This window comes from Artemia sp. Qi Xiang Cuo, chromosome 13 (genome assembly GCF_049724085.1).
Source record: "Artemia sp. Qi Xiang Cuo chromosome 13, ASM4972408v1, whole genome shotgun sequence".
Classification (NCBI taxonomy): Eukaryota; Metazoa; Arthropoda; class Branchiopoda; order Anostraca; family Artemiidae; genus Artemia; species Artemia sp. Qi Xiang Cuo.
Genome location: NC_142806.1, coordinates 9523184 through 9667362, shown reverse-complemented (window position 1 = coordinate 9667362; position 144179 = coordinate 9523184). Strand labels below are relative to the sequence as shown.

General features: G+C 35.9%; 2 protein-coding genes across 2 annotated transcripts; both read left to right on the top strand.

Moving 5' to 3' along the window:
* The first annotated feature begins 51331 nt into the window (after positions 1-51331).
* SREBP (Sterol regulatory element binding protein) lies at positions 51332-140400 on the top strand. The gene is made up of 14 exons (XM_089098627.1): positions 51332-51400; positions 53765-54270; positions 72278-72407; positions 75641-75867; positions 78261-78557; positions 82832-83009; positions 83717-83907; positions 87647-87828; positions 89890-90358; positions 95480-95666; positions 103639-103925; positions 128990-129142; positions 135772-135889; positions 140102-140400. The coding sequence occupies exons 1-14, from the start codon at positions 51376-51378 to the stop codon at positions 140305-140307; spliced, it is 3156 nt and encodes a 1051-aa protein (XP_088954753.1). The 5' UTR covers positions 51332-51375; the 3' UTR covers positions 140308-140400.
* LOC148944922 (GPI-anchor transamidase component PIGS-like) lies at positions 107983-109583 on the top strand. Its single transcript, XM_089098628.1, has one exon. It carries the CDS (start codon positions 107983-107985, stop codon positions 109543-109545), a length of 1563 nt encoding a protein of 520 aa, XP_088954754.1. The 3' UTR covers positions 109546-109583.
* Positions 140401-144179: the final 3779 nt, after the last annotated feature.

The following is a 144179-nucleotide window of genomic DNA, read 5'->3' as shown; positions in this document are numbered from 1 at the left end:
GGATCAACCACGCTTTTTGGGAGCTTCGAAAACCACTTCCGATCCAGATCCCACAATTTTGTGCGTACTGGGTAATTTTATGCGTCGAACTTTTAGTAAAGTCACCGTTAATGTTGAACCTTCACCTTTAGCGTTTGAAGAATCAGTAATTTTATCAACAATTTTCTTTCCAGCATGTGTACCTAATGACCGGCACCACTTGTTAGAGCAGCTTTATCTATTGCAGCTGCTAATCAGAGGCAACGCTATAGCTTTGCCTATAGTAAAGGCATACGGCTGCAATGTTTTTTTCTCGGAGGCACTTCATACGGAAGGGGTCATCATAAAAACTACAAAGGGGGCTCATTCGATTAAAAATTGAGAGTTCTAGTGCCCTTTTTAACGGTCAAAAAGTGATTGGAAGGCAACTAATACCCCTTCCACGCTCATTTTGCCATTTGTTCAGCATAGTTGAAAATTCTTGAAATTAGGCCTTTGAGGATGACAACCCCCCCTCCACAGCCCTCAGGGCAAGGGATGTAAGTTATGCCCTGGGGGCATATAAGGTTTTATAGAAAACTTTGTCGTAGAAACTTCAAAAAGGACTCATTCGAATAGAAAATTCAAAGGGCAAGTGCCCTTTTTAATATTCGAAAGTAATTAGAGGGCAACTAACCCCCTCTTACGCCCACCTTTCCCCCAAACACATACAATCAAAATTTGGAGATAGCCATTTTGTTCAACGTAGCTGAAAGTTCTAAAACTAGGCCATCCTCAAAAGGATGACAACCCCTCCCCCAGCTCTCAGGGCAAGGGTTGTTAGTTATGCCCTGGGGGCATATAAGGTTTTTATAGAAAGCGTTGTCGTAGAAACTTCAAGAAGGGCCCCTTCGATTGGAAATTTAAATGGCTAGTGCCCTTTTTAATAGTCAAAAGTGATTGGAAGGCAGCTAACACCCCTTCCACGCCCATCATTTCTCCAGAAACATCCAATCAAAATTTTGAAATAGCCATTTTGTTCAACGTAGTTGACAGTTCTGGAAATTATATGTTTGAGCAGGACACTCCCCCCGAAGTCTTCAGGGCAAGGGTTATAAGTCATGCCCTGGGGGCATATATGGTTTTATGGAAGGAATGCTCGTATAAACTTCAGAGAAGGCTTATTTGGTTGGAAATTGAAAGTTCTAGTTCACTATTTAAGCGTCAAAAGATATCGAAGGGTAACCAACCCCCCCCCCCACGCCCTTTTTTCCTATATGTACCGGATAAAATTTTTTAGATAGCTATTTGGTTAAAAATAGTTCTAAGAGCATATAACAAAAACTCTGGTGTCTACACAGCGCCCCGAGGCCCAGAGGCAGGCGTTGTAAGCTGTGCCCCGTAGGCATATATAGTTCTTATGGAAGGGATGGTCGTATAAACTTGAAAGAGGTCTCATTTGATTGAAAATTGAAAGTTCTAGTTCACTTTTTAAGAGTCAAAAGAGATTGAAGGGTACCTAGCCCCCCCCCCCCCCCAGCCCTTCACGCTCTTTTTGCGTCAAACCCATCCAATAAGAACTTTAAGATAGCCATTTTTTAAAAAATAGTTCAAAGACCATACAGCGAAAACTCCGGGGCCAACACAGCCCACAGGGCCCAAGGGCAGACGTTGTAAGTTATGGCCTGGAGTAATATATGGTTCATATGGAAGGGATGCATAAAAGCTTCAGAGAGGGATCATTTGATTGGATACAAAAGTTCTAGTTCTGTTTTTGAGAGTCATTGGAGATTGGAGGGCAATTAGCCCCCCCACGCCCCTTTTCCCCAAATCCATCGGATAAAATTTTGAGATAGCAATTAAGTTAGAAACTGTTCAAAAGTCAGATAACAAACACTCAGATGTCGACACAACCCCCCAGGGCCCGGGAACAGGCGTTGTAAGTTATGCCCTTGGACATATATGGTTTTTATGAAAGGGATGCTCGTATAAACTTCAGAGAGGATTCATTTGAGTGGAAATTGAAAGTTCAAGCTCACTTTTTAATAGTCAAAAGAGATTCGAGGGCAACAAGCCCCCCCCCCCCCGCCTTCTTTTTCCAAATCCATCTGATGAAAATTTTTATATATACATTTTGTTAAAAATAGTTCAAAGGTGGGATAGAAAAACCTCGGGTGTCAATACAACTCCCCAGGGCCCGAGGAAAGGCATTCTAAGTTATGCCCTTAAGGTATGTATTGTTCTTATGAAAATAATGCTCGTATAAAATTTATAGAGGGCTCTTTGCTTGGAAATTGTAAGTTCTATTTACCTTTCTAAGAGTCAAGAAATTTAAGGGCAACTAGCCCCCCCGCCTCCTTGTTCCCCAAACCCATCCACTACAAATTTTTAGATAGCCAGTCTTTTGAAAATTGCTAAAAAAAATAGATAACAAAAACTTCGGTGTCAACACAACCCTTTTGGACCGGGGGATAGGGGTTGTAAGTGTTGTCCTAGGGGCGTATATGGTTCTTATAAAAGGGATTCTCGTATAAACTTCAGAGAGGGCTCATTTGATTGGAAATTGAAAGTTTTAGTTCACTTTTTAAGAGTCAAAACATATCCAAGGGCAACTAGCCCCCCCACCCGCACACTCCTTTTTCCCAAGCTTATCCGATAAAACCTTTTAAATAGCTATTTCATTAAAAAATAGTTCAAAGGTCAGATAAGAAAAGCTCCTGTGTCGACGCAGCCCCCCCCCCCCAGGGCCCGGAGGCAGCCGTTGTAAGTAATGCCAAGGGGACATATATGGTTCTTACGGAAGGGATGCTCGTGTAAACTTCGGAGAGGTCTCATTTGATTGGAAATTGAAAGTTCAAGCTCACTTTTTAATATTCAAAAGAAATCCGAGGGCAACAATCCCCCCCTCCGCCTTCTTTTTCCAAATCCATCTGATAAAAAATTTTTGATATACATTTTGTTAAAAATAGTTCAAAGGTGGGATAGAAAAGCCTCGGGTGTCAATACAACTCCCCAGGGCCCGCGGAAAGGTATTCTAAGTTATGCCCTTAAGGTATGTATTGTTCTTATGAAAGCGATGCTCGTATAAACTTCATAGAGGGCTCTTTGCTTGGAAATTGTAAGTTCTATTTCACTTTCTAAGAGTCAAGAGATTTAAGGGCAACTAGCCCCCCCCCCCCCGACCTTGTTCCCCAAACCCATCCGCTAGAAATTTTTAGATAGCCAGTCTTTTGAAAATTGCTAAAAAAAAACTAGATAACAAAAACTCCGGTGTCAACGCAACCCCCCTGAGCCCGGGGGATAGGGGTTGTAAGTGTTGTCCTAGGGGCGTATATGGTTCTTGTAAATGGGATTCTCGTATAAACTTCAGAGAGGGCTCATTTGATTGGAAATTGAAAGTTCTAGTCACAGGAAAAAGTGACTGGAGGGTAGCTAGCCTCCCTCCAAACTCTATTTACTTTCTCCCAGAGGCACTTCATATAGAAGGGGTCTTCGTAAAAACTTCAAAGGGGGCTCATTCGATTGGAAATCGAGAGCTCTAGTGCCATTTTTAAGGGTCAAAAGTGATCGGAGGGCAACTAGCCCCCCACACCCAAGCCCTTTTTCCAGAAAAAAATCTGTTAAAAAATTTGAGGTAACCATTTTATCATAAATAGTTCAAAGGTCAGAAAAGAAAAACTTCTTAGTCGACGCAGCCCCCCAGGGCCCGGGGCTAGAGTGAGTAGCGATGTGCTGTGGGCAAGCCGGGTTCTTTTGGAAAGTGTGCTCATATGAAATTTGGAGAGTAATCGGTTACCATAATATTAGAATCTTTAGTTCACATTTAAAGGGCCAAAAGGTATCGGGGGGCAACTATCCCCCTCCCTCCATGCTCTTTTTTCCTCAAACCCATCCAATAAGAACTTTGAGAAAACTACTGTTATTAAAACAGTTCAAAGAGTATATAATGAATACTCCGGGTTTGACATCACCCCCCAGGAACCGGAGGCAGGCTTTGTAAGTAATGCTCTGGAAGGGATTCTCTCATAAACTTCGGAGAGGGCTCATGTGATTGGAAATTGAAAGTTCTCGTTCACTTTTTCAGAGTCAAAAGGGATTGGAGAAAACTATCCCCCCCTCTACAAATCCAATTTTCCTCAAACCAATCAGATAAGAAGTTTGAGAGAGCCTTTTTTTCAAAATGGTTCAAAGATTATATAACGAAAACTCCGTTGTCGACACAATCCTTCATGGCCCAGGGTAAGCGTTGTAAGTTACACCTGGAGGGCATATACAGCTGTTGTGGAAGAGATGCTCGTATCTTCAGAGAGGGCTCATTTGATTGAAAATTGAAAGTGCAGGTTCAGTTTTTAACAGGCAAAAGAGAAGAGAGGGCAACTATCCCCCCAACACCCCTTTCCCCCCCAAATACATCCGATAAAAACTTTGAGATAGCCATTTTGTTAAAAATAGTTGAAAGATCAGAATAAAAAAAAACTGTGGCGTTTACACAACCACCCAGGGCCCGGGAGCAGGCGCTGAAAGTTATGCCCTAGGGGCATATAGGGTTCTTATGGAAGGGATGCTCGTAAAAACTTCCAAAAGGGCTGATTTGAATGGAAATTGAAAGTTCTAGTTCAATTTTTAAGAGTCAAACAAGATCGGAGGACCCCAAGCCCCCACCACGCCCTTTTTCCCCAAACCCATCCGATACAACTTTTGAGCTGGCCATTTTTTAAATAGTTCAAATGTCAGATATCAAAAACATCGGTGTCGACACAACCCCCCAAGGTCCGGGGGGCAGGCATTGTAAGGTATGTCCTGGGGCCTTATATGGTTCTCATGAAAGGGATGCTCATATAAACTTCAGAGAGGACTCATTTGAATGGAAATTTAAAATTTTTTAGTTAATTTTCTCAGAGCAAAAAAGATCGGAAGGCAACTAGCCCCTCCTTCCCTCAACGCCTTTAGGTTTATCGGCTGCTTAAGCCCATCCGATAAAATTTAAGGTGACCATTTTGTTAAAAATAGTTCAAACATCAGATATTAAAACTTCGGGGTCAATACAACTCCCCAGGGCTCAGGGATAGGCGTTGTAAGTTATACTCTGGGGGTATATTTGGTTCTTATAGAAGGGATGCTCGTTTAAACTTCAGAGACGGCGGGCTCATTTCATTGAAAATAGAAAGTTCTATTACCCTTTTAAAGATTCAAAAGAGACAGAAGGGCAGTTACAACCCCGCCCATGCCCTTTTTCCTCCAAACCCATCCGATAAAAATTTTGAGATAGCCATTTTGTTAAAAATAGTTCAAACATCAGATAATAAAAACTCCGAGGTTGACACAAACCCTTTTTTTCACTTTTATATTGTTACTTTGACACCAGTTTTAATACTTTGATGAACATTTGATTTTTTTTAAAGTTTGATTTTCAAATAAGGAATTTTTAAAAACTTGAAACTTTTTGCAATCAAAAACAAACAAAAATTAATTTTAAAAAATTTCCAAAAAATGAGTTTAAAGAAAAGTAAACGCCATTTTAAATTTAAGCTCAGCAGACACAAATACCTGTTAAAATTCAAACTCAAAACGGCCAGAAGTTACTATTAAAGAATAGATGAAACCCAAAGTGAACAGAAATTAAATAAACAATCATAGCAAAAAACATACAAAAAGTAATAATATAAATGAATAAATAGATCTTCAAGCAAGTAGTGCTTATATTGAATATGAAAATCAAGCTAAAAACGAAAAAAAATATTTTGCTACTGAAGTATAAATGAAACTTTAAACGAACAGAAATAAAAAGAAACAATCAATGCAAACTAACATAGAATAGATATTAATGTAAATGAATATATAAATCTTAAAACGAGTGAAAGTTAAATTGAATATGCAAATCAAGCTTGAAACGTACAAAAATCTCTACAAACAAGAGTTTGGGTATTGCCTCCTTCTCTCACTGTAAAAGTCTAAAACCTGACAAATGAAACTCAGAGAGGAGAGAAACTAACAAAATGAAAAATAAAATCAAAAAGGGTGAAAAAACGAGGATTTTGTCAGCCAGTGGCGAACCATGAAGATGACAAAATATAAGCAAATATTTCGACAAGGACCTCCGCCAAGTCGTCCTCAGTGCTAAACAAAAAAGAAGACAAAGAGAGAAAAAAAAACGAAAATCTAACCTTTCGAAGTTTACTTTACAAAGACAGAACATACACTGAATAAAAAGCAGGAAGGAATCAATGAAAATTAATTTACGAAGATGATTGGGCAAGGATCTTTTGCCTTGCAATAGTTTTAGCTGGTCTACAACTTCGGTTTTCATTAGATATGCAAATAGGTTCCTTTAAGTTATACCGGGTGAAAATATTGATTGAGTCCTTCAAGATTAAACTGTCGTAAATTGGGCTTAATGAAATATCTCCCGTATCTCTATTTATTGCTAAATTTTGGTTCATATATTTTTTTACCTCAATTACATCTTTAAAAATTTGTGGAACACCACTTACAGTTTATATTGAGGTGTCTTTATACAAAAGAACTAGATGTGTTGGATTTACAAAGATTTATGAAGGCAAAGCCAAACCAAGGTTTTCATTGTTATTTTTTAATCTTAAGGATTCGTCCACCTATATTTTTTAATCATGGCAACACTAACCTAGATGTTGATTTGCCCTACCAACGAAAGACTTCCCACAAAGGTACGGGATTCTTTAGACACCACTACCAAGTACAGGGTCAGTTTTATTCTTTCCTGAGTTGAAAAACTGTTCAACTTTTTGTTCGGTTTTGAAAGAAACAGAGAGATTATGTTTTTTTAAAATTTTTCCAAGTTTATCGCCAAGTTTCAGGATGTTTGGTAAAATGATGAAAGTTTTTTTCTCAATTGCCGGTGTAACTGAATGAAGGAGGATAAGCTCCCTATTTTGTTCTTTTATCTTTTTGAATCGTCTATCTATTATATTTTCAATGAGTTTGATTGGGTAACCATTGCAGAAAAGAATGTCCTTGACATAATTTAATTCAGAATTTATATGATTACGGGACCAAATTTTTAAAACTCTGTCGACTAAAGACATTATTACCCCTCTTTTCACAGAAAGAGGGTGATGGGAAGAGAAATGTAGATATCGATCATTATGAGTCAGCTTTCTATATATAGAAGATTCAAGACTAGGATTAGTTTTTACAATCAAAACATCCAAGAAAGGCAGCTTACCAGAATCTTCGAGTTCCATTGTGAACTGGAGATTCGAATCAAAAGAGTTCAAATGTGCCAAAAAATCTCTTAGAGAGTCTTGTCCATGATCCCAAACAGAAAGGATATCATCAACAAAACGAAACCAGATACAGTGTTTTAAGCGGAAAGTATTCAAGGCAGACTGTTCTATGAAATCCATGTAAAAATTTGCCAAATAAGGAGACAAGACAGTGCCCATGGATAAGCCCATTATTTGAAGAAAAAATTTGTTTCGGAATTTAAAATACGAGGAGAACTTGTTGCAAAGACGGACAAGGGTCATTATTGTATCACCTACATTATTGTGTAAAACCTACTGCGTCATTGGCGCCTTACTGAAAACTATATGCTTCTTGAACAGTCTTGGAAAGTATAAACTACATCCAATCGAATATTTGATGTATAATGACATTAATTATTGAAAGATCCTTCAGTTCAAGAATTTATTTCACTGTAATTTAATTTTTATTTTCAATGCAGTAATACTGTAATAACTGTAAAAGGAAATATTTGTAATATAACTCGTTTTCAGTTAAACGCCAATGAAGCAGAAGGCTTTTGGTTTTTATTTACAGATAAGGAAGGGGGCAGTACCCAAACTCTGGTTTGTAGTGAAACTATATTCGTCTTGAACAACTTTAGAAAGAACTGATAAATTAAACTGAATATTTGATGAACAATGATATTGATTGCTGAAACCTCATCACTTCAAAATTTTGCTATAATTTTAATGTTTATTTTCAAAATTAAGTACAAAATAAAATAATTGTATTAAAGATGGTTTTCAGTATTGCGCCAATGACGCAGTAGGTTTTAGGCTTTTACAGTGAGAGAAGGAGGAGATACCCAATCTCTTGTTTGTAGTGATTTTTGTTCATTTCAAGCTTGATTTGCTTATTCAATTTAAGTTTCACTCGTTTTAAGATTTATTTATTCGTTTACATTAATATCTATTCATATATATTAATGTCTATTAATAATATCTATGTTAGTTTGCATTGATTGTTTCTTTAATTTCTGTTCGTTTTGGGCTTCATTTATTCTTTAATAGTAATTTTTGGTCGTTTTGAGTTTGAATTTTAAAAGGTATTTGTATCTGCTGAGCTTAAGTTTAAAATGGGTTTTACTTGTCTTTGAAAAACTTATTTTTCGGAATTTTTTTTTAATTAATGGTATTAAAAATGGAGTAAGCCACATTTTTGAATCAGTTGATGTTATGATATAGTTGTATAGACATCTTTGTTCTTTATTTTTCCTTGCTTAATTTGTTCAATTTGTTTTGTCCTTCTGTTTGATTTTAGTGCTATTTAATGTTATGGTAAGTCTCCCACTCTCAAAGACCAAGGAGCCTCTGTGGGGGTCTAAGGTTCTGTAATTTTCTCTGTGTTTCTTTTAAATATATGATTGATTGATTGATGATTGATTGATGTTCTTTTAAGCAATAGTTTAACAGGTACTTTACCAATAATAAAATTTTTTTGTGTTCGAATTTGGCAATTTTCTGTTTTCTTAAAACAACTGTTTATTTTTACTTTTTGAGAAGGAGATGAATGAATCGTGTACTCAATAAAGTCAGCTTTCTTATTGATTTAAAGTTTATCGAGAAGACATAATAACGGTAATCTTGAAAGATTTTGAAGTAGTTGTTTGTACGATAAATCAATATCACATCCTTTAGTTTCATTTTTTATATTTTTCAATCTTAGTCAACTGTCTTTTATGAAGAAAGAGTTTAACAGGTTCTCGTTCATTCACTTTTGTTTGCGTTACTCGCAATTCACATTTTGTTTTGCATCGAAACACTTTTTTTTCGAATTTACTTTTTGTTTTCGAATTTTTGATGAATAAAGTGTATACTCTTCCATTTATTAGAGAGTTATTTTAAAAGACATTTAATACATTCTTGTTGTCAAAAGGGTGCGCCTGCAACATCTTAGGAACGGGTGAGGTCATTAAGCTGAAACTTCAATGGAATATTTAAGGAGGGGGGGTTGAAATAGATCAAAATACGCTGCATGTGTCCAAATTGTCAAAAGGCCCTATTTGCAATGTCTATAAATGATTATGGGATTTAAATTGAAATTTCTAGGGAATGTTGATAAATGCAATACCTCAGGAACCACTTAAAGTAACAATCTGAAACTTGACGGAGATGGTAAGTTGGCGGAGATGCAAAACTAAATAAAAAAATACTATGTGCATCAAGGTTGCAATAGGTAAGGAGCAGCTTAAGGTATTTCATGAACTAAATCAAAAGATAATACATGCATCTAGGTTACACTAAGTCAGGAACAGCTAAGGGTATTTCGTTCATACTTTCAGAGAAGGTTGTTTGGGATACCGAAATAAATCAGAAGACAGTGTGTAAATCCAGGTTGTTATAAGGGTGTATCTTCAATATCTCAAGAACGCCTAAGAGTATTAAGTTGAAAGTTTCAGGGAACGTCAGTATTACTCTATACCCAAGGTTGCAAAATGATGGGGGGTCAGAATGGCTTCAGTCCTATAGAAACAGAATGCCAAAATTTGTGCTGATTTTTTATCCATTTATTTGAATAGCATTCTGCCAGCCTACTTTTAAAATACGACGCGAAATTATATCCTAAGTATAAATAGCAAGTCAAAATCTATGAATTTTAAGAATAAAATCGAAAAAAAAGCTTTAAAAATGTCCCTTTTATTAACCATTAAAAAACACCGTCAATTTAAAGCAAACCAAAGTCAATTTTAAAAAAATAATTTTTCCACAAAAAAAGTTACTCAAAGAAAACTAAAGAGCTACATGAAACCAAAACAAGCGAATGTAAAGTCAAATGATATTTTAAACTTCAAACGAACATAAACAATAAATTTTGAAACAATGAACGCACAGAAATTACAATAGATAAATCAAACCAAATTAAAAACCAACAGACATTAACGTAACCAGAAGTAGAACTAAGACTTCTAGAGACCAGAGCGTCAATTTTACTTTATTGAAAATTAACAATATTTTTTCTGTTACAACGTTAATGAGTCCAAAATTTCTGAGATTTTTAGGAATGGATATCATTAAATATTTAACTTTCGATCTACATTCATTAATTCTATTCAGTAAGGGGACGATTGAGTTACTCTTTTTTTGGTAATGTCTGTTCGTTTTAAATTTGACTTGATTATTCGTTGTAATTTCTATTGGCAAAATTTAACGAATGAAGATAAAGCGAAAACTGGTATAATATTTTAAACATGGCAGTGGACGAAACAAAAAAAGCAATGAACTTTAAATAATGAAGAAATCCGAATATTTCAACTTCATGTCCAGAAGCCTTTATTTTTCCTGGCGCGATGTCAAAATATTTTCATTTCTTTATTATTTATAGTTTGTGCTTTATTTGTATACACTGCTTTGTTTAAAATATTATACCCGGTTCCGCTATATTTTGAACTCTTACATTTTGTAATTGGAAAGGTAGCGTGGTCTAAAAAACTATTTAATATCTATTCCTTTAAGTTTTTCTTATTTATTTCTTTGTGATTCAAGTTTTTAAGGCTTAAATTAATCTTTAACTTTGTTTAATTAGCTCTTTACTTTTCTTTGAAAAATTTATTTGTGGAAAATTATTTTTCAACTAGACTGTTTAAAAGTCTTACCCTTTTCAGTATTCTAATTCTGTTTTAATTATGAATATCAATTGCCTATTTACATTGTTGTCAATTTTAACCTAAATTACTTGATTTTGTAATCTCGTAAGACTGTTTTAGGGAATTTTTTGAAAAGAGAAATTCCATTCTATATGGTATGCTTCGTCAAGTATAAGAAATTCAATAAGGAATGGGAGCCAATTTCTTTCTTTCAACGGATGATTAACCTCTTCCATTGTAAGAAGCTGACGGCATGAATGTTCTGATTTATTTGTCATAGGCCAAAGAAGAGCCGAACCTCGAACAAGTTAATGTTAAGTTTTGCAATGCCGTTATTTGAATTTCTTGGAGAATATCAACTGTATGAACTCAACAACAATGGACTTGTCTAAGAGAATCAAAGTTTATCACGGGTATTTTCTATGTCTTAGAACAAATAAAAGGGAAGATGATCGGAACTTTAGCACCTTTACATGGCTCTTATAATAATCTAGAAGGACTTCCCTTACCTTAAACTCTAGTTCCTTTTCTGGTACCAGAGGCGTCCAGGCCATTCAAAAAAGAGCCATCAGTCATCCCTCATATGTGATGGTGCCCAGACATCTTCTCTCTTGGGTTTGACGATTTTATGGATTAATTAAAAAAAACTTTCGGAAAAATAAGTTTTTCAAAGAAAAGTAAAGGCCACTTTAAGCTTAAGCTCAGCAGATACAAATATTTTTTAAAATTCAAACTCAAAACGACCAGAAATTACTGTTAAAGAATAAATGAAACCCAAAACGACCAGAAATTAAACAAACAATCATAGCAAAAACATACAAAAAGTAATAATATAAATGAATAAATAGATCTTAAAGCGAGGAATGCTAAGATTGAACATGAAAATCAACTAAAAACGAAAAAAAAAATTGCTACTGAAGTATAAATGAAACTTAAAGCGAACAGAAATTAAATAGACAATCAATGCAAACTAACATACAATAGATATTAATGTAAACGAATAAATAAATAATAAAACAAGTTAAAGTTAAATTGAATATGCAAATCAAGCTACAAACGAACAAAAATCACTGCAAACAAGAGTTTGGGTATCGCCTCCTTCTCTCATTGTAAAAGTCTTAAACCTACTGCGTCATTTGCGCTCTACTGAAAACCAATTTTATGACAAATATTTTCTTTTGTACTTAATATTGAAACTAAACACTAAAATTATAGTAACATTTTGAACTGACGAGCTTTCAGCAATTAGTATCATTATAGCCTACATCAAATATTCAGTTTAATTTATTAGCTCTTTATAAAGTTGTTAAAGACGAATATAGTTTCCCTACAAACAACTGTTTGGATACTGCCTCTTTTCCTAACTTTCAACAAAACCCAAAAGCTTACTGCGTCATTGGCGCTTAACTGAAAACGGATTATATTACAATTATTTTCTTTTCAAGTTCTTACAGTATTGAAAATAAAAATACAATTACAGTGAAATAAATTATTGAACTGATGGATCTTTCCACAATTAATATCATTATACGTCAAATATTCAATTTGATGTTGTTTATACTTTCCAAGACTGTTCAAGAAACATATAGTTTTCAGTAAGGCACTAATGACGCAGTAGGTTTTAGATTTTTACAGTGAGAGAAGGAGGTCATACTTAAACTCTTGTTTGTGGTGATTTTTTTTTCGTTTCAAGCTTGATTTGCATATTCAATTTAAGTTTCACCCGTTTTAAGATTTATTTATTAATTTACATTAATATCTATTGTACGTTTGTTTGCATTGATTGTTTATTTAATTTTTGTTCGTTTTAAATTTCATTTATACTCAAATAGGAAAATATTTTTTTCGTTTCAAGCTTGATTTTCATATTCAATCTAAGCATAACTCGCTTTAAGATCTATTTATTAATTTATATTATTACTTGTGGCATGATTTTGCTATGATTGTTTATGTAATTTCTGTTTGTTGTGGGTTTCATTTATACTTTAATAGTAATTTATAGTCGTGTTGAGTATTAAATTTAAAAGGTATTTTTATCTGCATAGCTTAAGTTTAAAATGGCTTTTAAATTTCTTTGAAAAACTTATTTTTCCGGAAGTTTTTTTTAATTTATTTTTGTTCGTTTTGATTCCAAAAAATCTGAGGTTTTTAAAACCTCCTTATTTCAAAATCAAACTTAAAAAAAAAATCAAATCTTCATCAAAGTATCAAAACTGGTATCAAAGTAGCAATATCAAAGTGAAAAAATGGGTTTTTGTCAACTTCGGAGTTTTTATTATCTGATCTTTGAACTATTTTTAACGAAACGACCATACGTAAAGAAGTTTTTGTTATATGATCCTTGAACTATTTTCAACAAAATGGCTACCTCAAATTTTTATTTCAGATGTATTTGGGGAAAAAGGGCTTGGGGGGCCAGTTGCCCTCTGATCACTTTTGACTCTTAAAAAGGGCACTATTACTCTCCATTTCCAATCGAATGAGCCCCCTTTGAAGTTTATACGACAACCCCTTCTATATGAAGTGCCTCTGGGGAAAAAATAAATGGAGTGTGGGGGGGGGGGAGGCTAGCTGCCCTCCAATCACTTTTGACTCTTAAAAAGTGAATTAAAACTTTCAATTTCCAATCAAATCAGCCCTCTAGGAATTTTATACGAGCATCCCTTCCATAACAGCCTTATATGCCCCCAGGGCATAGGTTACAACGCCTACCCCAGGGCCCTAGGGGGCTGTGTCGACACTGGAGTTTTTATTATCAGAACTTTGAACTATTTTTAACAAAATGTCTATCTCAAAAATTTTATCTGATGCATTTAGGGCCTGGAGGAGGGGGGCTAGTTGCCCTCCGGTCTCTTTTGACTCTTAAAAATGTGAACAAGAACTTTCAATTTCAAATCAAATGAGCCCTCTCCGAAGTTTATACGAGCATCCCTTCCATAAAAACTATATATGCCCCTACAGCATTACTCATAACGCATGCCTCCGGACTCTGGTGGGTTCCGATGACACTGGAATTTTTCTTATTTGACCTTTGAACTATTTTTAATGAAATGGCTATTATAAAAATTTTATCGGATGAGCTTGAGGAAAAAAGGGTTTGGGTGGGGGGCTATTTGCCCTCGGATATCTTTTGACTCTTAAAAATTGAACTAGAACTTTCAATTTCCAATCAAATGAGACCCTTCTGAAGTTTATACGAGCATCCCTTTCATAAGAACCATATACGCCCCCAGGACAACACTTACAACACCTATCCCCCGGGCTCTGGGGGATGTTTTTGTTATCTGCTTTTTGAACAATTTCCAAAACACTGGCTATCTCCAAAATTTAAAGCGGACGGGTTTGGGGGAAAAAGAGCGTGGGGGTAGTTTAACTCTCTTAACTCTTAAAAATTGAACTAGAACTTTCAATTTCCAATCAAATGAGCCCTCTGAAGTTTATTCCACCATCCCTTTCATAAGAACCATATATGCCCTTAAGGCATAATTGAGAACGCCTTCCCTTGTGCCCTGGGGGGTTCTATTGACAACTAATTTTTTCTTATCCGACCTTTGAACTATTTTTAACAAGATTTCTATCTCAAAATTTTCATCAGATGGATTTTAAAAAAGAAGGCATGGGGGGAGCGGGGGCTGGCTGCCCTCACATCTCTTTTGACTATTAAAAAGTGAGCTCGAACTTACAATTTTTCAACCAATGGGTTCTTTTTGAAGTTTATACGAGCATCCCTTTCATAATAACCATATATGCCACAGGGCATAACTTACAACACCAGTCCCCGGGCCCTGGGGGGTTGTGACGACACCTGAGTTTTTGTTATCGTACTTTTAAGAAATTTTTTACTTAATGGCTATCTCAAAATTCTTATTGGATACATTTGCAAAAAAGGGGCGTGGGGGGGGCTAGTTGCCGTCCAATCTCTTCTGACTCTAAAAAACTCAACTAGAACTTTCAATTTTCAATCAAATGAGCCATCTCTGAATTTTTATGAGCATCCCTTCGATAAGAACCATATACTCCACCAGGGCGTAACTTACAACACCGGCCCTTGGGGCCTGGGGGGCTGTGTCGACCCCCAAGTTTTCGTTACATGATCTTTGAACTATTTTAAAAAAAAGCTATGTCAAAGTTTTTATTGGATGGGTTAGAGGAAAAAAGGGCATGGAGGGGGGGGGGGCTAGGTGCCCTCCAATCTTTTTTGGCTCTTAAAATGTGAACTAGAACTTTCAATTTCCAATCAAATGATCCCTCTTTGAAGTTAACACGAGCATCTCTTGCATAAAACCCATATATGCCCCCAGGCATAACTTACAAAGCCTGCCCACGGGCCCTGGTGGGTTGTGTCGCCACCGGAATTTTTGTTATATGATCTTTGAACTATTTTTAACAAAATAGCTATATTAAATTTTAAATTGGACGCATTTGAGAAAAAGGGTTTGGGAGGGGAAAGCTGGTTACCCTCCAATATCTTTTGATGCTTAAAACATGAACTAGAACTTTCAAATTCCAATCAAATGAGCCGTCTCTGCAGTTTATACGAGCATTCCTTCCATAAGAACCATATATGCCCCCAGGGTATAACTTATAACCCTTGCCCCTGAAGACTGTGGGGGGAGTGCCCTGCTCAAACATATAATTTCCAGAACTTCCGACTATTTTGAAGAAAATGGCTATATCAAAATATTCGATTGGATGTGTTTGGGGAAATGGTGGGCGTGGAAGGGATGTCAGTTGCATTAGAATCACTTTTGACTATTAAAAAGGGAACTAGCCATTTAAATTTCCAATCGAATGAGCACTTTCTGTAAGTTTCTACGACAACTTTGTCTATACAAAATCTTATATGCCCCCAGGACATAACTTACAACCCTGCCCTGAGGGCTGTGGGGGAGTTGTCATCCTCAAAGACCTAATTTCCAGACCATAAAACAACGTTGATTAAAATGACTATCTCAAAAGTTTGATTGGATGTGATTAGGGAAACGGTGGGCGTAAGAGGGGGGTTAGCTGCCCTCAAATCACTTTCGACTATTAAAAAGGGCACTAGCGCTTTGAATTTCCAATCGAATGAGCCAGTTTTGAAGTTTCTACGACAACGCCTTCTATAAAAACCTTATATGCCCTAAGGGTATAACTTAAAACCCTTGTTTTGAGGGTTGTGGGGGATTGTCCTCTTCAAAAATATATTTTCTATGTGGAAATCAACTACGCCGAACAAAATGGCTATTTCAAAATTTTGATTGGATGTGTTTGGGGGAATGATGGGCGTGGGGGGGCTAGGTGCCCTTAAATAACTTTAGACTATAAAAAAGGGCACTAGCCCTTTGAATTTCCAATTGAAGGTGCCTTTTAAGTTTCTACGACAACACCTTCTATAAAAACCTTATATGCTCCCAGGGCATAACTTAAGACCCTTGCCCTGGGGGTTGTGGGGGAGTGTCCTCCACAAAAGTATATTTTGTATCTGGAAATGATCTACGATGAACAAAATAGCTATCTCAAAATTTTGATTGGATGTGTTTGGGGGAATGATGGGCGTGGGGGGGGGATTAGTTGCCCTCCAATCACTTTCGACTATTCAAAAAGCCACTAGCCCTTTGAATTTCCAATCGAACGTGCCCTTTTTTAAGTTTCTACGACAACGCCTTCTATAAAAACCTTATATGCCCCCAGGGCACAACTTAAAACCTTTGCCCTGAGGGTTTTGGGGGAGTGTTTTCAGCAAAAACATATTTTCTATCAAGAAATCAACTACGCTGAACAAAATAGCTATCTCAAAACTATGATTGGATGTGTCTGGGGAAATGATGGGCGTGGGGGGAGGTTAGTTGCCCTCCAATCACTTTTGACTATGAAAAAGGGCACTAGCCCTTTGAATTTCCAATCGGATTAGCCTGTTTTGAAGTTTCTGCGACAGCGCCTTCTATAAAAACCTTACATGTCCCAAGGGCATAACTTAAAACCCTTTCCCTGAAGGTTGTGGGGGAGTGTCCTCCTCAAAAATATATTTTATTTCTGGAAATCAACTATGCTGAACAAAATGGCTATCTCAAAATTTTGATTAGATGAGTTTGGGGGAATGATAAGCGTGGGGGGCTAGATGCCCTCCAATCCCTTTCGACTATTAAAAAGAGCACTAGAGTTCTAGATTTCCAATCGAATGAGCCCCCTTTGAAGTTTCTACGACGACCCCTTCCATATGAAGTGCCTCTGAGAAAAAATAATAAATAATAATAATAAAACATTGGAGCCGTATGGCCTTTACTATAGGCAACGCTATAGCGTTGCCTCTGATGTGTTTCAGGTCCCACTGGTAGGTGCAGCGATCTTCCTCTTTTCGATCTTCCTCTTCCTCAGGCTCCCTCCGACCTTCCATCTAGTACCATTCTGAAGAGCCTACCTTCCCTTGTAGAGGAGACATGTCCCATGTAGCTCCATCATTTAAAAGTACTAGTAGCACAAGTAAATGGCGTTAATAAGTTTAATTCAACAAGTAAAATGCCTACAGTACTAGTGCCGCAGTACTAGTGCCACAGCACTAAAATGGCGTTAATAAGTCTAATTCAACAAGTAAAATGCCTACAGTACAGCATTATAGTGCCGTGATGAAACGAGCAAAGGAACCTTTTAAAAGTTTTTTTTACAAAATTATGTGCGGTGGATTTTTTTCTTTTTCGTAGGCTAACATGAGTTTCCACTTTTATCACTTGACCGTGCTCTGCAATTTAGATAGCTGAATTTTAAAAATCTCGCAATTCGAGAAGATACCTTTAATGGGAGAAAAGAAACAAAGAAGTAAAGATAGGAAATATGAATCCAAAAATCATAGATGCAGTGATGGTCACGACTTAGCAAAAAGCAAACCAAGGCCAAAAGTAGCCAATAGAAAAACGTGATTTTAAAAAATACGGTTTTGTGAGAAAACAATGTTATTTGTTTCTAACTCAGTGGTGATGACTCCTATTTCGATTAATCTTAATTGTACAATGTAATTTTGAAAATAAATCTACAGGAATTTTGAAAAGGCGCCTGAAGCCCCTTGAAAAAAACTTCGGACCAAAACAAAAAGTATGCCTACACCATTGGAGTCGTCGTTAACGGAACTTCCATTAACGAAAACTACAGCACACTCCCTTAAACAAGAAGAAAACCAAATTTTTGCATTCATTCATTTGGGCTTTCGCAAGCAATTCATCCTACATTACCACACTATAACTACTGTAAGACCCCCTCTGCCATCACCCCATCTCCCCACAAAACACTTTTCAGACATTTCTTCTTAAAATTTTTATTTTCAACTCATTCATTTGGGTTTCCAAATAAGCAAATATATACCATAACCAATAACATAACCAAAGTTATATTTTCTTTTCCAACGACACATTTATTAGCTTCTAAGCAGTTTATCAATTGAATTTATGAAATTTTTGTCTGGTGTAGGAATCGAACGTGAGACCCAGGTTTTCCTATGGTAAAAGAACGACACGAGAGTCGACTGAGCCAACAAGTCATTGATAATATTATGCTCTTAGAAATACATTCTAGGCAATCAATGCATTGTTTTTGGGCACTAGCCAGCTGGTGTTAAGCCTTATTCAATCGTGCCAAGTTAATTGCGTAATCGATTTCTCAATTGGAGTTGGATTTTTTGGCAAGTGCTATCATTGATTTGTTTTTGGGTGCCTCTTTTGGTATCATTTCGAGAATATGCATAACACAGTGATTTGAGATACTTACTGGACAGAAATATTCTTTTGATGGTCAATTAAACTTGTTTTATCTCCAAAAATTGAAATGACTACAACCTGCATGGTTCTGAATGTTTTTGTAATGTAATGGTTCTGAATACATCGGTTTTCCATTACCGGAGCTTGCTCATGAGTTTCAGCCCCCACATTTCCCTCCAGGGCCGTATGTCCACCACCAGAAACCCAGATCCCCCAACTTTTTTCCGGAATTTTTAGGGGAAAATTTTTTGACATACAGGAACCCAGTCACAAGTATGGTTCACAAATATCATAACCTCCAGTTAAAGCAGGAGGTTTCACTGGAATGTTTAACACATCAACTCCTTGAACAAAAGGACATTTTTCGAAGTGTTTTATGTGTTCATCTATAGGCACATCCCCCTCTTCCCACTTTTCAACCCCACCTGCAAAAAAGAACACTGAACCTGGTCACTGTGGCCAACAACAAAGAATCCAGCTTCTGTAAGTTCTCTGGTATCAATGAAATTCTTTGACCACCTTCCATTAAACGTCTTTAGTCTGATATCCTCTCGTTTAAGAGCACTATGTTCTTCTTGTGACAGTAAAGGTCGGGAGTTATACCTTGGTGGTTGCAGACGAAAATTAATTTAGTTTAGACTATAGCTTCTTGATCCCAGGTATCGCTCACAGATGCCATAGCCTCCAGTTAAAGCAGAAGGTTTCACTGGAATGCTTCCAACGTCAACTCTTTGAACATAAGGACATGTTTCAAAGTGTCTTCTATGTTTCTCTATAGGCACATCGCCTCGTCCACGTTTCCAACCAGGTCACTGTGGCCAACAAAATAAAATCCAGCTTTTGCATGTTCTTTGGTATCAATGAAATTATTTGCCCACTTTCCATTAAATGTCCTTAGTCTAAAACCCTCTCGTTTAAGATCACTGAATTTTTCCTGACCAAAATTTTTATGACGATACATTTTATAGCTTGCCTGTCAATAATAGATTTTTTTGTCATTAATTTTTGGTCATTTCATGACCAAAAATTATAAGTCACAGTGGTTATTATTCTTATGTGATTTGAATATATGAGAAGTCTGAATAATAAAAGGACAAGGTGCAACTTATGCAACTATTTCATACGTAGTCATTAAAAATGGTTTTGTATACACTCAAGGTAAAATCATCCGTTGACGCCACCTGTTTTAATCAAAACATGTCTGAGTTATTATCATTAGATGAAGTTAACTCAATAAGTTTCAAAGATTTTGGTGTTTTCGATTGTGAATATATTGATAAGGAAGTCATCGCGTGGTGTAATTCTTGAATATGTGTTCTCAATACTCATTGTGGACTTTAGTGAATTGTCATGCTATCACCGGCATGTGAATTATAATAGGCAGGTCTAAACAATGAAGACTTATGAAGCAGTTCGTTAGGACAATAGAATCATATAGGAATTTACAATCGAGGGAATTGATACCTCTATTCCATGAAGGTGGGAAAGAACTAAATAATATTCAAGATGAAGAAAAAGAAATATGAGTTTTTTTAGTTGAAGTGTTGTTTTGTTAAGAAAAGTATGGCTACAGACAGTCTTTTACTTGAAAAGCGTGAGCCGAATATACCACTATTCAATTTGGAAGACTTCGTCTGTCCGAAATATTTGTATAGCATACATAACCCCTAGGGCCAGATACGATTTTTCAGTGCATGGATTCCAAGACACATTCCTTCTTGGAATATGTGTATAAGACATTCTAGGAAGAAGAATGAAACTCTTAGCATAAATTGTGACCACACCAAATGGATAATGAATGGTGATAGGTAACAAATGTTTTAGGTATATATTTGTTTTTCTACTAACAAGTTTCCATTATTCTTAGAGATACCCCCCCCCCACCTCCACAAGTAAAAGGTGACGCAAGAACAGGAATTCTTAGGGTTTGATGGGAAATTGACGGATATCATTATGTAACCACTATGGTAGATTTTACAGCTAAAACAGCGGAAATGGGTAAGAGTGTCATTGGTCAATAAGTTATTCCCGCTTGCATAATTGAGCGTTGCGTTTTCCAAAGATATTTCATTTTCCTATTTTTCTTGTGTTTTGCATATATTCATGTTTGTTTGCTCTAGTTTTCTATTACAGGTTAATTCGGGTGAGCTCATTTCTTGCGGCTCTTCGCTTCGCTTCAGGACGCCACCGCACTCCTCTACAATGATTTAGATAAGTTTTGAGTTCCTTTTTCCCCAGGGTAGAATACTTTGCTGATAACCCAAAATAGGTTAGAACAGTTAGAAAAATCTTTTTTGAATCTTAACGAAATTTTTGATCGTGTAATAAGTAATGAAGCTTTGTTTGGTAAAAGTAATATTCTTCGAAGTAAATATACTCAAATATCAATATGTTCCAAAGATGCTCCAAGTCTCAGCTCAATGTAATTCAGGTTAAATGTCAAGGATTATTTTTGTTACTGACAGATATAACGACGATGGGCCGACAAATTTCACCTGATGCTACTGGACTGTGCGAAACATTCCTGACCAGTAAAACCAATAGCCTTTTGGATATCCCTGGATACACTTCGAATTTTATGCATAGAAAAGATACTAGACGAGGAGGATTGGCAATTTATACAAAGAGCGAATATCCAGTTTATGTAAATAGCCAACTGACTAGGTACATAGATGGTGTTTTTGAACCCGTTTTAATCGAAATGTCTCTCCCTTCGCTAAGAAAGGTTATCATTGGAGAAATTTACCGAACCCCATCGGGTTCTGTTTCTTTTTTTGTGGATGTATTATCGATAGCACTCCAGCAGCAAGAAAAGCAGAATCACGGTGTGATCATTATGGGCGACATTAATATCAACCTCGGCCATCCTCTTACTAATAACGCCAAAAACCTTCTCACCCTCATGTCTAGATCTACTATCCATCCGTCAGTTACGATTTCAACAAGAGTTACTCAACATACTCAATCCTTAATAGACAATATTTTCTCGAATTTATCTCCACTCTCAGCTTCAGTCATCGTCAATTATATGTCGGATAATTTTCCCCTCTGCAGTCTTCAACGTTTTCCAGAAATCAAAGGCAGCAAGGCATTTTCAAGAATTAGAAACAATGTACCGATTTTTAACCTAGGTGACGAAAATCTTAAGTCACTAAATGATGAACTGGAGAAAACGAAATGGGATAGTGCTATGGGAAAAGGAGATGTGAACGAAGGTTTCAAAGAATTCCATAATATATCTACAATTCTATACAAGAGGCATTGTTTTAAAGAAAAACCAGCTAAGCGTAGAAGAAAAAATGCACCAATAAACCCGTGGGTTACTGAAAGTTTAATGAGATGCATCAACAACAAGCAAAATCTATGGATCCATTACCGTAAGATGCCGAGTATAGATAGCCTTGAAATCTATAAATCTTACCAGAAGTGCCTAAAGTCAATTTTAAGAAAAGCCAAAAGAGACTACTTTAATTAAAAACTAGTTGAAAATGGTAAGGATGGAAGTAAAGTGTGGAAGACCATCAATACAGTGCTGCGACCCAACGACCATAAACCTGAACTACAAACAAAAATTACTGTTGATGGGAAAACCCTAACTGGACCACTGGATGTTGCAATAGCACTTTATACCTTTTTCAGCAGTTTTGGGGAGAAAACAGCGAACACTGCAACAATCCCAGCCAAATCCTACAAGGATTTCCTGGATCCAGCGTGTGTCAAGTCAATGGCAATCCTTCCTATAACTTCCAGGGAGGTCTCAATGATAATTAAAACTTTGAAAGGTAAATCTGCATTTGGTTTCGACCGTATTCACACGAAAGTGTTGAAAGCAGTATCTCTATCCTAGTTGAAACCATTAACACATGATAAACCTCTCTTTACAGACGGGGGTAATTCCATCCCTCCTGAAGAAAGCACGAATTGTCCTACTCCATAAAGGAGGCCCTCAAGATAACCCGTCCAAATTTCAACACATTTCAATTCTCTCATTGTTTTCCAAAGTCTTCGAAAAGCCTATTAAGAACCAACTTTACTCTATATCAGAAAAATCTATAATTTTGAATCAGACACTTCTTTCACTTACAGCCCTTTGGAACAGAACTTCTTTATATTTTCATTATAGAGGAATTTCTTGTAAACAGAAATATGGGCGTCCAATCGGTTCCCCCTGTCACCAATATAGGCTGATATCTTCATGGAAGACCTTGAAGAAAGGGCTTTTTTTCAAAAAGTCTTTGTAAACCTGCATTTTGGGTTCGTTTTAGAGATGATATATTTTATTCATGGGAGCATGGTGAAAATTCTTTGGGGTCTTTCCTTCATTTGTTTAACTCCTTAAGTACAAAACTCAAATGTTCTCAAGAATCAGAGGTAGATAGGCGTCTTCCTTTCTTGGATGTTCTGGTGAACCCAAGTGATACATGTTTCGAGTTTGGGGTTTATAGAAAACCTACGCAAAGTTACCGTCAATTAAATTGTTCCTCTAATCATTCTCCTTAAAAGAGGAGGGGTCACTTCTCTAGTCGATAGAGCATTTTAGAAGAAGAAGGATTTATTGAAAAAAAACATATCAACAAAAAATTCTTGCTGCCTCCCCTAAAAAGCAAAGCTTGTCCGTGGGGGAGGTAGAGGAAACAAAATCCTTAAAACAAAGAATACTTGGCCACCGACACCACTAATACCATCACACTAAACAATAAATACAAAACAATATCATATATTATACTTCCTCTGGGAAAATCATATCAACAAAACCCCCACAATAAATAAATCAATTAAACAGTCAAAACTCATATTCAGCAAAAAGCAGTTCCTTAATGATTTTTCTAAAAATATTGGGGTCACCAAAAGTCTTAATATCACTATTCAAACTATTCCATTTCCGCGTACCTCTTTAAAAAACAGAAAAACATGAACGGGAAGATATACTTCTAGGTACACAGAAGTCCGCGCTACCCCTTGTATCATGAGAATAAACAGTAGACCTAGTGGACAATAAATCACCCAAACAACCAGGCTGAACATCCTGCTGCAGTCCAAAAATAAACCACAATATATAGAACTCACGAAGGCCTGCAGCCGGCAAAATTTTCAAAGTTGGGTAAATTTCTCTAACAGACATACGTGGAGATATACCGGCTAAAATTCTTACTGCATGATTTTAGAGAACTCTTATTGGTTTTAGGGTAGAAGAAAAAGTAGAGAGCCAAATACTTGAACAATAAAGTATATACGGGTGTATTAAAGAAAAATAAAGATGGCGAAGGACAGACTTGGGAAAACAATGTTGGAGTTTCTTCATTATACCGAGATTTCTTGCCAGAATTTTGCTAGTTAAAGTAACATGTTCCTTAAAAGATAGAGTTTCATCTATTACAATCCCACGGTATTTAAAAGACGCAGTCCGTTTTATAACGCCATTGGGCATATCTAATTCCTTAATCCATGGGTAAAAGTTTGATGATCGCGAGAAAATAATAAAGTTAGACTTAGCCATGTTAATCCTTAATTTATTTACCCTCAGCCATGCTGTAATTCTATTAAGTGATTCCTTCATGGAAATCTGCAGCAGCTCCGCTGTCTTAGCTGTGCTAATGGCTGTTGTGTCATCAGCAAAAAGTGAAACTGTTTCATTAGCCGGGTTTACCGTTAGTTCATTTATTCTATAGCAAAAACCTATTTGAAACCTTTATCTAATACATCATTAATAATAGTTGTCAAATAAATCATCGCCTGTTCCGTTGTCCTTTTTCTACGGAACCCAAATTGTGGCTCTACCAGTAACTTATGATCCTCCAAAAAACTCATCATTCTAATACTAAAACACTTCTCTAAAACATGGGAAATAATGGGTAAAACAGATATCGGTCTATAATTTACTGGATCGTTCTGAATGCCACACTTTTGAGATGGAGTTACTCTGTCAGATTTAACAAAATCGTGAATTTTTTTGGACAAAAGCAATCACTAATTAAACCACATAAAACATCAGCTATGACACGAAAAATACAATGCAGTGTTTTTAAAGTAATATGATCGCTTTCAGATGAACTGCTACGCAACCCATAAATATTTTCTTTAATTTCATCAACTGTTAGAAGTCTAAGATGAAGAGACACATCAATGGGGTCCCTCAGTAAGGACTCGGACGTTGGGTCACCACTATCAGGCACAACTGACATAGCTAAATTCAGACCAATATTCGAAAAATAACTCTGAAATTCATTGCATATGTCCTTTTCAGAATTCAAAGTCTTTCCCATTACACTAACTAATTCATCAGGTACACTATTTATTTTTAATCCAATCACTTCTTTTATTAGTCCCCAGGTTTTCTTAGGGCATCCTTCGACCTTCTTAAACTTTTTCTCAAAATATTTCGTTTTTTCATTTCTTAAAATTGTATTCAACCTATTTCGATAAATTTTATATAATTGCTTATTTTCTTGTGTCGGGTTAATTATTTGAGCTCTAAACAATTTATCTCTTACATTTATTTGCTTCAAAATCACAGAACTAATCCAAGATTTTTTACTTGAGTGCTTTCTATTAAACAGTTTCAATATGACTACTTGACTTATCAAACTCTCCAACTTTTCATAAAATAAAACAAACTTTGAATTTGCGTCCTGAACTTCGCCTAGAACATCGTACCAATCCACCTTTTCTATATCATTTTTAAGTTTTACCATCGCACTTTTACTTATCACTGGAATCCTTGATTTTTTGCCTTTAACCACCTTCGTGACAGTTCTAAAGCTAGCTGAAACTCCAAAGTGGTCAGATACATCGTTGATAAGAACCCTGGGAAGACTCAAGGGTATATTAGAAAGGATGTTTTCCAGAAGCTTAGCTGATGTTCCCGTAATTCTTGTAGGGATATTTATACAAGGATGAAACCCATTAGATAAACTTCTATTAATAAATTCAGTGCTAGCAGATGACTGATCAATAAGGTCAATATTAAAATCCCCCATAATAAAACATGGCATAGAGTTAATCGCAAGTTTCATTAATTGTTCTTCAAATAGGTCCAAAAAGTCTTGGAGCAGGCTCTGTCGAGGTCTATATACTACAACAATACAAAAATTCAAATTCTCTCTAGTTATATGTAAAACAAAACACTCGCAAACTTTCTCTCTATATATTGTAAGATCTTCTCTTATTGAAACCTTATAATCAGCCTGAATGTAAGCTGCTAGGCCTCCATGTTGGTAATACTCGCGATTCCTTACATATAAATTATAACCAGGGATATGTAGTAATTGCGAGTTGTTATCATTTAACCACGTTTCAGTTAAAGCGATCACCTGAAAGACATTAGTATTTATTAATTCCGATAAAAAATTATGCGCAGAATTCAATCCCTGACAATTCAAATGAAAAATGTTAAGGCCAAAATGGCCCCTATCACAATACAAGGGTAGTGCTTCCTCTTTAAAAATATACCTTGATGGTTCATTTGTGAAAATCTCAGTGGCATTAATATCTAAATTTCTATTTATCCTTTCATTAAACTGGCTGGAAAAATCAACCCTTCGACTTTCAAGTTGCAGGACATTGCTGTTCCCAGGAGGAAAAACGATATCTCTAACCATCATCAATAAAAGTTAATGTATGTGACGGTAGAGGGTGGCGGTGGCGAAAAAAAACATTATCTACTAAACATATACCTAGACCTAGATAAATACAAAAAAAATAAAATTGCAGCATTGCAGGTTTGTTCACCAAATTTCATGGAATTAGAGCTCATCCACCTTAGGGATGTTTTATTGGGGAATGGTTATCTAATTAGTTTAATAAATTCTGTAATTGAAAAACGAATTAAAAAGTAATAAAATAGTGACACAGTTAACACAAATCAAAGGGAGAATTCTGTTTACCTTCGTCCCCCGTACGTAAAAGGAGTTTCAGAACAGTGTTCCAAAGATGTAAAGCAAAATAACATTTACACTTATTATAGATCCAGTCAAACTATCAGTTCCCAAATTTATCAAGATAAAGACCATATTCCGAAAGATGAAAATTCGGGTGTCTGCAGAATTCCATGTTCGTCTAGTCTTTTGTTCATCGGAAGAACTGACCAACGGTCTTACGTATAGATTAACCTACCACTCTACCTCAATTAATAACAACGTCAAAAAGTTGAAAAAGACAGAAAATTTTGACTCTGCCCTTGCAGAACACATCTTTGATCACCCGGAACATACTATTTTATTTAACCCAGCTAGCTTAATTTCACATGACAAAAGTATTCTCCAGTACTACATGGAAGCTGTTAAATTTTTTAAATGCCAGCATTTATGTCTAGCATTGAAGAGATATTACTTTGATTTAAAAATAAATAAGTCAAATTTCGGTTCTCTCTAAAGAGAAGCCGATACTTTAGTAATCCAAATCTGACATAAATCTTGAGCCACTTTTCCAATCATATAATCAAACGCGTTACAATCCCTTAAGTTTCAAAGGGTGTCTGCAAGGAGCGCAATTATCAAAATAAGAAAGCAGATGACATAGTTCTCCAAGCCGTTTATTTGCTGATTCGTTTTATTTTGAGTGAATGAATATTTTCTTTTATTTCTCAGTTGTTCGCTAGCATCCGTCGATTGCAATTTACAATTTTTTGTATTTTGGGCAAATCGTGGCTGTTGACGAATGACTCGCCTAATGGTTGTTAGGTATTTGGTTTTAATTTGGTTATACTTTTTGGCTTTTATTGAGTTTTATTTATCTTTTCGTTTATTTGTTATTTTTGTTTTTTTCACATTGACTTTCCGCAATTGTTTTGTTGGTTTTATTCGCACTTCCCTTTAATTTATTATTTTGTTTTGCGCTGAAGAAGAGAAGTGGTTGTCCTCTCGAAATATTTGCTTTGTTTGTTTATTCAGTATCTTCGTTTGGCCGTAAAAAACCCATTTTTGATCGTTTTCCTTTTCTACAATAATGGAAATCATGAAAAAGTGAAGACGAAGTACTTCAAAAAAGAATGTGGACATGATAGAGTTTTCTTAGCATTGAATGCTGACAAAGACAAATATTTGAACTACGAAACAAGCATTATTGATGACATCATTGGAAATACATGTGAGCATTGTCATGATAGTGAGAGATTAAATTTACTTGGACTAGCGAAAAATGTCAACATTAATGAAGGTGAATGAACAATAATAAAATTTCCAGAGAAGATAGAACTCAAAGATAAAGCAAGCATAACAATAATAGTTGACACGAGGGTCAACTTCTTGCCAAGCACGGTTAATACTTTACCTATTGATAAATCATATCGCCACCTTTTAGGTATTGGCATTCAACAGAAGGTAAAAAGAAGAAAGGCCTACTGCTCTACCAATATCATAAACCATGTCTTGTCTACGTGTCGAAACTGTCACATATGTAGAAAAAATGTGGTAACAGACAATGAAATTGCAAGTAGAACAAAATTGGCATTAGCGGATAATACAGCCAAAGAGATTCACGAAACTTCTATGAAAATGAAAGGACGTGGGTAATAAATAAAGAACATTATTAATTATTATATGGAACAGATTCAAAATGTCCAAATTTGTTCAATAATGTGTTATATTGTATGTAACATTATTTTAATAAAATGTACCTTTGCACTTATTATTATAATTCTTTTATTTTTAGGATATATTTTTCAAAACAACGAGAATAGGATTTTCAGGGTTTTTTTCCAAGGTCAGGGACAGGTGAACGACATATTTCCAAAGACAGAAACATGCGATCCGGATTTTTTTTCAAAAAGTTGAACAACACAAACATCATTTCTTCAGGACACTCAAAAGTCAAAGACATGAGAATGGAATTTTCAAAAGGTAGAGACGTATCAACAAGATTTTTCAGCAATTGGATAAACGTGAATGGTATTTTCTTAAAACTGAAAAACTTGCCAAACGTATTCTTTTTCTTAGAACTAGAGACATATGAATTGAGATTTTGCAAAAGTCAGTGGCTTTTGTATGGTAATGAGACTTTTTTCAAAACTCACATAACAAGACTCACAGACAGACATACAAAAAGACAAATAGGCACACAGATAGACAGACACGGACGAAAAGACACGCACACAAAACGACACATAAGCACAAAAACAGACAAAAAATGACACATAGAGACACCGACAGACACATAGATACACACACAGACATACAAAACAGACAACAGACAGACAGAAAAAAAACATAGACACACAGATACACCAGTACACAGACACACAAGCATACAGACAAAAACACGGACACACAGGCACACAAACAAAAAACACAAACAGTAAGAAAGAAACACATAGATACACAGAAACAAAGACAGATGGACAAAAAAGACACACAGACAGACGGAAAAAAGATACCAAGATACACAAACAGATATATAAAAACAAACAGGCACAGGGAGAGAAAAAAGACACATAGACACACCGACAGACATACAAAAAAGACATAGAGACAGACGGGCAATCAGACATATAGACACACAGACAGACGTTAGAAAAACACACAGACACTTAGACAACCACAAAAAAGACGTATTGACACAAAAGACAGGTGGAGAGACACACACAAAGACACACAGACAGAAAAATGACACATAGAGACACAGACAGAGGGAGCAAATAGAAACACACACGGACGCACAAAAAGATACATAGACACAGAGACATACAGAAAAAACACATAGACACACAGACAGTCATATAAAAAGACACTCACACAAAGACAGACAGAGAAAAGATACAGACACGCAGAGACAGAGGGACAAAAAGACTTGTAGTCACACGGACAGACAGACAAAAAGATACAAAGACAGACACAGAAACACACGGTCAGACGTAAAAAAGACACATATACGGACACAAACACACAGACAGACAAAAAAAGAGACATAGACACACAAACCGACGTACGAAAATACACACAAAGACACAAAAATAGATGGACAAGAAGGCATATAGACACGTAGACAAGACAGAAAAAGACACACATTGACACATAGGCAGACGGATAGACCACACAAAACATATGATAGACACAAATACAGAAAAATGACACATAGACTCACAGACAAAGGGAGCAAAAAGACAAACAGACAGACTAAAAAAAACAGACAGTCAGACAAAAAAGGCACACAGACACACATATAAAAAGACACACAGACGCAAAGACAGACAGAAAAAAGACACACTGACACACATACAAATGAACAAAAAAGACACATAGCTATTTTTGTTCGCGACATCAAATAATTCCCTCACGCCCCTATTGCTGTCATATACTTAATTTACAATAATAGATGGCGCCGTTTTCATTTTCATACCCTACTGCTACCATCTTCTTCACTAAAGTAATAGATGGCACCACAACTGATTTTTCACTTAGGTTACATTTTGTTAACTTATTTTGAGTTAGGTTACTTTGGGCTTAGTAAGCGTGCGCGCACGCATTCGTAAGCGGTACACATGACTGCTATTCTTTGTGTCAAAAAGAAATTCAAAGTCCCCAAAAAAATTTGGAGGAGGGATTGGGGGCCCTGGTGACTGACATAGGGCCCTTTAGGAGAACATGAGGGCCTAAACTCATCCACAAACCCTGGTAATGGAAAACCGGCATGCTCAGGCCATTATGTTAGAAAAAGGATATGCTTGCTGGTTGTAGTTATTCCGATTTTTGGAGATCGAGACAAGTTTCATTGACCATCAAAAGAATATGTCTGTCGAGCAACCATCTCAAATCACTGTGGTATGCATATTCTCAGAATGATGCCAAAAAAGGCACATGGAAACAAATCACTGATAGCATTTACCAGAAAATCTATCTCCTATTGAGAAATCGATTACGCAATTGACTTGCCACGATACAATGATGCTTAACACCAGTTGGCTAGTGCCCAAAAACAATACATTGATTGCCTAGAACATATTTCTAACCACATAATATCATCAATGACTTGAAAATTGTTTCTGAGACCACACTGGCTAATCATGATAAATAAATTATTGACATATTTCGGTCACGACATCCGCTTAACCGTCCTCAGTGCAGAATAAAACTGATAAAAATATAAAAACCAAACCTTAAAATAAAAACACAAAACTAAAATTGGACTACCCTTTCTTAGTAACGGTGAAAGGGTAACTGAATAAAAAACACAAGTCTAAATGGCATTTCACAATTTCATTTTACGTAAAGCGCTCTTAAAGGATAATTACTTTCCAGTTTGATTACTATCGGAGATTCTGTTTGATTGCACAATATACTTTTGTGGATGTATGTAAAAACGATCAGAATTAATAATTTTGTCATAAATGGGACTTAGAAAAGTTTCTTCAGTGTCTCTATTGAGAGCTACCTTTTGGTGAATATGCTTTTTTATTTCAACTGCCTCCCTGAAAACTTGCGTGAAACCTTTAACGGGGGCAACAATGGAGGTCTCATCAAACAAAATGAAATGGTGTGGACTCTCATGCACATGTTGCGCCAAGGCGGAATAAAAAATCTCAGGTCTTTGGCGTAACCTCATGGCCTTGTCGATTGAGGACTTATGTTCAGGTAACCTCTCCCCCAATTGCTGTTGGGTTCTAAAAACATAAAAACAGCCACAAGAACAAGTTTTATTTTTGCCGTTGTTAAAAAAGTTCTGTGTAATGTTTGAATTCTTAAAGGCGACATTAATCTTGTGTTTTTTAAGGATTCTTTTCAATTTTTTTTAAGACATTGAAATAAAAAAAGATACAATTTTGGCCAGTTTCGATGCCGTTTCTATGTATACGTCTTGCGACATTAAAAAATGTTAACTAGCTCTTCAAAGGAAATTAGAAGATAATATTGATCAAATAGACTACAAAACACTGGATATAGAAACTATTATGCGTCTTGTCCGTCTTTGCAATAGTTCCTCCTCATATTTCCGATATAATAATATTTTTCACCCAAATCAGGAGTTTACCCATGAGTACAAGTCTTTCATCATTTTTGGAAACTTATTATATGAAATTCATTGAAACCTCTGCTCTGAAAAATGTTCCTATGAAACACAGGTTCTGGGGCAGGTTTGTGGATGACGTTATTTCTGTGTGGGAGCATGGAGGGGAGTCACTTAACTCCTTCTTAACTCATCTAAACACTTTGGCCACTCTAACCTTCAGTTCACTTTAGAACTAGAACATAACCACAAACTTTCTTTTCTAGATGTTTTGATTTTTAATAAGTCTCCTGGCCTGGAATTTTCTATTTATAGAAAGCCTACGCATAACGATAGGTATTTGCATTTTTCCTCCAACCACTCTCCCTGCATAAAAAGAGGAGTTGTCATTTCTTTGGTTAACCGAGTAATAAGAATATGCTCAGAGTCTCAAATAGACTCAGTATTGAACTATATTAAGCATATTTTATTTTGCAATGGCTACCCTATGAAAATACTTGAGACCATTAAAAGACGAAAAAAGGCAGAAAAAAATGCATCAAATCCATAAACCCCAACAGATACCGTCCCATTGGTGGATGATAAGACACTTTTCACTGTTCTACCCTACATTCCAAAATTGAGTGACAAATTGAAAAGAATCCTTAAAAAACATAAACTTAATGTCGCCTTTAAGAATTCAAATATTACACAGAACTTTTTCAACAACGGCAAAGATAAAACCAGCCCCATTCTGGGTAGTGGTGTTTATAGGATTCCTTATTTTTGTGGCTGTTTTTATGTTGGTCGAGCCCAGCAGCAATTGGGGGAGATCTGAACATAAGTCCTCAATCGACAAGGCCATGAGGTTACGCCAAAGGCCTGAGGATTTTGATTCCACCTTGGCGCAACATGTGTATTAGAGTCCACACCATTTCATTTTGTTTGACGCAACCTCCATTGTTGTCCGCGTTAAAGGTCTCACGCAAGTTTTCAGGGAGGCAGTGGAAACAAAAAAGCACATTCACCAAAAGGTAGCTCTTAATAGAGACACTGGAGAAACTATTCTAAGTCCTATTTATGACAAAATTATTAATTCTGATGGTTTTTCATACATCCACAAAATTATATTGTGCAATCAAATAGAATCTCCGATAATAATCAAACTGGAAAGCGATTAGCCTTTAAGAGTTCTTTACTTAAAATGAAATTGTGAAATGCCATTTAGACTTGTGTTTTTTATTCAGTTGCCCTTTCACCGTTACTAAGAAAGGGTCGTCCAATTTTAGTTTTGTGTTTTTATTTTAAGGTTTGATTTTTATATTTTTATTAGTTGTATTCTGCACTGAGGACGGTCAAGCAAAGGTCTTGACCGAAATATTTGCATGTTTTTTCATTTTTTCACTGGCTGTTAATTCTCCTTGTTTTCTTCCATTCTTCGCGATTTTATGATTTATCAATGACTTGTTGGCTCAGTTGGTTTATGTGTCGTTCTTTTACCATAGGAAATCCTGGATCCCACGTTCGATTTCTACACAAGACATAGATTTCATAAACTCAATGAGAAAACTGCTTAGAAGCTAAAATATGTGTCATTGGAAAAGAAAACATGTCGCCATCTATTACATCTTTAACAAAATCCCAGGTTTCACAAGGCACAAACCTTAAGGGAAGTTGACAATAGATGCAAATTCAATTCCGTAAATAGAGTTATATTAGTATTCAAATATTGACATTATAAACATATATTGTAAATCAACTCGTATAAATACGAATTACAAATTCTAGAACCCTTTCCTGTCATAAAAGGTGAAATCAAGCCCAAAAGCATTCTTATGAGAAGAATCAAGGATTGGGTCTCATTATAATTTATTATGTGTGTCAAAAGTGTCAAAATGAAAGTGAAAGTATAAAAAGGAATTCTAAAGAACAGGTTAGATAAAAAGTAACATAAATTTTATGGCTTTTAGTTTCGGACTCTGAAGGTCGAAAGTCTTTCCGTCACGAGATGACTATCTTTTTGTATATTAGCCAAGATAGAAAAAATACTTTAACAAATATAAATAGCTATATTTGACCTTGAAAGAGCCCAAGTCAACAAAGTAGAAAAATTAAACTTATATTGCATCTAAATTATTTTAAATGAACAAATCAAGCCTAAAACTAACAACACGATTATTTCGACACTTAAGGCAATGTGAACTATTTCAGTGTTCTATTTTTACTTAAGAAGAAAAAGTGATAACACTTTTCAGATGAGCGATCTCAAAATATATTTGTCTCCTTAGAAAAAAAATTCATTTTTAATTTCCTGATACTTAGTCAATGTCGTTTTCTTAGTCAAAAGAGGCACCGTGTATGCAAGCTAACACTACTATAACTCGCAACTTAAAACCTAACCTAACCTATATTATTATTTCTAAGACTACAACATGCTCAATATTTCCTGGTAAGCAAGTTAACTCCATTCTTTCATCCAAATGAAGAGGGTCTACGATACACTAATTTTTCAGCAACTTTTGCAGACGACAGGAAGAAGAGAAAAAGCAATGGGATGAAGGTCCAATTTCGTGGTGAAAAAAAACGATGCTGAAATATCGTCATTGGATGACGTTATAATTTGCAACCGTTGCATAACTACTGGCATGAACACACATTGGTAGACCAAAAAACACAAGTTCGTAACCCCTTGCGCCTGATGATGAAGACACTTTACATTTTAAAATGAAAATTTAACCTATATTTTTAAATTTTAAATTTGAATACTTTAATTTTTTTAAATGAAGTCTCATTCACTGTACGCACCCACCTGCAAAATTTCAAACAAATACGGGTGCTTGATTTTGAATGGTATGTAGGCTCCAAAATGGCGGACTTCTCGTAAAATCCATCCACTTTTTCCTGTCGAATCCAAATTATTTGTGCCAAAAGTGGCAATCCTTGCATGATTCCGCTCGAAAGAAGGTTTTACATGTATGTATTTTCTTTAAAAAAGGAAATCAAGAAGAAGATGGGGTATTAAAAAGCTACGGGCCCACATTAAGACTCCAGTAATACTAATTGAAAATCCGCGCTTGATTCTGGAGCAAACAAGGTAGCAAATGCTTTCTGACTATGAAGTTGTCAGTAGAGTGAGGGGGGGGGGGAATAGTTATATCTTGGTAACAATATGCTCTCAGCCATACAAATTGAGAGTCCGTACAAGATTCAAGCTCAGGAAGCAACCAAAATGCTTACCTTTCTACTTGAAAGTTGGTGGTGGAACACGTGGGGGGAAATTAGATGGTCTACCCCTACCGGTATGGAAGAAGAGAACACGAGGCCAAAAGAGGACGTGGCTTGCAACAGTGAAGTTCGATCTGGAGCTTAATATGATAAATGATAAATATATGAACTTTTTACTATAATTCTTACTATGATTTTAATATAATTCTAAAGAGCATTGAATGGAGATTCTGATGGTATATTTGATTGTTTCTTTATGAATTCTGCTTTATGCTATACTTTATACCTCCAAAGGATTTGATTAGACATTCCGTTTTATTTTAATATTTCTGAAAATTTTTGCCATAACTATTACTATAATTTTAAAGAGTATTGAATGGATGTTCTGACGGTATATTTATTTGTTCCTTTATGATTTCTGCTTTATGCTATACTTTATACATCCAAATGATTTGATTTTTCGTTTTATTTTAATACCTTTCTAAAAAAGTTACTATAATTATTGCAATAATTTTACTATAATTCTAAAGAGCATTGAATGCGGATTCTGATGGTATATTTATTTGTTCCTTTATGATTTCTGCTTTATTCTATACTTTATGCCTCCAAATGATTTGATTAAAGCGTTTTGTTTTAATACCTTTCTAAAAATTTCAGATCGTCCTTAAGATTCAAGCAAAATCTATCGCGTTTTACGTATGCAACTACAGAAAATCCGATTAACGTTCACGGCAGTCATGTTTTTAAAAAACCTATTTCAACGAATTTATATTTAAATTTTCTTGCGGCCATGAATGCATTTCGGGGGGAGGGGCATGCAAAATACACCTCTCCCTGGAAATAATTAATAGCGTCTTCTTCACTTCTGCAGCAATCTGCTAGAGGAGGAAAGCTCATAATGCAATGCAAACAGACTCCAACAAGCACAGAACTGCCATTGGCTTGATCAGTGTGCGAGTCATTGTCGCTTCACGATAATAAGAGCCGATCTGGACATTTTTTTTTACATAGTCCACGAGTAAAGGATTAAAAAATGCATTTTAAATATTGGCATTGTATCAAACAGTTCGTGAAAACGAACTGTAAGTAAGAAGCGACCCGGCTCAATGGTAACCGAAACTCTAGAAAACGGGATTTTGATACCGATAGATACATCCAAAGAATCAGATTTTAATGCTGATTTCAAATATATAAGTTCCTTCAAGTTTAGTCCAACCCATCAAAAGTTACGCGCCTGAGAAAATTTGGCTGATTTTCGAAAAAAAGGGGGAAAGACCCCCTAAAATTTATAGAACCTTAAGGAAAGTCACAAAATCATATTCAGCATATTAGAGAACCCTACTATCGAGCTTTCAAGCTCCTATCTACAAAAATATGGAATTTTGCATTTTTTGCCAAAAGAAAGATCACGGATGCGTGTTTATTTGTTTGATTTTTCCCCCAGAGGTGATCGTATCGACCCAGTGGTCCTAGAATATCGTAGGAGGGCTCTTTGGAACGGAAATTAAAAGTTCTAGTGCCCTTTTTAAGTGACCAAAAAAATGGAGGCCAACTAGGCCCTCTCCCACGCTCATTTTTTCCCCAAAGTCACCGGATCAAAATTTTGAGATAGTTATTTTGTTCAGCATGGTCGAAAATATAATAACTATGTCTTTTAGGATGTCTTAATCTCCCAAAGTCCCCGGGGGGAAGGCTGAAATTTATTAATTTTACCCAATGTTAACATATAGTATTGGTTACTGGGAAGTACTCAGACGTTTTCAGGGGGGTATCTTTTCTGGTAGTGGGGGGGGGGGTTCGGGGGAGATGTGGGAGGATCTTTCCATGAAGGAAGTTTTCATGGGTGATGGGACATTGCTATGAAGGGGGCGCCGGATTTCCCAGTATTATTTAAAAAATAGATCAGAAATTAAATATAAAAAAAACAAGTTTTCAACTGAAGTAAGGAGCAACACCAAAACTTAAAACGAACAGAAAATATTACATATATGATTGGGTTCACTCCCTAGTCAATACCTCGCTCTTTAAGCCAAAAATTTTTTAGTGCTTTCATGCGAGCTATTTATTCTAAATAACGACCTTTGTGATTAAGGGGTCATTTTTAAAGAATTGGAACAAAATTCAAACTTTATCTTGAAGAGCGAGGTATTGACTAGGGGGCAAACCCCCTAATATACGTATTAAAAATATATAAACATAGAAGTTCGTTACGTAAGTTAATTTGTAAATTACGTGTATTTACTGCTAATAAAAACGTTCGTAAGTAAAATTAAACAAGTTTTGAGAAAGCCATTTAACCAAATAAAAGCAAAGTTAATATGCAAATTTTGTTTTAATTATTCGTGTACGGTGAGCCAAAATCAAAACCTGCATTAATTCAAAAACGTTCAAAAATTAAACAAAAAAAACAATTTTTTTTAACTGAAAGTTAGGAGCGACGTTAAAACTTAAAACGAACAGAAATTATTACGTATATGAAAGGAGCTGTCCTTTCCTCAACGCCACGCTCTTTACGCTAGAGTTTGACTTTCTCACAACTCTATTTTTTTTTTAACAATAAAAACTTTAGCGTAAAGAGCGAGGCTTTGAGGAGGGGACAGCCCCTTTCATGTACGGAATAATTTCTGTTCGTTTTAAGTTTTAACGTCGTGCCTTACGTTCAGTTAAAAAAACTTTTTTTTTGTTTAGTAATGAGAAAGATCCTGTAAGGTCCGCAAAAAATTGTTTAATTATTTGAGTAGAGGAAACAGAGACGTTCAAAGGGGGGAGAGGGGAATCAACCGGTTTAGCTGCCGCAAGCTTTGCAACTTGGGGGTTGCCCACTTTGATAAAAATTTTAACTTTAATTTGGCTTTTTGGTTTATATTTGAGGTGGGAGGGGGCACTAGAATTCATTTTGCCCCAAGCACTACCTACCCCAGGAACAACTCTGGATACAAACACATTACAGAGCACAAATCTGCCATAACAAAACTCCTCTTGACAAGGAGAGTGAAAAATTCAATTTATTTTAAAGAAAACAAATGACAAGCCCCTTTGTGGAACTTCAAAACGCCGCTGAAAAGGCGAAAAACCACATTAACGTCAAAAAGGAACACCCATGGACTTGAGCAATGCATAATAAGTAGAAACCTGCTCAACTATACAAACCTATGAATTGAGGTAACATAACTAGTAAAGAAAACTGGTATGATGATACTTTTTTTTTTTTTTAAGAAATCACTTGAAGCTGAAAGCCTAATTTGATGACGTATGATGGCGTGATCAGTGTAAACACAAATCTCATTGGCCAAAACTGCTTTATTCATATAGAAAAAATAATCTGATGTAAAATAATATTAAAAATAAACATAATTCTTTTGAAAGGTAGAAGGGAATAATTTTAACGCAGGATATTTGTCAATAATATAATGATTGCCCCAAGGGCAATCATTATAGCCTAGGGTTTCACATTCTAGGCTAGCCCTGTAATTCAGTGTGTTAATTTATCATGACAAGATTCAGTAGACTAGGCTGATATTCTCACTATCTGAAAGGTGTGCTAATCTATTTCTGGAAGGTTGAAGTTTAGTAGCTGTTTTGATAGTATAGAAAGTATGTAAATATTTTGTAGTTCATGTTATTGACTTATGAATAAAGTGAACACACCACTTGATGCCTTTTTTATGCTCTTTATAAATACAAAAATCATTTTGGTAAAATTCTACTTTAGTTACTTTTACCCATCTTGGAAAGGGGTGAGGTTAGGAAAATGAAACTTTCAGGGATGGCTCTACAGGCTAAAGTATGTCTTGGGAAGGTATTTTGAAGTATCTACCTCCACTCCTTCTCCCTCTAGAGGGTCCTAAAATTTGCCTACATGACAGGTCTATAGGCTACCTATTGAAATTTTGACAAAACAACATTTTACCTTAATTTTTAGTTATAAGATTCTTTTTCTCTGGCTTTAGTTCTGAAAATGCAATTCTGTTATATGAGTAGTATTTTAAGCCATATCAATGTTAATTTTCAAAATCTAGGAAATGTATTTGCATATCTTTAAAACTCTATAAATCAGGATTGAGCAAAGTTGTGAAGCTGAAAACAATTTTGTTAGACTTCATTTTAAGCAGAAGATCTATATTACAAGGTTTCACTTTTATAACACACAGATTTTTAAAGGTCATCAAAGGTCAGGACCCTCTAGAGGGGGAAGGAGTGGATGTAGGTACTTCAAAATACCTTCCTAGGACATACTTTAGCCTGTAGATCTATCCCTGAAAGTTTCATTTTCCTAACCAAACTCCTTTCCAGGATAGCCAAAAGTAGCTAAAGTACTATTTTACCATCATTTTTGTTGCAAATGAATTTAACCCCCACCCTATATATACCAATTCAGGGTATATATTTGTACACTAGGGGGGGGGGGGTAGAGGTAAAGTTTACCCCCTAGTGTGCAAATATAGGCCTATACCCTGAATTGGTATATATAGGGGTGGGGGGGTTATGTTAAAATTCATTTACAACAAAAATGATTATTATATTTAGAAAGAGCATAAAAAAGGCATCAAGTGGTAGGCCTATGTTTACTTTAATTGTAAGTCAATAATATTAAACAAAAAAATTACCATTCTGACTATAGAGGCAAGTTTAAACTTTAACCCCACCCCCATAATGTTGAAATATATACTCTGAATTTGTAAATATAGGACTAGGGACAGTTCATTTCCAACACAAATGCATGTTAAATTTTGATTCAGGATGCAATTCTGACTATAGAGGTAAGTTTATTTCTTAGTTACCTGAATAGTCTGTTAATATAAACCTTAACCTGATGAAATAAACTTACCTTTATAGTCAGAATTGCCTCCTGAATCCAAATTCAAGATTTTGATCAGAATTACAACATGCATTTGTATTAGAAATAAACTTTACTCCTACCCCTATATATACCAACTTGTGGTATATATTTGCACATTAGGGGTATGGAGTTAAAGTTCAAACTTACCTCTACAGTCAGAATCACATCCTGAATTTGTTAACCTCTTTGTATCTGAAATGGTTAGACAAAGACTATCCCATGCCAAATGCAGATTAGCCTAAGAGTGTTTTTAAAATTAGTTAAATGTGAAGGGTACACTCCTTCTTTTAATGCAGGAGTTGAAAAGTGTGTTCAATTTGTTGCTACTGTGTAGAATAAAACTTAACTGTGTCTAACTATTCCTCTAAGGATACTTCTAGCATCCAGGTAAACTGTTTTAAAGTCAGCTGTTTTGTCTTCATTCTTACACCTTTCTTCTCATTGCCAATGGATCCATTATGTAAAATAATATGAATTTTAAAAAACAACAAGTTTTTGCATGTAGCCTGTATCTGGCATAAGGGACAGGAGCTGGTTTGTTTCTATAGTGCAAGTTCAGAAGAGATTATGGAAAGGCAAAAACTGCTACCAAAAGTTTTACATACAAATAGCAACAAAGACCACACTGCCTTTCCATCATAAACAATAAGTATAACAATAGGGAAATTTTTATATAAGACAGTGGAATGCAACTTCTAATGAATATTTTGACCCTATATTCAAGGGCGGTCCTCAACAAAACAAAAAAAGAGAATAAAAAACAATATAAAAGAAACTTACATTAAAATCCAATGATTAAAACTGAAATGTTTTTTTAAAAAAAGACATTTTTCCCTTATATTGTTTTTTATTCTCTTTGTTTGTTTTGCTGAGGACAGCCCTTGGATAAAGGGTTGAAATATTCATTTAAAGTTGTGTTCCACTGTCTTGTATAAAAATTTCCCTGTTGTTCTACTTATTGTTTATGAGTTTTACATACTCATCAAATTAGAACTCCTCATAGGCATATATACTAATTTGGCACAATTCCTGGTAAATATTAAATAATTCACATAAATGACCTATAAAGAAAGCAAAAATACTGCTTGATGCCTTTTTTATGCTCTGTCTGAATATAATAATTGTTTTTGGCACCAATTCAATTTTAAGCCCTAATTTTCTCTTATTTTAGATACATAGCTATATATAGTATGAATACATATATATATATATATATATATATATATATATATATATATATATATATATATATATATATATATATATATATATATATATATATATATATATATATATATATATATATATATATATATATACGTATATGTATGTATGTATAGTATGTATAAATATACTATGTTTATATATGTATATATAGCTATATATATTAGCTATGTTAGCATCACTCTTGATAAAACCAGTTAACCCATAAATTGAATAAACAGTGACAAATTTGAGAATCAATAAATACATGGGAAATAAATATATGAGATGCATTTTTGGGTAAGGCTAGGTTAAAGTTAGGTATCAACTGGTATCAAGAAATCTTATTTGTATCCAGGTATCAGTTGTATAAAAAAGGTATCAAGTGGTATGTGTGTTTTATTTGTAGGCAATTTATATCAATTACTTGTTTACCCAATTCTCACCTTTAACACTTGAGGAGTTCAACAAGAGTTTAATTCTGTAGATGATAGGCTGTATGCTCTCTTGGAAAGTGGTTGAAATTTCCAGAAGTTGATCTGGAGTCTAAGTTACACACCTTCTCAGGAAAGTCTTTCAAGTTGTTTGCCTCTTTTTTATCCTCCTCTTACCTTTGGTGAACTTGGATAAAAATTGTATTATTAACATGAACTTTTCATAAATAAATCTATAGTACAGCACACATCAAGCCAATAGAATTGTTAATTCCAATTTATAAGTTGTTAAAGGGGAAGACAAAAATTTTTCCAATTTCATGAGAATACAAATTTAGCCATTTGAGCCTGTGATTAGTCATTTTGAAATAAACTAGTCATTCATTAATTCAAACAAGGTAAACCTGGTGAAAAGATACCATGCTAGTAACTGGTGAATTACCACAAATCAATGCTTTTGGATATTGCTTATTTAATATATTAATCAATATCATATAGCCAGCCAAAGAAGAGAAATCACAAAAAGTTTCAGCATACATCTCATTACTGTAGCCTTTTAATAATCTGAAATGGCACATTTAAAACAAATTAAACCATTGCTGCTTTTGTTGTTCTTGAAAGGTGATTTAACACAAATTTTGGGTGATCCCCCCTCCAATAATTATGAGAAAAAATGATTATATAGCCCATGCCCCTTGACTCTGTGGATAGAGCTCTTCCCCTCCCGTCAAAAATTCTGAAGCTATGCCCCTGCCAACATGTGGTATAGCAGTTGCAGTTTTCAGACTGAGAACAGGTCATGCCTGATCAGTGAATGTTTTATTTAGATGGGGTTTCAACCTATTTTGAAAAAAAACTAAGAGCCACTGTTCAAGCTGTACCATTTGGAGACAAAAATCATGCCTAATCTCTTTGGGCCATAGAAAAGAAGGATACATGTGGTCCCTAAAATGTTGACAACAGGACATACAAGAGATAAAATTGTTAGGTGTTAACTAAGATAAATGGGAATTAAGAGAAAGTACCCTAGTTGTACCTTATGGGAGTTTATGTCAGATCACACTCATCTGAATGGGAGGGAGTGTCTCAATTCTAGTTATAAGGATAGCTAGCTAAAGATTTTGTTGAATATCAGTTAATTCTTTGTAGAAATTAAAAGTTGGTTTCCTAGTTTGGCCAAACAAAATCTGGTCTCTTGGTTGAAGCTTGACAGAAAAGCCCTTAGGGAAAACATCCCCAGGAAGATCATTAAAAATTCAAGTACAGCAATGAATGAAGGTGTTCTCAAAGTACTCAATTTTTGTAGTATCAACTTTAAGATAATTGAATTGGGCTATGTGCCTCTGTGTCTGTTTTGTCAGTTGGACAATGAGAAGGGGGAGGGCATAATACAATAATGCTGTACACAGGGAGGTGAATGCATATTCTATTAGAAAACAGCCATCAATGCTACAACAGATTTTTCACTAAGAGACTGGAGAGAGTCCTGGATAATAACTGAAACTGCTCTACTATCTCTATTCTGGATCTGATGAAGTGATGCCAACAGCATTTTTAGAGCACCAGCATACAGTAGGCATCCATACTGAGCAATAAGTCGGATGCAAAACTGGTGTCTATTGTGCCAACTTTGTTATGCAGTCAAAATAGAAATGGTTTGAGAAAACTCCTTCCTTTGTCAGTTGACAAATCATAATTTTTAAACTGGTCTCTGAAATAAATATGATTATTTTATTTAAAAATGATTTTATTAATTATTCAGAGGGTATTAATGGATCATCAGTTTTTCATCACAGAGCTACAGAATTTTTTCCAGTTCTTTTGAGCATAGCCTATTGTTTTGAGTGTTTCTCTATTTATGGACACATGCAGTTAGCTATTGTGATGGACATTTTGCTATTGTGGTGATTCTGCTATTGCAATGGGGGAAATTGAATATCCTTTAGAAGAGCATAAAGTTATGATGAAATTCCTTTTCAAAGCATGTAAAACAAATTCAAAAGTTCTTGAAATAGTGAGATCAGTTTATGGTTACTGTCTTCTGAATTGAGCTTTGTTCTTCAAGTGACAGGCAAGGTTCAAAAAAGGCAAAATCTCAACAAAGAAAAGTGGGCTTTCAGAGTGCTTTTTATGGTTCATAATGATTTTCTATGCCATAAAAAAACAACTAGTGACTCAAACCCTTGCATCACATATTGTAAGTTATGCAGTTTTGGAGAATATTCATTTGCACTGAAATTAAGCAAATCAGATCATGCTGTGCCTAATTTTCAAAATATCTCCTTCACCTCTCACACTGGACCCAAGACTTATTTGTGACTAGTTGTTGTAATATAACTAACCCATGCACTACCATTGCAACAAGTATTGTGGATTTCAACAAAATCTGCCACACAAATGGAGCCATATCTTGCAGCAGTAAGTTAATGGCCACAATAGGAAGAAAATATTTTTTCCTATACCCATTGTCTTTGAAGTTTTTTTTTCTTTTGTACATTTGTTTGTGCTCTACTCTGTTTTTAGTTTTTTTTTTTCTTATGAGGGGCTGTAAATACATCATCCAGATCATTCATCCACACTGAGATTTTCTAATTTTGCAATTCAGTTATCAGTAATTGGAGCCAATCAAATTTTTTCATAGAATTCTCTAATTGGCACATTATTTCATAGACCAAGCCATAAATTCTATAAAAAATCTGATTGGCTTAAATTAGCAGTAGCTAAATCTTGTACATTAGTAAAATCTTGCTATAATTGGCCTCAGAGCATTGATGGAAATTACCGTACCAGATGATCTGCAAAAAGCCAGGATTTCAAAGCCAAAATCAAGCTTATTTATTCAGTGCAAATGAATCTATGCTCCAGGAATGTTTTTTCCAGGTTCTAAGCGTTTACCCCCCCCCCCCCCCGGAAAATGCCCCCTGTACAAAAATAAGGCCTTTCAAACTTGAGAATTTTATTTGAGATTTATCTTTTTAACTTTCATAGGGAGAAGCAATTGTGGTACTTGTGTATTATGCGCCACTAACTCAAGTTTAAGCTGTGTAAAATTCAAGAACACGCTGTTTTTTTTGTTTGTTTCTTTGTTACTTTAGAAATAAATTTTGGCTATAGATTTGAACATTAGGGGGGGGGGGGTAAAGTATTGCGGGTCTGCATGCAAAATCTGTTTGGTACAGTTATTCTGCGTATTAGATCATAAAATAAATGAATATAGTGAATAGGGGGTGGTTAACCCCTAGGAAAATACCCCAACCTTGAAAATGCCACCCCCCAGAACATAATTTACACTTTGCTGAAAGAAATATCAATGTTTTACTTTTATAACTTTAATAAATCAAAGAATATTAACGTTTTGATTACTAAATATCAGTATATGTATATTAAACTGACAATGCACATTCACTTGTATTTTTTCAGTAAAGTGCAAATTATGAAATATCAGCATATGTAAATATCAGTATATATCAGTAAATATCATTATATGTATATTAAACTGACCATACGGTAATACTGCACTGTATTCCTGACAATACTATTAACATGAAATTTTCATAAATAAATGTATGGTACAGCATGCATCAAGCCAATAGAATTGTTAATTCTAATTTATAAGTTGTTAAAGGGCAAGACAAATTTTTCCAATTTCATGAGAATACAAATTTGGCCATTTGAGCTTGTAATTAGTCATTTTGAAATAAACTAGTCATTCATTAATTCAAGCAAGGTAAAACTGGTGAAAAGATACCATGCTAGTAACTGGTGAATTACCACAAATCAATGCTTTTGGATATTGCTTATTTAATATATTACTCAATATCATATAGCCAGCCAAAGAAGAGAAATCACAAAAAGTTTCAGCATACATCTCATTACTGTAGCTTTTTTAATAATCTGAAATGGCACATTTAAAACAAATTAAACCATTGCTGCTTTTGTTGTTCTTGAAAGGTGATTTAACTCAATTTTTGGGTGATCTCTCCCCCCCCCCAATAATTATAAGAAAAAATTATTATATAGCCCATGCCCATTGACTCTGCAGATAGAGACTTCTCTTCCCCTCCCCATCAAAAATTCTGGAGGCATGCCCCTGCCAACACATGGTATAGCAGTTGCGGTTTTCAGACTGAGAACAGGTCATGCCTGATCAGTGAATGTTTTGTTTAGATGGGGTGATGGGGATTCCCACTTTGTGATGCTTTTGCTACATATGATGCACCACGTTTTAATGTAAATTTTGTAATTTATGTAAAAATTAATGTAAATTTTTATATGTAAATTTTGTGCCAGCTTGTTCCCATATCTATGTCAAACGAACATTGAAATAAATAGATTTCCAGTAAGCTTTTTTTTTAGTGAAACTTCTGTAGCAGAAGGCACTTATGGTGAAAAGCATGACCAAACCTGGTAGGAAGTAAAAGCTTATTTCTACAACAATGCTTTCTATAAACACCTTATATGCCCCAGGGCATAAATTACAGCCCTTACGCTAAGGGCTGTGAAGGTGGTTGTCATCCTTTAAGACCTAATTTCCAGAACTTTCAACTATGTTAAACAATATGGCTATCTCAAAATTTTGATTGGATGTATTTGGGAAAATGGTGGGTGTGAGAGGGGTGTTAGTCCCTCTCCAATCACTTTGAACTATTAAAAAAGGCACTAGCTCTTTCAATTTCGAATCAAATGAGCCCTTTTGAAGTATATACAACAACACTTTTAAAAAAACCTTATATGCCCCCAGGGCATAACTTACAACCTTTGCCCTGAGGGCTGGGGGGGTTGTCATCCTCAAAGAACTTTCTACTATGTTGAACAAAATGGCTATCTGAAAATTTGGATTAGATGTGTTTGGGGGAATGGTGGGAGTGAGAGGGGGGTTGGTTACCCTCCAATCACTTTCAACTATTAAAATGGGCACTAGCCCTCTCAATTTCCAGATTGAATGAGCCCCTTTTGAAGTTTTTACAACAACACTATCTATAAAAGACTTATATGCCCCAGGGCATAACTTACAACCTTTGCCCTGGGGTATTAGGGGGGTTTGTCATCCTTAAATACATAATTTCCAGAACTTACAACTATGTTGAACAAAATGGGTATCTATAAACTTCGATTGAATGTGTTTGGGGAAATGGTGGGAGCGTGGGAGGGGGTTAATTACTCTCCACTCACTACTATTACAAAGGGCAATTTCAATTTCTAATCAAATGAGCCCTTTTTGAAGTTTCTACGACAACACTTTCTATATAAACCTTATATGCCCCCAGGGCATAACTTACAACCCTTGCACTGATAGCTCTGAGAGGTTATCATCATAAAAGACCTAATTTCCAGAACTTTCAACTACGCTGAACAAAATGGATATCTCAAAATTTTGATTGGATGTATTTTGGGAAATGGTGGGCGTAAGAGGGGGTCTAGTTGCCCTCCAATCACTTTCAACTATTAAAAGGGCACTAGCCCTTTCAATTTCCAATTGAATGAGCCTTTTTTGAAGTTTCTACTACATTGCTTTCTATAAAAACCTTATTCGCCCCCAGGTCATAACTTACAATCCTTGCCCTGAGGCCTCTGGGGGGGGGGGGTTGTCATCCTTAAAGACCTAATTTTTATAACTGTCAACTACGTTAAATAAAATGGCTATCTAAAAATTTTGATTGGATGTGTTTGGGGAAAAGGTGGGCATGAGACAGGAGTTTGTTGCCCTCAAATCACTTTCGACTATTAAAAAGGGCACTAGCCCTTCGAATTTACAATCAAAGGAGCCCTTTTTCAAGTTTCTATGACAAAGATTTCAATAAAAACTTATATGCCTCTAGGGCATAACTTATAACTCTTGCCCTGAAGATTGCAGGGGGAGTATCCTGCTAAAAGGTTATAATTTCCTGAACTTTGAACTGCATGGAACAAAATGGCTATCTCAAAATTTTGATTGGATGTGTTTGGGGAAATGTTGGGCGTGGAAGGTGTGTTAGTTGTCTTCCAATCACTTACGACTATTAAAAAGGGCACTAGCCATTTCAATTTCCAATCAAATGAGCCCTTTTTGAAGTTTCTATGACAACGCTTTCTATAAAAACCTTATATGCCCCCAGGCATAACTTTCAACCCTTGCCCTGAGGGCTGTAGGGGGTTGTCATCCTCAAAGAACTAATTGTCAGAACTTTCAACTACGTTGAACAAAACGGCTTTCTCAAAATTTTGATTGGATGTGTTTTGGGAAAAAGTGGGTTTGAGAGGGGGTCATTTGCCCTCCAATCACTTTTGACTATTAAAAAGGGCACTAGCCCTTTGAATTTCCAATCGAACAAGCCTTTTTTGAAGTTTCAATGACAACGCTTTCTATAAAAACTTATATGCCCTCAGGGCATAACTTACAACCCTTGCCCTTAGGGCTGTGGGGGAGTATCCTCCTTAAAAACATAATTTCCATCTGGAAATCAACTATGCTGAACAAAATGGTTATCTCAAAATCTTGATTGGATGTGTTTCGGGAAATGATCGGCGTGGAAGGGGTTTTAGTTGCCTTCCAGTCACTTTCGACTGTTAAAAAGGGCACAAGCCACTCCAATTTCCAATTGAATGAGCCCTTTTCGATGTTTCTACGACAACTTCTTTGATACGAAGTGCCCTGGTCTAAAGTAAAAAATTAATAAATAATACATTGTGCCAACATTGTTCTTATATCCCCCCAGGGCATAACTTAAAACCCTTGCCCTGTGGGTTCTGGGGAGTGTCCTCCTCAAAAATATAATTTCTGTCTGGAAATCAACTATGCTGAACAAAATGGCTATCTCAAAACTTTGATTTGATGTGTTTGGGGAAATGGTAGGTATGGAAGGGGTAATAGTTGCCTTCCAATCACTTTCGACTATAAAAAGGCCACTAGCCGTTCCAATTTCCAATCGAATAAGCCCTTTTCCAAGTTTCTATGACAACTCCTTTAATACGAAGTTCCCTGGTATGGAAGAAAACATAAAATAAACAATACATTGTGCCAACATCGTTCTTTACTTAGGCAGCGCGATTGCGCTGCCTATGATCACTGATAAAAGTTTGTTATTTGTGCCTTTCATTTATGTTATTTTACTGTGTTCATGGCCTGTATATTTGGCTTTAAAATACATCTATTTATCTATGTATCTAATATGCAGAATAATTGTACATAACACATTTTGCATGCAGACCCGCTCTACTTAACCCCCCCCCCCCCCAACGTGCAAGTCTATAGCCCAAGTTTATTTCTTAAGTAGCGAAGAAAGTAACGAAAAAATCAACGAGTTCTCGAATTTTAAACAGCGTAAACTTGAGTGAGTGGCGCATAATACACAAGTACCAAATTTTTCCCCCTGCAGAAATAAAAAAATTAAATTCTCAAATTTGGAAAGCCTTATTTTCCAGGGGGGGGGGGTATTTTTTGTTGTTGAGTGTTTTGAAGGCTGGAAAAGATACATGAAGAAGTAGATTACAGCTCAGGGAGAGTATTTTGAGAGATGTAATTTTTAATTATATAATTGTTTTAATAAATTATTTTTACAGGATTAAGTGATAAACTTTATTATCAAACATTTTAGGCCTTAATAAAACATTGTTGCCAATGTGTTGATGAAGGCATCATCTTGTTAGAAATAGCTCTCCAGTCTACCACATTAGTTAGCAAGATTTCAGCTAAACTTGCAATTTACAGATAACACTGCCTGTACTATGCTGTTTTAGGAAAAGATTTGTATATTTTGAAATCAGTAATGACAAAAAGGTTTTTACCTCTATGTTGCTTGATTGGCTTGATCTTGCTATTGCCATCCTGAAACACATAATTTATTATTTTCCTTGCTCTATTGCTGCTCTTATGGAGCTTCAAATGATTTTTTTTCAAGGGAATTTGAATTCAAGTTCTCACAATTGTCATCTATCAGATACTTTGGTGTAACTCTTGATCATAATTGCTGCTGGAACCACATATTTTGAATTTACTTATGGAATTAGGGAGGAATGTTGCAATCAGGTGTAAGCTTAGGTCTGGCTTTCCATTTGAAGCAATGGTCTTCCTTTACCATGCATTTATTCATTTCCATTGTGTGTCCCCTTGCTTTCATAACTTAAAACTTTCAAATCTCACATAGATCCCTCTCAGAAACAAATGAAGAAAGCTGTGTGTCTTCTTCTATGTTATGGAAAATAAAATCATGGTTTTCAAAGCAATTATACTTTAAGAGAAGTTTCCCAATTGACAGGTTTTTGAAAATGACAACTTTGATCCTAATTCAAGTGAACAATAATTAGTAATTATAAAACGTATTCGCTGGAATTTCAAAAGCAACCCTGAAACCCAAAGCTGATGTTAAATCTAATTAAAGAGTACACTATTGAAATTGTTGTTGTCATAGATCTTTTATCGGTGGCTCACAGTAGGCCCACCCCCACTTCAAAACCAAAGAAAATACATTTTTGCATGAGTAGAACTGATATGTCTCTGCTTTTTTTCAGCTGTAACAGACTATAATGGCATGCTACTTGTGTAGCTGTTTTCCAGCTGGCTATTAGAAATTGGCAGTGACAGTGCTCTGTCTGAATGTCCGTTTGGCTGGTTTGTGCTACAAAACAACAATTTTAGTACTGTAGATGAAATTGTTTACACTGTAAATGTTGCAAATTACACAACAATTTTAGTATTTTAGATGTTGTTTTAGAAAAACGAAAATTTTAGCACAGTAAGGGTCAAAATGCTATTAGGTGAAAGTTCTGGGATGGCCCATCAGTTCAAAATTGTTGTAAAGATAGTGGCCTATATTTAATATATTTTTTTTATATTATCTCCCACTGCATGCTGGGAATGCACCTCTGAAACTGAGCTTCCTGCTTTCCTATTGAATACACCTGCAGTCAAGTAAGCCTTCTATGATATCATTTGTTTTGTCAATTTCAGCTGCCTCTTTCCACCATCCCAGAGTCTAGAAATTCTAGGTCTGCCACTAGATGGGAGCAAAAGACAAAAGATTTTTAAAGCCTTGACGTTACATTTAATTATTATAATTCCTGTTAATGCTTTAAGCCAAATAATATTATTCAGGTTGTTCACATAATCTTGGTGATTACTTATCAGTTCTGTCAATCTGTTGGTTTTGAAAGGATGTTGTTGCAAATATCATCATTGTTGCAGAATGTTGACCATCATTTTGTAGCATAAGCTTGTAAATGTATTTGAAGTAGCCTACATAGCATTTTCTGATATTAAAATACTCAGTAAAATATAACTTCTTAATATTTTTTATGTTTCTAGTAAAGCAAAGATGATAATTCAGCTTTGAAAGTGAAAGGGTCGCTTTGTAAATGAGGGTAAACCCCTTTTGTGGAAGAAACAAGAACTTATTCACATGAAAATCCAAACAAAAAGAGATTAGGTAAAAGTAAAACAAGTAATACAGCTGAGGTATAATTATAACCTCTATTTTATTAATAATTGTATTAATACAATTAATAATTGATATAATTGTGTCGTATTTTTCTTTTGTAATATTGAGGTATAGGTATAATTAATACCTAAAAGCATTTTATTAGGTAAGAAAAAATGAAGTATTTTTTTTCTCAATGGAAGTAGAAAAAAAAAGTATTACTATCAATTAAGTGCCAGCAATCAAGGTTGTATCCAGAGGGTTAAAACATTTAAGACCCCCCCACCCTGGAATATTTTTTGAACTTGTGAGTTGGCCATAAAATGCAGGTACAAAAATTATTTATCCTCAGTAAAGCCTAAAAAATGTGTCTTTGTGTCTGAAATTGACCTTTAAAGTGTATGTAAAAACAAACTCTTAACCCTTCCCCCTGAAAAAAATGGATACAGCCCTGCCAGCAACTACTTGGTTATTAGAAGTGGGGACTTCGAGGAAAACTAGGAGTGAAATTCCATCAAGATGTAGAGATGATGGAACAGAGTATCAGGCTACAAGGGTTACTTTCGATTGTATTTTTGATATGATATGTAGGGTGATATATAGATATATAGGGAAATCATATGAATTACTTTGTTTGCAGTAATTTAGTGTTTCAGGTTTAGAAAATTCAAAGTAGAGAAAGAATTAAAATCAAATTTCAATCACTGTATTTACTACCTCCTTTCTAAATTTAATCTGTATGTTATCTATAGCCTGCATATGGTTTTCATGCTTTTTCATCCTTTTATTTTAGGTATTTTTCTTGAGCTGAATATCTACTGTTTAGAAAAAAATAATGGAAGCTGATGAAAGTTTAGACGGTAAGGTTATTTTACTTTGTTTTTCCATTTAATGTTTCACGAGATTAGTAGCCATATCTTTACCATAATTTGTCATTACCTTATAGCAAACTTGCTAGCATTAAAACCTTGTATCATAGAAATTTGAATTATTTCTGTAAAATAAGCTTAAGCCATGGAAATAGTAGTAGATTACAGAAATTATGAAAACTATCACTACAAAAAAATAAACAAAAACAATGATGCTAGAGAAGATAGAGGGGGCAAAATGCCTGCAAAGTGGGAAGAGCAAAGAGGGAGATGCAAAGTGGAAAGAGGAAGGAGGCAAAATGCCTGGAAAGTGGGCCTAAGAAGAGGCAGGAAAGCCATCTCATTGGCTAGTTGATAATGAAAGGAAGAGACAAATATAGAATAAAACTATTCATTGATGGTGCCTATAGCCTATGCTAAGTGATAACAGGACAAAAATGACTAATGTGGTTTATTTAATTAACGATTAAATGGTTCGTCTAATTAAATACTAAAATATTTAGTAAAATTATTTAATAGGCTGCTATGGAATTTACGAGATCCGAGCATTTTAAGTGATCCAGGAAATGTCCCAAATTGAAACATAGTAAGTACATGTTTGACACAGGATGTTTGATTTCCATTAAAGTTGGTATTTAAGGGTTTATAAGATCTTAAATTTGTGTTTTAGCCACATTCTTGACTGCTTACCCACCCACAACTGAGTCAGGAAAGCTCCTTCTGGTTACTTAATACTAAAGCAAGAAACAGATCAGATCTAAGCATTGAAAGAACCGGCCTGTTTGCTACTACTACTGCTGAAAACTAATCACAACACCAAGCCGCCTAAGAATAGGGGTGTGGACATTCCTTCACCCCAATAGGATTCCTAATTCCTATTTCCTTGAAGTCCCTTCTTAATGACCCCTTTGGATGCCAAATGAGGAGCTTCTTCTTTTTGTTTGGTCCTGGATGGATTGTGCTGTGAATGTTGTCATACTGCCTATGTTTTAAATCAAAATATCTTAAAGCTGTATTAAATGATTAAAAAAAACAGGTTTTTTCAGCTTAAAGTGAGGAGCAGCATTAAAACTGAACACCAACAGAAATTATTATGTATATGAGAGGGTTCGCCCCCTCGTCAATACCTCGCTCTTTGCGCTAAAGCTCGAATTTTGTTCCAATTATTTAAGAATGACCCCTGAATCACAAAGGTCGTTTAATTAGGATAAATAGCTCTTTCGAAAGTACTAAGATAACTGTAGCGTAAAGAGCGAGCTATTGACAAGAGGACGAGCCCCTCATATACGTAGCAATTTCTGTTCGTTTTAAGTTTCAATGTTGCTCCTTAGTTTCAGTTGAAAAAACATGCTTTTTTAATTCAATTTCTGACCTTTTTGTAAATAATGCCTGGAAATCCACCTTCATGGAAAAATTCTCTTCCCCCACGAATAATTCCTGCATGGGAAGGTCCTCCCCCGACCCCCCCCCCACCACCAAAAAAATCCCTCCTGAGAACGTCTGTATACTTCCCAATAAACAATACTGTATGTAAACAATGGGAAAAGTTCATAACTTGCAGCCCTTCCCCCGAGGACTGTCTGGATCAAGTCATCGTCAAAGACATAGTTATGAGATTTTTCGACTATGTCGACTCCTCCATTTTTTTGTAACTTAAAAAGGGCACTAGAAATTTTGATTTCCATTTGAATGAGCCCTCTCGTGATATTATAGGACCACTGGGTCGATACGATCACTCCTGGAAAAAAAAACAAATAAAGACGCATATCTGATCTTTCTTCTGGCAAAAAAAATACAAAATTCCACATTTTTGCAGATAGGGGCTAGAAACCTTTACAGTAGGGTTCTCTGATGCGCTGAATCTGATGGTGTGATTTTCGTTAAGATTCTATGACTTTCAAGGGGTGTTTTTCTCTTTTTTATACTTTTGATGGGTTATACTAAACTTGATGAAACTTATCTATTTGAAGTCAGCATAAAATCCGATTCTTTTGACGTATCTATTGGTATCAAAAAGTCCTAGCATCAGCCAGTCCTGGTTGAACTTCTCTAAAGTAAGGATGCTAGGAATGTTTCACAAAGATTTTAGTTTTAATGATCATATTTGAATGTGAGTTTCTTTTCTATTTTTGTCATTTGCTTTGCCGAGGACTGCCCTTGGATATAGGTTCAAAATATTCATTCAAAGTTCGCATTCCACGGTCTTTAAGAAAATGTGTCCCTACTATTCCACTTAGATTGTAGTTTATGATGGAAAGGCAGTGTGGACTTCATCGCTATTTAGGTTTGATTGAATAGTAGAAATATCTAATTTATACCTTGGATGCTCATTGATTTTCGTTTTTTATCTTCTAGAGTTGCTACAAACCTGCAACCCCAATGACTTGCTGTTCTCTGACTCTAAGCTGCTGTGTGATGCAGGAGAATTTCCCGAACTCCTAGATTTGGGTGCAATTGATTTTGACGATTGTTTAAACAATTCATTGTCAACAGATATCACTGATGATAATGAGAAACAACTTGAGGCCTTTGATAAACCAACAATAAATTTTTGTGACAATGTTTGTAGCTCAGCTGTGAGCTATCATAATGAATGTGATGAGCCCTATACAAAAGATCCCTATGTGAAAGTAACAAAGCAGACAGGTGTGTTCGTAAGGGGACATCAAAGAAGTACTTCAGCTGGATATATTAGTGTAATCAAATCTAATGAACTGTTAAAACCGCGGAATGTGCAAGCTGTTGTGCACCAACCTGTTGGAGAAGGTCTACAACCCAAGACAGAAAGAAAATTGACACAGATTACCTCAAACAATACAAAACAGTTGCAAGATATTACTCCAAGAACTGAAAGGAAACAAGTCAGTGTTTTTTGTTTTGCTTTTCTAAACATCCGAACTGTATTCTTACGATTTGATCAACAATGGAAGATTAGTGAGAGTATTGTAGATAAGGTTTGGGCGCTACCTTAGTCTTGGTTTTAGAGATTGGATTTGGTAGAGCTTAAATAACCCAATAAGGGAATGGAGCCTTAACCTTTAATTTTCGCGAAAGGAAGCCCTAAATGTTTCCCCCTCAAAGGTTGTAAAATCTACAAATATTGAAGAAAAAAGTATCCAAGCAACTGTTTTCCTTTATTGAAGAAAAAAGTATCCAAGCAACTGTTATACTGTTGATTTTCCTTTAGGTGAATTTTACGGCCCAAGTGTGAGGTTTCGGTGGGGGGGGGGAGAAAACTTTGCAAAATTCAAAATAGCAGTACAGGTCTGGGGGACCCTTAAGCTCTTAAATGAATTACTGTGATTAAGGTAAGGTGATTATACAGGTCTTGAAAATAACCAAATCATATCCCTTGTTTGCCAAACTTCTATGGTTATGCTCAAATGATTAAATAATTTACTTTCTAAAGCCGCGCGCATTGTTGTACATGATTAGAGAGACGTTTTTTTTTCACATAGCTAAGAATATATAAGAAAATGTTTGGTTGTCAAGCAGTAATCAGCCAGCCTATGTGCAGGTCATAGCACACCAACTGTTCTGCTAAAATTTATGTATTTAACATTTGCTTAAAAATAATCTATTTACATAGTTTGGGGGGGGCTTCTCAAGTTGGTGTGAGGGGGATAGAGGTAGATAAGTGGCTGAAATTATGATTTAAGCCTCTTTCTTGTAAGTAGTGGGTTCAGAAGATCTTGTTTACCATTTCTAGTGGAAATCAAACTTCACGTAATAATCGTAGGTCACAACCATAAATGATGTAAAAAGTACTTCACCACTAATGTAAAAGATATTGTGAAATAAACGTTCCATTAGGCAAAGGTAATTTCAGCCTAAGGAAGCCGCCCATACATACTACCAAAAGGTACAACTAGGCCTATAGATTGAGTATAGATACGAGTGTAGATTAGGATGAAGAACAGGTCTATACAACAAAAACTAGCTGTTAAACGGCCCCACAATATATGTGTCGCCACATATCGAACACGATATATGTGTTCACAATAATACATGGGAAATATGTATCTAGGAACAACATGGGATATATGTGTTCACAATAATACATGGGAAATATGTATCTAGCATATTTGAAATAGTACAATCATACTATGATCTTACTATGTCTTACTGATTACTATAATTTCTTACTATATTACGATCTATGTTATGATTATTATATACTTACTATACTATGATCTTACTGATTTTTAATGAATAATGTTTAGTCATTTAGTACAATTTTAGGAAAGAAGCTTTAGCAAATGTATTATCCTTGTATGGTATACCAGACAAATAGATTAAAGTGATTAGTGCTATATACAAGGATAACACTGCTGCCAGTTCAGGTGGGAAATGAGACTAGCAGCTGGTCTCGTATTAAATCAGGGGTTAAGGAGGGTTGTGTTCTATCCCCCTTTATATGGACTATTTTGATGGATTTTGTCTTAAGAAGCACAGGAAAGACAATGAGAGACCACAAAATCGAATGGGGAGGAACAACTCCTATGGACTTAGATTATGCTGATGATTTAAGCATCTTAGATGAAAGTGTCAGCAAAATGAATGAACTTCTAGACAGATTGCCCAAGATTGTCCTTTTTGGCCAACCGTCTAGGGCTAAACGAAAAGCAGCTCATCCACGGTTGGGATGGGAGGATGTCATAAAGAATGTTTTAAGGGGATCGAGGACTTCCTGGGAGGGCGTGAATAGGGAGCCTTTCAATAGATTGGGATGAAGGAGGAGCATGCGTGGCTTGCTTCAGGTGGCTTGGTGCTGCGGTGAGTTGTTAGTAGTAGTAGTTGTAGCATTTAGGATAATTCCTAAATAAATATCAATCTTCATGAGTTGAAATATGTACAACCTGTGTCCATGCAAAGTTGGTTACGGGGGGGGGGGGGAGGAGGTCCCTGTTGCCTGACTATGGGCTATCATATCATGCAAATCAAACAATATTTATGAGACGTGTCCTCAATGTCTCTTGGTTTTGGACAGTGACACTTTGGTCCTAATGACTTTTAATATCACCATCTAATCTTTTAGAATAGTTCCCTAAATAATCCCGTAATGGTCGTGAGTCTTAAGGCGTACAGCATGTTTATGTGTGAATTCGTTGGTGGGGATTTAGGCCTACCATTAGCTTCCATTGGCCATTTCATTCTATAATTTCAATGGGTGGTCTCTACTGAGTTCTCCAACTCTGGGGTAATTTATCTGTGTATCAATCTTCATATATGTGTAGCAGGCCTTGCCCTACTCGGGTAGAGGCTGGGGTACTTGTCCCTTGCAGTTGGCCTTCGTTTTTCTTGAGTTGCCACAACTTGAACTGATTAGCACGTGGGGATACTTATACGTATTAATTGACTTAGCCTGCAATATCTTGTTATTTTTTTAATGAAATTGTAAAGTTATAGTTCCTTATTAAAACAAATAAAAATATGTATGTTATTGTGATTTTACGAAATTGAAAATATTAATCTCAAACTTAAATATAAACATATGGCACCATCGCCCATAAATGCATGTGCCTATCTATTGCTTTTAATAGACTGCTAATTTCTTTTGTTTTTTAAGCGACATTTTTATATTATAATTTCTTATTAAAATACGTGAAAGTTTTTATTTGATTCTCATTTTTCGAGGTTTGAGCATCTCAATCTCAAATGCAAATATCAGCATCCTCAAATACTGGAAGTGCAGCAAAATTCTCTAATATCTTGACACTCCAAGTACGAAAATCTCTAACATCATCAGAAAACAAGTAGGTTTATAATAAAAGCTAATAAAAAGGACTGACTCCTCTAGGGCTTTATTTTTATTATTATTATTAACAGTTTTTTCTTTTGTAAAACCAGCCTTAAAATAACCATTTACGAGTTTTTAAAAGCGCAAAAATAAAAAAGGAAGATTCCAATATCCTGTTGTATCATAGCCTTTTTTATACAAAAATAAGATATTTTGTATTTGTTGATTACTCTCTTGTACAGCTCGGTTGTCAATATAACAAATTTTACGGTCTTCTTGCGAGGACGGGGTACCTCAAAGAATCTCCATGTCTCGTTCATTCTCTACTGAATTAATTACTTATCTGAATTATTAATTAATTATTACTGAATTATTAGTTACTTATGAATTAATTATCATCTGAATTAATTACTAGAGATCTGAATTAATTATCTACTTTCCCGAAAATCTTTGAAAATCCATTTAACTTCTTGCGTTTTGTGCAGGAGATAGAAACATTCTGTTTTATTGAAACTTAAATCATTAGAAAGTTTTTTTTTCAATTGAGTAGAGGTGAGTTTTCTTCTTAAAGTTCACGAAAGGACAGTCCCTCAAAATGTAGTAAGGATAATCAGGGACTTAGGAAGAGGAAAGAAATGTCCAGGTCTATGAGCCCCGGCATGCTGGAGTTTCTGTAGTTTTTCCGTCAGTATCTTATATTTTCTGTATTGTTCACCTTAAGATGAAACCCCGTGTACTTGCCTAGTCACAGTTACAGAAATTTCTACCTACCGTATGCCAAAAACAGCTCCAAAGTGTGGTCAGATACAACAGAAAGTCCATTTAGCAAAAAATACATTATGGCAAAATTTAAAAAGATATTACTCTAACCTCATTTAGAGTAAAGAGAGCCTTCTTAACTAAGTAGAGGACTTAAAATAAATGTTATAGCACTCAATATAATTAATTCAAAATAACTCATCCAGCTCAAATTAATAATCAGGCATGGAAAAAGTTCCAAAGCTGTCTGTAGCAGAATTTGACAGAGTTTCAAAAGCTGCCAATTTACTAGGCCATGAAAACTGTCAAATACCATTAATAAAGTAATACAGCATTGGACTATTACATTCCTTACCGGTGGTACTAATCTCTGTTTCATGGCCCTTCAGCCAGGAAGTGCAATGGGGGGTTAGGAGCCAAGTAGCACTGCTACTAAGCTACCCTACTTTTTCCGCGTCGGTTAACAATATACTTAATGCTGAATGTCAAAGTTGCAACTGCACTTCCTTGAGTAAAAATATAGGATAAAGTTCCTCTGGAGCCGTTACTAGCGCAAAGGGGGTCGACTAGACGTTGCAGTTCTTGGGGCTTTTTTTTACTAAGACAAATAGAAACCTTGTCGCCCAAACCTGGCTGCAGAGGGCGTCGATCCCAGGGCTCCGTGTTGCCAAGCAGAACTTTAATCTACTCCTCTGCCAGCGGGTTACTTCCTTGAGTAATTAATTTGAAAAACTTACCCGAAGAAAAAAAAATCTAAGGAACAAATTACAACTTTAAACGGACAGAAACAAAAGCCATAATACTAAGTCAAGCTTAAGACAAAGATACAAAATTATGGATTTAATAGATGAAACCCAAAACGAACAATTTATTGAAATGTATAATCAATCAGAAAATAAACAGAAACTCCTACGAATGTAAGTTGGACTACCCATTTGGACCTTCTAAAAGCTCGAGTGTCATTTGCGCTTTACTGAAAACAATTTATATTTCAATATATATTGTTTTCACTCCGCTGCAATTTGGACCTAATCAGGCCAAAATTGTCGTTTGTTGGCACAAAATCATAACGATCGGCACGTTGCTGTGTTGGGGTTATTTTATTACTTTAAATGCCTCGAGAACTTTCAATTTATGGTCAAATTCACCCTCTCTCAACATTCTGTGAACCCCAATCTAATAAGATGACCCAGGGGTAGTAAAAAACAGTAAGTAATTCGTATTTCGCTCTTGGTATTTAACTTTTTTTTTTTGAGGCTTCAAATTTCCGCTCCACGGTCCCCGAACTTGTGAAATTTTATAGTGAAGCTTTTTCCAAGATTATATCCCGCTCAAGGGTGTTTCCCCTCTTTATAAAATTAAATAAAAAAAGATTTTTTTAACTGAAAGTAAGGAGCGACATTAAAACTTAAAACGAACAGAAATTATTCCGTATATGAAAGGGGCTTTCCCCTCCTCAATACCTCGCTCTTTACACTATAATTTTTTTATTGTTTTAAAAAAAAAAGTTGTGTGACGGATTCAAACTTTAGCGTAAAGAGCGAGGTATTGAGGAGGGGACAGCCCCTTTCAAATACGGAATAATTTCTGTTCGTTTCAAGTTTTAATGGCGCTCCTTACTTTCAGTTACAAAAAAACATGTTTTTTTATTTTATTTCTAAGCGCTCTTGAATTAATGCAGCTTTGATTTTTGCTGAACGTAAATGAATAATTAAATCGATATTTGCATATTAACTCCACTTTTGTTTTGGCTAAATGGCTTTCTCGAAATTTTGTTCTGACGTAACTTACGAATTAACTTACGTAACGAACTTCAATATTCGTATATTTTATTACGTATATCAGGGAGATTGCCCCCTAGTCGATACCTTGCTATTTACGCTAAAGTTCGAATTTTGTTCGAATCACAAACCCCTGAATCACAAAGGCCGGTTAATTAGAATAGATAGCTCTTTTGAAACTACTAAAAAAAAACTTTAGCGAAAAGGGGACTGTTTGATTATTACGTATATGAAAGGGCTAATTTTGGCTCACCGTACATGAATAATTAAAAAAAATTTGCATTTAATTTATTTTTATATGGTTAAATGGCCTTCTCGAAACTTGTTTGATTTTATTTACGAACGTTTTTATTAGTAATAAATATACGTAATTTATGAATTAACTTACATAACGAACTTTTCTATATTCATAGATTTTTAATACGTATATTAGGGGGTTCGCCTCCTAGTCAATACCTTGCTGTTTAAGCTAAAGTTTGAATTTTTTTTCCAATTCTTTAAAAATGACCCTTAATCACAATCAGTTGAAAAACTTGTTGTTTTTTTTATTTAATTTCTGATCGTTTTTTTTTTAATAATGCTGGGAAATCCAGTGCCCCCTTCATAGCAATGTCCCTTCCCCCATAAAAACTTCCTTCATAGAAAGATCCTCCCATATAACCTCCGACCCCCCCCCCCATACCATAAAAAATCCCCCCTGAAAACGTCTGTATACTTCCCAATAACCAATAATATATGTTAACATTGGGTAAAGTTCATAACTTTCAGCCCTCCCCCCGAGGACTTCAGGGGATTAAGTCATCCTTAAAGACATTGTTATCATATTTTCGACCATGCTGAACAAAATGGCTATCTCAAAATTTTGATCGGGTGACTTTTGGATAAAGATGAGCGTGGGAGGGGGCCTTGTTGTCCTCCATTTTTTTGGTCACTTGAAATAGTCCAGGACTTTTAGCTCAAAAAAGTGTCGAACCCGGATAAAATTGCAATATAAACGAAAATGGTACCAACATAATCAGAAAAAAATTCTGTAAAACATACTAAAAGTCCCCATAAATCCGCGTGGGGCGAGTAGCCGAAAAACAGGGGAAAAGGGGGAAATGCGGGGGGAAATGGGAAAAATGCCAAACATGCCCAGAAAATAGTTTAAAGTGAATTTTCTGAGGTTTTCACATACGCTGATTACGAAATTGACATCTAAAATGCAGTATAGAAAAAGATTACTACGGAAAACGGGGGAACAGGGGAAAGAGGGGAGAAAAGAGAAGAATACAGGGTAGGGGTAGAAAGCGGTTTGAAAGATATTTTCTGGGGTATTCCTATCTGCTGATTACGAAATTGAGAACTAAAATGATATAAAATAATTGATTAACATAAAACGGGGAAATGGTTGGGGAGGGAGGGGAAAAAGGGAAATATACAGGGTAGGGGTAGAAAGCATGTGGAAATGTTTACAAATGTTAATACAGGAGATCTATAGAGTTTCGGCTACCCCATAGGTCCGGAAAAGGCAAAAAAAAAACTCGAGAAAGAAATACGGAAAGAAACTGAAATTACTTTATTCCGTATTCCTCGCCGTTATCAACAAGCGCGTGGGTTCGTCAACATAATCCTGTTCTAATTCGACATTCAGTAAGAGAAGCAAGGTAGACTAGTCACCGCGGAGTTCCAGTGCCGACGACAAAACCTATCCTGACGGAATGACATCTAGCTGATCCAATAGTCCCCAGTCTGCGTGGATGCTTACACATGTGACATGGTAGCAGGATAAATCAAGGTACGACGAGATTTTTTTGTTAAGTCAAGCATAATTTTGCGCCAGTACTCGCTTCAGTGAATGATCTAATGCAGAAACTGACGGGCCTAGAGTACAGTTCTAGTGAACAGCACGTTACTGCAACCGCAGCACGAATAAAGAGAGATACTAAGGATCTACTGACGTTTCTTGAATTCCTTCTAGAGAACTGTCCTTTCACTAGTTCCACAGAGCTTAGAAGTATAGGTTCCGGGCTGATTGTCCAAAAAGGCGTCAATGCAGAGGATGCTAAAGCTGTAGGTGAGCTGATCCTCCAGCGCATGGATGGCCAATCTGTCGAAATTTTTTCATTCAGGAAGAAAGACAAAGTTGTTAAACTGGCATCCGATGGGAACATAAGGATAGATGGCGAGATTTTGCATATCGACCCTGCACTGCTTTTTCAACGTCTTTCGACTGCTGCCCATACATCTGAAAATGACATGGCAGAAACTCTATGTTACGAACTGTGCAGTTATCCGCCCGCTTTGTTTGAGAATTCTGGCATAATGCGTCAGCCAGACAAACTTGCACTAGCGAAAACAATATGGAAAGAAGCGAAAACGAACTCGATTCACCACCTGCCAGTGTCAGATCGTGTCACTGTAGTTGACGGAGGTTGGCTGCTTCGGCAAGTACCTTGGAAGATTGGTGATACTTATGATTCAATCTGTGACAGCTATGTTAGTTTCGTTACTCGACGCTGTACCTCCCCTATTGTTGTCTTCGATGGATACAGCGCTGGTCCAACCACGAAAGATGCTACTTACAACCGACGGTATAAGGGAAGCCAGCATCAAGTGATCGATTTCAGTTTAGGGATGAAGCTCCAGAAAAAGAAGAAATAGTTTTTTAACAACTCTGAGAACAAACAGTGAATTACAAGCTATATCGTGGGAAAACTTAGAGCCAAAGGATTTGAAGTCGTCCATGCGAAAGACGATGCTGACTATCTAATCGTGAAGACTGCCGTAACGAAAGCAGAAAACTCTGAAACAATAGTTCTTGGCAACGACACTGACCTTCTGATTCTACTCTTGTATCACCTCCCGCCTAATACAAAAACACTTTACTTCGAATCGTCAACGAACGCAAAAGAAGCGATAACACGGTTCTGGTGCCTCAACGAAGTTAAAAAAAAAATGGGAGAAGTATCCAGGCTACTTCTGGTAGGGCACGCACTCTTGGGATGTGACACGACCTCACGAGTTTTCGGACTTGGAAAGCAAGTTGTGCTACCTCTTTTGAAGAAGAGCGAAATGTTCAGAAAAAAATGCGAAGTGTTTCTGGATGAATCACCGTCTAAAGATGAAATTGTGAAAGCGGGTGAATATCTTCTCCTCAGCTTGTATAAAGCACGACCAAACGAAGATCTCGCTAAGCTGCGACATCGAATTTTCTTGGAAAAAGTTTCTTCGTCAAATACTACGGCGTTTGTTAAGCCTGAAAGGCTTCCGCCAACCGAAGCTGCAGCTTCATTCCACTCCCAGCGAGTGCGCCTCCAGGTATCCCGTTGGAAAGGGGAACCAACTGACCTCGACCCGGCTGACTGGGGTTGGGTCCTCAGAGACCATAAATACTCAACTGTGATGACCGATTTGTTGCCCGCACCTCAGACTCTTTTGAGTGTCGTGATGTGCAACTGTAAGACAGGCTGCGATAACTCGCGATGCAGCTGCAAGAAAAATGGATTAGTGTGTACGTTCGCGTGCGGAGAATGTCAGGGTATCAACTGTTTGAACAGGGACAACGAGATTGTCGAAGACGAGGAGCTCGACTAGTGACATCAATGCTGTGTTTTTCAAGTCAACTCTACTGCCTTAAAAAGTGCAGATTTTACCCATAGTTACTGAAGTTCTTTTTTTAGTTTTTTATTCAACGATATTGCCTTCGAAAGTACAAATTTTACCTATAATAGCTGAAGTTTTATACTGTGATCACTGCCAAGCGGTTGTTTTCTTTATGTTCAGTAATTCAAATGGTTGTAAGAAATGTCTGTGATTCAAGAAAGTAAAAGTTTGATACTTAAGTGAGTTATTTTGTCCATAGGTCAACTTATTAGCCATTAGCAGCTGGCTCAGGAGTCAGGCTTCCCTTCCCCTTTTCCGTTATTTCCTCCAGTTTTGTTCGGTTTTCATGGTTCTCGTTTTATTTCCTTCATTTTAGGTGTCAGTTTCGTGATCAGCAGATAGGAAAACCCCAGAAAGCACATTTCAAACTGATTTCTACCCCTGACTTCAATTGTCCCTTTTCTTCCCCCCTTTCCCCCTTTTCCCCCGTTATGGTGAAGCTCATGTTCTTTATTTCATTTTAGATGTCAGTTTCGGGATCAGCAGATAGAAAGACCCCAGGAAACATATTTCAAAGTGCTTTCTACCCCTACCCTGTATTTTTAAATTTTTTCCCCTCGCCCCCCGGGTCCCCCCGGTTTCCGGAGTAGTTTTCTTGTATTCTGAATTTTAGATGTCAGTTTCGTGATCAGCGTATGTGAAAGCCCCAGAAAACTCACTTTGAACTATTTTCTGGGCTTGTTCGGCATTTTTCCCAATTTCCCCCGCATTTCCCCCTTTTCCCATGTTTTTCGGGTACTCGCCCCACTCGGATTTATGGGGACTTTTAGTATGTTGTACAAAATTTTTTCTGATCATTTTGGTACCATTTTCGTTTATATTGCAATTTTGTCCGGGTCAAACCCTAAAAGTCCTGGACTAAAAAGGGCACTAGAACTTTTAATTGCTGTTCCAATGAGCCCTCCCGCGATATCCTAGGACCATTGGGTCAATACGATCACCCCTGGAAAAAAAACAACAAATAAACACGCATCCGTGATCTTTCTTCTGGCAAAAAATGCAAAATTCCACATTTTTGTAGATAGGTGCTTGAAACCTCTACAGTAGGGTCCTCTTATACGCTGAACATGACGGTGTTATCTTCATTAAGGTTTTATAACTTTTAGGGGGTCTTTCCTTTTTTTTCTAAAATCAGCCAAATTTTCTCAGACAAGTAACTTTTGATGGGTAAGACTAAACTTCATGAAACTTGTGATATTTAAAATCAGCACTAAAATCTGATTCTTTTGATGTATCTATTGGTATCAAAATTCCGTATTTTAGAGTTTCGGTTACCATTGAGCCGGGTCGCTCCTTACTTACAGTTCGTTACCACGAACTGTTTGATTAAGTTAAAAAGCAAGTTTTTTCTAACTGAAATTAAGAAGCAACATTAAAACTCAAACCAACAAAAATTATTTTGTATTTGAAGGGGTTGCCCCCTCCTTGTCCCCCTCCTATTCTTTGCGCTAAAGCTTTTAGCACTATTAAAACACCTTCCTATTCTAATTAAACGGCCCTTGTGTTTCAGGAGTCTTTCTTAAAATATTCAGACAATCAGTCAAATTTTAGCGTACACATCAAGGTATTGAAGAGGGGGCAACCCCTTCATATACGGTTCATTTTGAGTTTGAATGCTGCTCCTTACTTTCAGTTAAAACAAAAAATGTTCTTCATTACATTTAATTTCTGATCGTTTTTCAAATAATGCCGGTAGATCTGGCCCACTCTCCATGAAAAATCCCCCTCCCCTCACGGGAAACTTCTCCTTGGATATTTCCTCCCTCGTTGAACACACCCCTCCGTAAAAATTTCTGGAGAGTTTTCATCCTCGCTGAAAATTCCCCTTCCCCGTAAAATGTATTGCAGACGATTCAGCCTGAAAAATTCTCCTTGGCATACTTTCATTTGAAACAGGTGAAGTTTCTAATCATGTTATCGATCACTCCGGAAATTCCCACGTCCATGGAAATTTTTTCCCGGAAATGCGAACATTCTAAAAAAAAAACCTCAAGGATGCAAATTCGAGTTGGCAAAGAGAAAGAAAGACAAATAAAAAGAATTTCCTATAGGAATTTCGTCAAATCCCCGCAGTGTAAAATTTTCCCTGGAAAATTGACCTCTCGCCCCGGAAATTTCCCTTCCCAAGCACAAAATTCCCTTTAAAGACATATTTATCGGATCTTTTAACTATGCTGAACAAAATGACTATCAAAATTGTGATCATAAAACTTTGGGGAAAGGGGAGCATCGGAGAGGGGTTACGCTGAATCTGGTGGTGTGATTTTCATTAAGATTCCTTGACCTTTAGGTGGTGTTTCCCCCCCCCCCCACCCCCTCTTTCAATAATCATGCAAATTTTCTCAGGTTCGTAACTTTTGATGAGTAAAACTAAACTTTATGTATCTTGTATATTCGGAATGAGCTTAATACGCTGATTCTTTTGATGTATCTATTGATATCCAAATTCTGGTTTTTAGACTTGTGGTTACTATTGAGCCGAGTCGCTCCTTACTTACAGTTCGTTACCACGAACTGTTTGGTTCTGCAAATATTTTTATGCTAATAACTTTTAGTGGGTTAATTTAGATTTAGTAAATTTTTGATTATTTGGAATCAGCATAAGAAAAAATTGTTTCGATAATTATATTATTTTCTCATTTGTGTGTTGTCACGAGATCGAATGGGCTGAATTCGCATTATCGAGTCATTAAACAAACAAGAAAAAACTAGCCAGTAAAATAGGGCTGTTTAGGAAAAAAAAACTTTCAAAATGTCAAGGAGATCGTAAAAACTGACCGAAGTGTCAAAAACCATTAATACTCGCAGGATTAGAAGAGGATTAGAAATACGAGTACAAAATTTAGTTTTGTCTCTTGACTAAAAAATACAGGATAAAATTAAAGGCGAGAGAGAGAGAGAGAGAGAGAGAGAGAGAGAGAGAGAGAGAGAGAGAGAGAGAGAGAGAGAGAGAGAGAGAGAGAGAGAGAGAGAGAGAAAGAAAGAAGGCTCAAAATTTACGAAGTAACATTAAAAAACTGGAAGGTAAATTGAGGGTAGAGGGCAGGAGATTCACTTATTTAACATGTCAACTAAATATGGGACGAAAGTTCTTGTGTATTTTTCAATGGAAAACTTTATTGGTGTAAAGATGAGGTTTCTGTTTAGACGAAACAAGGGAGGCAAGGTCAGAGGGAAAAATTGCCTAAGGAAAAAGGAATTTCTTCATGGAAGGCATTGTTTGTGAAACGCAAGGAAATCGGTTTTGGTTTCCATTCGTAAGGGTCTGTATTTACTTACCGTTCGTTACCATCAATGGTTTAATATTATTGCCAGGAAAAAAATAAATCTCGGTATCATTCCCCAAAATCTATTTGAATAGTTGTCAATGACCTTTATTAACAGAAAGCCCACAGAAAATATCTTGGGTGGATATACATATCTACACGCACGGGGTCAAAAGAGTAATACTAAACTGAAGGACTATGCTAAATGGATGATAAGTTGACATTTGGGCTTGAAATATACCCCTATTTGAAGTATCGGTCCCCCTCACTGTCTGAAAATACCTCTTGGAAAGGCATCTGAAAAAAGGAGGATATTTGTTATTTTTGGTATGTCTAAGAGGTCAAGTTTTAAAAATAAACAGAATATTACCAACAAATTAAATTTCATAAAAAACTAACAGGTACAAGTGGTACTTAGTTGATAACGATATAGATACTATTTATGTATGATGTGAATGAGCATCATGGTAATGTGTTATTGTTTCATAATGCATAGTAATACATACTAATAAAAACGGAAGTTAGGTAACTCAATTAAAATTTCTGAATATCCCACAGCAAAAACCTGTTCTATTTAGCAAAATTTTATACTTTTTTTTATAAATGGACATTTTTACTACTTATAGTGTTCTGTCGGGGAATCGTGATTGTGTGATTGTTTTTTATGCGGTAAAGAGGTCATACCTGATTTTTTTTTTTTTTTAAATGGAGGGATGACAGGAGTTAAAAAGGAGGACATGTGTTCCAACAGGAGGGTGCCTGATAACCCTGTCCTCACTTAGAAAAAGATTCTGATGGATTTTCCTCTCGGTTTGAATGACGGGCTCGAGGGGTATATAACCTTGGTATTTATGCCAAAGGGTCTAATCTGTGCGTCTTAAGTTTTGTGCGTCTTATGTTTTGTACGTGTGTGCGTGTTTTGTTTTTTGCGTCTTATGTTCTGTGCATCTTATGTTTTGTGCGTATGTGCGTCTTATGTTTTCTAGTAGTATTAAATTTGCGTGTGACAAATTTTGTTCTTTGACACTCTGAATTAGTATTGGCCATTATCTTCGTTGCAAATGAAGATTCTTTTTGCCAAATGTTATCAAATGTGCGTGTCAGTCAGTTCAACCCAAAAATAATGCTTGGTTTTTCGTTATAGGCGGGATCTGCGAATCATGCTATCTACGAATTGTGATTATATGCTTGTATAAGTGCATGGTATATTTGAGCATGTCAGTGTCTGTCAGATGAGAACCTGTCACTCAAACATCATTCAACTTCAACCACATATATTAACTAAAAAACCAGTTAGAAGGAAATTCACCTGAATAAGCTTTAATTGAAAAGTTGGTCTGCTTTTGTAAACGTAAGCGTATTTTCTGTCAGACCAATTAGCAATTCTTCTTTAACTTTTTATTGAATTACTGATAGTTTTAGAGGTATTTACTTCCCTACAATCAATACTTTTGGAAATGTGACGAGGAGTTTCCCATTCGCCGCCATCTAGCGTACACCCTGGATTTTCATTTCCATCGCTACGCCTGGTACACTCGCGCCACACATAGCGCGTGTCACCTGATGTAGGCCTAATCGATTTCTATAAGTGGGTGACTTCCTAGGGCAAGAGTTGCCCTAGTCTCTGAATGTAAACACGTGCTGAAACTTAATAAAGAGCCAATGATAACTATGTAATTTTTGAAGCTATCGTCTTTATAAGTGTAGTTAAAATTATTCACTATATATTAAGACATTTTAGCAGAATTTCTTGACTTCACGTAGCATGTCCCGTATAATAATCCCGTTTAAACTTCATCTACCATAACTTCATTAGGTATAATACGGAAAAGAAACAAAAAATGCATTTATTTCTGTAAAAATGGGATTTTACTTGTCTTATCGAAAGAAGTTTATAAAAAGCATAAGATGTGAGTAGTATCTTACAAGTGAACCTTTTAAAAGCTCTCTACAGAGGTAAGGTGTCTTGCACAAGCCGAAAAAAAGACACCTTAGTTACATACTGGCTTAAAATAGGATTTTCTCAGATTGACGGGGGACAGGGTTTTCGATCATGATGTTTCTCCTAATTTATTTATTTGATTTATTTATTACCCGTCAAAAAAGGTACAAAAGACGGAGTATCACTAAAAAAGAAAAAACACACACAAAAACAAATTACAACACATTACACATAATCGAACAAATTACAAAGACGAGAAACAAAAACTCAATTATACACTAATGTATTTTTCACTAATGTATTTTTAAATTCATTTTCCTGTGATCTTTGAGAGTTCTCTAGATCTTTTTCAAAATTCCTCTATAAAAATTTTCTAAGTTTTAAGATAGACCTAAATAGTACTTACCCTGTCTTAATCAGCCTTAAATCACTGATTTTTTTTTCAAAGCGCGTTGCAAACTTTGGTTTCTATGGCATGTGTTTTACACTTTACTAGGTTGCAGCTATTGCTGAAGCCATGATCTGTTTTACCGTATGTTCATAGATACAGAGAGCCGATGTCCTTCGGTAGAACATGATGTTCCTTCAGGAGGGGGGTATGCATAACAGTTACATTTTAGGCCTTGATTGAACTTGATGATCTGGAAAACACACCGTTTTATGACTGCTTTAACAGTCTGAGAAAATGTTTTACCAGTGTGCCTGGACTTGCCACCACTAGCAGAATTAATTATTTTTCTTAACAAAATCTATCCAGTTTTCCAAGCAGCACTAGCCAAACTTCCAAATCAAAGGATAGATGTTGGCAGGTAAATACTAAGTCATGTTGGCCTGGTTAGACATGGTTGTGAACATCTCTTGATAAGTATCTATGGTAAAGCTTGTGACAAATGAAACTTCCTGATTCAGGTCTGGTTAGACATGGTTGTGAACATCTGTTGTAAGTATCTATGGTAAAGATTGTGACAAATGAATCTTCCGGATTCAGGTCTGGTTAGACATGGTTGTGAACATCTCTTGATAAGTATCTATGGTAAAGCTTGTGACAAATGAAACTTCCTGATTCAGGTCTGGTTAGACATGGTTGTGAACATCTGTTGTAAGTATCTATGGTAAAGATTGTGACAAATGAAACTTCCTGATTCACAGAATTTCTAGACACAATTTCTAAACTGTAAAACAGAGTGCTAGGTTGCAGGCACGCGCGCATAAGGATGGCTTCGTACCCGATTTCCCCTTGAAATCCCCATTTTTTTGGATTTCTGGGGATCCTTTGTTAAAATTATCAAATAAGATATTGGCACTTGTCTGTTAAACCGAACACACCAAATAAGTGAAGTTAGGTTAATTCTAATGAAATATACATAAACATGATGATAATATGATACTTAAGAAACAAAATTGTGAAAACTACGAAAAAGAATTGTGGAAAGCAGTCCACGCAGAATGCATTATATTAAATACCTAATTTAACCCTTAACCACCTCTATATATTAATATTTAGTAAAAATATACGTACATCGTAGTTTTCTCACTCAAAATAAGCAAATCATAACCCATCAAGGAAGGGAAACCAGTTTCTGTCAAATCTTACACAGCGTAATTCTTTGAGTGTGTTCCGTTTAACAGACAAGTACCAAGATCTTTTTGACTACCCCCTCCCCATAAAAATGCGATAGTGCCTGTTTGATTGCAATAGAAGTCTAGATTAACATGTTCTTGAACACCGCTTTACGGTCAGTCTGTTGTGTCAAAACTTCGGTTGAATGCATGAGAGCCCTGTCACTACAACTGAGAATTTTCTGGTTGCTTTGAAGCAATGCTGGTGTAAAGGGGTTCGGGTTTTTCTACTGGCAATATGACGACAAACAAAATCGTCTGCCGTCTTTTCTATTCGCATAGAAACGTTACTTTTTGGGGAAAAATTTTAAATTTTCAATGAAAACTTCCCAATTTTATTTTTGTCATCGCTACTGGAATATTTTATTGGCTTCGAAACTGAAGAATAATTTTTTCAAATGTGATGAAAATATAAAAAATAACTATTCAACAGATCTAGATATTACCAGTAGATTCAAATTAAATAAAAGGAAACAGGCATTGTCGTTCTATTTTAAGAACGAATCAATATTGTAAGTTTATTATTCTTTCAAAAGCCACTACCCAGTTGGCTTAAAATGTATTATAATAAGATGTTCGAAGTTCTTTCGAAAACGGTTCATTCGACTTGAATTTTTCTTCCAGCCTACTACTACTAACAACTCACCGCAGCACCAAGCCGCCTGAGGCCAACACAGCTACGCATGCTCCTCCTCCACCCCAATCTATTCAAAACCTCTCTCTTTATACCCTTCCAGGAAGATCTCGTTTCCCTTAAATCAATCTTTACGTCAACCTTCCACCCCAACCGTGGGCGACCTGCTTTCCGTTTAGTCCTTGACGGTTGGCCGAGAAGGAAAATCTTCGGCAATTGCCAGCCTACTATTAACAAAAATATGTAAATAAAATGGCAGTCGGCTGTTTTGTCCACATTTGGTGTCATCAGGATAGTATTGAATGGGTCCAGGCTTAAGTAGTCCAGACACATCTGGTAAGGTAAAGCCGCGTTTCCATTTGGAGTTTCAGGTTAGGCAAAGTAGAAAGTAAACGAGCCAATGAAACTGGGAAAAATGGTTTTCTCGCAGTTTCACTAGTAGAATTACTCTTCAGTTTTTCTGTAAAATGCCAAATGGAAACGTGATGAACCAAAAAGACGTTATAATGTTCCACATCCCGATTCCGCTTTGCTATGAGTTGAGTTTCTATTCGGCAGTCATATCTCCATATGCCCGCTGAAAGAAAAAGGCGTCTCCGCGTGGGCGAACATTTGGTCTGTTTCTGTTTTGAAGTAGACCATAAAATTCAGGTCTCCAGCCTGCTTAATTAGCAGCCTGAAAGCCCCAACAAGGGACAAGGCTCAAAAACTACATTTGTTTGCCAAATTTTTCAGACTGTTCGTGAAAGATCCTTCAGATCCGTATGGATAAGGGGATAACCCTACTAATTTAAAACCGTTTTTAAGATGAATAAAATCTTGTTTCTTATGCACTCGTCAAAATGTACTATGTATTCTGTTTTTGATAGGTGTTCAACGGAGTTTTTTTTTTCCAGAAGTAATCTCGGAGGATTTCAGAATATTTTGCGTTCAATCAGACATGCCAGCCGGAGTTCATCTAGCGACATTGCCCGGTCATTTTCGCTTGACGTAATTTACGATCTTTTGCTGGAACTTGGTTTATTGATAGAATATTTGGAATCCGGATGACCTGTACCATACTTTCTAATTCTCTTGAGTGTTAAATAGCTTCAGCGCCTTCTTTTTGTTCTAACTTCTTTGGGAAAAGGATTAGCAGTAACGTTTTGCAGACCTGTCAACGCTCTTTCAGGCGAAGAAAGGTTTTTGCAGTGTTTGGACTTACCATTAGTGAGGATGGAAAAATATTATAGTCGCCCCAAATAAATTTTCTCGTTTTCATGGAAAACCTATCCTATCCATTTTGTTTTCTTGTGAAAAAATTTCCAGTGCCTAAAAATGTGTTTAATAAAAATCCTTGATATTGGTCTTTTAGGGCAGTGTTGACCTCGTTCGAATTTTTCTTCGTTCTGGCAAGAGGTAGAAAAAAACACGGTTTTTTTTTGCGAAAATTAAGTCTGCTTTTATTTTAATTCATTCCCTAATTGGAATTACTTTCTTAGGCAATACCGTCTCCTCAACCCGTCTCTGTAGGAGGTGGAGTTCAGCCCATCAACATCCCAAGAGTGGTGGCGTACACATCCGCGTCAACTACTTCAGTAAGCCTGCCAACTACTACCATCGTGACTACCGGTAAGAAATTTTGTAACTATATAGTGCATATCTGACGCTTAATGGCTAGTGTGTTTTCTGATGTTGACCAGACAACACAGGCATTAGAACACAACAGAGATGTTCTCATTTATGCTATTTGTTTGCCAGGGTCTTTGGAGTTTTCTTTTATCATGAGGTACTCGATAGTTGTTTTTTTGCCGCTGGTCATTCAGTCAAATGTCTTAGAAAGTACTTATTGCCTAAAATTAATTAGATAAGAAAACTTATCATACTGATCTAGTTTAGTACAGTAACGTTGTTTTGGAAAGATTTCTAAAACGGAAATAAGGTCGTATTGTAGAATAATGGGCTGTGTTTACCGGTCCCTTTTTCTTAAGATTTTTATTTGTTTAGTATGTCTTTGGCTCATATAATGACTACCTAACTTTTGAAGGAACGTGGAAGGTCTTGTACTCGGTGTCTTCCTCCTATATAAGATCTTGCTAAACAAATCCCAAAAGTCATTCTGTTTGGTTTAAGTTTTAAATAAATGTGATTTTACATGAGTGATTGAAAGGGGATAAGATTTTTAGGAGGAAGGGGGTTTGGTGTTGTTCAGCCGCTCGGAAACTATTTGGGACGACATAATACGTGGGCCGAAGGCCTGAGCTACCAACCGTTGCATGCAATCAGTCTGTAACGACAAGAGATGAAATCAATCAAGGTCATGCTTTGTGTGACAGCAGTAATGATTACCTTGTCAGATTGTTCGGGATTTGTTGATTGCGATGCGTTTTTTTCGGAATTTGGTGAGTGTGGTTGATTGCGTGTCTGCGCGGAAGCAGCATTTTATTCTTTTGAAAATTTGAAAATAGCTTAACTTGATATTTCTTTCAAATTTTCAAATACAATGCAATAGTCAAACACTATCACTTTGCTCGAGAATAGACAGACTGTTATCAAATTCACAGTTTATTTTCTGAACCTATGAAAAATTGAAAACGAATTATAACAAACTGAAATTCAAAAAATGGCTGAAATAGATATTTACTCTAATTTTTCAAACGCCATGCAGCAGTAGGTGGAATTAACTTGCCCGAGTTTTTTTTTCAATATTATTTAGAACTTAAAATATATTATTACTTCTTTTTATATTAAGGTTTAACTCTTTGTTTAAATTTTGTTTCTTACATGTTGATTTGTTAATTTTATGATATAGCTTACGCCCTACCTAATGTTCTTCTTTTGTTTCTCCGACGCTCAACCCTAATGAAATATACCAAAGTAAGATAAAAATATAGTACTTTAGAAACAACTTTGGGCTACATATTTGCACCTTAGGGGGGTAAAGTGTACCTGGGCTACATGCCATATGTGTTAGGTATAATTATTATGCATATTATGTAGTAAGAATTGTTTTCTAACTTCACATTGTCCAAATACTTTACCCCCCCCCCCCTAATGTGCAAATATATAGTCCAAATTACATAATTTCCATCCATTCTGTCACTTCTCTTTGTCTTGTCTCACGGTAAGCTGAAAAAAAATTAACGAAAAAAATGGTTCTATAATGCGTCAATGAACGAACAACTTGAGCGGTAGGGCGTTTATCATACAAGTACCGTCGATTTTTGTAAATAAACTTATTCATTCAACTTCTAGTTGTTTTCAGCTTTACATGTTAATGTATAATTTGGTTTTGAAAAATTGCCCAATTGAAGAAAATTAACGCTAGTAGAACTAGGATTAATAGAATTTACTTTCATATTTAAGGTACTGGCTTCTAGTGCCACAGCTTTGAGTGATATAAGGGGATTACTTTTGATATTATTTATAATATATTATTTTTATACTTAATGATAAAAAAGTTATTTTTACGCTTCCACGGATGGAGAAAATTTTTTTTCATGGTTCTTATTAATTAACAAGAGTAGAAGTGGTCCCACGATGTCACTCTATAAAATGACGAAGAAAAAACAAGAGTTTTGGAATAAACTACTAATATATTCCAAATATAGGCAGAATGTACGCAAACCTCTTCTGTGTAAACCACCCTAAGAGGTTTGCACACAAGAGAAGAAGAATATCGGAGTAATTGTTCTTACATTTAATAATTTTGCGGCGTATCGGAAATCATTGATTTGGGTACTAGTTTTTGTTTTGGGTCCTTCTGCTTCTGTTTTCTGACCCATGTACTTTCTAAGTTGGGCGCGAACACCTTGTACTTTCGCTCTTTATCTTATTATGTCTTCAAATCAAAATATTTATTGAGAACAAGATACAAATTTCATAGACATGACCCAAACATGGTATATTTAAGTAAAAAAAATAATGGAAAAATGGATAAAAATGATGTAATAAGGTCATAACTCTAAGTTTTAGTTAAAACTTCCAACACAGACACAACCCTGAAAACAAATCTTAGTAACTGGAGGGGATTTCCAGACCACCGGATATCCGGGAAATTGTTGGTGAAAGTATGCTCTATAGCACATATTTGCCATGTGCAGGTCCTTTCTTTAGTTGTACCTCCCTCTAGCACGTACCCAGGGTTACCTCCAGGGTTGCCGATCCGCCACATTGTTTACTTTTTTACCTTACCAAACTTTCCACACATGTGTTACTTACCATATTAACGAAACTTTTTTTTCAGAAATTTGGCACATATTTTGTGTCCTATACCACTTCCAAATATGACCTTTGAAAGTTTCATGTAATCCGATTTTGCTTGCGGAAATTGTTATAATAAAAAAAAAAAGAAGGTAAATCTTTTATCGTTTTATATATTTGTTCATTTATAGCTTTGGAAAAAAGACGCACATAAAGTATGGTTGGTACCTTACAATGGTACCAAACAATATTTCATTAAAAACGTTATAGTTCAAATCGGACTTAAATATTGCCCAGCTGAGTTTACTTATGGTTGATGCGAAGGAAACTTTTCTTTTCAAGTAAACGCTTTCAACTTCACAAAGACTGAGTTTGGTGTAGGACCTCAGGTGATCTCCACGGTAACAGCCTTAATGCGTGCAAACAAGACTGAAACCATGAAACTTGACTTGAAAGACCTAAGACATTTAACTGTAAGACTGAAGTAACCTGAATATAGTTCATACCAGGGTTGCCAACCTGCACACTTTTTTGACCTGCACTCTTTTTTTGTTGTTAAAACACTATTATTTGGCCTTAATTTGCACTCTTTTTGGACGTCAGCAGTTGGCAACCCTTGTTCTGACCAAGCCAGTCCTGGGCTCTCATTTGTTTTCTTCTAGGTTTACCACTTATTTTGAACGGTGATCAGCTGTATACAATCCAAGCAACACCAAACACGAAAAACTCAAATGATAGTAGTATATCTGATGGGTACAGTGACAGTCCACGCGACAAAAATGGTGAATGTAGAAAGTCATCGCACAATGTTATTGAGCGACGGTATCGATCAAATATTAATGATAAGATGGTAGAGCTGAAAAATATGGTATCAGATGGGAATTCAAAGGTAACTCTTGCCTTAATTTCCTGAGTTTTGTCATTATATGTTTAATTAGTTACGTTTTCATTGCACTGTCGTTCATTGAAATGTGTTGTTTTTTCCCCGTAAATTTGTAGCGTAACCACTACTTCTGCTAGTAAAATGTATAGCTGCCTAAGGTCAACACAACAGCGAAAATCAATTTTAGTTTCTTGGCTCGATTTAAATCAGGGAGGAACATTCCTCGGAGGAGGAGGAGAGGGCTTTGTCAGGTTTAATCATTATCTACAGAGTCTTTAGGCGTGGTGTTCACTGCAGTGTCACAGTTACTGTAATAGTATTACCGTTTAACACCTTACTTTGACAATATTACTGTTTGAATAATTGTCCAACTAGCACCATTTCATTAGCATTTTGATGATATGATTCTTGTTTAGTAATTACACTTTTTCCTTAGGATAACTGTTGGTGCTTTTCCATATGACGCTTCTTCTAACTAGCCCCTTTTCATATATCATATGATTATATGATGCGGTAACGCGGTAGCGTAGGAAACAATCTGTCATATTTAAAAAGATTTTTTTGCACTTTCATGTGTTCGTGTCTTTGGCTGAACCTTTCTCTTCGTTTTTGGTTTTAGTAATTAGATTTTACACGGACGACAAAATATGATTCTTTTCGCTCCTAATGTTAAGAATTTTTGTATTATTTTTATCCCAGTCTGATGTTGAGATGCAAGAATAACTTCACTAGTGTTCACCAGATATGAGGCTTATCCGTACACCTTTTGTACAGAAGCTATTCGAATGCTTACACACGCGCTGTCTTCAAACACCTGCTAAATGGTGCGTGAAGAACCCCCACCCTCCTAGACAAGACCGATGCCCGAGTGACATCATAGTCACATCTGTCGAAAAAACAATTTTCATGAATAACATGGCATTTTTCTTGATTTTAGCGTCAAACTTGCATTTAAAAAGTGGAAAATTAAAATTGCAAGAAATTAGTTTAAAGAGTTTACACCAAAACGGATTTGTGCCTCACTTTTCTCTACTAATACTACGCCTTGTTAACTTAGTCACATTCCTCTCACAGATAGTAGACCCACTGTTCTAAGTTTCCATCTTTTCTAGTTTTAAAAGACATGCCTTAAACCTTGACACTGATTGGTCAGTCAAGGAATTTGTGCTTGAAAATTGAACTATGTTCATTTCGAGAAATTATGAACGGCGAACATAATTGGCGCTGTAGTCGCGCGCAATTTCGACTTTATCGACAGATGTGACTATGATGTGGCCCATGTGTTACAAGTCTTTTTTTTTGCGTCTAGGTATTTTGAAGTATACATTAGAAGCTACAGATCAGACTTAGCCTATTCTTTAGCCTGTTTCTGCGTGTTTTTCTGTTTAATTTCTGAGTTTGAATCTGCGTTAAGAGTTGACTTGACAATATAGAGGGGGGTCACTACGATTATTCCGAAAACCTGACACAAGAAGGACTGCAGGGAATGCCCCCTACCCCCTTGAGTATCAATCCAAAAACCTATCGCAGGGCAGTGGTAAAATTTTGAGCCATGAATGGAATTTTTGATACATTCGAACCCCCTCCCCTAGGAATCAATCTTTAAACACCCATACTATCTAAAGAACCTATTTGTGCCCGTGGTTTCAACATGTGGAACACAATAATAAAGTGGAAACAAAGTCCGTAAAAAAACAGTTTATATTACAAGTTTCGATGATCTAAACTATTCATTTCCGAATCAAGAAAATGAATATATGACGAAAAATAAGCATTTATCAGCAAATCGTGGGAAAAGAGTACGTAGTACTCTAATTATACAAATAAAGACAAACATTTCCGTGGAGGGGGGGGGGCGGAAGACAAAATTTGAAATGGCGGAATTGAATTGTTTGTTTTTCAATATAAAAGACACGTTTTTTCAGTCAAATTTATTGGTAGAACAATTCAGAGTGAAGAATTTGAATTGCTATGAGTTTAGAGAGGGAGTGGGAAGAACAGAGAGGAGGGGAGGTCGATATATAAGGAGAGTGGTGCTAATGGGAGCGACTTCTTCCAAACGGGGTTTTAAACATTCGCCATAGATACATAATTATTCAGCCTCTATCTGTTGGTCCTAGTCTGAGTTGTTTTGAACTTGTTTTTAGGTCAAATCTGTAGTAAGGATCTAGCTGCGTATAGAAGCGAATGGCCCGTCTCTAGTATGACCACGAAGGCCCTCTCCCAAACCAAAAAAAAACATGTAGTATTTCACTTTAGGACTTGATAGACTGTAAACATACGAGTAAGAACTAACCAAATATTCATTCTAGATCTACGCTTAAATTGTCTCTACTTAACTTAACGCTTGTTTTCCAAATGTGCCAAAATCTGCATTCAAAATGTCCCTCTTTTTTCAGCTAAGTAAATCTCAAATTCTCAAAAAAGCGATTGATACAATCCGATATCTTCAAAATGTAAATGAAAGACTGAGAGATGAAAACTATCGACTTCGTGCTGCCTCTGGCAAAAGTCCAAGAATTGAAGACTTGCTTAGCTCACAGCCACGTTATACCTCAGCATCATGTGGCCAAGTGACTCCACCTCACTCGGATATTTCGGATGTTCCTTCTCCATTCAGTTCTGGCTCTGATGTCGAGCCTGTTTCACCAACGAATTACAAGGAAAAGAAGAGGCTTAAACTAGCTGAACCCAAGGTAAGGCATTTCCTTATAGTAAGTTCATACTTTCTGGTTAGATAGTTTCTCAGCCTGTAAAATCGTCATGGAAAACAATGTGGTTGATCGTATTGTTAGCCATCTGGCGGATTCACTTTTTTTGTCACCTTTTTCATTCCAAGAGATGTTTTTTTTTTTGGTCACTTTTGGATGAAAAAGTCACTTTTTACAAACTCTTAAACCAAGGCATGGCTACTACAGTGTTACTATTGAAAGCTGAGTAACTACTGATAAGAATAAAAATTTGAATAGAAAGAAGCAAAAGAAATTGACGCTTCTTGTCTCTGGAGTCTTTTGTGTAATTTTTGTTTCATTGTGCCCTATCTTGAATTCATTGCATTCAAGCTGGACCCTGGCTCTTGACCTGTTTCAGACACTTGTTCAAACAGGCCAAAATATAATTTTCAATGTTACAGGTTATAGTCGTAGTCTGTTTTTGTCTTAGGACGAGCAAAAGCAAATTTGAATGGCCTTGGTTGAAGAAGCAAGTACGTACCAGTCGCCTCTATCTCTGGGGGGGCAACGGTCTTGCTGATGGAAGTGGCTTTATGTATACGGTTTGCAGCAAAATGTTAAACTGCACAAAAGGTTTTCAGGATCTAGATCAGCATGTGACACTCACAAAAATAAAGTCACGGTAAAACTGAACCCGAATCAATTGTGATTATCTGTTAGTTGGACTGCAGATGAAGACTCTGAAAAGTAGTAACATTTTTTAGTTTCTCCTGCCTCAAAAACTGACAGGGAGCCTAGCTGATATGGGCATTAAAAGTTGTTTGACTCAAATTTCTCTGCAACTTCATGTCAACAAAGTTTTTTCGACAATGTATGGGACCCATTGTTCCAATAGTTTACCGAATGACGCACTTTACTTCTACTTCAGAGAGCTCTTTTGAACCGAACTGGGAGAATCTTGTTTTGTTCTTGCATTCAATGAGACAACAACAAAAAAAAGCCAGAAGCAACTGCATATGCGGTTTTGGTCTGAGACGGATGGAAAGGTTGTTAAAAAGATATTTGAAGGCTGTTTTCATTGGCCGCGATTCAGCTTGGGATCGTGGAAGCCGGTTCATTAAGTGCACGGCTCAGCATGTCGTTGCAACCACAGTGGGAGAACGTCACGGCTGCTGCTCCGCTCCGGGACGTCTGGCGAGGCTTTGTTGCTCTTTGTGCCATACCTAGCCCTGGAGGAACTAAGGTCTAAGGTAAGGCCTTATTTCTGACGGACCTACTGTAAGTAAGAAAGTGTTCAAAATTCTTGATGAAAAGAAAAAGATCACTTGTGGCGAAAGTGGCCTGATGAAAATAGGGACATGCGGAATCTACTCCACACACAATGTGGTCCAAGAGGCTAAGGAGGAGCTGAGGGAATAATTTGTCTCAGCTAGTCTTTTCGTTGCATTATTTTTTCTACGGATGGCCTAGAAAACTAGAGAACCGGCTCAAAACCCACGAAGAAAACAAGTTTCCAATACATGTACTGGCAAGGCTTGTTCCAATGCACTGGTTTACAGTTGGTCCGGTAGCAAATTGACTTCTATAGCAGTGGTCATCCATCATGGATTGTTTACCCGAATTCATTCTGAGCGAGAATTCTGCTCTTGTGAAAGCGGAAGTGCTGCCACTGTGGGAAATTTTTCAAAGTCGCTTCAAATTCAGATTTTAACTGATGAAAAAAATATAGAGAACGAGAAGTCAGTGGTTGCCAAACTTGCTGTTTTCAATGAAGTAAAGGTCTTTGGAGTATTGGAATGTCCACATTAAAAATGTTTACTTCACTTGGCCACTTAGTTTACTTGAGGTGAGCTAGGGCTAGCTACCCGGCCTCCTCGAGGAAGAAGCGGAGAAGGGAAGGCAATAGGCGCAACAAGAAATGAGAGAGAAAGTGGAAGCTATTATCAGACACAGAAGAATTCAAAATAAGAAATGGAAAATTTATAATTTGTATAAAGTACTCAAGGAGCAGAAAGCTGCTTTTTCTCCAAAACAAACCGATCAGATAAGTTACTTGAAGCTAAATTTGAGAATTTTAAGTAGGGTCTTGATAGCATCTACTCTCCTGGCTTGGAATTGACTAAAACACTGTTGAAATCGTGTATAAATAATAGAGAAGAAGACTAAGAGAGTCGGAAAACTTCACTGCGTCAGCAATCAGGTCGAAAAACGGAAACAGACTTTAATTGATTGTTTTTCCAAAAAGCCAAACAACTGTTTTGATTCCGTTATACGTCGTGTTTTTCAGCTATGATTAATTTTTTTTTTAATAAGCGAAAAGCTGTCCTAGCTGAAAACAAAATATGGGAAAATAATAATTGAAAATTACTTACTTGTTTGTGCTTGTGCTCCAGGCTTTTTTTTTGCCTCATCCGATATCTGAAATCCAGACGTTGCATGGGAATTTGTTTAGCCGACAACTCCCCTATCTCGCGGCAATAGTAAATTGGCCATGAAGGGTCATTGGGGAGATGATGAAAAAGAAGAAAACCAATATTTACCCTTTACTACTACTTTTACCTTTTTCTGCTAGTTTACCCCGTCCAATCCTGGTATTATAATGATAGAATGTAAGTACAATATGGTGTTCATATGACCTTCGAAATTGCAAATAAAAAAAATAGAGAAACATGTGAGTAACGGATTGATTCTTAATGAAGACATTTACTAAAAGTAAACTAAAAATATGTCCGAGTATTTTAATTTCACATCCAAAAACAATTAACAAAACAAAAAGAAGATAAAACAGCTCTGTTACGCAAGAAAAGAACACAAATGAATGAAAAATCTTATTACAGAAAAAAGAGAGAAAAAGAAGATGAAACAAGAGGGAAAGAGAGAAAGAAGATAAAAGAGCTATGTTATGCAAGAAAATGACACAAGTAAACGAAAAACTTTATATTTAAAGAAAAAAGAGAGAAAGAAAAAAGTTCGTCCATGAAAAAATTTTATTGTTGCTTTGTAATTTCCCCTGTGAATTATAATATTGCAATGGATTTGAGTCTAGTTTTACTTTTTTCCGCTGATAAAGGTTTGCTGATGTGAATATTCTATAATGTCATTTTAATTATAAACGGAAACGCCGTATTTTCTGAGAAATTAAGACACTCCAAATTATTTTGTAAAATCACTAAGGGAAGTAAGTTGATAAACTAATATAGCTTCTGAAAAGGGCGGCAATAAAGCTAAAGCCAAGAGCTAATGATGATTGTAATATCAGTAGTAAACCATTTAAAAGGTGAACTTATTATTTATTAGTTTAATTTTATTAGTTTATTTTATTAGTTATTTTTTTTAGAGAGAGGGGGCTATCCTGATGTTTTAAATGGAATTGAAATGTGGGAGATATTTAAGGGGAAGAGAGACATTGTTCCTTTATAAGGTTCAAGTGGTTTTAGATTTTCTCCGAGGGGTTTCCTAAAAAAAAATGACGAAATGTACTTTCATTCGCCTTGTAAAATAATAATTATATTTAAAGATTTATAGGGTTTGCCATTTTAACTTTAAAATGGTTTCCTGCGGAACCATTTAATGGGTGTACATTCGGTGTTTTATAATCTCAACCATAAATAATAGTGTGACATTAGGATTTGAGTCTAGTTTTCTTTTTCTCCGTTGATTGAGGTTTTTTGAGGCGAGTCTGGTTAGCTTTGTTAGCCTTGTTGGTATAATTACTTGCAATTATTAAATTCTTTACGAAGGGTCCAAAAGTTTATCAAAAGAAAAATTAGGATTATGTCAAAGAAAACTCACATAAAAGAATTATATTAAATTAGGATTTATTATATTAAATTAGGATGCTCTTTATTGAAGTAAATTTCAATGTTGCTCGGCCAATGATGGCCAAGCAACATGGCAGTACCAATGATGGCCGAACAACATGGCAGTAACAATGATGGCCGAACAACATGGCAGTACCAACGATGGCCGAGCAACATGGCAGTACCAATGATGGCCGAGCAACATGGCAATGCCAATGATGGCCGAACAACATGGCAGTACCAATGATGGCCGAGCATCTCTGTCACACAGGATCTCTGTACACAGGAAGCACTAAAATTTTATGATAAATTTATTTATTATATTTTTAATATTTTATTACATAATGCTCTTTATAGAAGAAATCTGACGATACTGTTTTGGAGAAAATTTATTAAGCGAAGATAAAGCTTTGTATGTTTAGATTGGCATCTGTGTTACAATATTATTATATTAGTATTCATGTTATTTTTTGTATTACATTATAATATACTTTATAGAAGAAAAATGGTGGTGGCGTTGCTCGGGCAATGATTGATCGATCCCGGATTACACTGTGTATGTTTACTTTGGCAGTTCTGGTATTTAATCCATTTGGGCGTGTTTTTGAAGTAATGTATGCAGAAGATGAAATGCAATTTAACAAACATTCATCTGGAAGAAATCTTAGAAGCATCGGTAAGATTTTTTGAGTATAAATAATAATAAAAAAATTAATAACTTTCATTGTCGAATAACACGTATGTCACTTACAGTTATTTATTTTGAGTTGAATTTTTGTATGTAAAATTATATCCGAATGTGTTGAAAACTTTAGCTTTCTTATCTTTTGCTGAAAAAGCTGTACTTATTATGGAAAGAATTTTTTTTAATCTTTCTTAAAAAATAACCTTCAAAATTAAACGTCTAATTTCAGGAGATCTAAATTCAAATAATAGTGGCTACATAAAACAAAATAGTTTTTTTGCGAGTAATTAACAAATTATAGAAAAAAACACATGGGACACGTGTATATATATTATATATAATATATATATACGTATATATATATATTATATATATATATATATATATATATATATATATATATATATATATATATATATATATATATACGTGTATATTATATTATATGTGTGGGAAAGAAAACTTCATTTTCCATTTAATGATAAATCTAAAAAGTAAAATCTTAGTTCAAAAGACTTTTGGGGGATTTCGGTTTCAAATTTGTACTGTGTTGATTTTTATGTAAAAAAAGTGACTTCCTAGATTTGAGGTGATGTTAAGTCTATAGTAAAAAATTACGTTTGGTTTAAATAGAGTCGAAGTTTTTGGATTCGTAGTACGTAATGTGTTTTTTTTTTATTATTTGCCTGTATTTACAGATGAGCCACCCTCCTTTCTGGAAACAACTTCTGGACTTTCTTTATTGTTAACATCGGTGATAAACATAATGCTGCTTACTCTTGTATTTCTTCGGCTTTTTGTCTACGGAGAGCCAATACCTAACCAGAAATCTGAGGCCATGACTACCTATTGGCGTCATCGTAAACAGGCAGATTCAGACTACGATTCCGTAAGCAAAAATCAAGTTTTTTCTTTTGGTTATTTTAACGAATACTGTCTTTAAATGTGCTGACAACCGGGCCGATCAAGGAATTGACTTCCCTTGGATGTTGAGTACGTGCGGAAAGTCCTTTGTAGGAGGGGGTTGTGGTTAAAGACCACAACCCCCCTCCTCCGCCACCCACCTAATGATTTAGGCTTTGTTCATGGATATGAATGCACATGTATTGATGGTGCCAAAGGATGGAGTTACTTCATTTCTAAGAGTAACGAACAGTATAAACCTGTTCCCAAAGATTTAGAGAACTTGGTCTCAACCCCCCCCCCCCCCCTGTAAAATTATACAAATGTCCATTCTCAATCTTCAATAAGCTTTAGTTCTGTACGATGCCCCTTCGGTTATGTGCCCTCTTGTCATCTCGGCTTTTTACGGTTTTCTAATAATTTCTTATGTTTGCAATATAATTCATCAGTTTTAGCATTTGTTTTTGTGTCCAAAAACCGGTGCTCACAAAAAATAAGAAAAAGAAGCGAGATGGATCCCCTTTAAGGAGTGTGAATGGACAAAGATTAAAAATTACCCTTCTGGAGAATGTTTCCCAATTTAGAAAAGTCAAAAATTTGCTATGTTTTTTTTTCTTTTGTGCAAAACACCTTCTACATTCCCCCCCCCCCAGGGATTCGTAATTATTATGTTGTTAGAAGGTATAACGTTATTGATCCGATTATCTCTATAATTCCACAAGTATCTGTTCAAACTGCCCGGTTATCGAAGCTAAACCATCTTTAGGCTCCAATATTGACGGCATAGCTCCATATTTTTCTTCTTCTTTCTTTGATGTGATTGTGCTATCTTCACTAGTGTACTTATCTTCATCTCTCTTTATTTTGTCACTTTTTTACGTGTTACTTTTTTCTTTTCTTATTTTTTCTTTTTTTCTTTTTTCTTTTCTTATTTTTTCTTTTTTTATTTTTTCTTTTCTTATTTTTTCTTTTCTTATTTTTTCTTTTTTCTCGCTCCGTCTTTTTGGTTTGTATGACGTAGTTTCTAATAAATAGTAAAAATGAATAGAACGTTATTAATGTTAACAAAATCTATTTTATTTCTATTATAAAAAATATTAACCCCCTTTTAGGCAAAGCAATTGGAGTAAAATACACACACATACACATACACAAAAAAAAACGAACAAAAAAAGACACTTAAATAACTTAAAACTTTATCTCAGACAAAAACACGGATACTATTATAGTAAATACTAATAGAGCATGCTATTAACTGATAGTACATACTAATATGAAACCACACACATTGAATATAGACACATTTTATATTATGTTTCCCTTTGTTTTACTCCCTTATGTTTTACTCCCTTATTCTATATTCAATATATATTCTATATTCATTGAACCTGACACATTCATTATCCCTCATATTCACTGCAAAAAAGCGATAAAACTGATTACTTTGGCTTCTTATGTTTCCCAGAAAGAGTCCAACAAAGATACCCATTCAAAGGAGTTTTGGTTCAACAAAGGGAACACAGTTTTGGGTGGCTATTACTCCCTATCAATGACCTCATAATAGAAGCAATTTTCGTAGCCACAATACCCCAATCGCGAGTGGCTGTGACATGCATTGCATTGCTGACTTCTCTTAGTGGAAACAATATTAATTGTCCCATGGCCCGAAATTAAGAGCCGGTATGTTTGTTATTAACCATTTATAATTTTACTAATTGGAAGTAGCATTGATAGCCACACGAATAGCCACACGGATAGCCACACGGTTCCGAAATTACAGGTGGGCCTGACTGTTACTGCTTGTTAACATCTTTTCTCATTGGAGCTACTATTGCTTGTCCCTAGGCCCAAATTTTGTTTTGGTCATTGCATATTAACAACTTCTCTTGGTGGAGGAATTATTCATGGCCCCATAACTAAAGGGGGCCGGACTGCCACCCTTTAATGGTTTTTTGTATAGTGGAAGCAATTCTCCCTCCTTTCATTACAATCAAAGGGTATTTGCAGATTATCCCCATTAAGTTTTTTTTCTTATTTACTCGGTTGCTTCCACTCTCCAAACCCAACTAGGCTCGATTTTACGTATGAATATAAAGGTTCTCAATGAAAAATAGGCACCTACATTGATGAGCTAAACACTAAAAATAAACAACCAAAATGATTAATTTAGAACATCTTATAAATTTAAAAGATACCGAGAAAATCTTTTACAGCCTTTTAAATACTCCTTTCAAATCCTAAAGGTCTTGTTGATTTCTATTTCTCTCCTTTCATCAAATCCACAGTGCGTTTACTGTCATATATTAATAACTAAACAGGAATAGGATCTAAACGAAAGAACGAAAAAATAAACGGATTCAAATTAAGTTCTTTAAACATTACAACAAACAGTGTTAGAACTATAAAAGCTTTGAAATGCATTTTATGACCACAGAACAATTTCCCCAGGATTAAATCCTTTTAGTTCTATAAACAAGACAAATCTAGGCTTCTGTCATATGCAACCGTAATTTATTAGACTTAATGTTCAAGGGTGCAACCAGGAAATTTATCGGGGGTAATACGCAGAGTTGAGGTATCAATTTTTTTTTCTTTATCTTCTACCGACTGCCTGCCCTACCCTGGTGGCATCCGTTATAATGTCCCCCCCCCCCGCATTCATTGTGCAACAAAATAAAATTCAGCCTTCTAGCCTGATCTATTGGTCAAATACTTGTTTTTGTTAGATTTTCGCAGATAAGGAAAAACTCTAAACTATGGGTACTTTTCTATAATCTATCAAAATTATATTTTGTTAAATCAATTTGGTAAGATGGAATAGTTGTTTAATATTCATAACGTTCTTTTAATTTTTATTATTTATTTGAAACTCCGTCATAGAAAACAAAAAGACAGAGCAAGAAATAAGAAGAAAAGAAAAAAGTAACACATAAAAAAAGTGACGAAATAAAGAGTGATGAAGATAAATACACTAGTGAAGATAGCACGATCACTTCAAAGACGGAAGAAGAAAAATATTGAGCTCTACCGTCAATATTGGAGCCCAACGATGGTTTAGCTTCAATACCGGGGCAGTTTGAACAGATACTTGTGGAATTCTAGAGATAATGGGATCAATGACGTTATACCTTCTAACAAAATAATAATTACGAGTCCCTGGGGGGAGGGGGTGTATAAGGTGTTTTGCAAAAAAAGAAAAGAAAAAAATATAACCCACCCGCTTGCTTTGCCTAAAAGAGGGTTAAAAATAAATAATTATTACCTTTAAAACAAACGTAACATGTAGAAAAATATGTGGTATAATTAATTTTTTAGTTTAAATTTTATCGTAATAATTGATTTGCCATCATAAGATTGATGTTCGAACTATTATTAGTTAACCATACGATTGACTTATTTGGAGGGTCGAACTGCTATAATGGTCCTCTGCCAAAAAGGCTGCAACAATGGTCCAGCTAATTATGAATATGAAAATTATCTGTTAAAATTTTTTAACATATATTTTTTTTTACAGCAACAAGTTTTGGCTTTGTTTGAACCTCCTCCAGTCTTTAGTTCGCTATACATTTACCCTCTCCCCCATCCTTTTTCCATCAGCCTTTGGGACCATTAAAATGATAAAATTTTCTTCATATGGCATAAGCTACAATTTCTTTTATAGGGTATAAATCATACCCCGAATTGGGAGAACAACTGCAAACCTATTATTACTTGTTGTGTTTTAGGGAAATTACCAGTCATCAGCCAAACAGTATACATTAGCTTTATCAACTCTTGGAAGATGCTTACCGACCTCTCGCTTTGACGCATTCGCCTCTGTGGTTTGGCAAGGAATTCGACAGCTATTGCACCTTTGTGGTCTCGGAAAGTGGCTTGGAGCAAGGGCCGGTGGTCTTATACAGCCCAAGTTAGTTATTGTTAATTACTCTAGCAAGTTGTCATTATTTTATTATTGTGTATTACCAAGTCTTTAAATAATACTGAATTAATCAGGGTTGGTAAGCATGTATCTGGAAGACAGGGTGGAGGTAATTTGAATAGTTCAAAATAGATCTATCATATGGAAAATTTACGAAGTTATAAGATATCCGTCGAAACCTCGAAGCCTTTAGGGATATCCGTCGAGATCCCTCGAAATCCGTCAAAACCCCTTAGGGAGCTCAGCTCCTAAAAGTTGAGTGTAGAGGAGGGTCTCTGGAAGAGTATGACAAAAACGACGTATCGCAGGGGGCCAAGACGCTTGAGCTGCCCAGACTTAGCTTGAACTGGACTGAAAATAAATGTGTACTTCCTAGAAAAAGGAAGCCGGGGATCCGACCCCCTTCCTTACTGACTATAGCTTTCAGCCACACTCTTTAAAACTTTTGGTAAGCAAAAATTAATGTTTTGAAGCTCAATATCCGGTCTTTAAAAAGCAATTTTTATGGCTGTTTTTTAGAGTTAGCTCAGAGGTCTTCTTTGAGCCCCCCCCCTCCCCACCCGTCTCTTTCTTGCAGTTATGGGTTGTATTCTGAATTTGAAATTTATCGAAACTCTTATGTGGGCAAAAGTATGTTTTGAAGGTAAATATCTCGATGTAAAAAAAATATTTTTTAGGGATTTTCTATAGTTTATACTCAGGTGCTTTTTTACATATCCTTACCCCCCCCCCTCCCTCCTGTGCGCAGTAGCTGATTTTATTTACAGTTTGATATCAACATTAAAATAACTAATAAATACAAATATTTTGGCTGAGAGCTTCAGGTATGCATACAATACTTCATTTCGGGAGGGAAAGTGGAGGTTTGAAAATACAAAAAGTAAAGCAGCACAGGCGAGTTATATCTAAAATGAGTAAATCATTGGGTTATTCGTAAAACCTATAGTCCCAGTCGGGGTTGTCCTATTTTTCTTTGCACAGACTTTTAAAGTATACCTACAATAACTTGCTATTAGTCAAATACGAGAGAAAGTTAGTTGAGCGTCATGCCGAGTATCTTTTAATGTTCTATTTTATAAATATTTATAATATATTTAATAAATAAATAAACATTATTATAATAATATTTTATAAATATAATATATTTTATAAATTTATAATAATAATAATATTTTACATTTTATTATAAATAAATATTTATAATATTCTATTATTTAAAATTAATATTTTAATATCTTTTGATATTTTAATATATTTTGTTTTTTCCTCAACCTGATTTTAGTTATATGCCGTTAAATTTCAATTTAAGTTTTCTTTAATTACTATATTGGATTGTAAACCATTGTTTTCTATCTCGTGCTTTAAATTCGTTTTGAAAAAACAAATGTAATTGTATGCCTTCCTATGAGTGATGGAGATCTTATTATTATTTTTTCTTTTATATTTTAAATATCTATTATTATTTTTAATTCAGTTATTTATTTATTTATCGATTTTTTTTATTTTTTTTATATATAGGTTATAGTTTATCTATTTTTGGTTTATTTATAATTGTTTTAATTAAATAGTTGAGGTTTATGTAAATAGTTGAGTTAATAGGTAAGTAGTTACATGGACTTTCGCGCCATCGCAAGCCTTCATAGGTTTTCTCCAGCGTGAAAGTGTTGTTTAATTTATTTATTTGTTTATGAATGTGGATTAATAAACTTATGAACTTCTCATATAGAGGGGGATAATGAAAGAAGAATTATTCCTAATTGGACCTCTTATGAGCTTTTCAGAATATTACTAAATTTCTTAGGAATCTCAGGAACGTATCTTGCCAGATAGCAAAGTCATTCACCCTTCACCCCCCCCCCCCACTACTACCAAATGAAAATGATCCCTTCACCCAAAGCCTCCCATTGTGTGTATCTATGATAAATCGACGGTGTTTACGGTTGTCTCACCGCTCCTAGAGATCCAGGAGCTCCCCTCGTGAATTTCTCTCCTTGTATATTTTAATTAAAAAAAAACTAACCCTTGGGTTTTCTTTTCTTTCTTTTGCAGAGCCAGGCGCATTGGATGTCGTTCTATACTTGCTGAGATTGCCTTCTGCTATCATCGTCTCAATCAGCTTCAATTAACTAATCATCTTCGTCTATATGAAGAATCACTGCCGGACTCTCGCTTCCAGTGCCTCTATGGCCTTAGCCTTTGTCTTGCTGCTCTGAATATGGCTGAAGGAGCAGGCTCAGCATTAAGCACAGAGCAATTGGCAGAAGTTTATATGACCACTGCTGTCAGGATGAAGCTTGTATTCAATAGCAAAAGGAAGATACTTGCTCGGTTTTGGCTTCGTAAAGCGAGAGATGTCTGCACAAAGTTAGGCTCATCAATTCCACCTCATTTGCAGTGGTTGTGCAGTCCTCATGGGCACAGATTCTTCTTGAGGTATGACTGGTGTTTTATGAAGTGTGTGTCACCTTTTTTCACTAAATCAGAAAGGAAAGGTGATCCTTTGTGTCTTCTAATGCAGGTTAGTTTGCAATTTTATTACCTTTATACCTATCTTTGTTATTATTTTTTTTTATTATTCTTCTAATAATTAACGAGGAAAACCAACAAAACTAATTTTTTTTTTTTTTAGATATAACATATCTAATTCTAAACAACAAGTAGAACAATAGGGTTTTATATATATATATATATATATATATATATATATATATATATATATATATATATATATATATATATATATATATATATATATATATATATATATATATATATATATATATATATATATATATATATATATATATATATATATATATATATATATATATATATATATATATAAGATAGTGGAACGCAACTTTAAATGAATATTTCGACCCTATATCCAAGGGCTGTCCTCAGCAAAACAAACGAAGAGAAAACCAATATAAAAGAAACTCACATCAAAATTCAATCATTAAAAGATTTTTTTTTTCAAAACAGCCCTAGCATCATTACTTCAAGGAATTCCACTCAACCTGTTACGGATAGACCTTCTAAGCTGGCTGCCAAAAAGGCAAGATTAGCTTTAAGAGCTTGTCAGTAAGTGTTTTTTATTCCATTTGAATGAACTGTCTTTTTCACTTCGCTTGGTGTACCAGTCCTGGTTGAACTTCCTTGAAGTAATGATGCTAGGGCTGTTTTAAAAAATTACAAAACTTTTTTTCAGTTTTAATGATTGAATTTTAATGTGAGTTTCTTTTATATTGGTTTTTGAATGGAAACGAAGTTTTCAAAAATAATGACTGTATTTGGCTCGTCGGTTCCGCTATCCAATTCACCTTAACGTGAACAGAAAACTTTCCTAGGATGCAGACATCATTTGCAACGATTATATTTTGTGTGATAATTAATGCTAGTCAGCAATGAAATGGGGGGGGGGGGGTGGATTTCGTGAGACCTGTTTTAAATACCGGAGATCGTACTTTGGTCAGAGACATATGGAGGCTCAATTTCGGAGGGAGCCCGACATTTCTGGAAAGAACGGCAAAGATTAAAGAAAACGTAATAATAGGCAAATTATATTTAAAATTTAAGCGTTGTTTTTCTCATAGATCCTAAGATTTTTTGGATTAAGAGGGCACAAGCTTGAATAGCCCCACTTTGATTACGTGTCTGCAAGAGAATTTAGTCCAAATATTTTTGGAATGTGAAACAGATTGATTGTTTGCTGCTTCAGTATGGCTTTTATGGGAATTAGAAATTACTACCGCCGCAAGTTGTATAGTGTTGAACTAAAGAAAAAAGTTCCTAGAACGCTAGCGTTACATAGCAGTAAAGAACAATAAACGTTACAATACGTTAAAGAACAATAAAGAACAAGTAGTAAAGAACAATACGTTACATAGCAGTAAAGAACAAAACATTATAGAGCTATAGTGTTTCATTTGGAGATTTTGCTCCAAATGTTGCTCCAAATGCAATCCAAATCATTTGGAGATTTTGCTCCAAATGCAATCCAAAGATTGCACGATACTTGTTAGTTAGTCTCAGGGACCAACTTGAAAATCAAACCATATTGCTCATAGTCTTTTATTTAGTATATTCATGAAATGTATAATTTGGAGATATTGGTATTTTACACATTAGAATAACTACTTTTATGTAATTTGGGAGGAAATTTTGATAACCTTCTGTCGAAAAAAAAACAAGTCCTTTAAAGAATAAAGAAACAATTTATGTCTCTTTTTGGGCTATTTCATGTATGCTTAGGAGTCCTTGTACTGGTAATGTATAAAAACCCAATCTAGTTTGGTTCAGTAGGGGCAGAGTTGAAGTGTCAGGCAAAGAGCATGGGGGCTATAATTGAAGTCCATTCTCATAAAGTGGCTAATTTGGCAAATTCAGTTATTGTGTTAAACGTTACGTTCAATAATTTGGCTACATGAATGTTTAAGTCGCATTGAAATTTGAAACCTTTAACCAGTCACTTTTTCTTATCTTTTTTCCCTTTTTGGATGGTTTTCGATAAATATACGTACATGTTGTAATTGGTTGTTTTTTCATGTTCCCATCTGAATGTAGTTTATTTATTTACTAGGTTTAGTAGCAGTTCAATATTTATAAGCCCTGAATTTATATTTATCGTTTTCTTGTGAAAAACTATTTATTTTTAGTGAAAAATATATATGAAAATTGAAAATAGTCATTTCGTCAGTCGGGTATTAAAAGGACGTATTTCCATAATTATAAATTCTCAGGAGAGAAAAAAAACCTCACAACTTTTTTATTTCCCCTCTAATAACCGTAAAACAAAAAGAGATTGATATGTATTGGTTTTACATATCAATCTGTTTTTGTTTTAAGGCTATCGGAGAAGAAATAAAAATGTTGTCAGGTTTTTTTGCTCTTCTTAAAATTTTCAGTTATGGAGATACGACCTTTTGATACCTGTTGTGTTTGTTCATGTTAATCTTTCATATATTTTTTTTTTTTTTAAGAAGGATTTTTGTGTTTATTTTAGTCGCACATGCTCGCTAGAGCTCAACTGCTAACCATTTTTTTTTTTCTATAAAATCTTGTCTCCCAAATCAAAAGAAAATATTGCATGCGTTAAGCGTAGCCAGCTTTGTAAAGATAATCACGCTATATATCGTGTTGGACAATGAAACTGTCTACTCAGAATCAAAGGTTTTCCCATTTTCTCAACCCATTCAGCACAAAAGCCCATTAAAGATTGGTTAACTCCCTCAATTCATGGTCAATAGCTGACTGTCAACATCACTGGCTAAATTCAAATTGGCGATGCAGTGAATTCTTTATAATGTCATGCAATCTATTTAATAATAACAGTTGAGACTTGAATGGATTTGGGTTCAGCTGGGAAACGGTCTTGCCAGGGTTTTTGTTCGAGGAGTTTTTTTTCGGATGGTGGGGGATATACTAAAATACTTTAAAAACACTTAAAAAATTTGTTTAAATACATTATTGGTACGTTTTTACGAGCCGGGCAAACATTTTGGGGGAGGGGTCAAACCCCTTACCTCCACATCTAGATAAGGCCTTACATTCCAGGAATTAAAGTTTTCTTTCTTAACCTGCATAAAATAAATTATATAAATAGGATAAAAATAACCTGTCTCATTTCAAGGACAAGGAATAAGGATGAATCTCCTTTATGGGTTCTGGGACGTGTAGAATTCTAAAAAAAACTGTAGAATTCGATGCTATAATTTTTAGAAGGATTGCATCCTCTTTTGGAGATTTTTCCCCTTTTATTCTAAAACTATGCACTTTTTTGTAAAAAAAATTATGAGAGTTCAGTATCCCAATATTTTTATGACAATCGTTGCATCTCATATTCATTTATGAATGTTGATTGAATAAAGAAAAGCAAGTCTTTTCAACTGAAAATATGAAGCAATATTAAAACTCAAAACGAACAGAAATTATTCCGTATATTAAGGGATTGTCCCTCTAAAAAAATGGAACAAGCAGTCAAACTTTAGCGTAAACAACAAGGTATTGAAAAGAGGGCCAACCCCTTCATATGCGGAATAATTTGTATTCGTCTGAGTTTTAATGGTGCTCCTTATTTTCTGTTGAAAAACTCACCATCCAGGAGACTCCCCCTCCAGGAGACTCCTCTTTGGAAATTTCCTCCCTCGTAAAATGCACACCCTCCTATAAAATTCACTCCTATCAGAACCATCTTGGTTGAAAATTCCCCCCCCCGTAAAATTTCTTTCGGATGATTGAGCCTGAAAAATTTTCCTTAGAACACTTTCATTTGAAAAATAATTTAATTTCTAATCATTTTTTCGATAACTCCCGAAATCCCCCCTTCCGTGTATTTTTTTCCCCAAAATCCAAACACGCTGAAAATATCCCCCGGACAATTCCTCTGAAACATCTCCACATGCAAAACAGAGTTGACAAAGAGGAAGTAAGACAAATAAAAAGAATTTCGCATAAGAATTCTGTCAATTTCCCAGTGTAAAATTTCCCCTGGTAAGTTCACCTCCGGAAATTTCCCTTGCCACGGAAAATTCTCTCCATAGAAACTCACCCCAAGCACAAAATCCTCTCCCCCCTAGAAATGTATGTATACTTCCCAATAACACTATACGTAAACAATTGGCAAATTTCATAACTGACAGGCCTCTCGCCACTGGTTGTGGGGTGTTATATTACACCTAAAGGCCCAGTTATTGAATCTTTTAGCTACGCTGAACAAAATGACTATCTCAAAACTTTGATCGGACGACTTTGGGGGAAAAGGAGGTGTGGGAGGGGGGCTAGTTGCCCTCCAGTTTTTTGGTCACTTAAAAAGGCCTCTATGACTTTTAATTTCCGTTCGAATGTACCCTATTTCGATTTTATTGGACCACTTTCTCGGTACGATCACCCTGGGAAAAAAAATAAAATAAACAAGCACCCGTGATCATTCTTCTGGCCAAAAGTGTAAAATTCCACATTTTTGTGTATAGGAGCTTGAAACCTCTACAGCATGGTTCTCTGGTACGATAAAGCTGAGGGTGTGATTTTCATTAAGATTCTTTGACTCTTAAGGAGTGGTCCTCCCCTTTTTCATAAACAAGGCCAATTTTCTCAGGCTTGTAACTTTCAATGGGTAACACTAAGCTTGATCAATCTTATATATCTGGAAGCAGCAATATCTGGAAGCTGACTCTTTTGATTTATCTTTTGATATCAAAACCAATTTTTTTGTTAGGGTTTAGGTTACTATTGAGCCGAGTCGCTCCTTACTTAGAGTCTGTTACCACGAACTGTTTGAAAAATCGTCTCAGCATATTGACTGTTTTTTCCTGACAGACCTTTTATTTTTAATATACTAATCTGTCTTTTGCCATTAACGATATGGTTATAAGTTGGGGTCGCTCTACCCAGAAGTCACAGCAATTCCTGAGGCGAACATTCCTTTCATGAGATAAAACTGCATATATGGCAAAGAGATGGGAGCTCCTTGTAAGACTGGACCTAATGACCCCCCCCCCGTCCTTCAGGAATTCTTGAAAATTACCCATAAAGACGTAAGTTATTTAAGGGAAGGGAGGGTTATCGAACATCCCTTCCTGTTTCCTTCTGTTTTGGGCTCCTACTTTAAACGTTTTTCTTAATTTTTTTTTTTTTATAGATGTACAGACAGTACGTCTTACACTGTGCTTTTGACGCTATACTTTCTTCGAATCGGCCATCAAAGAAAAATGACGCAGTTGGCATTGTGCCAGAAGGAGATGCCTTGACTTATATTAACCTCTTGGATGGTATTTGCTATGCCCCGTCTGCCTCTGGAGAGGATTTGAAAGGAATCAGGATTGAAGGTGGGTCAGAATTTATAAAATGGACTTGTTTTGTAGTGATGTTCTCATTTATTATTCAGATGTTGCTGTCCATTAGGTAAATGCAGACCCATGTGGAGGCACTGTATTATTAGGCATATTATGTTCTTTATAATGATGTTCATCTCTTGGCACCTTCTATATTTAAGCTGTGTGTAAACATTCTATATTCAAACACCTTCTTTATTATAATACAATGCCATAATATAATATGCCTCCTCCAACAATGTAAGCTTGAAAGCTCTTCTCATCGCCAACATATTTAGTTAAAAATTTGTTAAGAAGATTGTAACCAAGCCTTGGAATTGAAGTATATTTCTATCAGGGGAGGGGGCTGGTTGGCTGAAGCCTCCTTCCAAAAGGTTTTGTTACAAAGAAGCGTCGTAAATTCTAAGCCAGCAAAATTTGAATGTTGTAAATAGTTAGCTCAGCAAAATTGAATTGTGCAAAATTACATTTTGATAACTTTGATAAATAATATGGTTTTAAGCATTAGGGGAGATGAAATTTTCTGTCAGAACTTTACTATTGACTACTCTTAAAAGTCCATTTTTAAGTCTTTTATCCATGGGTACTCTTGGAGAAGCAGGGATCCTAAATGACTGGAGAGATCTTGGCCCTGCCAAGAAGAGAAGATATTTTACTTGAAAGGAGAAATAATAGTGGTGGTAGCAGAGGTTTCATTAGACCTATCAACAAGGCCGTACAAAGGATTTTTTTCGGAGGGGGTTTACTCAAAGATTTTTTTCGTGGGGGGGGGGTTACACAAAAAATCCTCAAAAAACGCATACAAAATTTGTTTATATCCATTTTTGTTACGTTTTTACGAGTCAAACAAACATTTCGGGGGGGGGGGGGGTTCAAACCCCCCTAACCCCCTTTCTTGGTACGGCCATGCCTGTCAACTCTTTTGAAATTTTTATATATAACTTGAAACTACCTAGAGTCAACATAGTTTCGAGTGTTTTTGTTTCTCAGGTCTTAGGAGTGTAAACGAGGCAGTGTGGGGAGAGGCGGAATCCAGGGGGCTTGTTTTTAACTGCATCGTGTGCTTTTACATTTTCTAATAATTTATATGCAGTTCAGTTTTCCCTTTCTGTTCTGACAAACCCCTGCACCCTCAGAAAAAATCTTTTCCGTCCCTTCCTGTAAAGCACTATATTCATCGTGATTTCTTTTCAATATGTTCGAAAAATAAAAAATAAGCTGTTATACGGGGATGATTTCTAATAATTTATATTCAGTCCAGTTGCCCCTTTCTGCTCTGACAAACCCCTGCACCCTCAGGAAAAATCTTTTCCGTCCCTTCCTGTAAAGCACTATATTCACCGTGATTTCTTTTCAATATATTTGAAAAATAAAAAATAATCTGTTATACAGGGATGATTTCTAATAATTTATATGCAGTTCAGTTGTCCCTTTCTGTTTTGACAAACCCCTGCGCCCTCAGGAAAAATCTTTTCCGTCCCTTCCTGTGAAGCACTATATTCACCGTGATTTCTTTTCAATATATTCGAAAAATAAAAAAAAATCTGTTATACAGGGATGATTTCTAATAATTTATATGCAGTTCAGTTTTCCCTTTCTGTTTTGACAAACCCCTGCGCCCTCAGGAAAAATCTTTTACGTCCCTTCCTGTGAAGCACTATATTCACCGTGATTTCTTTTCAATATATTCGAAAAATAAAAAATAATCTGTTATACAGGGATGATTTCTAATAATTTATATGCAGTTCAGTTTTCCCTTTCTGTTTTGACAAACCCCTGCGCCCTCAGGAAAAATCTTTTCCGTCCCTTCCTGTAAAGCACTATATTCACCGTGATTTCTTTTCAATATATTCGAAAAATAAAAAATAATCTGTTATACAGGGATGATTTCTAATAATTTATATGCAGTTCAGTTTTCCCTTTCTGTTTTGACAAACCCCTGCGCCCTCAGGAAAAATCTTTTCTGTCCCTTCCAGTAAAGCACAATATTCACCGTGATTTGTTTTCAGTATGTTCGAAAAATAAAGAATAATCTGTTATACGGGGATGATTTCTAATAATTTATATTCAGTCCAGTTGCCCCTTTCTGCTCTGACAAACCCCTGCACCCTCAGGAAAAATCTTTTCCGTCCCTTCCTGTAAAGCACTATATTCACCGTGATTTCTTTTCAATATATTCGAAAAATAAAAAATAATCTGTTATACAGGGATGATTTCTAATAATTTATATGCAGTTCAGTTTTCCCTTTCTGTTTTGACAAACCCCTGCGCCCTCAGGAAAAATCTTTTCCGTCCCTTCCTGTAAAGCACTATATTCACCGTGATTTCTTTTCAATATATTCGAAAAATAAAAAATAATCTGTTATACAGGGATGATTTCTAATAATTTATATGCAGTTCAGTTTTCCCTTTCTGTTTTGACAAACCCCTGCGCCCTCAGGAAAAATCTTTTCCGTCCCTTCCTGTGAAGCACTATATTCACCGTGATTTCTTTTCAATATATTCGAAAAATAAAAAATAATCTGTTATACAGGGATGATTTCTAATAATTTATATGCAGTTCAGTTTTCCCTTTCTGTTTTGACAAACCCCTGCGCCCTCAGGAAAAATCTTTTCCGTCCCTTCCTGTAAAGCACTATATTCACCGTGATTTCTTTTCAATATATTCGAAAAATAAAAAATAATCTGTTATACAGGGATGATTTCTAATAATTTATATGCAGTTCAGTTTTCCCTTTCTGTTTTGACAAACCCCTGCGCCCTCAGGAAAAATCTTTTCCGTCCCTTCCTGTAAAGCACTATATTCACCGTGATTTCTTTTCAATATATTCGAAAAATAAAAAATAATCTGTTATACAGGGATGATTTCTAATAATTTATATGCAGTTCAGTTTTCCCTTTCTGTTTTGACAAACCCCTGCGCCCTCAGGAAAAATCTTTTCCGTCCCTTCCTGTGAAGCACTATATTCACCGTGATTTCTTTTCAATATATTCGAAAAATAAAAAATAATCTGTTATACAGGGATGATTTCTAATAATTTATATGCAGTTCAGTTTTCCCTTTCTGTTTTGACAAACCCCTGCGCCCTCAGGAAAAATCTTTTCCGTCCCTTCCTGTAAAGCACTATATTCACCGTGATTTCTTTTCAATATATTCGAAAAATAAAAAATAATCTGTTATACAGGGATGATTTCTAATAATTTATATGCAGTTCAGTTTTCCCTTTCTGTTTTGACAAACCCCTGCGCCCTCAGGAAAAATCTTTTCCGTCCCTTCCTGTGAAGCACTATATTCACCGTGATTTCTTTTCAATATATTCGAAAAATAAAAAATAATCTGTTATACAGGGATGATTTCTAATAATTTATATGCAGTTCAGTTTTCCCTTTCTGTTTTGACAAACCCCTGCGCCCTCAGGAAAAATCTTTTCCGTCCCTTCCTGTAAAGCACTATATTCACCGTGATTTCTTTTCAATATATTCGAAAAATAAAAAATAATCTGTTATACAGGGATGATTTCTAATAATTTATATGCAGTTCAGTTTTCCCTTTCTGTTTTGACAAACCCCTGCTCCCTCAGGAAAAATCTTTTCCGTCCCTTCCTGTGAAGCACTATATTCACCGTGATTTCTTTTCAATATATTCGAAAAATAAAAAAAAATCTGTTATACAGGGATGATTTCTAATAATTTATATGCAGTTCAGTTTTCCCTTTCTGTTTTGACAAACCCCTGCGCCCTCAGGAAAAATCTTTTCCGTCCCTTCCTGTGAAGCACTATATTCACCCTGATTTCTTTTCAATATATTCGAAAAATAAAAAATAATCTGTTATACAGGGATGATTTCTAATAATTTATATGCAGTTCAGTTTTCCCTTTCTGTTTTGACAAACCCCTGCGCCCTCAGGAAAAATCTTTTCCGTCCCTTCCTGTTAAGCACTATATTCACCGTGATTTCTTTTCAATATATTCGAAAAATAAAAAATAATCTGTTATACAGGGATGATTTCTAATAATTTATATGCAGTTCAGTTTTCCCTTTCTGTTTTGACAAACCCCTGCGCCCTCAGGAAAAATCTTTTCTGTCCCTTCCAGTAAAGCACAATATTCACCGTGATTTGTTTTCAATATGTTCGAAAAATAAAAAATAATCTGTTATACGGGGATGATTTCTAATAATTTATATTCAGTCCAGTTGCCCCTTTCTGCTCTGACAAACCCCTGCACCCTCAGGAAAAATCTTTTCCGTCCCTTCCTGTAAAGCACTATATTCACCGTGATTTCTTTTCAATATATTCGAAAAATAAAAAATAATCTGTTATACAGGGATGATTTCTAATAATTTATATGCAGTTCAGTTTTCCCTTTCTGTTTTGACAAACCCCTGCGCCCTCAGGAAAAATCTTTTCCGTCCCTTCCTGTAAAGCACTATATTCACCGTGATTTCTTTTCAATATATTCGAAAAATAAAAAATAATCTGTTATACAGGGATGATTTCTAATAATTTATATGCAGTTCAGTTTTCCCTTTCTGTTTTGACAAACCCCTGCTCCCTCAGGAAAAATCTTTTCCGTCCCTTCCTGTGAAGCACTATATTCACCGTGATTTCTTTTCAATATATTCGAAAAATAAAAAATAATCTGTTATACAGGGATGATTTCTAATAATTTATATGCAGTTCAGTTTTCCCTTTCTGTTTTGACAAACCCCTGCGCCCTCAGGAAAAATCTTTTCCGTCCCTTCCTGTAAAGCACTATATTCACCGTGATTTCTTTTCAATATATTCGAAAAATAAAAAATAATCTGTTATACAGGGATGATTTCTAATAATTTATATGCAGTTCAGTTTTCCCTTTCTGTTTTGACAAACCCCTGCGCCCTCAGGAAAAATCTTTTCCGTCCCTTCCTGTAAAGCACTATATTCACCGTGATTTCTTTTCAATATATTCGAAAAATAAAAAATAATCTGTTATACAGGGATGATTTCTAATAATTTATATGCAGTTCAGTTTTCCCTTTCTGTTTTGACAAACCCCTGCGCCCTCAGGAAAAATCTTTTCCGTCCCTTCCTGTGAAGCACTATATTCACCGTGATTTCTTTTCAATATATTCGAAAAATAAAAAATAATCTGTTATACAGGGATGATTTCTAATAATTTATATGCAGTTCAGTTTTCCCTTTCTGTTTTGACAAACCCCTGCGCCCTCAGGAAAAATCTTTTCCGTCCCTTCCTGTAAAGCACTATATTCACCGTGATTTCTTTTCAATATATTCGAAAAATAAAAAAAAATCTGTTATACAGGGATGATTTCTAATAATTTATATGCAGTTCAGTTTTCCCTTTCTGTTTTGACAAACCCCTGCGCCCTCAGGAAAAATCTTTTCCGTCCCTTCCTGTGAAGCACTATATTCACCGTGATTTCTTTTCAATATAGTCGAAAAATAAAAAATAATCTGTTATAGAGGGATGATTTCTAATAATTTATATGCAGTTCAGTTTTCCCTTTCTGTTTTGACAAACCCCTGCGCCCTCAGGAAAAATCTTTTCCGTCCCTTCCTGTAAAGCACTATATTCACCGTGATTTCTTTTCAATATATTCGAAAAATAAAAAATAATCTGTTATACAGGGATGATTTCTAATAATTTATATGCAGTTCAGTTTTCCCTTTCTGTTTTGACAAACCCCTGCGCCCTCAGGAAAAATCTTTTCCGTCCCTTCCTGTGAAGCACTATATTCACCGTGATTTCTTTTCAATATATTCGAAAAATAAAAAAAAATCTGTTATACAGGGATGATTTCTAATAATTTATATGCAGTTCAGTTTTCCCTTTCTGTTTTGACAAACCCCTGCGCCCTCAGGAAAAATCTTTTCCGTCCCTTCCTGTGAAGCACTATATTCACCGTGATTTCTTTTCAATATATTCGAAAAATAAAAAATAATCTGTTATACAGGGATGATTTCTAATAATTTATATGCAGTTCAGTTCTCCTTTCTGTTTTGACAAACCCCTGCGCCCTCAGGAAAAATCTTTTCCGTCCCTTCCTGTGAAGCACTATATTCACCGTGATTTCTTTTCAATATATTCGAAAAATAAAAAATAATCTGTTATACAGGGATGATTTCTAATAATTTATATGCAGTTCAGTTTTCCCTTTCTGTTTTGACAAACCCCTGAGCCCTCAGGAAAAATCTTTTCCGTCCCTTCCTGTGAAGCACTATATTCACCGTGATTTCTTTTCAATATATTCGAAAAATAAAAAAAAATCTGTTATACAGGGATGATTTCTAATAATTTATATGCAGTTCAGTTTTCCCTTTCTGTTTTGACAAACCCCTGCGCCCTCAGGAAAAATCTTTTCCGTCCCTTCCTGTGAAGCACTATATTCACCGTGATTTCTTTTCAATATATTCGAAAAATAAAAAATAATCTGTTATACAGGGATGATTTCTAATAATTTATATGCAGTTCAGTTTTCCCTTTCTGTTTTGACAAACCCCTGCGCCCTCAGGAAAAATCTTTTCCGTCCCTTCCTGTAAAGCACTATATTCACCGTGATTTCTTTTCAATATATTCGAAAAATAAAAAATAATCTGTTATACAGGGATGATTTCTAATAATTTATATGCAGTTCAGTTTTCCCTTTCTGTTTTGACAAACCCCTGCGCCCTCAGGAAAAATCTTTTCTGTCCCTTCCAGTAAAGCACAATATTCACCGTGATTTGTTTTCAGTATGTTCGAAAAATAAAGAATAATCTGTTATACAGGGATGATTTTTCCGGTGATTTGTTTATTTGGACTTGAGCTGTGCTTGGGTAAAGCCGTTCGGTGTGCCAGGTATGCAGGGTGCTTAAAAAAAAAAAAAATAGGAGACGAAAAAATCGAAATTATAAGATTATAAAGATTTGTCGCAAAATTAAAATTTGGAAAAAGTCTCTTCAGCCCCTATTGACTTTAATCTCACTACGGAGGCCTAAAGGTGTTGACAGGTTAATTCCTTGATGAATAGCCCTTAATAAAGTGATTAAGTAATCATTATTTTTTTTAAATGTGTTTACAATTTACATTTATTATCATTGAGTCAACCTGACCTGACCTGACGCGGCGACTATGTCTTTGAAAGATAAAATCTGAGCAGAATATCTGTCTACATAAAAATAACTTCCAATACCTCTATGCAGTCCGCTAACTTCGACCATGCAGAGTTGTAGCCAAATTCGTAGCATTTTCTCCAGATGCTGATTTCAAAGACAATAAGTGTTGAGATCATTTTAGGGATGAAAGGGATTAGTCACCTCCTTTGAAATTTTAAGATGGTTATAATTGGCCATTTCAATAGAAATTCATCAGCAGTAAGTCAGTGGCCTAAGATATTTTTTAATCCCTCTAAAACTAACTTTTCAGGGAACCTGCTGACTTATTGCCTATTAAATACTCTACCTCCAAATTTTTCCTTAAATGTGGGGTGTATGGGGTGTATGCAGAAGGAGAAAAAATTTGCCTTAGCGGCAAATGAATTTATTTAATTTTTGCAGTTTCTCGGCATAAGTAGTTTATTAGAGCTCATCGTCTTTCCACAAAAAGTAAGCAAAAGAAATGAGCAAGACTTTCAATAAATCTCGTGGAAAGATACATACTCGTAAATAGTATTCTATTTTTTCGATTTCTCGTTCAGGGATTTTTCATAGAGATAAAAAATATAGAATAGAAAGGGTAGAGAAAAAAATAAAACTTCTAAAAAGCTTGATTTTAAGCTAACAAAAGAAATAAAAAAGCAAAAAATAATACTCATGTCAATAGAACTTTTGTAGAAAAAGTGCCCAAAAGCAAGCTAGTTGTGATAAAAATTCATCAAGAATTACTTGACATAACAAAAATAAGCGAAAATCATTTCTTATTATTATTATTTTTCACGTATGACCTACCACAGAGTTATAATGACATTTTTTCCTTATATCTCTAGAGTATGACAGCGTTTGCAGTTGGTGGGGCTCTGTTCTTCTAGCTGCGAATCATTGGCTTCTGGGAGAGAACGACAAGGTAACCTCGTTGCACTCTCGGATTGAGGCTGGTCCTGGAACTTCAAACCTCCTCTCCCTTCAAAACGCTATGCTAGCTTCCTACAGGTCAAGGAGACTTGCTGCATGCAAAGCTAGGGAGGAAGTTTGTTATAAGCTGATTGGGAAGGCCAGCAAACATCTAGAATTTCTTTTGGCGGTTCCACAGTCATCTGGCGATAATATTGTTCTGGTTAGTTTTTCCCTGTCTTGGCTTTTTCATTATTCCTGTAATCTTTTTTTCATTATTTTCATTATTTGTTCCTCTTTCATCTTTTATTTTTCATCTTTTTTTCATTATTTGTTCTGCTCTGTCTTTTTACTTCCCATTTTCCAGGAATAAGCTAAAAGGAAACGAGGTTGCGAAAACAATCATGTTGGTGGGATTTTATTCCTGACCTTAATGGCCCATTACCTCAAACGGGGGGGGGGGGGGGTTTAAAAATTTAAAAAAAAGTACCGAAAGTTTTGGAATTGTAGGGAAAATATTAGAAATTATTATGAAAATCGGTACTTATGCATTATATATAACACTGCGCTGTACACGAAAGAAGTCAAGTTTGGGTATTGCTAAAGAAATAAAATAAAATAGGATGAATATAATAGTTTAGAAACAAATTTGGGCTATATATTTACAAATTAGGGTGGGGGGGGGTAAAACATAGCATATATTAAATACGTAACCTAATCTAGGTACCTTTTTTCCCTCTAAACCCCAAAAAAACAACAGTTTAAATATTGTAAAAGCAATAAGCAATCGCGCTTTGCAATCCATATATGTCTTGCAAATACCCGTTTGACGAGTTTCCATTTGTATTTCCTTGTACAGTCTATAGCGCTTTATTATATATTAATTTTATTTTATTTATTTATTTATTACCCGTCAAAAAAGGTACAAAAGACGGAGTATCACTATAAAAGAAAAAAGACACACAAAAAACAAATTCCAACACATTACACATATTCGAACAAATTACAGAGACGAGAAACAAAAACTTAATTATACACTGCACTGCAGGTACGTAAGAAATTTTACTTTTTAAACTCCCAAGTACTGAAGAAACATAAGCAATATGATTGATAACTCCACTTCAACTAACCTAACCTACAGCAAATTGCTTGACAACTTGAATTCAAAATCAACGGACTCAATCAACTAGACTAAAGATGACAAGAGACGGTAAAAAGACTAAATACGACAAGAGATGTGCAAATAAAATTAAATAGACAGCAATTTACTGCCTTAGCAAACGGTACCAAAGATGGAAAGAAACTTTCTCGTTGTACCGTTTAATTTGTTCAATTATAGCTGCCGTCGGGTCCGCAATTTTAAAATTTGTAACAAGGTGCGAATTTCTTGTCCACGGCGGGAGCCGTAACAAGAAATTCACATACTTAAAAAACGCGGATATGAGCTTTCTTTTCTCTGGCTCGGGAAAAATTCTCCAAAACGGGCTTAGAAAAAGGAAATGGGGAAGGGATACTGCGTTATAAAGTCGAGCCAGAATTAAACGGATTTTAGATGAAACTACTCTACTGTAAGCAAAAGCCATGCGTTTACGGAGATGATCAATAAGAAGGGAGCAGGTAGTTTTTAGATCCTATCCAATTGGTAAACCAATGTACCCGTAATGCGTGAGTACAATCTCCACTTTTGATGTTGTTGTTGTTGTGTTTTCTGTTTTTTGGCTTTTTTTTTGGGGGGGGGGAGGGGGCAGGGGTTGAAGTTCCATGGGAATTTGCTTGCGTCTTTAATACAGAACGAGTACAATTTTGCAACGATTCCTATAAAGGTGATAACTGGTCTGACAGTAGTGGGGAATGGAATAGTGTATTGGATAATCTTTCTTACAAGAAGGGATAACACACAAAAGTAGGGGGTTTTCAGGTGGTAATTTTCTAGGATGAGGACTTTTGTGGACCACCATAGGAGAACCCTCTCTCCTCTTTTGTGCAAACATAGCTTTTAATCCATTCTGGGAGGCAAAAGAAGACATAAAAAGAGATTATTTTTATGTAGCCAAACCAAGAGATCCCGTAGACTTGCCCGCAGACTTACTTTATGTACTTGACATTGCAGACAAATGTACAGTAAAGACAATATTAGCGATAACTGCAACTTTAGAGTCTGACATATGTTCACGTCAGGGGAATATTTGTTTGCACGATAATTTACTTACCAAATCATGCAGTTTTAGTTGCTTTGTCAAGCTAGTTTTTTTGTTTTTCAACTAGGTTAAGTTGAAAAAATTACTGTGACAATTGAATATTCTTTCTGTGTGAACGCAGATTTTGGAAACTTTTTCATTGGAACATCTATGCAGATTGCCGGTTCGATTTTTTAATAACAGGAACAACTGTTGAAGAGACAATTTTCTATAAACATTAACAGTAACAGGTTCTACCCATTAACGCGCCTCACGAATATTGACTACTGCAGTCGTTTTCTTGATTGTGAACCTAGCAGTGGCCCCAATTTAGGAAAATGTTGTCGGAGGAGGGGGGTAAAGATTTTATTTTAGTAAATATGCATAAGAAACCTGTTTTTTAGAAATCTGGGAGGGGATTTGTTTTTGTTAATGGAAACACCGAAAAAGATATTTTCAAATGTAGGGGGCAATTTATCCCTCTGCTCCCTAATTGGCGCACATGGAAACTAGACTAACAGTGCTGCTGATAAAGATTTTTGAAGTACACCTTGAGTCTAAACTCAGATCCATTTTATTATTGATAAATTGAAGAAGTTTCGTAGAATGTAAAAGAAGCTGGAGAATTTTTAGCTTTTACTGACTACTTTTTGTCGGTGTATTTTTTCTTTTTATCTTCGTTGTTCAAATTATAATGGTTTAACATATTTAATCCTATTTAATAGTTTTTCTGTCAAGGTTATATTTTCCACTATTTGTGGTTCTTATCGCTACCGTAGTTTTCAATGCTGCCATCGTTATAGTAAATGTTTTCTTTTGCCTTTGTGCTAGTTTTATGATGACCTAATGTCATGACGCAGTGACAAGACGACATAATAATCACAAGTAATCATGATGACGTTATCCTTCATGCATATTTATTAAAATTCATTACAGATTCTTAAAGGCCATTTAAATTGAAAATTATGAAGTAATTTGTTTCAAAATCATTATAGCTATTATCATTAATCCTTTACTATCGGACTAAAGACCATAAAAGAGCAAAGATTGTGAAATATATCATTATGAATATATTTTTTTAATGAGTATTAATTACTATGATTTCATTACTATAGTTTTTTTGGTGTGCCATACTCGGATGTTGTTCTTGTGTTCCCTCTGTTTGAATTGACTTTGATTGCTAGTCTCTATTGTGCATTGTAGTTGCATTGCACGTGTTTTTAAGTTGTTTGTGCAGTGCTTCCGCAGTGCAACCCTAGCGGCTAGCTTAATCTACTTCTTCTATATATAAATAATTTATTTGTGCAGTGCTTCCGCAGTGCAACCCTAGCGGCTGCTTCAGTCTGCTTCTACTATTTATAAGTAATTCGTTTTTGCAGTGCTTCCGCAGTGCAACCCTAGCGGTTAGCTCAATCTAGTTCTTCTGTATATAAATAACATTTTTGTGCAGTGATCCCGCAGTGCAACCCTATCGACTTGCTCAATCTACTTCTGCTATATATGAATAACTTATTTGTGTAGTGTTTCCACAGTGCAACCCTAGTGGCTAGCTCAATCTACTTCTGCTATATATAAACAACTTGTTTTTACAGTGCTTCCGCAGTGTAACCCTAGCAACTTAATCAGTCTGATTCTGCTGTATATAAATTGATCAAAAAAACTGTTTGCACAAAATAAGTTTTTCAAAAAAAAAGTAAAGAACTCTATTAAACGAAAAATGAACAAAAATAGAATCAAAGAATCTACGAAACATACAAATACCACAAACCAATATCAATAAACAAATGAAACCCAAAACAAACAGAAATTAAAATAAGTCAAACTCAAAACGAGCAGAAATTAATCTGAGTAGGGTTTTAAACCCTATTCTTTCTAAAAGCTAGAATATAATTTGTACTCTACTGAAAAAAAATGCAAATTAATTTACTGAAAAAAATGTGCATTGTCAGTTTAATATAAATATGCTGATATTTGTTCCTTAAAATCTTGATTAATTTTTTGTTTCTTCAAGTTATAAAAGTGAAAACATTTAAAAGAACTTGCCAATAAGACATCTCAGCCCAATAAACATTTAAAAGAAACATTTAATCAGCCGCAATAATTATGAACAAAAAAAAAGAAACCCAATATGCATCCCATTTGTTTATTTTCATTATGCTTGGTCTGGGTCTTCCATTGTGGTGGAAAACAACAGAAGTTTACCGACAAGAACTTCCTTATAAAGAGGTGGAATCTTTAAGAGAGAGCTTCCAGATTGTTCAAGAAGTTCGATTGATCCTGAAAGTCAAAAGTTTCAATGGTGGTGAATTGGCTAAAGTTATTGCAAAGGAATGTTCACTGCCAGGCAAGTTCTCTGTAGTTGTTACTCCTTCAAATTATTCCGTTGAAGATGAGACTCTATCTTATTTGGCACTAAACTTGGAAGATTTGGATGCAAGCTTGCCAGAACTGGAACATTACCACCTTCAAATAATCGAGGTAGACAATTCAGAAAAGCCTGTTGTGTTAGGAAGGAGAAGAAACTTGTTTTTTGAAAAGGAGGCTTCTCCGAATCTTTTGGCTGCTGCGATAAGAAGTATATTAGCTGAGGAAGGCCCGACGAGTGTTGTTAGTCAGGATTTTGATGGTACGAGTGACCTGTGGAATCAGTTAAGCAAGCTTCGTCGGTTTGCCTCCAGCTCTTTTCTAAACGTTCTGTTCACTCTTTCCAATCCTGACCCAGAACTCTTTGAACTTGATTGGCCCATTGAAGCAGCAGTAGAAGAATATTTGCAGCCCTTTGCTGATAATGTGAAAGACATAGTAGATATCAGACCGTCATCTCAGCATATTTATTTTGCCCCACTTGGAGTCACTCCTCGAAGAGCTCTACATGGCGACGGGTATGAAATTAGTACCGATTTATCGCTATTGATAAATCCGTTAGAAAGCAAACTTGGAGAGCAAGTGCTGCCTGGGCCTACAGCAAACTTAGTTCTGCTCGTTCCCCCTGCTAGATATCACCCTTTGCACCTGAAAAACAAAGAAAACAGTGATTCTTTTATCGTTCATCGCTGGGGAGGCATTCTATTTTATAATCCTCCGAAAGACAGTAATGGTACCCATTGGATCGACATGCAACCTATTATGGAAACTTTTATTGGACAGCTAAGACTACTTATTGGTCTGGACATAAAGCTACCGAAGGATGTTGCTAGAATTTCCTTGAATGAGAAGGCCATAGCTGATTGGGAAGTGGATTATTTACTTCGTTTAAAAACAATTGAAAACATTGCCTACTCTACCAAAGCTATTAAGTCTCTAACTGCACTACTAGAGACCATAACCAACATTGTTATAAGCAATGATGTGGCTAGTAACGTCTCATCTTCATTAGAAAGTATCAAGAAATCATCTAGGCTCTTCGAAAAGGGACTGCTTAAAGAAAGCTATAGAGAGTCTCTTGCTGCTTCAGCGAGAGCGGATGCTGCCTTTTTTGATCCATCTATGCTTGCTCTGCTGTATTTCCCTTCAGATCAGAAGTTTGCCATATATGTTCCTCTATTCCTGCCGGTTGGAATTCCAGTCCTATTGTCAACCTGGTCACTTTTAAAGAGCTTTTTCGCGTCAAACAAAACTGAGAAAGTAAGTATCAATGAGCATAAAGAGAAACATCATCAAGATTGAAATTCTCTTGTATTACTTTGAATTTTTTTATGATCTCCTTTTTTCCTTTTTTATTGCTTCCTAGATAGTTAAATCCATTTTGATAAAGGTTTTACCTTAGCTTCATGCAATGATTTTTAACACTGAATGTGATGAGAAGTATTGTTTCTTATTAAATAGCGTAAGTTAAAAAAAAAAAAAAAAAAAAAAAAAAAAAAAAAAAAAAAAAAAATTGATTGGAAGTGTTTGGGGAAATGATAGGCATGGAAGGGGGCATTTGCCCTCTGATCACTTTCGACAAAAAAAAGGCACTTGTCCTCTCAATTTCAAATCGAAAGAGCCCTTTTTGAAGTTTTTACGACAACACTTTCTATATGACATTATATGCCCCTAGGGAATAACTTACAACCTTAGCCCTGAGGGCTCTGGGGGGTTGTCATACTCCAAAACATAACTTCCGGACCCTTCAACTAAGTTCAGTAAAATGGGTATATCAAAATGTTGATTGGAAGTGTCTGGGGAAATGATGGGCGCGGGGGGACATTCCACCCTCCGATCGCTTTTGACTATTAATAAGGGCACTATCCCTCTCAATTCCCAATTGAATGAGTCCTTTTTGAAGGTTCTACGACAACGCTGGCAAAGATCTATTTTCCAGAACTTTCAACTATGTTGAACAAAATGTCTATCTCAAAATTTTGATTGGATGTGTTTGGGGAAATGGTGGGCGTGAGAGGAGCGTTAGTTGCCCTCCAATCACTTTCGACTACTAAATAGGGCAATAGGCCTTTCAATTTCCAATCGAATGGGTCTTTTTTGAAGTTTCTACGATAACGCTTTCTATAAAAACCTTATATGCCCCCAGGGCATAACGTACAACCCTTGCGCTGAGGGCCATGGGGGAGTGTCATCCTCAAAGACATAATTTCCGGACTTTTCAACTACGTCGAACAAAATGGATATCTCAAAATTTTTATTGGATGTGTTTGGGGAAATGACGGACTTGGGAGGGGTGTTAGTTTTCCTCCAATCACTTTTGACTATTAAAAAGGGCACTAGACCTTCAAAGTTTCGAAGTTTTTCGGAGTTTCTATGAAAACGCTCTCTGTAAAAACCTTATGTGCCCCAACTTACAACCCTTGCCCTGAGGGGTGTGGGGGGGGGGTTATCATCCCCAAAGACATAATATCCAGAATATTCAACTACGTTGAAAAAAAATGGCTATCTCAAAATGTTGATTTGATGTGTTTGGGAAAATGGTGGGCTGGAGTTGGGGGCCAGTTGCCGTTCAATCAGTTTTGACTAGCCTATTAAAAAAATATCCACTATCCCTTTCAATTTTCAATTGAATGAGCCTTTTTTTGAAGTTTTTACGACAACATTTTCTATTTAAAAAAATCTTATATGCCCCCAGGGCATAACTTACAACCATTGCCTTGAAGGCTATGTGGGAGGGGGGGGCGGGGGCTGTAATCCTCAAAACCTAATTTCAAGAACTTTCATCTACGTTGAACAAAATGGCTATCTCAAAATTTTGATTGAATGTGTTTGGGAAAATGGTGGGTCAATTTCCAATCGAATGAGCACTTTTTGAAGTCTATACGAAAACGCTTTCTATAAAAACCTTATATCAGGGATCGGCCGTAGTCACTTTTTATCACTTTTGTCACTTTTTATCACTATTTCGGTCATTTTGTCACTAAAGTCACTTTTTCGACGTTGTGAACCTATTTTTTTGGTGAAACAGTATGTTACAGTTGACTGTCGACTGTGGCATAATTCATAAAAAGAGGTAAGTCTTTTTTATAGTTTGGACTGTATTTCAGGACACACAATGTCTATGGCTGTGATAGACGTGGTTAGTGTGTGTTTGTGTTAAGATCTAGGCTCTTGCAAATAAGATGATTGATTGAATTAGTTCTACCGTACCATAACTGCCTATGGTTCTTTTCAGGCCCTTGGCTTACTTAGCATCCATTCTTGCCTGGTTGCTTAGCAAATGGACAGTTAGGCCGAGATTCCTTCTGTATGTTTTCAGTGTTAGCCAGTTTCTTTGATTTTAGACCATTTCCTGCAAAAGGCATGCATGCCCACAGGTGTGAGGACGTCCAAATGTTAGATTAAATTCGTGTTTTCATTTGTTTTTTTTTCAGTTTGTGTTTGTATTAGCTTTATGTGTTTTCGAATTCCGTCCTAAAACTCATTCTTATTTCAGGTCGCTGTAAATAATGAGCAAGACACAATTTTTGGAGAGCTGGCTCAGTAGGGAAGATGGCGCTGGGCATAAAGTGAAAGAGTGGTGCACAAAGGGGAGTGACAATGACAGCTCGTTCTATTGTGAAGTTTGTAAAAAGACACTCAGCTGCCAGAAAGGGTTCCAGGCCCTTCTTCAACATGCAGTCACACAAGATCACAAAAAGAATGCTTCTGTCATGTTAAACCAGCGTCAGTTGAAACTCGCTGCATCAGCTCCAACCGGAAACCACCCAAACTCACAGAGTGGCGATATCATACCACAAAAGAATCTAGAAATGCTCTGCGAGCGAGATGCAGCGTCAAGGGCGGAGATAGTTTGGGTTTTAAAGACTATTGCTAGTTCTTTTGCTGCAGCTTCGTGTGATCATATTGCCGAGGTGTTCCGAACAATGTGATGCTGTACCAGAAGGCTTCTCGTTAAATCCTTAAAAATTGACATACTTGTTGACGGAGGCTGTTTATCCGTACTTTTGAGAAATTCTAGTCGAAGACATTCAGAAATCAGACTTGGTGCTGGAATATGAGGAAACAACGAACAATTGTTGGGCAAAGTAGCTCCAAATAAGAGTTCGATACTGGTCAAAAGAGCTGAAACAAGTGGTTGCTCGGCATCTTCAGACATATTATATGGGACATGCAACCAGTGAAGATCTGAGTAAGAAAATCCTGCAGAGTATTCAAGATGAAGGACTTAAACTTGAGAGATTGTTGATGCTTGCAAGTGATGGCCCAACTGTCAATAAGAAAGTGTGGTCAATCGGAGACTCAGAAAAGAGAAAAAGGTATTCAAAAGCCTATGGAATATCGGAACCTGAAACATTCATGCAGTGCATAATGCATTCCTGAAAGGGCTACAAGAACTCGGGGAGGAGTGCTCTGATATGATCATTGCTGTTTACCACTTTTTCAGCGGATGGCCAGCTTGTTCTGACGATTTCATCCAATGCTAACGGAAAGTTAAAGTTCCTCAGCATAAGTTTTTGAAGCACGTCCCCACGAGATGGCTCACCGTAGGGGAAGCAGCATGCCGCTTGATCGGATAGTGACCTGCATTGATAGAATATTTCCTACAATTCGTGCCAAAGAAAAATAGTCTAAAGTACTTGATGTCAAATGCAAACTATTTGAGAATTATAAGTTGGCTAAAAAAAGCAAACAATGAAAGCCGAAATTGAGTTCTTGTAAGTTCTGCAGCAACTTTCACCGATATTACTGGGGTATTTTAACGACAGGAGCCGTTAATTCATGCGGTACACTTTGAGATGAGACGGTTATGCACAGATCTCTTGGAGAAGATTATGCCGACTGATAATGTCAATCTCCGGATTCTCGGTGGTTTTGAAGGCTTCGATGAGTAGTGCAGATGTTTACCTACAGCAACCCTTGTGTAATGAAAGGGTCCTGGCTGCCCTGGATTCTTCGAAAATTATTCTGAAAGCCAGGAATTTTTTTCCTGAGAATCAGGAAGCATATCAAAGCTGCTGTACAGTACCTGCTGACAAAACGCCCTGTGAACAACGAGTTTTCCCGATGCCTTGCCTGCCTAGACCCTCCCAGTCCAGATTGCCAAAGAGCGAGTTGTAGTGATATCCTCCACATTGCGAGAGAACTTCCATTTGAGACGGACATCGAGCAAGTCCAGGGAGAATCGTTGTTATTACAGTCAGATCCCGTGCCGGCACCCACGGAGAGTACTCGAATCGACAGGTATTGGAAAAAGATCCTGGAACTGAAGACACCATCTGGTGAAACCAAATATCAGGCCTTAGTTCGGATCGTCCGGGCAGCTCTGTCGCTCTGTCCTGGAAGTGCAGACGTAGAGAGAGGATTTTCTCGGTCAGCTCTGCTGATGACGAACCTTCAAGCGCGTACAGAAGAGGGGAGACTGAATGCTAAGGCTTTTGTTGCGAATACGCTCCGCGACCATGAGAAAAGACCAGAGCGTGTGCTGATCACAAAGAAGCTGCTTTGTTTGGCCAGATCAGCTAGAGCCAGCTATGAACTATACCTTATTGAGCGAAGACAGGAAGAATCAGAGAGAGAGAGAAGCTTGAAGCTGAAAATAAAAATCCTGAACAAGAAATCCAGGCGTGAAACAAGCAGAAAATAGCGGACCTAGAGTCTGACTTTGTACGAAAGAATGAGATGGTTAAGCAGAAGAAGGAAATCGGTGATATCCTTCTGAGAGAGGCAGGGGAACGTTTTAAGAAAGCTGTGGAAGGGAAGGACTTCCTGAACATTGGTCTTGCTCAAAGTATGCTGGAATTAGTATTAAAAGCTCGCTCCGAAGAAAGGGAAAGGGCAGATGATGCTGAATCGGTTGAAGCATTTGTACTGAATAGGAAATCTGAACTAATTTTTCGCATTTCCAAAGATTCAAAGAAGTGATGACATAATATCCAGTGATTGCTTATACCTAGTCGTGGCGGACGCTTGTTTTTCAATAACTGAAGTTTTTCCTTTACCGAAGTTAAGTTTTCATTCCTAGTACCATAATCGAAGTCGTATATTTATCGATGTTATCGTTTTGTATAAGTAAATAAAATCAATTGAAGAAAAAAATAAAGATTTCAGTTTTTCTGTCCGTAACTTCTTGGGCTCTAATAGGCCAGTGATGATCTTACGATAGTAATTGGAATCCTTGTAATGCATCTGCCTGTGCTCTGACGGCTTCTGATTAGTCACTTTTTGTCACTTTTTTGGTGTCCTCAAGTGGCTAAAGTCACTTTTTTCGCGCACCTCGTCGTGGCCGACCCCATAAGCCCTCAGGGCACAACTTACAACCCTTGCCCTTGGGGGGGGGGGTTGTCATCCTCAAAGACCTAATTTCCAGAACTTTCAACTACATTGAAGAAAATACCTATCTTAAAATTTTTATTGGATGTGTTTGGGGAAATGGTGGGCGTTAGAGGGGTGTTAGTTGCTCTCCATTCATTTTCGACTATTAAAAAGGGCACTAGCCCTTTCAATTTCCAATCAAATGCGCTTTTTTGGAAGTTTCTATGACAACACTCTATAAAAGCCATATATGCCCCCAGGGCAAAACTTACAACCCTTGCCCCGAGGGCTCTGAGGGGGGTTATTTATCCTCAAAAACTTAATTTCCAGAATTTTTAACTACGTTGGACAAAATGAATATCTCAAAATTTTGATTGCATGTGTTTGGGGAAATGTTGGGCATGAGAGAGGATTAGTTGCCCTACATTTACTTTCAACTATTAAAAAGAGCACTAACCCTTTCAATTTCCAATCAAGTGAACCCTTTTTGAAGTTTTTACGAAAACGCTTTCTATAAATACCTTATATGCCCCCAGGGCATAACTTGCAGCCCTTGCTCTGAGGGCTCTATGGGAAGTTTCATCCTCAAATACATAATTCCCGGACCTTTCAACTACGTTGAACAAAATCTGTATCTCAAAATTTTGATTGGATGTGTTTGGGAAAACCGTGGGCGTGAGAGGGGGGTTACTTGCCCTCCAATCACTTTCGACTATTAAAAAGGCCACTAGCCCTTTGAATTTCCAATCAAATGAGCCCTTTGTGAAGATTCTACGAAAACACTTGCTATAAAAAACCTTATGTGCCCCCAGGGTATAAATTACAACCATTGTCCTGAGGGGTTTGGGGGGTTTGTCATACTCAAAGACATAATTTCCAGAATTTTCAACTACGTTGATCAAAATACTACTACTACTACTAACAACTTCTCACAATAATAAGCTACCTGAGGCCAAAACAGTCATGTACCCTCCTCCTCCATCCCAATTTATTTAAAGCCCCCCTTTTTACACCCTCCCACGAAGTTCTCCTTTCCTTTAAATATTCCTTTATCACATCCTCCCACGCGAAACGAGGACAATCTGCTTTCCGTTTAGCCCTAGACGGTTGGCCGAAAAGGACAATCTTTGGTAATCTGTCATCCTTCATCCGCACGACGTGCCCTAGCCACCTCAACCTTTCTTTCATTGTAGCCCTAGAAAGCGGGATTGAACCACATTTTTCGTACAGCCTACTGTTTGAAATATGGTTAGTCAGCCAGGTACCCAGAACAATCCGTAAGCAATTTCTCTGGAAAAAATCCAGCAAATCTTCATCTACTTTTTGGAGCGCCCAGGCTTAAGGACCATATTCGACCACTATCATCACTGCCGCTTCTAATATTCTAATCTTGGCTTGGAGACTTTTCTTTCTGTTCTTCCAAACTTTTTTTTTAATGGGAAACACTGCCCTGAGCCTTAAGTATTCTATATTTGACATCTTCACTGCTCCCACCATCTTTACTGATAATACTACCAAGGTAAGTGAAGCTGCCCACCTGATCAATCTTTTCATTACCCAACGTCACCTTTTCATCTTCACTTATTCCTAGCCTTAGTAACTTAGTCTTCTAACATTAATTTTCAAACCAATTCTAGCACCCTGAACTCGCAAAACCTGTAAAACTTCATTCATTTTGCTCAAACTTTCATCTAGGATGCTTAAATCATCAGCATAATCTAAGTCCAGGAGACTTTTTCCTCCCCATTTTATTCCGTGGTCTCTCATTGCCTTTCCTGTGCTCCTTAAAACAAAGTCCATCAAAATAATCCATACAAAAGGGGATAGAACACAACCCTGCTTAACTCCTGGTTTAATACAAAACCAGCTGCTAACCTCATTCCCTACCTTAACCGCAGCATTGTTATTCTCGTACATAGCACTAACCACTTTAATGTATTTTTCTGGTATACCATACAAGGATAAAACCTTTACTAAAGCTCTTCTTTCAACAGAATCGAACGCTTGCTCATCATTTATACAACTGAGGACTAAAGGTGTTTAAGAACTCAGGCACTTCTCAATTATTAGCCTAAGAGTGAATATTTGGTCGCTACATCCTCTGCATTTTCTAAATCCGCACTGTTCTTCTCTTAAAACTTTGTTTACAGCATCTCTCAGTCTAAAAAGTATCATATTACTAAGTAATTTACTACCTACAGAGACCAGACAAACGCATTGATAAGTACCACACTCTCTTTTATCACCTATCTTACAAAGAGGTTTAATTAATGTTTTCCTAAAGTCATTATGTACTGCCCCTTTTTCAAAAATTTTTTTAATCATCTTAAGTAGATTTTATCTAACCTCAGAGGCACCATATTTGAGAAACTCATTTACCACCCTATCAGCACCTGGAGCTTTATTATTCTGTAATCCTGTTAGTACTGTTACTAATTCTCCTTCACAAAACCAATCTTCCTTCACATCCAAGGTATCACAAACTTTTTCATTTTCCTCTATATTTTTTCCGCAACTCTACCTCGGTTAAGCAAATTCTCAAAATATTCGGCCCATCTCTCTTGAGTTTTTTCCTTATCACTAATTGTGGCCCCGTTCCTATCTTTAACTGGGCCAAGTTCGGTTTGACTACTCCCTTTCAATTTTTTAGCATGCCAGTACAGTATTTTACTATTATATTGTCTAGCTGCATCTTCCAGATCCTCGGCACTTTTATCCATTGTCTCCACATCCCACCTCCTTTGTTCGTGTTTTAATGCTTTCCCCACTTTCTTTACATTTCTTTTGTTTTCATACGATCTATCACTCAGATAATTCTTGCACAAGTCCTTTTTCCTTTCTACTAAACATAAAGCTTTTTCACTAATATCCTCAGCTGGAGTTCTAGCTTTCTTCCCTAATACACCTTCAGCAACTTAACAAATTATTTTTCTAAAATTATTCCAACCATCATCCACATTATCAAATTTTAAACTCTTAAGCCTCCATTTCACACCTCCTTAGTTCATATTTTAATGCTTTCTCCACTTTCTTTACATTTCTTTTGTTTTCATACGATCTATCACTCAGATAATTCTTGTACAAGTCCTTTCTTCCTTTCTTCCAAATTATTCCAACCATCTTCCACATTATCAAATTTTAAACTCTTAAGCCTCCATTTCACACCTCCTTAGTTCATATTTTAGTTCTTAGTTCAAATTTTAAACTCTTAAGTTTAGTATTCAACTGTTCCTGGAAAGTTTCTCTCAAATTTTCATCCTAGTCTACCAACATCATAACTTCCCGGGAGGTAGTTACCCTTCCGATGTTTCAGCTTTAAATTAACCCTTGACACTACTAGATGGTGATCTTTACTTTTAACAACAATAACAGCACTCCTATATACCCTAGTATCTTGTATCGATCCGGCCAGTCTTCGGTTTACTGTAACATAATCAATAAGGTTTGCTGTCTTACCATCACGTGAATACAATGTTAATTTTTGAGCCATTGTATGACCAAAAACCGTATTGGTTATAACTAGATTGTTATACCTACAAAATTGCAAAAGTCTGTATCCATTACTGTTTTTTTTTTTTCTACACCAAATTTACCTAGGCTAGGATACCATCTATCCCTATTTCTACTAGGCATTAAAATCTCCCAGTAATAACATCATATTTCTACCTGGGACCCTGTCTATTTGCTCCTGTAACTGTAAGTAAAATTCATCTGAGTCACTAGTATCGCCGTCAGTCGGTTCTACAGGGGCTTATACTACTATAACTGATACCCTGAACTCTTTAGTCATAAAATGAGCAATTAGTATTCTATTGTTAATACCTTCCCAGCCTAAACAAGACTTAGCAGCTTCCTTATTCTTCATGAGCCCTACTCCCTGTCTATTTACCCCATCCTTCCTGCCTGAGTAAACAAATTCTATTACCTTGGGATATGAGTTTCTGAAATTCCTAATAAATCCAGTTCGAATCGTCTGAATTCGTCAGTCAAAATGTCGATACGATGGTAATTTTTTAATGTTGTAACGTTACAAGCTCCAATTTTCATATTCTTTAAATCATTGAAATTATTTTGGCCTCAGGAAAAGCAATGATCCTGGATACCAGTGCAGGATGGGGATCACATATCTTCTCAAGTCTACACCGAAGTGCTTAAGCCGGCTTAGAGCCGGGGACTTAGAAGTCCCTGGGACCTCCATGAATGGAGGCTTTGTGCAATCCTGGGCCCGTCTTGGTCACAACATGGTTTTCAGCACTTGGCGATGCTCTTCTATCAACAAGAGTCGAAATCCTGCACAGACAGTCTCAAGCCTATTACCTCCGACTCATTATATATTCATGCCAAGAAGGGCACTAGCCCTTTCAATTTCCAATCAAATGAGCTTTTTTGAAGTTTCTACGACAACGCTTTCTGTAGTATCATCCTCAGGGACCTAATTTCCAAAACTTTTAACTACGTTGAACAAAATAGATATCTCAAAATTTTGATTGCATGTGCTTGGGGAAATAGTGGGCGTGATAAGGGGGGTTATTTACCCTCTAATTATTTTCAACTATTAAAAGGGTACTAGCCCTTTGAATTTCCAATCGAGTGAGCCCTTTTTCTAGTTTCTACGTCAAAGCTTTCAATAAAAACCTTGTATGCCCCCAAGGCATAATTTACAACCCTGGCCCCGAGGGCTGTGGGGGGAGTTTCATCCTCAAATACATAATTTTCCGGACCTTTCAACTACGTTGAACAAAATGTCTCTCTCAAAATTTTGATTGGATGTGTTTGGGGAAATGGTGGGCATGAGAGGGGGGTTAGTTGCCCTCCAATCACTTTTGACTATTAAAAAGGGCACTAGCCCTTTCAATTTACAATTGAATGAGCACTTTTTAAGTTTCTACGACAACGCTTTCTATGAAAATCTTATATGCCCCCAGGGCATAACTTACAACCCTTGCCCTGAGGGCTGTGGGGGGAGGGGGTGTTGTCATCATCAAAAAGCTAATTTCCAGAACTTTCAACTACGTTGAACAAAATGCCTGTCTCAAAATGTTGATTGGATGTGCTTGGGAGAAAGGTGGGCGTGAAAGGGGGGTTAGATTCCTTCCAATCACTTTCGATTATTAAAAAGGACCCTAGTCCTTTGAATTTCCAATTGAATGAGCTCTTTTTGAAGTTTCTACGACAGGGCTTTCACTAAAAAACCTTATATATCCCCAGGGCATAACTTACAGCCCTTGCCCTGAGCGCTGTCGGGGGAGTGTCCTCCTTCAAAATATAATTTCCATCTGGAAATCAACTACGTTGAACAAAATGGCTATTTCAAAATTTTGATTGGATGTGTTTGGGGAAACGGTGGGCGCGGAAGTGGTGCTAGTTGCCTTCCAATCACTTTCGACTATTAAAAAAAAAGCACTAGCCCTTCCAATTCCCAATCGAATGAGCCCTTTTCGAAGTTTCTATTACAACTCCTTCGATACGAAGTGCCTTGGTCTAAACCAAAAATAAAAAAAATAAATAATGCCTTGTGCCAACATCGTTCTTTACTTAGGCAGCGCTATTGCGCTGCCTATGATAACTTATTTGTGCTTTGTTTCCGCAGTGCGACCCTAGTGGCTAGCTCAATCTACTTCTGCTATATATAAGTAACTTATTTGTACAGTGATCCCGCATAAAGCTGTCAGTCTTGGTCTAGTATAAAGTCTGCTAGAGCATAAAGATCCCACATAAAGCCTGTATTGGTCTAGTCTCACTTGGTGGTCCAGGTTGGTGATTTGTTGATGGTTCAGGTGGTTGGACAAAACTTCTTTTTTTCCAACGAATCACTTTTCTCATAGTTATATTTTTCTAAAAGATATGTGATTATTGAAACAAATTCGATATCTAAGACCAATTGTCTACTAACCTTTTGTTTGTTTTAAGTTTTTGAATTGTTCTAATCCCTTTTTGGAATAGATCCAATGAGCTCTCTCCGAAGTTTATATGACCACCCTTTCTATAAAAGCCTTATATGCCCCGGGGCATAACTTACAACCCTTACCCTGAGAGCTGTGGGGAGTGTCTTCCTAAAAGACATAATTTCCGGACTTTTCAACTACGCTGAACAAAATGGTTATCTCAAAATTTTGATTGGATATGTTTGGGTTTATGATGGGCTGGGAGGATTTGTTTGCTCTCAATCACTTTTGACTAATAAAAGGGATACTACCACTCTCAATTTCCAATTGAATGAGTCATTTTTGAAGTTTTTACTTCAAATCCTTCTATACGAAGTTCCCTTCTAAAAAAAAAAATAATAATAATACAGTGTGCCACCATCGTTCGTTACTCTTTTTTTGCTCGCTCTTTGTATGCTGGAGAAAATTTTTGAACTATTTTTAACAACATATACCCTTTTAAAAATCTTGACTCAAATCGTAGTGTAATATAGTTTTATACCTCCTCTAGTTGACCTAAAAAATAAAAACTTATAACATTCCCAAAAATTGTATCTATGCTCTTTGTAAGCCTGGATACATTAACACTCTTTTGATTTAGTTAAATTTTGAGAGCAGAAGTAGTAATAGAAGCAACCCCGAAAGTCTAACCCCGAAACCCCGAAGTTGGCAACCAGCATACCCACAGTGTGTTTTGTGTATTAGTAGTATTATTAGTGTTATTAGTATTTGTAGTATTAGTACTCAACTTAATACAATTAGCCTTTGCTTTGACATTGTCGATATGTCCTTTTGATAACCTGTATATTGATATACTTCTTGAAATTTTCCTCTTAATGCCTTAGAAGTATTTGCAATAGAAGTAGTAGTTGGAGCAATATCAGTAGTAGTAGTAAAACTAGTAAATGTAGCAGTGGTAGTAGTATTAGTAATAGTGTGCACATATTGCCCTATTGGTGAATTGATCTTCCCCTTACAGCATTTTCGGAGAGTTCCAATTTAGTACACAAATTGATTATAAAAATACGCTCTTTTTATAATCAGTATGCGTGTAGCATCGATTTCTAGTTTGGATTTGTACTTAATATTCTCTCAAATTTTAATTTGATAGCCTATGTCGTAACAATATTCGGTTATCGCAGTAGCTTTGGTGGTAGTAAGAGAAGCAGTTGCAGTGTTAGTGTTCCATCAGTAGTAGCAGTGACAGTAGTAGCAGCAGTTTTAATATCGGTAGTAGCATACAATCTGCATGCACATAGTGTGTTTTGATTTAGTTCAAATTCCCCCTCAATACTATGTCAAATTTTCACCTTCATACGCGTATAATAGTAGTAGTGGTAGTAGTAGTAGGAACAGTAGTCGCAGTAGGAATGTATTATTATTAGTAGTAGTAACAGTAATAGTAGCAGTATTAATATTATCATAGTAGCAGTGGTAGTAGTAGTAGGAACAGTAGTCGCAGCAATAGTGTATTATTATTAGTCGTAGTAACAGCAGTAGTAGTAGTATTAATAGCAGTAGAAGCAGGTACATTTTGCCTTTTGATCAAATGAACATCCCACTCATGATGCCCCTGAAGTCTCCTTTTATACGATAAGCCTTAAATATTGCTGATACGTCGGTTTCAGCAATCTGTATGCGATAATATGTTTTGATTTAGTTCAAATTTCCCCTGAATGTTTCCTCATATGTTTATTTCAATATCCTAAGCCTTAGAAGTACTCGCTACCGAAGTAGTAGTTTTAGCAATAGTAATGGTAGTTCTAGTAGTAGTTTTGGTAGCAATAGAAGAAGCAGTAATTGTAGTAGTAGTAGCGTGCAAATATTGCCTTTTTGGTCAATTGTTCCTTATCATTTCCTGAAAGTTTCTAATTAATATACTCAGTCATTCCTGAGTTTTGTCCTTTTGATAACTCATATGCACATAACATGTTTGAATTAGTTCAATACTCTCTCAATATTCCCTGAAAGACTAACCTTAATGCCCTTCGTATTTTTGGGAAAGTAAAGGTCAAAATTGTATCCCTTTTCTCATTAACATATACTATAAGTAAACAATGGACAAATTGCCTAACTTAGAGCCCTTGCCCTGAGGCACCGGGCAAGGGGGTGGGCATACCCAAATGCATAACTAATGAACCTTTCAACAGTGCTTAAAAAAATTGATTTCTCAAAACCTTGTTTGAATTTTTGTTTTGGGAAATGATGGGCATGTGGCGGGGGGGGGGGAGGCTGGTTGCTCTCAAATCAATTTTGACTCTTAAGAAAGGCAATATATTATCCAATTTCAAATCAAATGAGCCGCATCTGAAGTTTATACGACGACCCATTTCATTAAAACATACTATTTCCCCAGGGCATAACTTAAAACCCTTGCCCTAGGGCTTGGGAGGTTATTGTCAACCTTGGAGGTATTATTATATGTTTTTGGACTATTTTGAACAAAATGGCTATCTCACTATTTCAGTCAGATGCTTTTGGTGAAAAGAGGGTAGTCGGGGGGGGGGGGGTAGTTGCCCTCCATAGTTTTTTACTCCTAAAAGGGAACTAGAACTTCCAATTCTCAACCAAATGAGCCTTCTCTAAAGTTTATACAACTATCCCTACCATAAAAAACTTAAATGCCCCTGGGGCATAACTTACAACCCTCGCCCCGACAGTGCGGGTTTGTTTCAACTCCAAAAGCCTTGTTTTAGGATTTTTGTACAATTTAGAATAACATTCCTAATTCAAAATTTCTATTACATGCATTTAAGGAAAATACGAAGTGTGTGTGTGTGGGGGGGGAGGGGGTAGCTGCCCTTCGATCACTTTGACTCCATCCAATGAGCCCCCTCGAATATTCCCCTAAGGGTATAACTTACAACCCTTGCCCTTAGGGCTGTGTGTGGATTGTCATCCTCAAAGACATAATTTATAGACTTTTCAACTATGCCAAACAAAATGGATATCTCAAAATTTTGATTGGGCGTGTTAGGGGAGAGGATGAGCGGGGGGGGGGGGCTATTTCCCCTTTTTTCACTTTTCGCTATTTAAAGGGCAATAGCCCTCCCAATATCCAATCAATTGAGCCCTTTTTGAAGTTTCTATTGCAACTCTTCTATACAAAGTGCCCTGGTCTAAAACCCCAAAAAAAGGAAAATAATCATAATACATTTTGCAAAAATCGTTTTTTACTTAGGCAGTGCTATTGTGCTACCTAGTATTTTACTGGGTAGCCGCTACCGCAGCAACCCTGAAAAGAAAGAACCACGGGCCATAGTAACAACAATTTTAAAACAGACTTTAAAAGAATCCCAGTGATTAATTACTTCCATTTTGGCTAATTCAGGAATGATATCTATTTTTCGATTATTTTTAATAGTAAAATGGTATTTTGAAAGTAAAATTTACATGAATTATGAAAAAGAGCCGGAAATGTCTCAAAAATTGCCTCGAATTGAAACTAAAAGCACGTCATCTGAATTCGCATTTCAAAAATCCATATAAGGCACTTACAGCCCCCTCCTCACCATGAACAGATAGGATAATTACTTTTTCGTATGGGTAGCCCTTTCGTGTCCTCTTTTCTCTTGTTAATTGTTATTACCGCTAGCAGGGTACTGGAACATCATAGAGAGCTGTTTAAGGGCTCATTTGAAAGTAAATCACTATATCTAGTGTCTTTTGTAAGTATGAAAAAGATGGTGGTACAATGGAATGAAAATTTCGACCGAATAGTATTTTCACATACAAGATGATGTAACAAACGGGGCTTTTTATCAAATTTCGGATTAACAACGCTTCTTGATACACACGGTATTTTTTGAAGTTACTTCTCTCGGATAAGGGGTTATATTTCAATGGCTTTAGTACCTGATTACCTGGGGTTCATTCTTTACTTGATTAAATAAAAGAAACGAGTTTTTTCAACTGAAAGTAAGAAGCCAGGTTAAAACTTAAAACGATAAGAAATAATTCCGTAGACAAGAAATATTTTTTCGAAGAAGCTTACAAACCTGAAAAAGCCTTTGGCTTTTTCTTAGTTGAGATAGCAAGAGACAAACCTCGAGAATCAGGCAGCTAACTAGGTATAATATGTTTCAGTTTGTTCTTTACTAGGTTACAGCTATCTCTACAGCCATGTTACCGATGAAACTTACATAATCCCTATTTATAATTAATTATATCTATCCTTTGTATAATTATATTCTAGAATGCTATCTCTATTTCTTCTGTAGTGTTGTTTTTGAGTAGATATTTCGGTTGCTCGGCTCAGATACTTTTCTTGATTTTTCTGCTGTATAGCTCGCTCAGGTAAAACCATGACCAAATACTAAATAATACCGACTATGCAATGTAATGTAACACCTATTTATATACTAATGGGATAACGTCATAGTATAAGGACGTCATTGTAGCTAACATTATAATATAACATTTATTTTTTACGTCATATATGGTTCTAACGTACGATTATGATGGCATTCATTGTCTAGTATATGAAAATTCATTTTTTTGTAAAAGTATTGATTTTTATTTTTATTTTTTTATATAAAAGGGACTAGATGTGGTGATTTCATTTAAAATAAACCATGAAACATCTATCTACGATGTTCCAGAGCCCAGCTAGCTTGGGAGGATAAAAAGGCGGAAAAAAGATGCTGTCGATGCAAAGTATCGTGGTTGCGGCAACTTGGCTTTTTTTCTCAAGTCTACAGATTTTTCTTGTTGTTCGAGCCAAAGGACAGTAATTTTTTTATGCAGGTTTTGGACAATGCGGCTCTAATGGTTTGCTTTGTGTTTTGATTTGACACCATTTTTAGGAGTTATGGGCAATTTTATTTCTTACTATGGGACGTGATTGTCTTATTAGGTTGCTGATACCGCTGCATCCCTGATGATCATAGACGTTTCTTACTAAATTTTTATTTCGATTGTATTTATGTAAAGATATTCAAAATTCTTTTTGGTACTATTGCTTTTTGTTTTCTTTTTCTCATATACAGTAACAGGAATGAGGAACAGAATAGGAAAGGGAAACATGCAGTATAAACTTATTGATTCTTACAGCAATTATTTTTTTTCTCACTAGTTTCACTAGTTAATAACTTTCTCACTATTAAGTTTCGTTCTACTTTTTAGTTTCTATGGGCCATGGTTTGTTCTTTAGTATAAAATGCTTAACGAGTCACATTTTTTTTTCAAAGACAAATTACAAACAGGAAAAAGTCTTCGGCTTTTTATTAATTTTAATTGTAAGAGACGTACCTCAGAAAATCAGGTAGCTAAGTAAGTCAAATATGGCACCATGAATACAATAGTAACCTTTCAAAAGATATTTATATTATCTTAATTTTAGTTACTATATTCCCTGGTTTGTTCTTTGCTAGATGTCAACTATCTCTACAGCCGTTATACGATGAAAATTAAATAATTCCTATTTATTGGCCTGAGGAGGTGACTCCGCTCTACTGATATTTTTCCCCTCTGAAAAAGCTGAGAATTTTCTGGTTGCTTCATGTAGAATGTATGCATGACGAGACACTTTTTTCAAAGATAGTTACAAACAGTTGGAATAGTAAGAGACGAACCTCCGAGAATCTGGCAGCTAAGTAAGTCAAATATGGCACCATACCCCAGAAAAGCAACTTTTCAAAAGATGGTCGCATTATATTTTGGTAGCTCGCTAGCCCAACCTTTTCAGAAATGGCACAAAAATTCCCATTATAGTGCCATATGGCACTTACAGATGGTGGAATTTATAAGAAGGGCGAAGATATGAGAAATAGCTTTTAAATGTGCCATTAATCATGCATCTATGATGTTCTCAAAGCCTTAGTCCTTCTCGAAAAAAGGAGATACATCAGCGCTACCGACACAAATATAAGTGACTTTCTTTGTTTTTCAAGCTGAGGGACTGTAATGCCCATGTATTAGCTCTTCAACCACGTTAGTTCCAATGGAGCACTTTTTATTTAGAGCTAACGCCATTTACAAGGGGCTCAAGTTTTGTTCTAAATTACCGTAATTTTTTGCTATAAACTTTAACTTTTAAGATGAACGGAAATAATAGTAACCGTTCCCAAATCAGTGTTGGATGGAAATTGTTTCTCATTAGACAGTTTTTTAAAAACGTGTTTTTTAACTTTTGGTTACTATGGCCTGTGGTTTGCACAGATTCTGCTGTAACTTTCAGGACAATCATGGTTGCAGAAATTGCTGCAATCAAGGTTGTCCTGAAAGCTTCAACTTAATGTTCTTAGTAGTTCATGAAATATTGCCAATACACCCATTTGGAACCGTGCATGCATGCAATATAGTCTAATTAATTTAGTTGAAGTGCAATTTTGCTCTTTGTAGTTGTATCTATACAAATACTTTACCGCACCTATACTGGCAACATAGTCAACATTGATCTGACGATGGAATAGATGTATAGATGTATCTCAAACGATTGTGATCAAGTGTGTCGCAATATAGATGTATAGATGTATCTATACAAATACTTTACCGCACCTATACTGCCAACATAGTCGACATTGATCTGACAATGGAATCTTTTGATACAAATACTTTACTGCACCTATACTGCCAACATAGTCGACATTGATCTGACGATGGAATAGATGTATAGATGTATCTCAAACGATTGTGATCAAGTGTGTCGCAAGATAGATGTATAGATGTATCTATACAAATACTTTACCGCACCTATACTGCCAACATAGTCGACATTGATCTGACAATGGAATAGATGTATAGATGTATCTCAAACGATTGTGATCAAGTGTGTCGCAATATAGATGTATAGATATATCTATACAAATACTTTACCGCACCTATACTGCCAACATAGTCGACATTGATCTGACAATGGAATCTTTTGATACAAATACTTTACTGCACCTATACTGCCAACATAGTCGACATTGATCTGACGATGGAATAGATGTATAGATGTATCTCAAACGATTGTGATCAAGTGTGTCGCCATAAAGATGTATAGATATATCTATACAAATACTTTACCGCACCTATACTGCCAACATAGTCGACATTGATCTGACGATGGAATCGTTTGAGTATGTAAGGATTATAAATTGCGACATGAGGATGAGTTACTCGGTGGTTATTAGTCTCTTCGATAAACATAATGGTAATGGGAAAATACTTCTTTGTTCATTTTGTCTAGCTTGGAATCATAACTACGCTGAAATGTATGTTTTTCTTCATCCGCTAGAGCTGTAACTGAATTTTATTGCATTGGAAAACCGAAACAGCACTTCAATTTTCCACTTCTATTGACTTCTATCTTACAACTCACACTTGGATTTCATTCCCCACACGAATTATGAATCATCCACTTTAAGACCAATTCTCCGAGTAAAGGATCGTCGATGTTTGGAATTTCAGCAAAGATCATCAATTTTGATTTCAAGGAATTGTGATCAATAGCAAATGCAAATGTGTTAGTCCACGCTTTTGAAATTCAATCATCGACATATTTGCTGCCACCTTTCTAATTATCTCTTTAATTATATATATATATATATATATATATATATATATATATATATATATATATATATATATATATATATATATATATATATATATATATATATATATATATATATATATATGACTTACATTAAGATGCGGACTTTAAAACTAAAAATGTTTTTTATAAAACTTTTAAAACAGCCATAGCATCCTTACTTCAACTAAGTTCAACCAGGAATTGTTTTATCAGTTCTGGTTGAACTTCATTTGAGTTTCCTAGTTTTTCAATTACCGTCTCTCTTTTCCAATTTTGTATTTTACACCCTTCCCTCTTTTACTGCCTTAACTCTTCTATCCCAAATAAATTTATGTTTATTTGCCTGATGTAAGCTAACTGAGAGTCTATATTTACTTGAATCTAATAAGGTCAGGCCTCCCACCCCCTATATACGATCCCGCTTCATCAGATATTTCTTGCAGAAATTTGTTCAGGGTCACCAAAATTATTTATTGAGGGTCCCTGTTATATTAAATTTTTAAGCTTTTTGGGTACTTGTATGATATACCCCCTACCGCTCAAGTTGTTCATGCGTCGACGCACTGTAAACCGGTTTCTTGCGCTAGTTTCTTTCACCTTAGCGTGAGAAAAGACAAAGAGAAGTGACAGAATAGATGGGAAACATATAATTTGGGCTATATATTTGCACATTAGGGGGTAGGTATAAAGTGTTTGGACAGTGTGAAGTCAGAAAACAACTCCTACTTCATAATATGCAGAATGATTTTAGCTAACACATTTTGTATACAGACCCGCTGTATTTTACCCCCCCCCCCTTAATGGGCAAATATATAGCCCAAATTTGTTTCTAAAGTATTATATTTTTATCATATTTAGGTATATTTTATTAGGATTAACCTAAATTCACTTCTTGAGCGGTAGGGGGTATATCATACAAGCACCGTTTTTTGCTTAATGTTTATTTTTCTTTTGTGTGAATTCACACTATTTATATATTTTTTAGGCTGCCTTGCTTATAGCTTATGATTGGGTACTAGAAGCTAGAACTCTTCTATGGGAGTACACATATAAAGGACAAGAGGTTCCTCCACCAAATATTCTGTCCCGTTTCCAGGATGATTTAGCAAAAATGAGGAAACTGGCACATCAACTACCCGTAAGTTATATCAATTTATACGTAATACGTAAACAAATATACGTAATACAATTAATACGTAATTAAACATACAATTAATTAAACATTAAATTAATACATATTAACGTTAAACATTAAATAACATACATTTTAACCTAACATTACATAACATAACATTAATATTAACATAGACATTAAATCAAACATACAATTAAGACAATTAAACAATTAATACGTAAGTTAAATCAATAAATACCATATAGTCTTAAGTATACAAAATGAAGATATAGAAATGTGTAAATCATGCTTAAAACTTTTAGCCTAGACAGTGGATAAAATAAACTTCAAAAGATACAACACTCGAATGTCGGCCTCATATCTGAAAGCTTTTATCAACGGAAAAACTAGACTAAACAGCTAAAACACACAAAAAAGATCTACGTATGCGTATACATAGAAAAAAAGAGAGAAAAAAAGGAAACTGACATCTGAAAAACCATTATAATTGACTCGTAGATGTTTAAATAAACTCCTTATGGAGTAAATACCCTTAGATATACTTGCCGAAAACTAAACGAAGCATCTGACACATTCTTTGAAGAACTTAAAATGGATAAATTTTCTTTGAGTGCGATTTGTTTTCAATTCAGATACATGCACAAGAACTTTTTTCGGGTTGGGGGGGGGGGAATATTGTGGGGAAAATAATAAAAAATACATTTAATTTATAATTTAAATTAATAAGTGCCTAATAAGTGCCCAGAAATTCAAGAGAATCCACGGTTTCAAGGGGTTCCCTAGGTTCAAAGCTTTAAATAAGAAGCATCGAGTCTGAAGGTTGGGCCACATCATAGCCCCCCCCCCCCTGTCGGCAAAACGCTAAAATTTACGAATGATCTGTGTTTGCCCTTGTTTTCGACGTCAAACATTTATGACAGAAGCAGAAGAATTTAAAGGTCAGAATTAAGTTGGAAAAGCTGGTAAAAAATAAAGCTCTTTCCCAATAAAATCCTACTGATATTAGGCTAAAAATGATTTGTTTTTTCAACTGGGAGTAAGGAGCAATATTACAACTTAAAACGAAAAAAAAAAGTTTTTGTACATAATAAGTTGCCTTTCTTCCTCCGTCCATTGTTCGTTACTCTAAAGTTTTTTTTAGTGGTTTGAAAAAGCTTCTTATTCCAATTAAACGTATCGTAAATTGAAAGAAGAGGGGTCGGCAAGCAGGAGAAGGGGAGGGTCCTGTCGCAAGAGCCGTAGAGATACCTGCCGAGTTTACTCTTAAATTGCTGGGAAATGGCAGGACCCTACGCTTCCCTTATTTGGCCCTTATGAAAAAGCCAGATTAGTCCCCCCCCCCCTTGGAAGAACATAAATTCAATGCCATTGAGGAGAATCCACCAGCTTGGAAGCCAGAAAGACTCCAAATGATGGAGTCCAAATGTTTTCGAAGAAGAAGATTCAAAGTAAAGTTAGAAGCCGACGGGAGACCGTTTAGGATTCCAGGTGCTCTTTTTTAAGAAGAAAACGGCTACTGTGTTTTATGACTCGTTCTCAATGGATTGGGGCAAAAATTTTAACTTTAGAGTAAAGAGCGAGGGATTGAGGAGTTAGAAGCCCACCTGATATACGGAATAATTTATGTTCGATTTAAGTTTTAATTTCATTTCTGATTGTTTTTAAAATCATGCCAGTAAATTTCCTCCCATCTCCCTGTAAAATTTCTCTGTGTAATTCCCCCATGAAAAATTCTTATCGCGTGAAATTCAGTTTATTTAAGAGCTGGGTTTTATTCTGCGTTTAAAAATTACGACGATTGTATCGTAAGGTTATTTATATTTGTATTTAATCAATTGGCTCGATGCTTCGGATTGTGGTTCTTGCAAGCACACTTTTGTAACCCACATATTAATGTATAATATATTCTAGCTTTCTTGGCAAAACAGGAAAATGCATAATTTTTTTTTTTTTTTTTTGCCTGTATTGCATCTTTTCACAGAATAAAACAAGAATGCGCCTATTAGACAACCGGGCCGAACTTCCTATTGGCACTAGAAAAGTGAGTAATAAATGAGGTGTAATAGATTTTCGTTTATATCGATCAATCAATCAATCAATCAACCTTTTATTTTTAGATAAATGAACAAACGAAACAATTAACATGAATTTTTTGACTCACAGCATTGCTTGTGCGAGTCACACCTGATATTGGTAAACAAATTTATATCACACTATGAAATGAAAAGAGAAGAGCTGATAACATGAGAGAGGGATAAAGAATTAGAAAGGAAAGAATTGATAAGAGGTGGAGTCAAATAAGGAGAGTGAGAGGATAAGATACAAAAGAAAAACTGAGACATGAACTCATGCAGTATCAAATCATAGGCAGCGCGCTAGCGCTACCTAAGTAAAGAACGATGTGGGCACAATGCGTTTTTTTTTGTTTTTCTCCATACCCGGACACTTCGTATAGACTGAGTTGTCGTAGAAACTTCGAAAAGAGCTAATTCGTTTGGAAATTGGAGTGGCTAGTTCCTTTTTTAATAGTCGAAAGTGATTGGAGGGTAACTAGCCCCCCCCCAAGCCCATCATTTCCCCAAACACATCCAATCAAAATTTTGAGATAGCCATTTTGTTCAGCGTAGTTGATTTTCACATAGAAAATATGTTTTTGAGGAGGCCACTCCCGCACAGCCCTCAGGGCAAGGGTTTTAAGTTATGCCCTGGGGGCATATAAGGTTTATAAAGAAGGCGTTGTCGTAGAAAATTCTAAAAAACCTCATTTGATTGGAAATTCAAAGGGCTAGTGCCCTTTTTAATAGTCGAAATTGATTGGGGGGCAAATAGCCCCCCCCCCCCCACACCCATCATTCCCCCAAACACATCCAATAAAAGTTTTGAGATAGCTATTTTGCTCAGCATACTAGATTTCCACATAGAAAATATATTTTTGAGGAGATTACTCCCCCACAGCTCTCAAGGCAAGGATTATAAGTTATGCCCTGGGGTATATAAGGTTTTTGTTGAAATCTTTGTCGTATAAACTGGAAAAGGGCTCATTCGATTTGAAATTCAAAGGGCTAGCACCCTTTTTAATAGTCGAAAGTGATTTGAGGGCACCTAACCCCCCTCTTACGCTCACCATTTTCCTAAACATATCCAATCAAAATTTTTAGATAGCCATTTTATTCAACGTAGTTGAAAGTTTCGTGAAATTGGGTCTTTAAAAGGATGACAACCCCTCCCCCCACAAACCTCAAGGCAAGGGTTGTAAGTTATGCCCTGGGGCATATAAAGTTTTTATTGAAAGCGTTGTCGTAGACACTTCAAAAGGGCTTATTCAATGGAAAATTGAAAGGGCTAGTGCCTTTTTTAATAGTTGAAAGTGATTGGATAGCGACTAAGGCCTCTCTTACGCCCACCATTTTCCAAATCACATCCAATCAAAATTTTTAGATATCCATTTTGTTCAACGTAGTTGAACGTTCTGGTAATATAAGCTCTATGTAATATAAATGTTTTTACTTTTATAATTTTAATAAATCAAATAATTTTAACATTTTGATTACTAAATACCAGAATATGTATATTAAACTGACAATGCACATTCATTTGTATTTTTCCATTAATGTGCAAATTTTGTTCTGGCCTTGGGAAGGCATAGGGGTTTTGCGCCCAACTTATGTTAATTTCTGCTCGTTTTGAGTTTGACTCGGTTATTTATTGTAATTTCTGTTCGTTTTGGGTTTCATTTATTTATCGATGCTGATTTGTGGTAGTTTCACGTTTGGTAGATTATTTGATTTTATTTTTTCTCATATTTTGTTTAATGGAGTTCTTTACTTTTCTTTGAAAATTTATTTTGTGGAAAAAGTTTTTTAAATTAATATTTTGTAAGTATCGTTCTTGGAGTGTGCCAAATGATTTTATGGATTTAATAGATTCATTAATTGAGTTCCACACAGAAATATTTCTATAAACTGGAGAGTACTGAGACCTTGTAAGCCTTCTTCTCGGTAGCATAAAATTGTACTGGTTACAGCGGAGAGCTCTTCCTCGATGAATTGTGCTCCAAAGTTCGAAGTACCTAGAAAGACCTTGAGGAATTCTATTCGATATTGCCGAGTGTGCTAAACGCAGATTACTAACGTTGATTATCTCTGTTATATCTATTGTAAAAGTGTCTCTGTTTAGGTCTGAGATAAGAGATAAGAGATAAGATATTTTATTCCAAAAAAAAATCGCTATCACAAGCCCACAAAGGGCCGAATTCGGACTTTGGAGTCGACAATATTGAGTCGACAATATGGAGTCGACAATAAATTGAGTTTATTAATTGAACTCAAGTCTGTTGAGGGGTATAGCCTGGGAAGGCAATATGTGGCCTTGACTGCACGGTTTTTTGATCTCTTTAATAATTTTAGATGAGATTTGAATGTATTCCCCCAGACAGAACAGCAGTAGTTCAAGTAGGGGAAGACAAAAGCATTATAAAGCATTTCCATCATGTCAGCACTTAGAAGCAGGCTAGCTCTATGTAACATTGATTTTTGCCTTGAGATTGTTGAAGACAGCTGAGATATGTGATGTTTGAACGAAAGAGAGGAATCTACAAATGCGCCGAGGAACTTTGTGACTGTGAATGGGATTTCCTTTGATTGAATGCAAATTTCTCATATAAGCTAAGTTCTAACACAACTTGGAACTTAGCTTATATGAACAATTCAATCCATTTCACCGGTCAATGTTTTGCTTAAGTCCAATTCACATGCATGCATAGCTAGACTACAAGTGTCTATGTACAATCATTATCCACCAGTCATAATTTGCTTTTTTTTATTAGCAGCCCTAATTGGTCTCACGTGATTATGGCTAGAAATTGAGGTCTGGGTAATCAATGTGTGAACAGGGCTTTATAATCGCTGGAACATCTCCAGAACCTTATGAAATTTATTTGCTTTATTTGTACTAAATTCTGGGACGGTCAAAGCTAAACTCGCTCCAAATCTTGTGATTGCAGGTATGTCCTAAATTCAATTAAAATATCCTAAGCCACTTTTCATCCTCCTTTATCAATATTTTGATAAGCTTATTCCAGCGCATGTTACTTTTCATGATTCCTGAGGATGACTTTATATAAATGTCTCATTTAAGCTAAGTTCTGACTGAACACGGTAACTTTGGTTAAGTGAAAGTGACCAAACGACGTCGCTGACCGGAATTCAGCTGACCGTATATGTCAGTTTTTATACCTGATCCGAAACAAAGGTAAACACAAAGGCTATTTTTTCTTCATGGGACGGAAAATCGGTCAACCGAAATGAAAATCGACTCCTATCAATACTTACTGTATAGTCTCTTTTCGAGCCTAGATCGTCTTGCTGTTACCGATCTCAATATTAAAAGCACAGTATATAAATTTTGACAGTACAATCATTCCCAACACAACTCTTAATTGTTGACTTGAATTTAACCATTAGACAAACCCGGATCGAGATGCAAGTGCTCCGGAGAACGTTTCAACAAGTATAAACAGAAGTGACATTAGATATTTTCCCAGGTAGTCAAGTCAGATTTCTCCTGAACGCAAAACTTGGCTCCACCTTTGTAACACTAAATTTTTAAGAATCTAATTTTAAATTTATTTATTCATTTACGTATATAAAAATCGGTAATTAGTAGTGTAATGCTATTATTAGATGTTTTTAAAAATTACAAGAATTGCAAAGTCTCGAGTTGGTTTCAAAGGTATTTTGAGAAAGTTTCTGCCAAAATACGTGTTCCAAGGTAATATGTGCTGGACCGCTGATGGCAGATTAAATTAGAGGAGCTGTTTGTAGGCGCCGATAATGTAGTAGCCAAAAATGTTTGATTATACTGTATAGTTTGATATACTGTATAGTTTGATTATACGGTATAAATATATATACAGTGATTAAAACTAAGCAGTGCAAGAGTATCAATGCCAAATTTGTTTTACGATTAAAGCTGATAATGTTTAGTTGCGTGGTTATAATGGATAAATAGTATGCAAGATTCACTATTTCATATGCGTGATTTTTTAAATATTTATTCAATTAAAATAAGTTTGGAAAAAAGAAGTAGACGGGAATGTTCACTTGGCCCATTTGCTTCAAAATTCAAAGAATAGCTGAAGTTAGAGAGAAATTACTGAGTCTTTATCGATGCAAACAATTGTAGACACATTAAAAAAAATTGCGCATGACGGATTGAAATATTTAAATTTTTTACTAAATGAAAAATCTCACAGTGTAATGCTATATCTGAAAAGTACCTTCCAGCGAGTATTAGAATTGTTTTTTACTTGATTGTGCTCCGATGCCACATTAACACTGTGTGATATTTTTTTCTTAGTAGAAATCATTAGTGCGATAAAAAAAAATTCTTGTATGCCTACAGAATGGGGTGAAAATAAAAGTTGGCTAGAAGCTAAGAGGGGGACGGGGCAGTGTTGAGCTGCAACCAAGGGCCTTATATTTCTAGACCCTGTCTTACGTTGAAACTAAATGAAATACTGATGAAAACGGAGAGATAATGCTGAATTTTTTGTATTTTGGATGAAGGAGGGGGGAAATTATTCACTATTTTTGCTTCTTTTTTTATTCAATTGGCTGGTATTTTAATTGTAGTCTGGATTACCAAAAATGTTTCCTCACGAGTTGACTGTCCGGGCAATGGCTGGTGGAGCGTCAGCAGTGCAAGAGAGGAAGTCTCTACGTCACAGGCAACGGCACTTACAAGGGAGGGGTGAGTAACTCTTTTCCATGCCACCAATTTAATAGGTTACTAATTTAATAAGCGCCCAGTTTAAATAAGCCGAAAATTCCACTTTTAAAAAATATGTTACTGTATTCCTCAATCAGAATAATTTAAAAAAAACACACATTCCACATTGTTTAACAAATAGAAATATCGTCCTACGTGTATCCAAACAATGCAACGCTTATATGTAAACTGAACTCTTTCAATAAAATATCCCACTGGCGAACAATTCTTGAATTAACTACACCTGCAACTATTTGTTGCGTCAGTTGTTTGCAAATTAGAAAGCGCAAGAAAGAATAATTTTTATATAACTATCTACACAAAAAATATATATATAATTCCTTATCATCGACCCTAATACAGTTGATAAGTTTGAATTTTTAGGTTAAGTTTGATATTTAGTTTTATCATGGTTTTTAAAAGTACCTTACCTTAGACCTTAGATCCTCATGTGCCGCCAGGGGCGCCTAGGGCGTAAAAAATTGACATATAAGAAATAAACTGGATAAAGTTACCTTGCGGCGTGCGGGATTGAACCTGAAATCCCCCAATCGGTAGGAACGGTTAGCTCCGCTACACCACCACAAGGGTCCTTTTTGTACTGTGTACTTTTTCAAAAACACTGTTGAAAAATGGATTTTGATTTTCTGTTGATGTGATTCAGTGTAATTTCGGCAGAATGTGCTTTTCTCAACCTATTTCTTAGTTCTTTTCTTTACCCTAGGAATTTGTTTAACGTCTGGATGAAAATAACACAATATGGAGTCTAGGATTTTGGAGACGAGTACAGAGATTAGATGCGGTAAAATCACATAAAACACATAAATAAACTATGGTAAAAATAAGATTTTAACGTGGCCCACGTTTTTCCTTCTTGTTTTAAAATTTTATGTAGATTGATGTATGACAACAAGCAGTGCTGCCAATTGGGCTAGTAAAAATGAAATATGGCTTATGTTCCTTAAAAAAATAAATTAGCTCAGTAGGTTAAAAAATTTTGGCAAAAGTTAGATCTGTTAACAATTGAGTAAATTTAACCAAATCATTTTTTTTCATTTTGCCAGTTGATGTGGTGTAATAAACAAAACTGTGGCTTTGAAATGTAATATTTTGAAAGAGAAAAGGGAAAGACTGATTGTTAAGTCTTTAATCTTTTTTTCAAATATATTTTGCTTGATTAGGATTTTCAAATTCTCAATTATCCAGAATGATATTTAGGAAGGGTTGAAACTCTTTATTCAGGCACAATTATTGCAATTCCCCTCATAATCTCTTACAGGTCCCATATTTTAATATGTTAATATATATATATATATATATATATATATATATATATATATATATATATATATATATATATATATATATATATATATATATATATATATATATATATATATACGCAAAATATTTGTGGAACACCATGGGTAGCCCAGCATGTTGCTAGTAGTCTACTGGCTTTAATAGCTAGTTTTTATGCATGTACTGGACCCTTGTTTGAAGGAATCACCAGACGGTTCTACTGAAAAGACTCCTACTGTAGACGGCTCCAGGTAGACTTGCAGCATCAAACAAAGTTGCGTGAGCTACATTTGTCTGTTGTCTTGAAAAATGGTAGTGGAGGCGGAGAACAACACAGAAGAAAGCGAGTGAATACAATTGTAGAATACAGTCACTAAAGGGAGCTTTTATGTTTAAAGGGAATAGTTTGTGTGTTGTGGTGTCTTATCCTACCATATTCACCCTTTTCTAGACTATTTGGAGTGGCCTCAAGGAAGCTTTTGCAGCTCCACTGTAGAGTGGGTGGCTGTTTTGTCGGTAGCTCGTATGCAGGGTTTGTATAGAGCTATTATCCAGATCGATAGGAAAAGACCTTTATAGCCAAAAAATGAGGTTGACTGTAAAAGCGCAATTGAGCGCGTAGTTCCTAGATGCATGCTGCTGGAACGAAAGATGGAGCTTTGGGAGTGTATATAGGCCTATTGTTGCACTGTCGAAGGAGGACGTAACAACAAAGCCACAGCAAGGCTTGATACTAGAACAATTGCTTATCTTGACTTGTAGCTCCTTGGCTGATATTAGCCTGGCGAAAAGTCTACTTTCTAGGGGTGAGGTTGTGTGACCGTCGTTGGGTTATACTTCACTACTTCAATGAAAGTAGGCCCGTTGAGTGCTTACTCATGGGGCTTTGAAACAGTTTTCATAGTTCCCATATGTGACCACTTTATCTCGAACATCTGAACTCGATTCAATATCAGACTGTGAATAATCTAGTCAAATTATGGATGCCATGTTATACTAACAGCTTTATGGTATTAGAAGATTATATACAATGGAGTTAAACGTTCAAAGAAAGATCAGCTGAGAACTGAATTCCAAATAGACGAATTTTATCAACTATCTTTTATATCATCATTTTTAAAGATGAACTTGGCCTAATGATAGAGTTTCTTTTATCACTATCATTTTTTTTTCAGGATATCCGTCTGAAGGCAAAAGAAACTATTAAAAGGGTCTTCGTTCTTTAAATTGCTGCATACCATTTGTGTTGTGTGCAAATTTTTGTAAGCCTTGAGGGTTTATGCTCACCAGGTTTATTGGCTCCATCAGTTCTCCCTGGCTCACAGACCTTGGCAGACATTTGTTTGCCATTTGGATCCATATTTTTTCTTATTAGAAGGTTGACCTCTTTATCTCGAAGTGTGACTAAAGAAAAGAGGAGACCCAGAAACCTTGATGAACTCAACCTTTTGATTCTCTTTAGCAGACGTCTATGCTGAACTCTGTCAAAAAAGAGTAATCTCTTACTATACCCGTGAACTAGAAGCTCGATCAAAACCTGGTGGTGAGGAAAAGGGGCAAACCTAGTACATATTGCTTCCATTGGATTCCGTGCTATTGATCGCCTAATGATCTATGTCATGTTGATCTCTCCCAATGAAGAAGATGATCAGCCCTAAATGAGCATATTGTTATCGGGTCGCTGTTTGGCTTGACGACAGGGATAACATGGGTCGTCAGCCAAGCTTGAAGAAGAGATCCAGAGGAAAGTACCGTTGAAAGGCATATGTTTGAAAGTGATGATAGGCCGCTGATTATATTCGGGACGGGGGCTTCAAAGAGGTGATGCAGGAAAACAAGTGGGATCGAAGTCCTTTGAGGATTTTAGATGCCTGCTTAAATGCTTTTATAATAGTTCTTTTTTACAATGGAATGTTTATACCTAAGTGGACGATCGCCTGGGGAACTGATCTCCTGGGAAGCTGTGCCATATGGGAGGCTCCAATTGTACCTAGTTTATCATAGATTTTGGAATTAATAGATAAACTAAACTGAAATAGATTTATATAGCTGCTATTTCAGAACTGTAAAATATAGGGATGTCTCTATAATTGAAATTTCAATCAGTTCCAGTTGCAGGTTAACGATGTTGATTCGAGTTGCCATGATAAAGGTATTATTTGCATATTTTATTCTTTGATTTCTTTAAATGTAATGATAGATCTGAGGACAAGGGGGAGGAGAAGGGCGGCGGCAAATTCAAAAAGGTCTGTGTCTCAAATAGCTTTTCATTGTCTTCCTTTTTCCCGGTAGGGAGGGGCCATCCATGGATCCCATGGATCCCCTATCGCCATCCATGGATCAGACTATTTTTCGGTATAGGTTTAGATTAAGGACTATTGAGAAGGATAAATGTTAAGAAAACAATTCTTAGTTCATAATGTGCAGAATAATTGCAGCTAATACATTTCGCATGCAGCCCCGCTATACTTTACCCCCGATCCATTTTCCTAATATGCATATATATATATATATATAGTCGATATTAGATATTTTCTTTGTATTCTCCCAATTCGTCTCTCTTGTTTCAACTCGTATACCCGAAATTAAATCAACTTTGACGATACAAGAACAGGAGAAACAAAAATGACGGGTGGTGGAAAGCATCGGAAATACTGTACATAATTTTGACTCTATATTTGCACATTCATGAGGATTGTGGGTAAGGTATGATGGGGCTGCATGTAAAATTTATTAGCTACAATTATTCCGCATATTGCGAAGTAAGAATTGCTTTCTTAGCATGTTTCCTTCTGAACAGCCCCTATACCTATCTTTATTTCAAATCAAAACAATACTTCCAGTTTCCGGTAGTTTAAAAGTTTTCCCATTTATAATTCATAAATTTTTCAGGCTATGAGGAGGAGAGTGGTAGTTCTTCAAGTGATCGAGAAGAAATAGCTGTCTTGATGCGTGAAAATATGACATCTAGAATAGCTGAAGCTCAATTTGAAAAGCCCAAAGAAATGGATTTCTTGAAGAAGAAGAAGAATGATGATTTTGGTGTTATGAAAAATCTTGGGACGGCTTTAATTACTCTTCAGTCTGCTGCTCGTTAAATTGTCCATTTTTAAGTTATATTGCGTGAGAATTTTAACCACACTGTCTGTTTTCTGTCTCCTATATCTTTTTCTAATAAATGTCATTTTTATTATAAAATAGGAGCGGTGAAAAAAGAATGAATCAGGACTTGTGTAGTCAGGGATAGTAAAACTTAATTCTTACAGAGGTGAGGATTATAATCCACAAATTAGAAAACTTCCCGGATTTGAAGTAAAATGATGTGAGAAATTTCAATCAGAATAAATGGTGATACCAATCACTAAAAAAAAGAGTTACTTCGAAACCTAATGGGTTATTTTTTTTTTAGAAGAAGGGCGTGGACTTTTGGTCGATATAGGAGGCCTTTGCAAAGACGTCACAACCTCTGAAGCCGTTATCATCTTAATTAGGGGCTTGCTATGTATCTCAAAAATGTCGTTGCAGGGTTTAAAATAAGTCAAATGTATATCTGAAAGATATCCCATCAAGGCTACTTGACGAGAGATACATCTTTTGCAAAAGAATAGTTTACTTAAACTAGTTTAAAGTTTCTTTAAATTTCTACTAAATCTGGCAATTGAATGGAAGAAACGTTGAACATTGACCATGCTTCAGCTCACTAGTGAAAATAGGAGCTTTTGAGGAGGGATAGGAGGAAGGAGGGTCGCCTATGGGACCTTTTCTACTTCTGATAAAACGATTTCTTATTTTGTTACATGGTACACAATATTCAAAGCATGTAATTGAAAGTCTGTTAATACAACTTGGCTGAGATAATTCAAGACTTTGTTTCAAGGGACTCATGAAGAGATGCATTTATAATTTATTAAAGCTGTCAAGTTATTTTAATATTATTTTATTCATATTAGTGAATTTATTTTAAGGAACGTATATTTTATAAAAGGACAGGTATTCATTATGGTCCCATGACCTCTAAAGGCGAGGGAGGCAAATTTTATTCAAATTCTTAACTCAACAACAAAAGGAGGGACAAAATTCGAGGGAAAAAAACAAACACCCAGTAAAAACTAAGGAGGCTCTCACCTATCGTGAGTACACCTTCCCACAAGAGGAAGAAGAAAACGATTAAAGAGAAAGCATTAGATTTGGCAATTGCTATTGAGGTGCCTTCTTGCGATATTAATAATTTAGCTTAATGTTTTTATGACAATAGTAACGTCTTTATTGACAAGAAGTTATGCTCTTTAGTAAAACATTGAAAATTTGTACAACCGAAGGTCAAGGAACCCAGCTCACGATTGCTATGTGGAAGAAACTGTACCGGGAGCTCGCGCATATTCTTGTTGAGAATTCCCACAACCCTGGATGGTCCTTGAACACAAGGCAAGTGTGATATTATATAGAAAGGGCGAGTATGTGAAGTTGGTATTTGATCCATGGGTTTTTTTGTTCTGCAGTGTTTACTGATAAAAAAAATACCCACGAGCTTCTCCCGCTGCCTTGCAATAAGAACGTCATCCGCATCGAACGTATTGAAGGTTTGGGGCTATTTCAAATTTGAAGAACAAATTTTACGAGTGTCCACCTCCAATTCTTTGTTAGTTAAACCTCCACGGACACCCTCTTTGACGTCCTCTTCAACCTGAAAAATAGGATCTCTATCGTGACCTTCATCCTCATTTGTTAAATCTTATCGATCTTCTTTGGTTTCAAGGAACTCCATTTATATAGTGTTCAAGGCCCATTCAGGGTAGTTGGATCTCAGTAAGGACATGCGTGAGCTGCCAGCAGTGTTTTGTCCGCACGGGAATTGTGAGCTTGGTTTTTTTATCTTTGGTTTTGCTAAGAATAACACTATCGTATTGTCCGTACGTAGGAAGGACAAAACAGTACCTTTGATCTCTTTAATGCATAACACAATAGGTGCAATTTTAAACAAGTAGGATATAGTCAAGTTCCGCTGTCAGCACTGGCCATTTCCAATTTTCTTTGCAACGCTAGATATTGCAGGCTCAAATACAGGAGTACTTGTCAATAAAACAAGAAGACAAAAAAAAAATATTTCAGTACCTATGGGCCTCACACAAATTGTACTAACCATATTAGGCCTAATTTGATAGTTAGAATATACATTAACTCCCTTTCTCAAGAACTAGAAAAGTTAGTGTTTAGTATTGCTAAATTGAGCCTACAAGTAGTTGAGGCCCTTTAAGTTTCACGTTCTGGCCGCATAAATCGGTACTGCATTATCTGTCCTTGTTCACCTGACCGGAAGACGAACAGAGTCTGCACATCTGTAAAAAGGGGTACTGGCAAGGACCAGCTCCACAAGCTGTGCCCACAATGTGATTAAACGGTTCACTTATCTATTAAAGATATTATATTTGATTCTATTCGCTTAGAGTTAAATTAAAAGTTCCTATCTGAAATATTTTTTATTTACAAACGTTTTAGTTATAGGATAAATATTTGCCCTACCCGATCACTCGACCAGTTAAGGGCTAAGTTCTGTAGACCTCACATAAATTAGACCAATAGTTTCTGAACTTGCAAACATTTTAGAAACAGTAGAGGTGAAGACACCGACCTTACAGGATTGCGCTATTAAAAATGAAAAGCGCAGGTTTGTCTATTGCTTTGTCTTTGTTATTGACATGAATTGAAAAGTAAACTCCGAGACGACTAAAATTCAAACGGTTCTCGACGAATTCAGTGCTATTGTTTAAACACACATAAAATACATACACTATAAAACATTTTGGATTAAAAACCGAAGTCTTGGATGAAAGTTCAGTTTTTCTAGCCTACACTTACCTACACACTGCTAGATATTTACCAATGCTTATTTCTGTTGTGTGATAACGAGACGTGATACTGTACCACAAATATGTGACTATCCAGCGGTGAGTGAAGTAAGTATTGGCTAGCCAAATTGAACTTTTATTTGAGAGTTCCATTTTGGGGTCACCATTACCTCAGAAATTGCTATATATTTATCAAAGCTTAGACTCAAGCATTTTACTACATAAGATTATAAAATTCTTTGGACTGCCACAAAATTTAGGGTATTAGTTTTATATTTGACTTCATGCAGATACTTTTGACCGGGAATAGTCTCCGAAAACCACTTGACGGCTTTCGTTATATCAACCAGTGGAAATGATTTTGAAAGTGCCCGAGACGCTGCCATGGATCTTTTGTCATATACTTTCTCTTTTTTGCACCCTTCATTAGTCGATTTGTGTGCCAAGGTTGTGAGTTTTTTGTCCAAGAAGAACTCACAAACCTCTTGAGGTTCCAGCCAACCTCTTGTTGTGCAGTTTTAGAAAAGGGAACGAAGAACCTTTTTCTTCCTTTCCTAATTGTCACACTAGGCTCTACGCTGTGCATAATCTTTAGATCTAGAGTAGTTAGAAGGATATGCGCAGGTGTTTTATGAGATTTCATAGTTTTGGGTCTAAAAGAAGGGAGGAACTTTAGATTTTGAAAATTATTCTTAAATTTTGCTAAACTGAAAGATAGGGTCGATTTCACTCCTTTGACGGCCCAATGTGATGGTGGAAATGAATACTATTTTAAGAGTAAGGTTTTTGATATTGATATTGCACACGTCAAGAAATTGTGAACTTTTGAAAAGATTCTATAACGAGACCAAGACCCCTGGCACGGATATCATGTTGTGTTTTTTTTTACTCACGTCAGAAATTTTGCATCATTTTTGTTGAATAAATATCATTATAGAGGTCTATTCTTGTGGCTAGAATTAGGGTTCCAGATATTGCTAATTTATAACCTTCTATTGTAGGTAGCGCGAGGTTTCAATCAGTCTCTAGATATATTAGGAATTCAGCAAATATCTGAATATTGGCCTCAAGAGGATTAATCTTCCTTTCACTACACTAGCCTACAAATATTTGCCATTTCCATT

Excerpts from the sequence above, each read along its gene's own strand:
- SREBP (XM_089098627.1), top strand. The coding sequence starts at position 51,376 with ATGGAAGCTGATGAAAGTTTAGACG. Across the intron at positions 78,558-82,831 it reads TTAAACTAGCTGAACCCAAG|AAGAAAAATGGTGGTGGCGT; the intron begins GTAAGGCATTTC and ends TATACTTTATAG. Across the intron at positions 90,359-95,479 it reads CTTTGTGTCTTCTAATGCAG|ATGTACAGACAGTACGTCTT; the intron begins GTTAGTTTGCAA and ends TTTTTTTTATAG.
- LOC148944922 (XM_089098628.1), top strand. The coding sequence starts at position 107,983 with ATGAACAAAAAAAAAGAAACCCAATATGCATCCCATTTGTTTATTTTC.